General features: G+C 37.5%; 7 protein-coding genes across 10 annotated transcripts; 6 read left to right on the plus strand and 1 right to left on the minus strand.

Annotated features, from left to right (window-relative positions):
• The first annotated feature begins 16,174 nt into the window (after positions 1 to 16,174).
• Positions 16,175 to 60,756, plus strand: LOC117787062. Its single transcript, XM_034625509.1, has 13 exons — positions 16,175 to 16,331; positions 16,429 to 16,565; positions 20,444 to 20,569; positions 27,259 to 27,363; positions 28,292 to 28,383; positions 29,655 to 29,891; positions 30,907 to 31,065; positions 38,427 to 38,605; positions 50,163 to 50,350; positions 53,975 to 54,631; positions 55,802 to 56,733; positions 58,874 to 59,229; positions 60,176 to 60,756. Exons 1-13 carry the CDS (start codon positions 16,175 to 16,177, stop codon positions 60,475 to 60,477), a joined length of 3,627 nt encoding a protein of 1,208 aa, XP_034481400.1. The 3' UTR covers positions 60,478 to 60,756.
• A 6,097-nt stretch (positions 60,757 to 66,853) lies between these two features.
• Positions 66,854 to 105,090, plus strand: LOC117789117 (heparan sulfate 2-O-sulfotransferase pipe). 3 transcript variants are annotated; one of them, XM_034628163.1, is made up of 6 exons: positions 66,854 to 67,137; positions 87,097 to 87,263; positions 92,707 to 92,765; positions 103,709 to 104,268; positions 104,334 to 104,488; positions 104,640 to 105,090. In XM_034628163.1, the coding sequence occupies exons 1-6, from the start codon at positions 67,049 to 67,051 to the stop codon at positions 104,843 to 104,845; spliced, it is 1,236 nt and encodes a 411-aa protein (XP_034484054.1). In that variant the 5' UTR covers positions 66,854 to 67,048; the 3' UTR covers positions 104,846 to 105,090. The 3 variants fall into 3 exon arrangements, with proteins under 3 accessions (XP_034484054.1, XP_034484055.1, XP_034484056.1); XM_034628164.1 differs by lacking the exons at positions 103,709 to 104,268; positions 104,334 to 104,488; positions 104,640 to 105,090 and adding exons at positions 100,786 to 101,345; positions 101,668 to 101,822; positions 101,880 to 102,256; XM_034628165.1 differs by lacking the exons at positions 103,709 to 104,268; positions 104,334 to 104,488; positions 104,640 to 105,090 and adding exons at positions 93,736 to 94,301; positions 94,958 to 95,331.
• LOC117786615 (heparan sulfate 2-O-sulfotransferase pipe-like) lies at positions 95,473 to 96,832 on the plus strand. The gene is made up of 3 exons (XM_034624953.1): positions 95,473 to 96,269; positions 96,325 to 96,479; positions 96,540 to 96,832. Exons 1-3 carry the CDS (start codon positions 95,473 to 95,475, stop codon positions 96,770 to 96,772), a joined length of 1,185 nt encoding a protein of 394 aa, XP_034480844.1. The 3' UTR covers positions 96,773 to 96,832.
• On the plus strand, positions 96,838 to 98,047 carry LOC117786616 (heparan sulfate 2-O-sulfotransferase pipe-like). The gene is made up of 4 exons (XM_034624954.1): positions 96,838 to 96,853; positions 96,931 to 97,531; positions 97,588 to 97,742; positions 97,816 to 98,047. Exons 1-4 carry the CDS (start codon positions 96,838 to 96,840, stop codon positions 98,010 to 98,012), a joined length of 969 nt encoding a protein of 322 aa, XP_034480845.1. The 3' UTR covers positions 98,013 to 98,047.
• A 767-nt stretch (positions 105,091 to 105,857) lies between the features above and the next one.
• On the minus strand, positions 105,858 to 108,766 carry LOC117789119 (uncharacterized protein ZK177.8). The gene is made up of 5 exons (XM_034628166.1): positions 108,463 to 108,766; positions 107,173 to 107,339; positions 106,947 to 107,118; positions 106,187 to 106,887; positions 105,858 to 106,121 (listed from the first exon to the last, which is right to left on the minus strand). Exons 1-5 carry the CDS (start codon positions 108,595 to 108,597, stop codon positions 106,055 to 106,057), a joined length of 1,242 nt encoding a protein of 413 aa, XP_034484057.1. The 5' UTR covers positions 108,598 to 108,766; the 3' UTR covers positions 105,858 to 106,054.
• A 2,708-nt stretch (positions 108,767 to 111,474) lies between these two features.
• Positions 111,475 to 120,772, plus strand: LOC117789116 (glycogen-binding subunit 76A). 2 transcript variants are annotated; one of them, XM_034628161.1, is made up of 3 exons: positions 111,475 to 111,602; positions 117,266 to 117,517; positions 118,701 to 120,772. In XM_034628161.1, exons 2-3 carry the CDS (start codon positions 117,350 to 117,352, stop codon positions 120,393 to 120,395), a joined length of 1,863 nt encoding a protein of 620 aa, XP_034484052.1. In that variant the 5' UTR covers positions 111,475 to 111,602; positions 117,266 to 117,349; the 3' UTR covers positions 120,396 to 120,772. The 2 variants fall into 2 exon arrangements, with proteins under 2 accessions (XP_034484052.1, XP_034484053.1); XM_034628162.1 differs by lacking the exon at positions 111,475 to 111,602 and adding an exon at positions 114,138 to 114,512.
• On the plus strand, positions 117,702 to 118,623 carry LOC117789120 (peroxiredoxin 1-like). The gene has a single exon (XM_034628167.1). The coding sequence runs from the start codon at positions 117,800 to 117,802 to the stop codon at positions 118,385 to 118,387; it is 588 nt and encodes a 195-aa protein (XP_034484058.1). The 5' UTR covers positions 117,702 to 117,799; the 3' UTR covers positions 118,388 to 118,623.
• Positions 120,773 to 122,321: the final 1,549 nt, after the last annotated feature.

A 122,321-nucleotide genomic window follows, 5' to 3' on the forward strand; every position in this document is an offset into this window, starting at 1 on the left:
CTTTCAAATTATTTACGTAACCTTTCGAGTGCAGATGATATTTACAATGTTCAAAACTGATGATAAGGTCAAAGATAATCCGAATGGGATCGCTATACCTACTTATATACTATCTGGGTAAATAATATTAACTATATCTGGACAGTATCGTTTAATATCACCTTTTAGATTGCCTGGTTGCTTTTAAGATAATTGCATTTATCAATCATGGATATTTACTATTCTAAAACTGTTCAACTGTAAAACTGGTGTACTATGTTATTTACATGTTAGACAGTACTGTGTATAAATCTGTTTAATAGTTTATACAAATATAGCTGTAGTAAGAGCAGATAAGTAGTCATAGATTATTTTTGAACATAAATCTGAAAATTCAGAAACTAAATAAAATCTATTATTAACATATACACAAAATCTGGATTAATACCTGTGTTTATATGAAATAAATTGTGTGTTTGCCTTTTTTTTATATTTTATGTCACTTGATATACTTATATATTTATTCAAACACATGTACTCTTTTATACATACGTCCATATGCATATTTAAAGCTAATACCAAATGCACATTTCAATCTCACGACAAACTCACGTTGATTTATGCTATGTGCCAGTTCTGTTTCCCGTTCTCGTTTTGGTTTTCGTTTTCGCTTTGGTTTTTATTTTGATTTCTTTTGCAACGCTAACTAGTTTTTGAGAGTTGTGCAGCAGCATTTTACTCCAATTAAATTTTCATGCCATATGAGCATTTTATGCAGCAGCAACAGCAACAATAACGGCTACAACAAGCACTGTAAAAATGGAGAGTGCCACACGAACAACGTGGCGCTATTTTCAATTTCCGTTGCACAGAAAAAAAACTCGATAAGGAATGCGATTTTTAACACAATTTCACATGGCAACAGAGGACAGAGAACAGAGAAAAGGCAGGAAAACAAATAGCCAGACAGTCAGAACGACAGAAAGACAGTCGAAAGTGGGTCTAAGGTACATGGCACTTGGCATAGAGAATTGATGTCGACTATAAACAACAACCAAACAGATACAAAATGTGAGAGAACAACGACCCGGCAACCGACTCGACTAACTGTCTGACTAACTGGTTAAATGGCTGACTGACTGGCTGACTGACTGATTGTTGATTGACAGTTCAAGCCAAACGCCCTTTTATTGAGATTTAAGCATTTGGGTCATGTCCGAATTGTGTTTGTGTAACTGGTTCGGTTTAAATATTAAAAAACCTTGTACCTAAGCATTTGTCTAACAAACTAAAAAAAATCAATAAAAAGCCGAGCAATAGCCAGAGTTGAAGGCTAAATGAGTGTGGAGAGTAAAACAGCGACAACAATAAAAATAGGTAAAACAGTCAGTCAGGCTAAAAGCAGAAAACTCAAAAAGGGCAGTCAACCTCCTCTCCACGTCTCCTTCTCCCACATTTCCCTGTGCATACAAAATGAGCAAACAGCGGACAACTGTGTGCCTCTCTTCTATTGTTAATGTTTTTCTTCCTCTTTTCGGTTAATTTTTTATTTTAGAAAAACTCGTGTTTTTTATTGGCTTTTAGTTTTAGAAAATGTGTGCCCAACACAAATACACATTGTAATGGAAATTGTAGCACCAACACAGTGTTGCATTTATCATTTGAAATGTGTTCCGTTTCTAGGTCATTATGACAACAGAACAGAATTGAGTGCAATATACTTGTAGTTGGATTTGTTATACAATCTTGTTACTTGCACTTGTACTTATTACTTACAAAATAAATGCTTGTTTCAAATATTGCAAATGGGACTCTTTTATAGCGCTGATATGTGGCAGTGTCCTGGGTCCTTAATAAATATATGGCAACTATTTTCCGAGTTAAGCTCTCGACTTTATCCTTTTCTACTAGTTTTTAGGTAATTTTAGGCAGGATAACACTGCTCGTCCTTAGTTTTCTTTGCTAATATTGCTCTAGAACAAAATTGTTATTTATGATCTAGTTCGAAAACTTTAAACTGCCATAACTTTGTCAAATATGAGTCGATTTTCTTACGGAATGTAAATTTTATCATTATTCGACCTCTTTTTTGATTCTGCGTCAAAAATAAAAAATTCAATTTTTGTCCATCACTGTCCATTTTTTCATACTTTCTTTCCTCCTGACACTTAAAAATAAATTGACTTGGAAAAACTCGATTTTTGTACTATATGCCGATTCATTCTCCACTCGATTCTTTATATTTTATTTGTAACTTTCGAGATTAAACTCGATTTACAATTTGAATTTCCATCACTATTGTTAAGTTATATCAAAATGCGAAGAATAATTTTTTAAAATTTAAAATTGAAATTTTAAGATGCGTCTAAACTTTTATAGGGGGGTGTATTTTTGCCCCATTTTCTGTACTTCTCCAGAAGTTAATAGCTCAGGTATAAAAAGGCTCGCAGCATAAGAACCAACATTGTAGCGTATCATTTATCTGTATTTATTACCAACATGTTCTGGCCTTCAATTCGTAATACTTTCACTGAAGTCTCTCGCCCAAGTGCTCTGCTATCCTGCCGGCTATTCAGTTAAAGCCAACTTTTGTAGGCAATGTTTTATTGGCTTTCGTTTTTTAAATGGTTTTATTTGAATTGCTTTTTTGCGCTTTTTGGCTGCTCGTTTTTGCCGTTGCGTGTATAAGTTTAATATATTGTGGTCTGTATGATATATGCACATACATAAACATATACATGCTCGGGTAGTACGAGTATGTACTCTGCTTTTTGCCTTGCATGTTGAAAATTGTTTGACGGAGGGTTGGCGGTTATGCTCTGATGGTAAGGGGTTGGGGGCAGCAGAAACTGGGCTAAAAACAAATTACATACGAGCTCAAGGCCGCAGCGGCGGTCAGGCCAGGTCAGAGAGTTTTGTTGGCCGCTGCTCATTCGCAATTATATTGTAAAACATCGGGGCTTTTGGCTACTCGACAACGCCCGCACTAATGAAAAATGTGGCTCTCCTTTGCCATACTCCCCAGTTTCCCCACTCTTCCGGTTTGACATTCTGTGCCATTTGCCCATTGCATGTTTTCATAAATAATTAAAAAATTTTCTACTTCTGCGCTTCTGAGTGAAAAATGGCTCAGGGTCGCTCACTAATTAGGTGCATATTTCATTTGGACTTGGCACTCGAAAGTCTATCAAAATGTCGTCTTGTCGGAAACGGATGCATGCAATTTGCATGCACCCAAAATGTCAAATGTTGCCACCAAGTCGAAATAGCAGTCGTTTGCCGGATTCGTATTGTGATTTGGAGTTGTTTCCTGTCAATGGGAAAACTCATCAGACATTGGACATCTTAATGCAGCTGCTGTCACCAATTATACGCTGTCCCAGATGGTCAGACAGGGGGACAGACAGAAAATTGGCTTATTGGCCCACACACAATCACTTGTATATTGAAATATGTATGTCAATTGGTCGACGTTGTGTAATTTGTAACTGTTCCGTTACAGTTCTGGACAATGTACTAACCAAATTTGGGTTTTCCTGTCAACACGTTAGTTTTCATAGAAAAGAGTAAAACCAGAACATTAATCAATATTTAATTGAACTTGTTTAAGCGTTTATTAAGACGAAAAACTACGGCTAAAAGATAACATTTCTATTGTACCCAATACTCCACGAATTTAAAAAGCTCATTGAAAATCTAAAAAACTATTTTTAAATTTACTTTAAGTCCATGGTTGCATAGCTAACATTATTATTATGATTTTAAACTAAAAAATTGTTTAGTAAGAAACAAGTTTCTATATTACAGTTCTTCACAAAAATAATTTCGTTTGTTAGAAACTTTTAAAACAATATGTGAGATTTTGGATGGGGTATCGCATTGTCTGACCGCACGACCCACACACCAGCTCGACTTTCCTATCAATTTCTGGCTGTTACTTTTTCGGACCGAAATTGAACTGTGCCATGACAGGCCCACAGGAGTGCAATTGTTGTTATTGTTGTCATATAACAAAGTGGAGCAATTGTGGAAACCATCCATGTTACGTGTCCGTTGCGCTCTGCTTACGTGTCCTCGTCTCCGTTGCCTACAGCCCCCGGCAGCAGAGGCAGAGGCAGAGGCAAAGGCAGTTCGGTTCATGCAACACACAACTCCAATCCTCACACTGACTCACATGCGATTTCAATTTCGTTTTTGTGCAACTTTATAAGTAACGAGTAGATTCGTATATTCGTCGTCGAGATATTTGCCAAGTCTTTGGCTGCTGGCCCAAAAGCCAAGCATCAATTTGATCAACTTGGCGCCAGTCTTTAATATATTTTCGTTTCGTATAGTTTTGTTTCTTTTCTTCGATTTGGTTTTTCTTTCAGTTTTCTTGTTTTCTTGTATGCTTGTTACACGCCATTTAGTTTCACTTTGCATATTCATAGAATATTTGGCCAGAACTTCATAGAATATTATACATACATAGGTCTGGTCAACTGCACGTTGCGCTTATTCTTCCCATCGTATATTGAACAATTTTCTTTCATCTCGGGGAAAACTTGCAGCCAGAACAGAACTCAAATGATAAGTGAAGTTCTGTGGCCGAAGTTGAAATGTGGCTGCAATTTTTCGGTTATAGAAATTGCTTTTCATATGAATGCATGTGTGCGCTTGTGCTTGTTGTGTGTGTGTGTGTGTGTGTGTGTATGTTTGTTGATAAATGTGTGTACTTTTTGCTTTTGAATTGTTGTTTTTAGTTTGTAGCTAATTTGAAGTTTGTCGTTGCGAGTTGAAGAAATGAAAAATCAAAAGAAATTGCAACATGTTTTCAGGCGCTGCAGTCATATGAGAAATGTCTGGTTGATTGCCAACAACTTGAAAAATAATCTATTATGCAATAATTAAATATCAACTCTAGAAATGGAACGACAGATTCTAATCTGGCTTTAACAACAAATTGTCTCTCACTTTATTAAAATACATATAGGGCAATTTAAGTTTGAATCAGAAACATTGCGATGGCATCGGCGATTATTTCGTGATTCAGTTTGTTATATTCTGCAATTCATTTGCATCGTAATTTTTTCTTTGTGGCCTGTCAAAAAAATGCAATCAATTAATTAAAAAGCCTTTAACAAACTGCAGCCAGTCAGACGACACGCACTTATATCTAACAAATTTGTTTGCCAAACAGAATTTAAATTTGAAACGCTTAAAATCCTGATCCCAATCTGAATTTGGAAAATTCAACGCCAATAAAAATCGTTGCTTGTGTGTAATTTGATTTGCATAAAAACTAAATAAATTGCCTTGCTAGTTTTTTATTTACACTACAAACGTGCAGGCGAAAAAGAGATAAAAGTCAACCAACATATGACACATAAAATGCAAGAGGAACGCGTTTTATGAATAAACAAAATGCTAGCACATTGACAATGCGGCCATAGAGAGCACATGTCAAGCATGCCCAACTGACAGACAGACAGACAGACAGACAGTCAAACAGTAGAGAGTAGAAAGTAGTGAGAGGCAATGAGAAGTGTGGAGTTGTCAAGAGCCAATAAATATGAAAAGATGTACAAGTACTCGTACAATAAACACAAAACAGCAAGGGGCAACATTAAATGGACGTTGCGTTGCACAGAATGCCAATCTTCCAATAAAGTGAAATAAAATAGATGAAATGTTGATAACCTTGTGAAAGATTTCACAACTTTTACGAAGCAATTCATTATTGTCAATAAAAAATATTGTTTGTTATATTTTCCGAAATCCAAGTACTAAAAAGTGATATAAAATCAAAGTATTTTTGTTTTGAAAGCTAAAAGATGACTTAAATAAGTTCAAAACAAATAAAAGTTTAGCATCATAAAAGCATATATGTTATTTTCTCTTGTAATTTTGCTTAAGATTTTCTGTATTACAGATTTAAATTTTTTATTTTTATTCCTATAAATTCCTAGCGCTTACTTACTTAAGATTAAAGTAATTTAGTAAATCGTATGATGTGCATCTTAAAATCTTATACTTATTGATGTGATTCTTAACCACACAGTGCTTGAAGATCTCATTTCGCTTTTAGATTAAAATGCAGCTGCCAATTTTACAGCTTTTGATTGAACGCCGGAAAGTAGGACGCACAATGCCAAGAAATTGGAGCACTGCGTTGACCTTTGGCTGGGTCGAGCCTTCCTTCGAGTTGCATGCAATGTGGGGTAAATTGTTTGTTGGTTGTTTGTATATTGATTAAATTAAAGACAACGGCGCCCAAGCAACCGCACTATGTATGTTGATATTTGTATCGTATACGTAATATTACGTATACGCTGTGCACATTAAAATTCAATTTACGTTCGCTCTGACAGTTTGAACTTTAATTAAAGACTCGACAGGCGTCAAACGATGCTAGGGTGATAAGGGTCATTGATTAGGCAACATAGCAAGGCATTTGGCAGGCACGTGTGTCCGTGTCCTGCCTGGCCAAATAAGAAGAAGAAGAAGAAGCTCCTAGTGAAAAAGACACATAATAATCAGAAATCAACACACAAAAAGCTAATGTCTAACGTAATTTATGTGGCAGCACCACAAACAACGATCCGCATTCACCCGCAAAAAGCTAATATAGCATTAGTTTCTAGAGACCTCGAAATTACATTTTGACAGCTCCCAGGTAGCTCTTCTTCCCAGGCCTAGGCAGGCGCTTCGACATTGTTGAAATTTTTGACTAATTAAGTCATCGAAGGGAGGGAAATGCTTCCGGCAATGGCGGCGGCTGACTCCTAATGTGCAGGTGACACGCAAACACGTAGACAATTATCATCAGGCCAATGGCAAATGGCAGTGACAATTTTAGCATATTTGAAAGTTTTGGCGCCTGAAATTAATACTGTTATTTGTCAGCATTAGTTGGAAAAGGTAGACGGCGAAATTGAAAGTGTCGCATACCAAAACAAATTAACACCTTTTGTGCAATAAAATGTGAATGTTTTACTCTAACAATGAAATATTTTCTCATTATGAGTGTTTATACAAATGTTAAACTGTTAGTGAGAGTTAATTTAGTTGAAATAAGAATAAGTGCGAAAATCACTTAACTATTTATTTCAGAAGAAGGATAAGTTTTTTTCATAAGCAAGAAGTTTAATTTATGCTATTACTTGAATATCGCTTAGGAAATCAATTAAAATGCTTTGTATGTATTACATTTAATTTCAAATTAAGAAAAATTGGTAAAAAATAAATCGCAAATAAGAATAAATACTAAAAAATATAGATAGTTTTCTTTATACTATATTTTTGTTTATTGTATTTCAAAACCCTAAAATTAATGTAACAATGAGCTTTTAAAAAGTTTTATAGCATACAGCTTTACTTAGCTTAATCTGATAAAAATAGGAATTATGAATTCTATTCTCTACCTAATTTCTAAGGAAAGCTTATGTCTGCAACTAAGTTCGCAGCCCTGTATTGTTTTTTATATGTAGAAAACTTGGCCTTCTCTATTCATGATTCCCTTAATCCCGTGTTTATAGTATACCTGCCCACTTTATAGCACTCTTACCCCTTTGTAATCCCTAGACTTCACATTAAAACTTTTACATTCTGTTATTCCCCTAGTAAGCGTTCTTCCCCCTGCTCCCTAGACACAGCAACATCACACTTTTAATTAAAGCCACAACAAAAAATTTTAATGCTGCCCGTTTTATGCACACGTGCAGGGTGTGAAGAAGAGGGGGAGTGGAGAAAAAAGGGACAGCAGTATATATATGTACACGTTTTACTGCAACCAATTAAACTATAACGCATACATTATAATTTTATTTTTATTTTAATATTTATATGTTTTGCTATGCGTCCCATGTGACCATATCATACACACACACACACACACACACACACACGCATTCAGATGTCTCTGTTACAACATGTGCCATAAAAATGGCGCCCAATTACTTAAAACTAACGAAAAATTCCCCAAGCGTTTGCCGTACAATTTGCGTTCATAAATATAAATATCACACCTTTGCCTGGTTTTGTTAGCAATGTAGGCTTTGGGCCATGTGTGTGCCAGCCAGGCCAAGACAATGCTACAACTACAACTATGTTAGCTTGACGTTCTCCCTTCCTCATCTCTCTCTCTCTCTCTCTCTCAATTTTTCCTCACTCTCTCTCGCTCTCTGTCTGCATGTGGTGTATTCAAGTAATCAAAAATGCAAATCGAGCCCATGAATTTCGAATTAGTTTTTAGCTGCTCTCGAAACAGTAACAACAACAATGGGAGGCTTATAACCAACGCGGATTTTAGGCTAACGAACACACGTACACCGCCACACACTCACACACATACAGATACAGACAGCTATAGAGTTCTGTACGTGTAACAAATTTGTATCAGTTAGTTTGGTTCTCCCTCGCAGCGTTTACCTTGGCGAAAAAAGTGGCAGGGGAAAAGAGGAGCAAACGAAAATAGTGGAGATGCGCGTGCGACGCGTTGTGACAGGTGACTGCACTGAGAGAATTATAAGAGTAAGTTCACGCCTTAAAAAACTCGTTTGAGAACAAGCTTAATGGATTCCTTGTAGGTAAACGAAACACCAAGAGCATATAAAACTTTGCATATTTAAAACCAGTAAAAAATATCTCGGATATTCTAAATTCCCAATTGGTACATACATTTAAGACTGTTTAATTAGCTTTTATGCTTTTTACAGTTCGAGTCTCCAACTATTTATATACAATCATTTATTATATACAAGATTTTTACTGAATAAAATATGTAGCTATTCTCAGAAATCCATAAAAGAAGCTAACATTTTGTTCAGTGTAAAGCCCATTGGTTGGATTCTTCGGTAGCTCTTTATTTTTTGAGGATAAAGGGGAGTCGCGGCAGCGCTTCGTGGTCCATTTTGATTTGCGGCCTGTTGGTTTTGGAGTCTGTAGGGAGCTGTACGTGACGCGCATTTCCGCTGAATACCCATCAAATATAAAGTGCCTGCAATTTATACTTGAATTCCAACTGTAAAAGCAGCAGCATCAAATCAATGTAAATATTTTGGGAGCGCCTTTTAGCCAGCCTTAAAGCGGCTTCGCTTAGATGAAGTACTTGTACCTAGCTGCCATTGCATTTGTTGTTGTGCTCTCTCTTTCGAAATTGAGGAACTGCATTCGTATAGCTTTCTTTGGGGTTCGTTTTAGAGCTTGAGGTTTGGGGTTTTCTTCTCGCTTCTCGCTTTTCCCACCGGCATTTTCAATTTTACTTTATATGCAAATTTGGCATTTTGTAGCAGCGCCAAAGCTGCGGCAGCGGTTGCCATTGATAGGACTTTTGCCCTGACCCTTTAGCTTCCTCTTTCACAACTCCTTCCTTCAGCAGAAACCCAACTCATCTCACTCGTTATTCTGTGTGAATGCTTTAAGCCAGCTTTATGTGGAGCCTGTGCATTTCATTTGAATTTCTATAAATTTTACATTTTCCTATTTACGAGCAGTGGCAATGCCACAGTTAAAATAAAAGTCCAGCAAAATCTGAAAGCTCTTTATGAGTATTTTTTTTGTTTCAGAATTTTATATAAATAAATATGATTTATTTATTGACTAAATAGAACAATAAAACGAACTTGAATAGGTTTCCAATCCATCTCATAGAATATGTTCCTGATTGACAGCAAAATGGAATTTATTTTTTTAAATTTAAATTGTATTTATCTCTTTAACATGAGCACAACGATTGTGAGTTAATCTGTACTTTGAATTATAAACAAGATTTCGGTTTTGGAATCAGAGCCTAAAAATAAACGTAGCATATATCAAGGCGCACTCAGGCACGTAGACCACACGCAATGGCATCGTCATTGTCAACGGCAACGGCAACTGCCAACTGCCAAGTGATGATGCCGACTGCTATTAATCTAAAACAGGCGCTAAGCCAGCTACACGACACGTAGTTACTCCCTCTTGTCCCCTACTCTACTGTCTCCTGTCTATATTTAATGGCGACATTCGTAGGTCGCCTGCACGACTAAGTCAAAAGAAGAAAATCGGCCAAAAATGTATCCATTGTCGTTGCCGTCGGCAAAGTGTCAAAGTGCTAAAGTATGTTCAAACATTCATAAGATTTTCTCAATCTTTCTCTGTCTATCTTTCTTTCTCTCTCTCTCTCTATCTCCCTGTTTTTGTTTATCTATCTATTTGTCTGCTTCTCTGTTTCAGTTTTTGTGGTTTTTTGGTTAATATTGCCGATAAAAGGTACTGCCCCATTGACATCCATTTCGAGTCCAAATGAGAAGAGTTCCCTATCTGCATGTCAGTTGTACTCAAGTGTTTTTTTTTCTTTGAACATGGCATTGCTTTCAATGTCTGTAACTAGACACCAGTGCGTATGCGTAATGTGTGTGCTTGCAGCAAGTGAGAGACCAGCTCATTTTGCTTAGCTATGTTAAGCAGTACACGGAGAGAAAAAGCATAACAACTTCAACTTTATTTATTGCAATTATTTTGAATGTATGTGTGTATAATTAAATTATGTGCATGGTTATGCATTAAGTTAAAATTCATTTATAATGCGCAGTAAGTTTTCCAACTCAAAAAGGAAACCTACTTGTAATTCTCTTTTGTTCTCAACTTGTTATTTCTATTATTAATTTTATGATTTTGTTTTATTTATGATATATTTTATTTACAAGAAGTACAATGTGCATACTTAGATTTTCAGGTGCAGGTGCTTGTCGTGCTTCATGGCCCGAGGCGTTGAATGTCTGCAATCCTTGTAGTTAGCTGAAGATGCCAAGTAGCACCTGGGCAGGCTGCGTGTTTTCTTTTTCTATTAGCCACGAGTTCATTGCACTGCATTCACATAGCAATGCCATGTACTATTGTGAATCATTTTGCATTTCATTTTCTTGCTCTCTTCTTGGCCAGAAATTTCCATTTACACTCTGCTTCCTGCTATGCCAAACATGCCACACTGCCCGAAGCGCGGAAAAAAATGTAAATTGAAAATGCTCATATGCAATTTGTTTGGCTTGAAGCGCGCGGCTAAAATTGTTGAACAGTTTTGCGGAACAGTTTTCGAGCCGTGGCATCTACTTACACATATATATACATACTATACATACATTGTTGTCAGTTGCTTTTGGTTACAATCGTTTGCTTTACGAGCTCACAAAAGCATTTGGCATTTTATGCGAAATGTTTGCAGAGGCACTGTAAAAACGCCAGGCCAGTCCAGTCCTCTGGGAATGAGCATTCTAGTAGTTGCAACTCCCACACACACTCTCTTTCTCACACACACACTCACACACACACACACGCAGAGCAGTGCTTTAAAATTAAGCTTACATTTTTAATGTGCCAGCAGCTGGCATGAAGTCAGGCCCCACACAGAGCACAAACTCCTCAGCTTTATGATTGCTGCTTTAATGGTCATGACTTTGGCAGCTGGAAAGGAGCCTGTGTGGGGACCAGGCACTAGTTGAGTGTGCTCAGGATATACGTTGTTAAAGCCATTGCATGTAGAAATAAGTCCAATCATGTCGCAACATTTCAAACAAATGACAACAATAGAATGTCGAATAAGTCATCTTTTTGATGATCCCCCAACAAAAGATGTTCGAGACATTGAATTGCTGTGTTTATGGTTCATAAAGGAGCTATTGGGATTTAAAGTAAATATGTGATGGTATTCGAACTACTATAAGATGTTGTTGCTTTGCAGAAACTCAAAAGCATTAGCTGAAAAGATTATCTAGAAGAAAAGCTTTAAATTTAATTTTAATTCAAAAAATGAGAAAAATTTATGATTTGTGGAAATTGCCAGTTTTTTCATCTGTACATTAAAGAAAGATTCTTTGATTCTTTCGTGATTACTCCAGAACTGATTACTCTCACATGACAGCTTAACTAATTCATTAAACACACATTGCCCAGTGGATCGCATACAATTAAATATTACTCATACGCCACATGTGGCCAATCGCAATACATCACTGAGGCAATCCCAGTGGCAACCGCTGCTACAGTTACAGTTACAGTTACAGCTACAGTTACAGCTACTACAGCATCCTCTGACTGAACTGTAGATGGCTGCAAGCGTGATTGAGCTGCGGCATTCAGTGGCGCCAAATCACGTTGCAATTGCGACGAGACAAGGATGAGGATGAGGATGAGGATAGGGATAGGGATAGGGAGGAGAAGGACGACGACGACACTCATTAGACCAAAGCGTGATGCGTGACACCAAGTTTAAATTGTCGAAAGACACAAAAACCCCACCCACCCCTCCACTACCACATTCATTGCTCCTCATCTATCTCCTGCTGCCTGCACATTGCAGCGTAATCTTGGCCATTACTCAAAAAGTAGCTGGGCACGTAACGGGACACAGCTAAAAAAAAAATTGAGCAAAATTGAAGCAATGTAAACGAGCAATGTCTTCTATCTTTCTCCTCTCCCTATCCCTCTTTCTCCTCATTGCTGCTACTCTAGCTGGAAACTACCACATCACCCACGAATTAAACTGCTTTAACTGCTGCTGGTGACATTTGTAGTCTGTTTGTGTTTGTGTTAGTGTTAGTGTTTCTGCTGTTGCTGTTGCTCTGTTGTGTCCTTGCTCCACTGTCAGTGCCACAGCTTCTCGCGTACAACTACAGCTGCCACAGTCGCCATTGCCATTGCCGCTGTGTTGGCCTTTGAAATCACAAGCGTTTTTTGGTTATGCCGGTTTTGCTGGTGCCTAGCGCCTCCCTCTAATGGCTTTGTTATGCTAATTTCTTGACGCCTTCTGGCCATTGAAGTCGCCTTCGCTTACCCTGCCTCTTTTGCCTGTTATTATTGTTGTTGTTGCAGGCTTTGATGCTGTTTTTTACGTTGCCCTCAACGCTAATTTAATTATATTTCTTTTTTATACCCATTGCCAATTCGGAATAAGGTATGCAGGAAAAATTTATACAAAATTATACAAATTATAAGAAAATAATATATTTATGCATGTGTATAATTAATAAAAAAAATGACTTATAATACATTAACGTAAATTTCGAAAAATGTGTTTCAACAATGTTATCAATAATTTTGTTTAAAATAAAATTTAGTTACATACTTTAAATTTTCAGTTAAATAAAAACAATTATTTTCTTGTGTGTTATATTCTTAATTTCTTAAAGTTAATAAATAAATTATATCAAAATCAAAAAGTAAAAGTTCTACCTTTATAATATTATTTCGAATTTTTTGACATTGAATTAAATGACGCTGACATGGTATGACATTGTCGATCACTTAACTTGCTTTTCATGAAACAAAAAACAAGAAAAACTTGTTACATTTCCCATTTGGCCTGCGAATGTAAGTAGCAGAAAAGCCAAAGCCAAATATACGAAATACAAATGTTCACATTTGCAACATCATTTTCCAGCAATTTTGCCGCGAGCACTCGCGTTTTTCAGTTTTCATTTGCTTTCTTTTGCTTTTTTGCCGTGCCGTGGCATCTCCTTCCAACTTTATTTACTGTTGTCACTTTGGCTGTCCCAAAACAACGTCATCTCTTCTCTTCTTCGTCTTTGGCTGGAACAAAAAGTGAAATTCTTTTTCGTCTCGTGTCGCTTTCGAGTCGAGTCGACTCGCATGTCCTGTGTCCTGTGTCCTCTTTGCGTATGTGTGTGTGTGTCTGTGTGTCTGTGTCTGTGTGTCTGTGTCTGGGTGAGAGGACTTACCCTATAAGCCTTTTATAAGCATCGCATAAATTCTTTGTCAATTGTGGCAAATGTTGCCTGTCCTGGCTCTCTGACTGGCTGACTGACTGACTGACTGGCAGGCAGCCTGTTTGCCAGTTTGCTTTAGAGCTCGTCATTGTCATTGTCCTGGTTCTAGTTCTGGTCCTTGCTGCTCAATCCTCGCTATTCCTATTTGTGTGTGTCCGCATAGTTTCCTCCAGCTATTTTTTGCATCTATCTTTTGGTCCACATACGTGCTCTCTAATTGTGCCACGCGTATGGTCAAAAGACTTGAGTTGGTAACTAGAATTTGATTGTGTTGAGGCATGAGAGTGCATTGATTGGATTACCAACAGGCGCACTCATGATGGAGCCATATCCTCTTTTCCAGATTGGCCATTAATGTTATAGTAGTAAAGACTATGCGACATAAAGTAGAGCACTGAACCGAAACTCAACTAGCTTCAGCTTTCAGCTCGAAGATTTTAACGAAAGTAAAGGTTATTGTTTGCTGATATCAAAAGCTTACATTTTAATCGTCACTCTGTCCTTTCTGTCCATCAGCTGAACAGAATGTGAGGAATCTGTTTTGCATATCCTCAAAGTCACTCGATTTCTATTTGGCTGCAATTGAATATTGAATATGAACAGTAATAAGTTGAATAGTTTTTTATTTTTTATTTATTTAAGCTTCTATTCAGACTCAATTTATTTTCTTGAGTGCTTTACTTGCTCCCATGTCGCGAATTCTCACAGCTTTTGCTGCTCTTCATCAACTCTTGTTTAAATATTATATATATTTTTTCTTGTAAATTCTCTTGTGTCCCAACTAATCATCTCGGCCCCTTTTAACATTCCGCGTTGGCCACTTGCAAGTTCTTGTCAACGTCAAATCCCTGGCAAGATCGCATTCCCAGGGTGGCACTCTGAGCTTTGGCTAAGTAACTTAAAGTGCTTCCCAACGCAACTCCTCACATATACTTATGCAAAGCTTACTCCCAACACACACACACACACAGAGATAGACACAATTATAACATAACTCGAGCGAGAGAAGCATATTGACAGGCCAAGAGCGGAATCCACTTTAGGGCTGTAGACACAGGGACAATCCAAGCGTTATGAGTGCTTTCCCATTCGACACGCACCTTCCGTCCTACTCCCGGCTGAGCCCCCTTTCGGTTGTCTTGTGATTGTCATCACACATTATTATGCTTTATTTCCGAGCCTCCTTTTATTTTTATTAAAACTGTCGTCAAATTTACATACGAGTATACTCATAGCCGGAGTCGACAGTTTCCCGCCGGGCTGCTGTCTCGGCATGTTGTCCTCCTCGGTCAGTCGGGGAATAGCTGCTGCTGATGAAGCTATGAGTTAAGGTTTGGTTTATAAACAGGGGTTCAACTTCTTTCCTTGGTCGTCTGCAGAAGCGGTTGTTATTGTTTCCAGGCCCGAACTTCTTGGTTTTTTCCCTCGTTTTTTTTCTTTCTTTTTCTGAAGTGTTTACAACACTTCCGGCGCATAATGGAAAACAAAAGGCTTAAAAGGATACACAAAGGATTTGAGCAATCAAGTGCGCTTTAAGAACTTTTGCCCCATGCACGATAGCCGGCTACCGATAACAGATTTTGCACCTGCCATTTACCTGAACTTGCAACGCTTGTTGTTCTTTTTCTCTCTCCGTATTTTAGCCCCTCCGTTTTCAAGTCATAACAATGCTGAGTTTTCAATATGCCATGGCCCACGTATGCCCCATAAAATATCTGTGTATATGTGTCTGTGTGTTTGCCTGCAACTATGATGAAAAAAACGGTTGACGGCAACATAAAACTTGAAGCAGTTACGCTCAAATGTCTGCACGGCTTTAGCAGCCACAACAACATAAGTCGGAGCAGCTGAAAGCTTTGAAAAGCCTGAGATATTTGGAAGGTCCTGGCTGCGAGGAGGAAGGCGAAAGGAGGGACCCTTTATGTCGAAAGTTTTCACTTGCACGCTTTGCTTGGTGGGTGAGGAGGACATTAGATTCAATGGGAATTGTAATTATTCTGCAAGAAATTGTACAAAAGCATTTCAGAAATTTCAGAGTCCCAGTAAAAAGGCACAACATAGCATTCACATTCAAGCACTTCAGCTACACTTACACTTCAGAAAAATACTTTCGTCAAAGTATTTCAGAGACTCAAAATGTGTTTTAAATACTTTTTGCCAAATATAAAGACATGAAATGAAAATAATAATATAGATTTGAACAAATACAAGCGAATACTAGCACACAAATTGAGGAGAGTAATTTGTGAGACATTTATTATTATCTTTGGTTTTACTTAAATTAAAATTAATTCTGAGCAGATCTCACTCCAATGATTACTTTTTGATTGATATTAATTCTCTTCTTTCTGATAATTAATCCTGATTTAACCAACTGGCTTTATTCTTTGCAGATGCTCAGCCCACGCCATAAAGATAGACCAGGTCAACTCTGGCTGCTGTTATTGCTGTGCATGTTGGCCACATTAAGCTTGTGCCTCACCTGTCGCGTCTCGGAGTTCTCGTGCAAGGGGAGCGGGAGCATTGGAAGTATCTGCGTGCCACTTGACAAATACTGCGATGGACGCAGTGACTGTGCCGATGGCAGTGATGAGCCCAAACACTGTTCCGGTGAGTGTGTGTGTGTGTGTGTGCTGAATTTAACTGAAATGCATCTGTAACTGTGTCTCTTTGTTTGTATCTTTATCTTGGTGCAACACGCGAACAGTCTGCAATCGGACTTATTATGGTGATATCGGACGCACATATGCCATTAAGGTGCCAACGCCACAGTGGAATAAATTGCCGTTCCTCTGTCACTTGACATTCACCGCGTCCGGCCATGATCAAGGCGACATAGTTCAGGTGAGTCCCCGACAGGTGTGGGCCAGTGTATGGGGGTTCCCAGTGACTCTCTTTTGACTGCTCTTCTGTAGTGTTTGCCAGACTGCTGTCCGGCTGTTGCCGTGGTCGGCTTTAGCACGCCGTAGGCCAAAGATTAGCAGGCGCGTCGACGACATAAAGCTACACTGCACACAGACAGAGACAAAGCAAGTGAAAGAGAGAGAGAGAGAGAGATAGAGAGAGAGAGAGATAGAGAGAGAGGGAAAAAATGAGAGATACGGATTTGTATATGTGTACTCGAATATGCAAACACACACGAACGGAAACAGAGGCCAAGTGTGCAACTGTCGTTGTTTTCTCCCACAAAACGTCACGCACAAATGCAACGTGAAATATTTCGGCAAAATACAGATCCATGAACAGACACAAAAGTTGCAGAACACTTTGGACCAGATTTTAAATACTATACACTTACCAAAGAAATTACAATAAGTTAATAGCATTTGTAATAGTAGTTTAATGATATACAATTCATTTATTTATTTATTTCTAATAAAACAGCACTTCAAATGTAATAGATAAATTTAAAAAAAAAAAACCAAAATATTAAAAACAATTTATGTTTTTCTTGAATTGGAAGAAAAGAAAACTTAACAATTATATGCAAAAGTGATTTGATAAATTTTCATAGAAAAAAGACAGCTTTGGCTTCCCACACTTTTGCTTTTCTTCTTTAAATTTCATAGTGTATCTTAGGTTCTGTTATGTTACGAAGATTCGTCACTTTTTGTGTGTGTTTTTTTTTCGCTACTATTTCACGCTGATGGATGGATGAGTTGTTCGGAGCTCTGACTTTATGTGCGTGCTCAATTAGGGGTATGACTGAGCTATGACCCAAAGCTATCTGAACCGCAGGCAGGAGGAGGACACTCTTTAAGTGAAGACTTTAAAGTGCCTTTGGGGCACAGACGAAACGAAACGAAACGACGAGAGCCTTGACAATAAAATTAGACACGCTTCAAAACATTTTTGGCGAACTGTCAGAAAAACGTCAATTTCAATTTCCAAAATAATTGATTTCCATGCAATTTGCGTAACAGCGCAATGAGCAGTTAGCTGGGAAGTAAACGATGAGCAGCGCTCAACAAGGATACGATTTTGGAGTGGGTTATGTTGCCAGGGCTGTATGATGCCGCATCCCTTACTCTTGGGGAGATGAAGGCGTGTAGGCAAAGCTGTAAATAGGACAGAAAAACAGCAGTCAAAGAGAAGATGCTGACGACGAAGTGAGTCCTTTGCTGCTCCATTTCTCAATCATTTTCGTAATCCGGAACATTGGCATGGCTGTACGGGTATATATGATGATATATGCAAAGTTGCTGGCTGCCTCGGCAGCTTCGGCAGCTTTGGCAGCTTTGCACCTTGCACCAAATCTGTCATGCATAAGTTATAACTTTTATTTTGTGTTTCCGCATTTGTAGACCACGCTGATAAACGTGGCTGATTCTGCTCGCAACGCATATAAATCATGTGCTTGGCTTTCACTTTATCCATCTACATACATACCTCAGGCAGACTGCCTTTTCCATTTCCATTCCCTTCTTCATTCCCTTCCCCTTCCCATTATGTTTTACCCCTGCTGTGCGTCTACGTGGGAAATTGCTTGAAATAATAATGTTACGCGCCGGTTAAGGCGACAAACTCGTCCTTGGCTTCGCAATCGTCTGTCGACTTGTCTGTCAGCTTGTCCTGCCGTACATATTGATTGATGATTGTCGGTGTGTGTTTCCCACCGAGAGCAAAAGTTTAAATTACCCTAGGTCTTTCTCCAACCTCCTCAGAGTCCTGACCCCAGATCGCTATAGCTTAACCCGCGGCTAATTTTTAATGGAAATAACTTCGCCCCAAAACTCCCAGCATGATGCGTTTTTCATTTTTTTATGCTTTAATCAAATATCCTGAAGTTGCACTCTGTAATTTACGCCACAAGCTGAGCGCATTTTTCACGCCCCTAATGGGGGGAAGGTATCCGGACGTATCGGGTGACTTAAAAAGAGCGGTAAATGCTGCCAGTAAATTTCTCTTATTTCTCAAAATTTTTTTAGCATTCTGCAGCAATATTAAATTGTTGTAATAAAAGCCAGCGAATTTCACCAGCCACATAAATCAACAGATTTTTTCATATAAATTCACATAGCTGCATAATTTTTAGGTTTTTATATGGAGTTTTCATTTTATTATTATTATTTTTTTTTGTTTTGTTTGATAGTATTTCAAATGGGTTCTTTATATTTGTTTATGCATTGGAAACGAGATTTTTCTTGTCTCTTTTCTGCGCGATTTTCACATTTATAAATGCATTTTTTCTACGATGTTAATATTTGAGTATTTTTCTGGAATTTTAAAACATTGATTGTGCACACAATGAAATAATGAGAGACTATCTTTTTTTTTGTTTACTGTTAATATGTTACTTGTTTTATTTATTTAAGGTATAAACAAATTATTCTTAAATATGTAGATTGTTAATGATATATTTGTCTAAGTAAGTCTAGGTCAAGTCCTACTGCGTGTTCTTATATCTGTTCTAAAAATAATTATTTATTAATAAATAATGATAAAATTTATTCAATTTATAATAATTCACTCTTGATTATTCATGAGGAAAAATTGAATGAAATATAATGTGATATTTTAAGTAATTAATTCGCTCATTTAAAGATTTGATAAGATGAAGTAGTAAGCACTACAACAAACCATTTCTTACTGCAATCTACATGAAATTAAATACATGAAGTAATATAATATTAGCATTAATTTGCGAATACTAGATGAGCACCTCAATTACGCAGTCCAAGTTTTGCGTCTACTTGCAAATGCATTTTCAAGTTTTGTTAGCGTGTAGAGTACGAGTTGTAAAATGGACAGAAATAAAACCATTGCCCACTTGAAAGCGTTACATGTGGCAACAACTTTGGCGCAACTTTCATTTAACATGCAAAACTCCATAAAAAAAACGTATAAAAAAAGACATAAATTACTTACTCAGGAGAGTTTTGTGTGTCCAGCTGAACTGAGAAAGTTGGAATGCTGGAAAGTTTTGCACAAGAGTTTTCCTGCGAAGATCTTATGTGATGACCATCATTTTCATAGATATTCCGAGTTGGTTTAATATACGAAATTAAAATCGTGTTTCATTCTATTTGCTGCTTGCGACTGTGTTTACGAGTGAGGTGTTAAAAAATTTATAAAGCATCAGAAAGTTGAACCCTTTTCGGGGTAGTTTTGTTTGTAATTTGGCAATGCCAAGCCCACGCACAACTTTATTTGCATATTTTATTAAAATACATGAAGACACAGACACACACACGTACACACATACAGTCATACACACAAAAATATTGCAACAGACACTTGACTTTGACTTGAGCTCCATCTGGAGCTTGTAGATACTTTTCCCGTGCCGAGTCTGTCCTGACCTTGCTCTCTGACGCCTGCTGTGTGTTGTCTTTTTTATGGCCAATCTAATATGCAAACAGAGAGGGCAGTCAAATGTGCGGTGTGGGCGTGGCCAAAGGGTCTCCCTGCTTGCAATTGAATTTCATTTACATAACTTTAACGTGTGTGAAACTAAACGAACATAAAATATATATCTAATACCCTACATATTAATTCTTTTCGATAAAGGGTATTACACTCGATGCTGTTCTCCATGGACACTTTTTCTTTGACAATTTAAAAACTATGTAAATCAAACTATTCGATTAATGTCACATAATTTTCTAGACTACAGGGCATCTTTAGGTCGTGTTATTTGATCGCTGTACTTTAACCTGCCTCATGGTAAACTAATATTGATGTACATATATTTATGTATATGTTTCTCATTCATTTTTCAGATCATCTTTGATGGCTTTACGGTGGGCCGCTTCGATGAGGGCATGGTCGATACGGATGTGGATGGTTATGAAACGAATCTGAGTCCGACCGGTGAGCTGCCCGGCTGTCCCGAGGGTTTTATGCAGGTGAGTGCAAATTTAATTTATTAAAATTTGAATTGAATATTACGTAAGTTCGCCCCCGTCTCCGTCTCTGTCTACGTTTAAGCCTCCACTCCAATCCTCGTCTAGTGGACGTTGTAACTTGCACTCCATTTGCTGTTGCAGCTATTGAACTTACGTTCAACTTTAATTTTATTCCACACACACACAGCCAGACCCAAAGCAGAGCACAGTGTGTGTGTGTGTGTGTGTGTAAGGAGAGAGGAATGGGAGCAGTTCCATTACTGGGGTTGTGACTCGTTTCGTCTGGTTCACGCTCCGGGTTTGACCGTCGCTCCGTCCTGCGATTCAATCAATGTCCGAGTAATTCTGTAATTTTCTGTTGGTTCTGTTGACAAATGCCACATTAGCCCAGCAAATTGAATTGAATTGTGTGCGCCTGTCTCCCTCTTTCTCAGTGTTACTGTTGTTACTGTTGTTGTTGTTGTTGGGATAAATAAAGAAATGCAATGAAAACGAAAACGAAAGGAAGAGAACGCAGCAGAAGAGAAAACTATTTAACATACATATATTTTTATCACAATTTTTGCGGCTCCACGCTGTTGACATTGCTACTTTGCCGAGACATTTTGGTCTCTGCCACGCCCCTTTGCCATTTCGAACAGTTTTCGGTTCCGTTAAGCGGAGAAAGAGAGTGGAGGACGACAGTAAAACTAAAGCCCTGACCAAATAAAATGTTCCAAATCCCTGTAATTGACTTGTGCAATATGTTCAAATGTACATTTGTATATAAGTATAGTGTGTATCGACAGCATCCACATTCCCATTCAGTTCTATGTGTATCTTTGTATATGTATCTGTAACTGAATTGTAGCTGAATGTACTTTTATAATCTGATGCTGCTGCATTACATTAAATGTAGTTTTAGTACCATTAGCAAGGAATGAAGTTCCCTTCGATATATCGACTATGCACTTTGCATGTGCTTTTAGTTACCTAAAGCCATCTTACAGCTTTTGAATTAATTTCAAAGCTTAAGTTGTACGGACAACGGCCAGAGAAATCTACATTGAGGTGCGGTAAAGCGATTTCAAGGCAAGCAAAGTGTTGAATGGCAGAGCAAAGTGTTTTTCTCTTTGGAGGGAACGAGGGAATAGGTGTGATTATTTCACGCAAAACGTGCGCATTTAAGAATGCTTTAAAATGTAAATAGATAGATTGGGGAAAAACTTTACTTTAAAAAACCCTTACAAACTTTAAAATGTGAAACAATCTAAGGAATTTCAAATTCAAATACTTTTTGCATTCTTCCAAAGTGGAGTCATGTCAACCATATAACTTCAATATTACCTTTGTTTCGAATATTAATTCCAAATCTAGATTTTTTCACCGTCAAGAAAAAATTTAATTTAACAGCTTTTATTTAAAGTTAAAAAAAAATGCTACCGTTTTCTTGGGTTTCCCTCCTCGTACATGCGCTTTTATTCCTTTTGGTGCTTCTAGGTCAAAGTTGATTAGCATTTTTTTGAAGGGTTTCCTCTTGACTAAATGACATTATCTTTTATAGTTTCTTTTTGGAGCTTTTTCTATTCTTCTGTCCAAATATGTTCAGCGTGGGTTTCATTTCGTTGTCCAACTGAAAGTGAATCCCCTCCTTCGTGTCCTTATGTACCTCCCTCTGAGGGAACCCATAGTCCTATATTATTTTAGCGATGCCGAGTGATGCAGCAGTTTTTGTTTTAGCTTTTCCCTCTTGATTCTGCGTCCACGCCCCTCGTCTGCCTTTGTGACAATAAATTTTGAACAAGCGTGGGGCGTACGCTGACATTTTGTGGTCCTGTCCAGCCCTGCCGCTGTCCATCCGTCCATCCGTCTGTCCGTCTGTTCATCCGTCCATCTGTCTGTTGAGGTTTCATTTGGCACTTGACATGTGTACGGGAAACTGCACCCGGAGTCGATCTGGTGCGGGAAGCAGGACTCTGTTGGGGAGCTGAGAATGGTGGAGGACCGTTTGTTTTTGCATACAAGTTTGGGTTTTAAAATGCAGTTAAATATTTGCAATTTTTTCTCGCATATGGACGGGCCTTGTTGCAGTTTTATAAACTCGTAACTAACCGCAGGTTTGTGTTGTCATTCTCCGGGTTCGTTGGCGGGTTTTTATCGCAGTTGGTTCGCTCCGACGCCTGTTTTTATTTATTTAAGGCAAACATTTTTAACTGCTGACGCGGTTTCAGTTTTTATTTCCATTTTTTTTTTTGTGTTTTCTCAATTTAATTCGTTTTTTTTTTTTTGGCTTCGTTTTCGTTTGGTTTCCTTTATAAATTATTCGTGTCATGACCTGGACACATAAATTCTTGACCGTCTCTCATATTTATGCCAATCTATGGTAGAGTTTTGTAATACATATGAGTACGAGTTGCAAACTGGCCCGGAGTGCGTGTGAGTGGCTGCCAAGTAACAGTTTAATCAGTTATTCAATTTAGTTAGACAGTTTCAGTCTCATGCATATTGCACGAGGCAATGCCCTTAATACGACCTTTTCTCTGGATTATTTTGAATAATTTAGCAACACTTTTTGCTTTAAACTCGACCAACAGCTGACTGTGGGGGAAAAGTTGCTGTTGCTTTGTTTATTTGCTAATATTGTTAATCATAAATAACAAAGTTTATGCATAAACGTATTAACCTAAATCAACAGTAACAGCATCAACAACTACAACTTAAACAACAACAAGACGCTGCCTGCTATCCTGCTATCCAAGTTGTCCTTTGGCCTGGCCAGCTTGAGTAAATGACTCAATATTTGACAATCATAACATCCGCTTAGTCTCCACGCTTCATGTTCTCCGTTCTTCGTCCCCCGTCCCCTGTCTTCTGTCCTCTGTTGTAAGTCCTGTTTCCTTGTGCTGCTTCGTGGCTAAGACAACAGCTACAGCAACAATGCATTCCAGTTTGTCAATAGCAATTTAAGCTTGTCTATCTATAAACGTATTTGTTTATGTATGTGTGTGTGTGCCATAGACAAGCTCATAATTCAACTTGGCAAACTCCTTGGACATTCCTTTCGAGTACTCCTGCTCCTATTAGCTGCCCAGCGGCATTTGTTTCTGTCGTAAATTTAAGAGTCAAAACCGAAAAAATGCTACGAAAGGTTTGTGTTATACCCTGTGTCGTATACCCTTTATTTAGACCTGATCAAACTGGTTATACCAAAGTAATGAAATGTTCTGTTTTTGATGGTATTCAGCTTGAAATACAGCTGCATTTTTTATATGCATTAAAGTACTTCCAATTTTTTAACTGAACAACATACTTAGACTTTCTGTCTACAGAAAAAATGTAAAGTTATATAAATCATTTTATCACAAGCATAATTCTCAGTGATGACATAATACTTGACACAGGGTATCTTCGGGATAACCCCACTAATTTCCATTACTTGTAAGATATTTTTTCATATTATTTATTATACATGAACGCATTGAATTGCAAATTAAAAGCTTCGCTCGGCTCCATAATTTATATTTAATGATTTTTTAATAGCAATGACGTAAAAAACTGTGGCAAATGTTTTAAATTACAGTAAATCAAAGAGAAATGCAGACAGAGTTGGCACTTTCTCTTTTCCTATCTCTTCCTCACTGTGTGTGGGTTGAACGAATGTGGCATTATATGCTTAAATTGTTTCACAATACAAGTAAGCAGAGGACACGGAAAGAGAAGAGGGACAAACCGGATGCAGGAATTGAAGGTTTCACTGTTGCGAGGCTTTTGTTTATTGTCGGCAGATTATGAAGCGACGACGTCGACACCCAACAACAACTCTATAGATGATAAAAGTTTTATCGGCTATTGTTTAAATGACGCGGCTCTGTCGCTCTGCCTGATGATGAGCTCCTGAACAATGCCAGGTAAAATGTTGTGTCGACAGTCTGAATTGAGCCATGTTTAATCAGCCAAAGGTTGATTGTACACAACGCTCTGCAAACTAACAATAATTCCACGGTTGGAAAATTAAAAATGTTCAAATGGATTTTTATACTCAGTAAATGTTCAATTCTTTTGATAGGTTTACAGCAATACTACATGAAAATTACTTATTACATTTCATTGATACACAGGATTATATATGTATAGGAATAATTGTGCTTCACCTTAAGCGCAGTCATTGTATTGATGCCTCGCTGTATCTCCAATCGCATTAAATGCTGCAATTTATTAAGAATTATTCAACTAAAAGTTAATGTAATCACTCGAATTATTGTTTCATTAAAGAATTACATGTAGCATTCAAATTAAAGAAGTTTTTTTCATAAAAACTGTATTGAATTTGCTCAAAGTTGAAGCTATTATCTAGATTGTGCTTTTTTGGACAAATCTTTTTGTATGATAGTAACTCAATATCTTAAGGATGAGAAAGATAGATAGATAAACTCAGCAAATTAATTTATTTTTTAAAAGCTCGTTATGAGATTTGAAAAGCAGACATTTAAAATTCAATCAGTTTTCAGTTAATTTTATTAAAAAAATTTAAAATTTGTGAACCCTGAAAAAGTAACTACATCCTATTAACTTGAAATTAAGTTAAAGTAAAGCCGAGAAATTGTACGCAAAGTCAACAGCTCGTGTCCTTTTGGCTATTCAACATTTATGCCAGTGTCCCAACTGACCACAATAATAATTCAATCAATTTAAAACCAACACTTAATCAAACAAAAGACCACAAGACCAAAGAACTAAAATAAGAAAAGGAATGGAAGCAAGGGAAATGTTGAGCAAACCAAATCGAGGAGATAGAAGATGGGAGAGTGAATAAAACGAAATTCCAATAATTCGTTATGAAGTCGATGCTAATAACGCTCCACTGCACACAATGGACACAACGATGAAGATGATGATAATCAACATGAACATGATGATGACCTGAAGAACAGAGTCCAGCCTGTGCAGAGTGCAGAGAGTGCTTAGGGGCAAGAAACAAAAACAGACAGAGGAGGCAGCACAGTTTGCAATGAATTTACACAAAATCGAAATCGGAAAATTACCATTATGCCGGGCAGTCAGGCCTGCTGCTCAATGCCTTCTCCAGCTCCAGCTCCAGCTCCAACTCCAGTTTTAGCTACGGCCAGCTCTCTTTCACAGTGGAGAGCATTTCATATGACAGCAGTGAATTGCAACTCTAACCAGTTACAAATATTGGCAGATCTCTGGAATGAACGACATCGATGGCAACTTTGCAATTACAGCAAAAATTGTTGTTTGAGTTGAGCAATATCAGGAGGAGGAGCGGGAGATGAAAAAGAAATAGCAACCACAGGACATAGGCCAGTTGCAGGACTAAGCATCGACATGAACATGGACATCGAGCTGGATCTGGATGGCTGGACAATGTGCGGCGCAGTTCAAATAACCCATTAACTAAAAACTTAATCAATTGGAACCCCAACCTCATTCATAAGCAGTGCCAATAGAAAAGCTATGGGTACTGTGTAAATGAGCTGACGGCCTATCGATCCCTGCCAAACAGAAACTACAAAAAGGACACCCTACTTTCACCCTTCTATTGCTCCATTGGCGATGAGGTTAGCCATTCTTGGTCACCATTAGCGACATTACGAAAGCCTATGCTCAGCTATGTTCAATGAATGCTAATTGACAACCCTGGTGATTTTTCTATTGTGTTCGCTGCACTCACGACGAGCATGCAACAACTCCCAATGGGGCACGTGCAACGGCTAATGGCAATCGTGTATAATTTAATGGATTGCATTTACAGCGACTTCTAGGTAACACATATTTATGCTTGGTAATGACTAAGTAAATAGGTATTTTAAGTTGGCTCTATTAATCTGTATACAGAATAAATTGAGAACAGCTAGCCGCAACAAAAGATCATTTGTCTGTCTAATTACTTATGCAGAGTTCAAGACAATCAACTGTGCTGAAAATAGCATGTAATCGGTCCAAATACCTATTTTTTTTTATTTGATTGATTTGTGTACGTAAATATGTGTGTAAGTTGGAGAATAATGTGTGTGTGTGTGTAGCTGTATTTATTTGGTGTGCACTTTTAGGTGCCTGGCAATCGAATTGGTTGTTGTTTCAGTTGGCGCACCTTCGACAATTGCCAACAATTTTTTTTAGCATCAAGTTGAAATCGGCACTTGGCGCACAAATGTATGCAATACTTTTTTGCAGCATCAATACTTCTGGCTGCCAGCTGCAGTTGCCGCAGTCGCTGCCGCAGTCGCTGCTGCAGTCGACGGCGGCAGCGACGACGACGAAAGGAAAACAATCAAATATTGAGCACAGGAGGTGGCAAACGGCGCCAGCAAATAAAATTTATACAACAGTCATAATCCATTACCCATGCCAGATGCTTGGTCTGGGCAGGCTGCAGTTTTAAATTGAATGGGATTCGGATTGGGACTGCGAGATGCTTTGGGATTGTGCTGGCGATGCTGGTTGCAGTTTCCGCGCGTTTATTAATTTTTCACTGGCTCTGTAAATATTTTCATTTATTTTTCTCACTAAAATCGATGCAAACATGCGAAAAAATGGGAGTACAACTTAACCTACTTTCCAAAACGCGTGTTCTTTAAAATGTGTCAAATTAAATAGGAATAAAGACAGCTGGAAAATTGCTTTCACAGCATACTGTGTGAAGCAAACTTCATATTTAATTAATTAACTTTTATTTATTTACTTTGCAGCTCAGCGAACTGGGGCGACCATTCACAGGCGGCTCCTGGTGCGGCAAGGCCACAGGACCGCAATTATACTTCAGCGAAACATCCACGGTGACAGCATCAGTGAAGGTGAGTGAAGGACAACATATAGCATATATGCTAGTTGACCTTTGTCATTTGTAAAATTGATCAGATCAGTTATTAATCGGATTCTAAAATTATTAACCAGGTACTCTTAAAAGTTAATGCAAAATATAATTTAATGACTGATCGTCACTATTTCAAGTGTATTTAAAATTCGTTAGAGAAAGGACTCCCATTCTTGTTTTTAATTTAATATTGAACAACTTTTGCGGATACGTGGCGTATGCGTAATGTTTACTTGGGCAGCCATTCCCACTTTCTGATTAATATTTAAATAAACGCGCAGCCATAAAGGCAAATGGACAACAGCTCTCTGGACCAGGTTTCATTTTACAGTATTCGCCAGCGCATAAATTATGAAAATTAATAAAAATTCATACTCGATTCGAGCCCATTCTCAGTCGCCAACCTCTCACTAGATTGCTTCTGCTGCTGAGAGTGCAGCAAATTGCTTCAAGTGATGATGAGCTGACGTGGTTGGAGAAGGCGCAGATTGCAGATTGCATAATTAAAAGAAAATTGCGTGTGCAAATGACAATATTTCAGAGAAAGAGAGAACAAGTTTCCGTTTAACTCATTAAGAGCACGAACTGAAAGAGTTTCGCTCTTAACCGAAATGCATTTGTTCTTTTGTCTTGTCAGCTGTCGCTCACTTTTCGACAAATAAATACTTCAATGGGGGGCCTTTAGCACGACATAATGTGAATCAATGTCCTTTGTATTGGCCCACACACTATTTACAAGAAGACTCTTGACTGACGAGATATCATTTCCCCTTCAATTTGACATAGTTCCCCTATACGTCTGCATCTGTACTCGTACCTGCTTTTATTTCCACTTGCGCAGTTATTGCATTGCGATTATCTCTTTCTTTTGGGTTGTTTTTCACATTTTCTGCTTTGACATTTTTCAGGTATTTCATCCGCCACGCAATATTCGAGACGAGAAACCCTTCGAGTTCAGCATAAGATACAAATTTATTAGCCAGTCCGATGCAGTTGTAAGGTAAGTTCGTTGGAAAATGAAAAATTCAGCTAAATTGTGTCGGAGCTCAAGATTGACAAAAGACAAAAGAAGATACAGTATAAATGGTGAAAGGGTCGATCAAAAAGTAGATTATCTGAACTGCTAACTTACTAAGGGGATTTTATTTATTGACTATCTGAAAAAACTAAAGTAGCTACATTTCATAAAGTAAATATAGAATAGATAGATATTTTAATTAAACTTATTGATAGTGATGTATAAAAGTCATTGTTTACAATTTGCAATGGTTGCTATTTTATTTTTATTTATTTATTTTGTTCTATTTATTTTTTTTTAAATATTCTAGTTTGAAAAGTGCCATTAATGTCTTTGGGGAATACATTTTCCTAAGCTTAGTGCGACTATTAAGCAAGTCGCAACGCAATAATTTACCATTCAACCCTCGGGTTGAGATAAAAAAAAGGCTAGCTTAAAAAGTGTGGACAGCTCGGCAAGTTAATGACATCAAAGGAGTGTGTGTGTGTGTGTGTGGTGTCTGACAGTTTGTCCTTAGCTTTGGAGCACTCGTAGCTCTTTGGCAGCTGAGCCAAAGTTAGGTTGAGCTAAATCTTTCTACCTGTGGTGCAGCACAATGCCAGTTCCGTAGTTGGGAAGCTCTGCATAAAACATGAGCAGTAGAAGCTCCTTGTCTTGGTTAGGAGAGGAGAGGAGAGGAGACAAGAGGAGAAAGAGGGACACGTGGCATGCCATATACGATTCATTCTGCAATCCATTTGTGCCTAGACGTGTGTCAAATTTTGTCCCTCCTTCTCTCTGTCTGTGTGTTTGCGTCGCGCTCATTGTTTGTGCCAGTTGTGCGCCGGATATGGCAATAGAAATAGAAATTGAAATGTATTTTTACGCCTCAACAAATTTCACACAATTTACAATTTACACGGATATTTATATTTACGACTAGATGCAGCCAAAATGCATTGAGAGACAAGTTCAATGTGTATTTGTGTGTGAGTGGGTGTGTGAGTATGTGTCTGTCCGACATGCGAGCCATTAGCAAACCAAACAATGGCCAAATATTTGGCAGAGAAAGGAGCAAAGGGATTTTAACCCTAAAATGCCAGAGCGCATTTTATGCAAATTGCAGGCAGGAGGAAAGCCCTAAATACCAAACAAATATACTGCACAGTTGAGCCAAACTCAACTAAATTAAATGCTAAACTCACACACACACACAGCGACACCTGCACATACATATGTATATGTATACTAATATTGTGTTGGCCACGTTACAGGTATGGACTACCCGATAAGCCATTGGAATTGGGACGTGTCACACCCGGCACCTATTGTACAAGGCAATTCGATGAATGCTATCGTAACAAGTGTCGCCTGCAAAGTCCAAATTATCCTGGTATGTATCCAAGGAATGTTACCTGCTATTGGACCATACGCCAGAAAGAGGTTCCAACCAGCAAGCATGCCATGATTGCCGTTAGCCAGGAGAATCAGCACAAGGCCCTAGTCAAGCGGTAAGTAAAAGACTAAGAGACTGAATAGTGAATGGGAGCTATGGATCCATTGAAATGCCAAATTCTCTGTAACGTGGATGGAGCACATTAAATAAGCATTAGACTTTTGTGGCTCCAGTAAAGCGTGTCGCATTTGTATGACAAATTGCAATTTGCCAAATTGCAATTGTGACTTGTAGCTCTAGTTTCAGTTTCAGTTTCAATTTTATTTCCACTTGCATTTCACACTTTCAAAAACTCTGTAAAACACCAAATAAAAACTCCAGCTACTCAAAATATTGAAGTATTTTTTTTTGATTGTATTTGAATTTGTATTTTGTATATTCCAATTAAATGTTTGCATACAATGCCTGCATTTTAAATTAGATAGAAACTGACAGGAAGCTGCCCAAAAAGTCAAGCAAACTGAATGTCATTTCGTGTTTGCAGACTTTTATTAAAAGTCGCAATTGTTGATACACTTACCATAAGTAGTGTGTATAATTGTATATAAGTAAGAAAACTTGATCGAAATGCGAAATGATTTAACACAACTACTCTCATTTATATATTTAGATGTTTTATCTGGATTTAATAGAACTGTGTACTCAATTTAAAGAACTACATAATGCTATCAGATCATCTTTGCATACTACCTTGAACTTATATAAAGTGTTTTAGTTTTAAAGAGAGAAATTATATATCTCACATTCAATTCATTAGTGCAACAATCAGCTATTGATTTTTCGAAATCGTGGATTTTTTACAAAGAGTATAGAGTATTTATTCAGCGGCTTATCCCGGTCTACTCCAATGTATTCGTCTGCTGGTTATTAACTTTGACAAGTTCTCGAATTTTCAACACATTGACAAACAGCTCACAGTTGTTTTTCCGGCTTATCGAAATGAAAATGTTTGCATTGCATTTAGCACTGATTGCAATTTTATTTTAAATTCTTTTTTTTTTTTGGTTGTTTTTTGTTCAACCACAGGGAAAATTGTGTTTAATTCCATTTTGTATTTATAACATTTGCAGATCCATAGCCAGCTTTAATAAGACCTCACGCTCGATTCGGGCCTGGTCGGATTGTACGGGTGAGCGGGATCATTTGATATTCTATGATGGCAGCTCCACCAACGATCCCGTCTTGGCCAAATACTGTGGCGGTGACTGGTTGCCGCGAGTTGTGTCACGGTAAGTGCAATGAATGAAATGAAATAAGATACACTTTTGTTGTGATGTGTTGAATTGTTTATTGCAATGTGACTTGAAGCTCTTGTCAGGCATTTATTTAACGCCATTTCTCGCTTTTATGAAAAACTTAAATATGAGCATTGCACAACTCATAATACATGTACAAGCCGAGACAGGCAGACAGATAGACAGACGGACACATAGACTGACTGAGCGCCATTTTAATGAGCGTGAGTTATATGTGTGTGTGTGAGTGTGTGTGTGTGTGGGTCTGAGACCGCAGTCGTAGTGCACTGCACTGCAGTTGGCCTGGGGCGCATGTGTTCCAATTCAGTTACACATACATATAGATACTCACACACACACACACACTCATCTACTTACACACACAGAGAGAGAGAGAGTCGTAGTCACAGTTCATGATGCTTTGTGTGTGTCTTGCAATTGTGCGCAATGCTTAAGAAAAACCGGAAATTGGGTTGCTCGGCAGACAGACAAAGCGACCAAACAGACAGACTTAAATAGAGACCCACACACACACACTATCGTATATGCACACAACACATAAATAGATTTATGTACATATATGTATGGACCCCATTTGAAACTTTTTGCTTGGCTATACAAATGCCCGCCTATTGAAAACAACATTTTGATGCATGTGATTTATGCAATAGCAAAATCTCTGCTCATTAGTTGCCAAGTACTTTCGGGTGAAACTGCCACTATAAACTTTTAAAGAGTCATCCCAATAAGCACTGAGCACTCAAAGCACTTACATCACACCTTCAGAGGAGAAGTTTTCTATAAAAGCATCCCAATTTAAAGGAAAAATATTCTTATTTGTCAGATTGAACTTTATTTATTGGTCTACTTTTCAAATATATTTCCATACATAACAATTATTTAACTAATAATAGCAGTTATTTAAAATTGCCAAGTGCTAATTTTTGTTTATTTCATTTTATATATGAGTATTTTTGCTTCATTTATCATATTCAACAACAATTTAAACATACGATTAAATATTGTATTTAGTTTCTTGATACATTGAGCTTGCTAACTTGCTCAATTTTTGAAAACTTATCCATCCACACACTTTTTCCATGTTTTTACTCAAATACGAGTTTAAAATTAAATATGCGTTACCTTTCTCTTCAATGTGAAGGCATTTACCATCTCTTTGCACATACTCGACATGTTTGTAATTAACTGCATATTTTTAAGATAATTAGAAAATGGCTTATAACAACATGTACAATAGAGTTATGTAAATAATCTGAAATATGTTAAGTAGAAGGAGGCATACGCATGTACGTAATGTGAGTCAAAATTTTTTTGAATATATTTTATTCTAAAATCCTGGTATAATATTGTTTGATTTAAGTTTCTTTACAATGTTTTGATTGATTAAAACTATTACTTTTCTAACATCTATATATTATATTTATTATTTCTATTCTTACTAAAAAACTATAGTTTTAGTCAGATTTAAGGAAAGGATACGTGAATGTTTGGATGGTATTATATTGTCTCACTTTCGATTTTATGATATTTACGAGCACACAGCTTTGGAATTGATTTTCTTTAGCGTGAATATCTGTCACCTGAAACTGTTTGTTCAACTTAAAACACATTTTCATTTGTCTTCTTGTCTTAGAGATTTGCACTATAAATTTTTAAGGAAACGCCTCAGGTTAACCGCTCTTAGAATGGCACAAGTGCAAAACTGCGAGGCACGGACCACTCTGCCACATGGACATTCATGTGGGCGACGTCCGCTCCACTTTCAGGCATTTATCTGCCACTTCACGTTTTGTTTTTGTTATTGTTGTCGTTTGGCTGTTGGCTGGGCAAACTTTGCAGTTTACAGTTTACAGTTTACAGTTTGCAGCTTGCGCTTTTCGCTGACTCTTGAGACATGCACATCAACATTGATTGTTGCTGGAAAAATGTTCAGTTTGGTCAGCAAGCAACTGCAGAAATATTTAAAAGTTGAAGGCAGGCCACAAATTAAAAGTTGCTCAGGCATTTTGAGGATTTCGAATAACGACGATGGTGATGTTTCACCTTGTTGCTTAATCTCTTAATGAGTTGCACTCGGGCATTTATTAACATTTTGCCGAGAACGCTGAGAAAAGTACAAGAACTGAAATCTTATAAGCAAACATGCACAGGGAACGCATTAAGAATGCATGCACCGTAAAATGCACACAGAAGATGACGACGACGATGACGACGACGACGACGACGTGGCATTGCTGCTGATGGAAGAAGAGGGCGCTCATGCCATGCCCAACACTTGCTCCTCACCTCCTCTTCACCCTTCTTTCGCCGTGTGAAAAACGGCATTAAGTTCGCTTCAAAAGTTGTCCTCCAACAATGTTCTCCTTCGTCTCTCAACGTTCTCCAAGCCTTTCGCGTCTTGAGCAGACGAATTATAAATGCACACACACACACACACTCAGGGAGTCACACTCAAGGGTACATGTGTGCATCAGCTGCACATGTGTGAGTGTTGGCTTGCAGACACCTCAAACATGACAGTCATACAATTTGCCTGACACCTTACTTCACCGTCCGCTCGACTTTCAACGACGAGGGGCAGAGCAAAGTCGACAAGGTAGTAAGGGAGGAGGTGTTAGGAGAACCGTTGCCACATGAAAATTATTAATTTCCCTGTGCAACTTAAAATTGCAACGTCTCCTTGACGTGTCTGCGCATTTTATCGAACTCGTTTTTTCCTTGGCTTCTGTGTTTTCATCCTCTTATTATGATGGGGAATAACAGCTGTTGCCTTTCGTCAATGTGGGAATTTCGGGGGGGCAACTATAATCCATAGTATGTTAACTTTTTAAATGGCATATTAATTTTTAGTTAGCTATTACTTGAAAGTAGAAACTGAGTTCTGGTTGACGAAAGAAGTTTCCATACGTGCAAATATGTTAAGATAAGTCTCTTTTTAGCTCAGAAAGTGTGTATTAATTATTTGCATATGTTTACTTTTGAATAATGATGTAAAATCATGAAAAATCGACAACTTAACTCTAGTTTAATTTCGACAACTTTAAATTTTCATTACATTGTCAAATCTCAACCGTTTTCCCTGCGGAATGTCAATTTTATCATAATTTGGACTATATTTTGATTCTGCATCAAAATTGGAAAATTCAATTTCTTCGATTACTGTCCATTATTTTCCGTACTCTTCCCTTGACACATTTTCAAAAACTTCAAAATGTCATAACTTTGTCAAATTTTAGCCGATTTTCATCCGGATTGTCAATTTTATCATTATTTGGCCTGTATTTTCATTATGCATCAAAACTGGAAAATCTAATTTTTCTTCCTTTACTGTCCATTATTTTCCGTACTCTTCCCTTGACACATTTTCAAAAACTTCAAAATGTCATAACTTTGTCAAATTTTAGCCGATTTTCATCCGGATTGTCAATTTTATCATTATTTGGCCTGTATTTTCATTATGCATCAAAACTGGAAAATCTAATTTTCCTTCCTTTACTGTCCATTTTTTCCATACTCTTTCCCTTGACACATTTCCAAAAACTTCAAACTGTCATAACTTTGTCAAATTTTATCCGATTTTCTTCCGGATTGTCAATTTTATCATTATTTGGCCTGTATTTTCATTCTGCTTCAAAACTGGAAAACCTAATTTTTCTTCCTTTACTGTCCATTTTTTCCATACTCTTTCCCTTGACACATATTCAAAAACTTCAAACTGTCATAACTTTGTCAAATTTTATCCGATTTTCTTCCGGATTGTCAATTTTATCATTATTTGGCCTGTATTTTCATTATGCATCAAAACTGGAAAATCTAATTTTTCTTCCTTTACTGTCCATTTTTTCCATACTCTTTCCCTTGACACATTTCCAAAAACTTCAAACTGTCATAACTTTGTCAAATTTTATCCGATTTTCTTCCGGATTGTCAATTTAATCATTATTTGGCCTGTATTTTCATTCTGCTTCAAAACTGGAAAACCTAATTTTTCTTCCTTTACTGTCAATTTTTTCCATACTCTTTCCCTTGACACATTTCCAAAAACTTCAAACTGTCATAACTCTGTCAAATTTTAGCCGATTTTCTTCCGGATTGTCAATTTTATCATTATTTGGACTCTATTTTCATTCTGTATCAAAACTGGAAAACCTAATTTTTCTTCCTTTACTGTCCATTTTTTCCATACTCTTTCCTTGACACATTTCCAAAAACATCAAACTGTCATAACTTTGTCAAATTTTATCCGATTTTCTTCCGGATTGTCAATTTTATCATTTTTTGGCCTTTTTTTTCATTATGCATCAAAACTGGAAAATCTAATTTTTCTTCATTTACTGTCCATTTTTTCCATACTCTTTCCCTTGACACATTTCCAAAAACTTCAAACTGTCATAACTTTGTCAAATTTTATCCGATTTTCTTCCGGATTGTCAATTTTATCATTATTTGGCCTGTATTTTCATTCTGCATCAAAACTGGAAAATCTAATTTTTCTTCCTTTACTGTCCATTTTTTCCATACTCTTTCCCTTGACACATTTCCAAAAACTTCAAACTGTCATAAATTTGTCAAATTTTATCCGATTTTCTTCCGGATTGTCAATTTTATCATTATTTGGCCTGTATTTTCATTCTGCTTCAAAACTGGAAAACCTAATTTTTCTTCCTTTACTGTCCATTTTTTTCCGTACTCTTCCCTTGACACATTTCCAAAAACTTCAAAATGTCATAACTTTGTCAAATTTTATCCGATTTTCTTCCGGATGGTAAATTTTATCATTATTTGGCCTGTATTTTCATTCTGTATCAAAACTGGAAAACCTAATTTTTCTTCCATTACTGTCAATTTTTTCCATACTCTTCCCTTGACACATTTCCAAAAACTTCAAAATGTCATAACTTTGTCAAATCTTAGCCGATTTCCCTGCGGAATGTAAATTTTATCATAATTTGGGCTCTATTGATTCTGCATCAAAATTGGAAAACTTAATTTTTTTCGATCACTGATTTAAAAGATTTGATTCCACACTCGAATCAGTAGTTCGAATTAGTTAACTCGAATGAGCAGAGTCTTAAAGCCTACAATTAGCTGTGTTTGAAGCCAATCAGCTGACTGTTGAAGCTTGTCAATCATCGACATTGGAACTATGAGTAGTTCAATTAGAGGACTGCCGCCTTAGTTGTGTTTGCTTCTCAAAGCAAGCATCAAAATTGTTCGTAATTCTGTTAACCAACCTGCTCAGCACACACTCTGACCTCAATCTGCCGACCATGTGGCACTTTTGGGTCCGCCAATCTGTCGATATTTTCATGCCACAAACACCACAAGACGACGGCGCAGCACTTTGCGGTCGGACATTCGGTACCTTGTGCATGTGTAAATTCGTGGCCAGAACAGCACAGGGATGGGGAATCCGGAGAGGGAGGGGGATGGGGTTGATGGAGTACTTCAGTCCACGCATTGATAAGCAACAGCAAGAGGGACAACGTTGGGAGTTGTGTGTGTGTAAGGGAGTTTTGTGTTGATTTTACGACACCCGCAAGTGCCGCAGGCCATTAGGAGGTATCCAAGTGCGTCACAGGACTCGACGGATATTCCGTTGGGAGTGCATGAGAGCAGCCAACATTTGTGAGCTTTATTAAAAATTAATTTACTTTTCATTTGCAGTTTATTGCACTTGGCAGTGACAAAAACGTTGCAGCAGCTGTCACTTCTCCTTCCCATTTTGTTCCTCTCCCAACTCCGGACAAAGAATACACGAGCACGTGTGTGTCCTTTAAATGGGCTATGACATCGTGTGTGGTGTTTGAATAATAAGAGGACCCATCTTTTGGCTCTTGTCTTTTAGCCACACTTACACGTATTAAAAAGCCATTTGTGTTGGCCATGTTTGATGGCTTTTAACATCGACCGTGTTGTGCGTGAGAGCCGTGACAAGTGCCAGGTGTGGGCTAAAACCTCACCGACTGTGCCTGTCTTTTCAGTTTTATGTACTTTATATTACTCATACGCAGTGTAGGCTGCTGGCATAAAAATTCAATTTGAAATTTAAATTGAAAAGCTTTCGGATACTTTCAGAAATTAATAAAAATTAAGCGGCAGCTTCTGCAAATTTCAAATAGAGCTTCCAATTTATTATGTAATGCTTAAATTCTAAAGCCGAATGAATTGAATCTCCCTTGAACTGTAAAACAGTCAAGTTAAGCTTCGTACTGTATTGTTCTTGTTACAGCTCTCGTTTAAGTTTTTTAATGTTACTGAAGGGCCAGTGAGACAATAGCTTACTCAAGCAGTTAGCAAAAAATGGACAAGTTTTATGAGCACTCGATGTCATTGCCATCAGCAGGCGGAATTCTCCATTTTATGCCCGGTTACTGGCAACTGTCCTCTGCCTCCTGAGTGCGCTGGCGTCGCGTCGTCTACAACAAAAATGGTGCAACACCCACGGCTGTCATTTCATAATTTTTAGCCAAAAATCAAAAGACAAACTGCCCCGAAAATGTTGGCCCGGAGATTCAGAGATTCTCGACTTGCTACTTGCCTTGCGCCTCTCGATTGTTATGCCAAAAAATTTGCCTACAAGTTTGGCGCGACGGCAACAGACAATGGTGAAAAAAGTTAATTTGGCAGCAAAAATACAAACAAACAGACGACGACAAAACGTCCGACAGACACTTTAAATAGGCAGCCAGAAAAGCAGCGGGGCCCGGGACAAAATAGCTGGCAAACTGTGAACCAAAACAACACAATACACAACAAATTTCTGCGTCATACTTTTAGGCGCGGCCGCCTTTTCTGGCACGCTCAACGTCCGTTTGTTTGTCTGGTTATCACTACATATACACAGATATATTTATGTGCATGTGTGTGAGCGTGTGGGCAACAACTTTATGAGTTTGCTTGTTTGCCGAGTTGTGCAAATTAAATTTATGAGAAACTCGTTTCTTCACGCCTCTAATTGGAGTGCCCAGTGTTTGCCAGATGCCGGGCCAAGCAGACGTGGCGTATGCGCAATCTGTAGCAAAAATATCGTGTTGTTGACTAAAGATTGCGAATAGTTTTAAATGGGCATAATCAGAATTATTACTCAACGCTCAACAAACACGTAATAACATTTCAAAAGCAATGCTCTAAGCAGTTTCTAAAACATTTTAAAACAGTTTTAAAAACTTTTAAGCTTTCCTAGAAATTGTGTGTGTAATCTTTTAAATTAAACTAAACATAAATTCATTAATACTGAATGTGACGGGTGTTAAAACTCTCTGTTAATATTACCAATAATAATTCGCACAGATTATTAATATACATTTGTATTAAATATCTGTATCTTTCAGCGGACCGGAAATGCTCGTTGCATTTCATTCCAGTCCTTTCTCGGCCCCTCTCCAGCAGGGAATTCCCAATAGAGGCTTTGAACTGGATGTGGACATATTATTCACCGATTCAGATTCATATGACTTTGCACAGGGCACCAAAAATCTTTGTGAATTTCATATTAATGCATCGAATCCGGGTAAGTAAGGAATGGATAAAACATCCTTCAAAGGCCAGAACAATTGTCGAGCTCATCTGTAAAAAATGCGAATATTAATGAGTATGACACCCACTCATACATACAAAGAAATATTAAACTAGGTCAACAGTAGGAATAATGCGTTCTTGACTTCCCCTGTGCCACGTTTTCAACATTTCTTTTGACTTGTTTGTGCCCTTTCCTTTTGCTTGATTCTGCTGCTGCTGTTCATTAAATGCAGCACTGATTCTGCTGTATTGCTTAATTTATAAATTATTATTATTTATATTGCTTACTCATTAATGCTGCTTGAGTGAACGCGTGCAACAACTCCCCAAGCACTCAACTTGAATTTCTTCTCTCCCAGTCAGCGCAGTGGGCAGCTTATTAGCACACGGCGTCTTGCAACAATCAAAAGTTGCATCTACTTTCAAGTTTGTGCAACCTGAGTACCTCAATTGCAGCGCTAAAAAACAAATTGGATCTTGAGTGCTCCCTGTTGGTCGGCCGAGTAGGAAGATTGTATTACCCTTCATTAGCTTGAGGGCTTATTTAAGCGGACTTAATAGGATTTTAATTCAATTGGAGGCCAGACAAAATAAAATTGACGTGATCCAAAAGCGTAAGACAGATACTAAAATGCATGTTAAATATTTACTTGAATACAGTTGCGCTTCAAATTCACCATTTGTATGTCTATAAATTTTTTAAATATGTATAATAATTAACAAATCCAGACACTTATATTTACATTTAGTAAATATTTACTTACTTGTTCCATTCATTATTTTAAGGTGACTACATAATAAAATAAATGTTAAAAAAATGATTCGATTAATTACAAAAAATTAAACGAATTAATGTAGAAAATGAGTTGTAGACCTCATGCAATAGTTTGTGTGCAGTGTTGTTGACAGGCCCTTAATATATTCACTTAATTGCGGTAAGTTGTAAGCTCCTGCCCATTAGCTGTGTGCTTATTATACTCTTGCAAAGGGTTTTATAACTTTACCACATAATGTGCAACGCATTAAACGTATAATTTACTAATAATTGTTTAATTGTCTGTCTGACTGTCCGCCTGATTTTTTTTGCGAACTCTTTAGTGTTGAAGCCATCTTGATAAAATTTGGAATATTGTTTTAAGTATTAGTATGCAAATTTTAGTTGTTTCTTAAAATATATCAAACCAAAATACAGGTTGTGTATTTGTTTTTGTCTTAAAAAATCTATAAAAATTTGACATAATCGGACTATTACACATATATTATATTTCAGTGGCATATCGTGTTATAAATTGATACAAAGTTCTGCAAGCGTATCACACTTTCGGCGGTCCAAAGATAAAACTTCTTTCTTCTTTGCTTCTATTTTTTCTTTTTTGCTACTGGTCAACAGGCAGCTGCATTTAATTGAAAAATTATTAAATGAAATTTCGGCTTTCCAAGCAAAACAACAAGAAGAAAACTCTTTGAACCGCAGTCTGGCAGCAGTTTGTGTAGCCTGAAAGTAGGCAACGTTCCTCGAACACGTTGTATATGTGTGTGGTTGTTTGTATGTGTGCAGTGTGGCAGCCGCTAATGTTCATTAATTTGCACTTAATAACTTTTGAGTAGGTTTTATTTTTCTGGCCATTTTTTATGCTGCGCTTGAGTTTTGCTTTATTTGCAAATTTCTCTTCATTTGAAATTAGTTTTCGGTGTCGAGCAGGCAATTTTGGCAGCCCAGGGGAAGTTAAATGAAAATTCCCCAGCCTTGGCTCACTTTCTTTATCAGCTCTTCTATGCCTAGTGTTGTTGCCATGGTCATTAACTTGCCAGCTTAGTTGTTTGTTGTTTTTCTTGTTCTTACGCCTGCTTCTGTTGGGTTTGATATTTCTTCTTAATTTTTGACCGTTTAACTTTGTGAAATGCCTCAGCTTCGACTTGTTCTTCATCTTCGTTTTTAGCTTTAGCTTGCCCTGAGAAATTGCACAGATGTGTTCGTCGTTCCGGGGATAATCATTAGGCAGAGGCGTGAAACTGCCATATCTTTCATAGTTTTAATCTGTGTTCACAGCTATGGCAACATTGGGACGAGGAGCATTAGTATACGAAAATCTTAAAGAGCAGAAAATGAAACATTAATCATAGCAGATGCTTGTAGAGAAAATAACTTAACGATAGTAAAATATATATATCAATAAAACTGTTTGATAGCTGGCAAATAAATCCAGTCTTCCATTTACCTTTTTATCATCACTCCAAACTCTTGTAAGTATACCAGTATTGACAAAATTTGTTATCCTGCTAAAACTTTCGACTAAACAGTTTGATAATCAGCGAGCCAAAGTATTTCAAACTTATAAAAGCTTTCAAGATAATTACCAAAATAGTTTGAACTGTGAAATATAATCTGTTTTATTAGAAAAGTTAACTAATAAATCAACTAAACAAATCAAATAGAAAAATGTGGAAAAAGGCAACATTTTATTTTGGGCCGGCAAAACATAAATCATAAATACCAAGAAAAAATGCTTTAACTGAGAATGTTTAACTAGAAAATACTTTTTTCACAAACTTAACCAAGAAATACAATGTGAGGGTGGTTTGATAAGTCAGTAAATTTGGAATAAGAGTAATTTATTCTTGGCAATAAAGACCTTTATTTTTCAAAAATGTCTCCTTTTATCTCTATACATTTAGTCTAACGGTTTTCTAATTAATTTTGCTTATTATATGTGTAGGGAAAAATATGTGTAGGCTACCGAAAACTCGAAAATTGAACGGAAAGCAGGACAAATCTTTCTGCGCAAACAGCTGATCATTTAAAATATTCCCTGGCAATTCAATCAAATTAGGCGTACTTTAAACATGGCAGCCTGTAACGCAACACATGCATACAAAATTTAATTAAAAGCCATCGCAGCGTACGCACACACACACACACACACACACATATAAGTGTAGCGGACTTCAATTTTGCAGCTCCAGTGCGCTTAGTCTCGGTTCAGTGCGGCCATAGTTCCACATTTAATTAAACTTAATTGAAAAAGTTATGGCAAAATCAAACCAAATTAAATATGCAACAGATTTTGATACGCAATCAACGAAATCAAAACCAATGCATTCATGAACTAATACATTCAACGATGAATTGAAACTGCAGTTCTGTTAATCATACGCCGCGTTGTACAGAGTACGGACATATGCACATTAATACATATTTGGGGACTTATAACAAGAAATATTTTCAAATCTCACTCCTATTGTTATCATCATAATTATAACATTCAAATGACCTTTGCTGTTCATAATAAATTGTTTTGCTCCCTTTTCGCATTTTGCATATTTAAATGCAATGCATATTGAATTTTTTGGATGCTTAATGATCATGTTTGTTGTGTGTGTGCTTGTGTTTGTGTGGAGGGGAAAACGGGAAACGGGGAACTGAGAGGGCGTGTTGAACAAACAAAACCGCGTTGCGTACAATTGAAAACAAAATGAAACGATAAATATTTGGTTTTCGTTAAAACTTTAATTAAAATCATGTTGCAGCCCGCAATAATTTATTTGTAGCGCATACTTTTTGGCGTTTATGTTAGTACGTGTATGTGTGTATGTTTGTGTGTGTGTGTTTGTATCGATAACAAAACAATTATGGTGCTTTACTCTTTGCTCTTTCCCCGTCCCCCCTTTCTCCATTTGGGCCATTATAAATGTTTCATACGCAAGTGCCACGTTTTCCTAATTGAGCTCGTCGCGAGTTTTTAGCCAAACTGCTGCTTCAATCTTCTCCCTCTGCCTCCTCTTTTTATTTTGTTATTGCTCCCTAATTTTTATTTGCGTTGTAGCCCTGGCTTTTATTGTTCACCTGGCAAAAATATACACATTGTTGCCCCTGCCACCGCCGACGGAATGTGTTGCAGTCAAATATTAGGCCTGTGGCAGCCAAATTCATATAGCATTCAAATTGATTTGATTAGCTCATTAGCCATTTATGAAGTCATTGAAAATTACATTTGGCATTCGAAATCGACACTCAGACAAGGAGTGAATCAATGGTGGAATTACTGCTTAATCGGATGGTGAATAATTACAAATTAAATAATTTTGTAGTTAAGTGGAAAATACATGCAATTATATTTCAATCAAATAAATAATTATTTATGAACATTATAACAATTAAAAATTTTAAAAAATTTTCATCATGGAATAAATATAAAAGTAGTTATTAGAGAAAGTGACTTGCCTCTATAAATGGATATTCTCCCAACCAATTTACTTGTGACTACAAATGAGTTATTTTTCCATTTGCTGACAATTTCTGCTTGACACTTAAGCTGACAGGCAAAGCATCTCTACGCCCTCAATCAATATTCTTGGCAGTGCCCAAACCCGAAACATCGTTTTAATTACCCCCCAAAACTGAAACTGGCCCATCTAATTAACGTTAATCAACTTGCTGGCAATCAAACTGCTGTCCCGCCCACATTTCCCTCCCACAAATATAAGAGTCAAACACAGTATTTAAGCCGCGAAACCAAAAAGCTTCTCCGCCTCCTGAAATTCTTGGAATTATTTTATATGAGGCGACTGTAATAAATTATTATATGAAATCGCTGTTAGATTTGCTGCAAATTATTTATGCCACACACACACACACATGCAAAGAATGAAAGAGAGAAAAAGATACACAAAAGAGAGATCACACATGCTCTAAATTTATTGCACTACAATCTGAGGAACATTTCCGTTGAAGCCAGAAATCGTTTACCCAGTGATTTGTATGGCTGTTCGTTCTAGAACCCTAAAAATATGCTCAAATGTGAAGCAAATATACAACATTTTATTACAAATAAACTGGAGAAGGATGCGAGCACAGTCAGATGTGTACTTTAGTAGATGGTACACAGATGAAGGAAGGGGCAAATAGGGAGCTACAATAGATACATTTGCCGGAGGTTGCTTTGGCATTTTTATTGATTTACGGATTATTGTCGAAAATGTGCGTATGGACAGAGCTGAAGGGTACGCATGGCACAGAAAAATCTTACCAGACCTGCAAAATTCTCTAAAATTTTCTTTCATCCACACTCGCTCATTCGGTTCGGTGTGGTTCTATTCCATTCAGTTCAGTTCATTCTTCTTCTTCATCTGTTGTTACAGCCGCGCCAAAACTTTGAAGCCAAACTTTAAGTAAATCTTTCGATCTTTTTTCTGCTTTCATTCATAACTGGGTGAATACAAAGAGTGTTTGGAAACTTGTTGAAGTTTTTGCTTTTTAATTTCGAAAGCCAACAGGCCAAATTGAATGCAAAGCAAAGAGAACATCATAAATATCATAATGCAAATACAAAATATTAAATAGACTGAAAGAGAATTTGCCTTGTTTAATGTGTGTGTAAAAAGAATTTAAATATGTGTGTTTCCCAAAATCTTTTGAACTTTACTATGTCATGACATGATTAAACGCATAGTTAAAACAACGTGTGGATAATTTAAAATTTCTGTGTATTACTAATTTATATTCTCGTGACAGTATTTAAATTTATATTACGTAGCAATTTACGCAAACGTTTAAAAAAATATTAAAGTGTGAAAAAGGTGTGGTTATAAAGATGAAACTTTTAAATGACAAAAAGTGAGCTTTTAAATTTTAATATTATTATTAGATTCTGTCAAAGATAATTCTGTTAGATGATTACTAAGGTTGATCAATATATTAGTTATAATGTAAGAATACTTAGTGCAGATATGTTCCAAAACTAATAAATATAAAACTACTTTAGCAACAATGAACGCATAGCAAACACATTCCTATTTATTATCAGATATGCACACCCAATGGGTATTCGCCTTTAAATAAACGGAAACTCTATAAAATGTTGCAGAATTGTGGAGAAAATGAACACGGAAACGTCTTTTATTAGAATTTGGCCATAAAATCAAACCACAATAGAAGCGCATGCATTCAAATGAGGTCATTGCCTGGCTGATTTGGTAGACAATGGTGGGGTTTTATCGGGTGGTTGAGGTGGTTCTGTGGTGGGTGGGTGATTGAGCTGGGGGCGGAGCAGACACTGCATAGTCGTATTTGTTGTTTAGTTTGCTTATTGAGTTGCAATTTTGTTTGCAATCAGCGACAAAATTCATGACAGTGGATAATGCAGAAGAGGAGGGAAGAAGGTGGAAAAGGGGCATGTCAATGTGTGGGTTCGTGATGTGCAAACAACAAATTAGCATATTTGCACATAACAGCTACATTTTATTTACTTGTGTATGTGTGTGTGTTCGTGTGTGCATGTGGGTGTGTGCATTTATGTAATATAAATATTTAAACATGATTCTGTGAATAGGATGTGTATTTTGTCTCTGACGAAGCTAAAGTTTATTAACTTAATGCAATATTATTTGCTCTCTTTATTTTCTGTTGTTGGAGCTAAGTATTAAACATATTTGTCATACATATTTATGCATGTGTAGAACTTCTCGGACTTGTACATTGTTGACTTTGTCATCATCTTAAAGACAACAAGAGAAACTCGACCACGCCTGATTAAGCATCCAGCCAGGCGATTCAAATATTATCTTAGATACCATCGCAAGCAATCAAACCATCTCTACGGCTACAACTTTGACACTTCTTTTATATTTGTAATTGGGAGTTGCATGGGGAGAATTGGAAGAAAGGGGAAAGTGTAGCCAGGGGCAAATTTATTGCTGCGAAAACAAAACGTTTGCAATTAGCCAAAGCCAAAGCCAAAGCCAATGCTGGTGATGCTGCTGCATACAAGCCATGCTTATTTCTGGCCTAATTATTGGCCTAATCACAAATACATCAGCCAAATTGGTTACCGCCCCGAGGCGCATGCTGCAGCATATTAATTGAAATTTACTTGCCAACCCACTGGTTTTGTCGTTTTGTTGTTTTGCTATTATTGCCATAAACAATAATACACGTGTATGTACATACATATATGTGGAAATGTAGGCGATTGTATGGCAACATTTTGTAATTTTCTGTCGAAAAACATAATTGACTCGCCTTTGTGCGTTGACCCAAAAATTAATGTATTTGTTGGAGCTTATTTCTTATTTATAGCATTTTATTTATTTGTACAAGCAAATCATTTTCGATGGACTCCTTTTGTTCCTATTTAAATCAGAAGGAAATGTCTTAATCATATGTGAGATTATATATGAATCATTTTAAAGTGTTATTTTTCAACTTTAATCAGAAAAAAATGTAATTAATTAAATATAAAAATAACTTTAGTATAGTTAAAACTATATTACAATATATACCAAAGGCAAGAAACAATATATAATAAGTCTTTTAAGTCGATTAAAGTATACTGCAATTTAAAAATTTTTTCAAGGGCACAAACTAATAAGGATCTTACTAGAAACGATGCTATTCTATCAACATAAATACTAAGTAATGTTAAACCTAAGACATTTAAATTTACAATTCTTAAGAAATCGATTAACTTAATTATGTTGAATGATGATTTAGAAATACTTATGTAGGATATAGTATCTGCTAGTCAAGCACAATGGACCAGACTATTCATATTACTATTTTTCATTTTAAAAAAATTCGCAACAATGGCAAAAAGCCACAGCCAAGAGTATGAGAGGACACACAGTTAAATTGAATACCACATGAGAGTCGAGAGTCAAGAGTGAATGGAAAGTGATGTGATTTTAAAACAAATACTCCAATGCTCGAAACCCGACACTCGACACTCATGTGTGGCAATTCATACAGTGTTGCTTATATGGAATGTTATCATTGCCATTTTGTGCGCCATGTGAATTAGTTAACGTTATAGCACACATACAGTTAAAATTACATTCCAACACACTCACCCACCAAGACAGACATATCTGAATACAGCTATATATGCACACTGAGAGAAGCGAGGGGGAATCGCAGCAATGTTTCGATCTCAGCAGCGATGGCAGTAATAAATTTTGTGAGCATACAAAATGGCGGCGACGCCATTCGCCATTCGCCATTGCTGGCCAATACAGCACAATGGCGCACACGGAAATAATTCAAGGCCCGGCATTGGAATCGTTGTCGGCGTTGAAGTCGGAGTCGGTGTTGAGCTCGACGCTGGATTGGGAGCTGGAGGTGATGGACCTCTACCGTAATAGTAGCAATAATAATAATATGCTTATCAGCGTGCCATAAAGTGAGACTCGACTCGACGCGACGCGACTATCGAGCCACGCACTCAATAGTGTGGCAAGGGGCGGAAACGAGGCTGTGTGAAGGGGGGGTGGGGTACACTGAAAAAAAAGACCAACTTCTAAAATCAAGAACATTCATGTTAAATATTTTGTTCATAAAATAAGATTATTTTAAGAACAAATTACTAAAACTAAGATTATTAATCTAAAAAATCTTAAAATCTTAATATAAGAATAAAAATCTTAAATTGTTAGGAAAGTATAAATAGGTACTATTTCGTGTCAAACAAATGATGGCACCATGGCGCTCTGGTTAGAGAGGCCGCTTCAGTTGTGAAGCAGTAGGCGGCGGATCGAATCCCCCTCGTAACAAATTAAAATAACATTTATAAAATTACTAAAACAGAATAAAATATAAATAAATAAAAATTTAAAAATAAAAAAATATAAATATAAAAAATAATTTTCATTTATTTTATTTTTTAATTTTAATTTTAAGAACTTTTATTCTTATGTGTTCTCTTAATTCAAGAATTTGATGTTCTCGACGCATTTTTTAGACAAAAAATCTTAGTTCTGAGACCAAAATCTTGATTTTAGAACATTTTTTTTATCAGTGTAGTTGGTTAAGGTACCCGGTATATAACGGTACTTCGCTAGTTGGCAAACCACAAGCATGGCAATAAAATTGTTATTTTTGCGATTTATTATTAGAGTGCATTTGGGTTTTTGCGGCCTCGGCCACAAAATGTAGTCGTAATTGTGTGCGCAACGCATTTTGGCATTAAATTATAGGGTGTTAGTTTTATTGATTGTGCGGTCAAGAGAGTGGGACTCCCCCCCACCCCACCTCCCCCTCCCTCCTTCCACTTCTCCATTTGGTTTGGCTTGATTGAGTGGCGCTTCGTTTGGCTTTGTTGTTTGATTGCTTGTTAGGTTTTTGTTATTTTTCGATTTGCTTTTTCGCCTCTGTGCAAATTAAATACAATTGCCCCCAGTCAACAATTCAAACATAACAAATGAGACACTCACACTCACACTCACATATACTCATAACTACTCATGTATTTATGCAGATATGCATGTTCAATTTTTGTTTTTGTTTATGCTGCATTACATTTAATGCAGTCAAACAATTAGCCGACCGAATCGGAAGGATATCGACTGGATCCATGCTTCCATGGTTCCCTGACGATTTAAAATGCAATTCGGGCCTATCTCTTAATGGGCGTAACGCATATTTTATGTGCCAAATTGGCGTTGATATTTCCACTAAATTTCCATAAGCCTGCGTACTATTTCGACTATAAATATGCCTATCGCCTTATTAAAATAACATTCAACTTTATGCAAAAACTCATATTTATTACAGTATAATATAGCTCTGTTTGCAGGAGCATTTTTGCATACAAGTAGATGTCACAATCCGATTTAGTTAAACCTTTTTTTTTAAGTCCAAAAAAAAATTTGATATGTTAATTTTAGTTAGATATTGAATATAAAAATAAAATATATAGTCTGCTATTATTTACACCGATTGGCAACATTCTATGAAGATCGAAAACTTAAGACTGAAAAGAGAACTTTGAGTAAAGACTAGAAAAAGCTCACTTGGCATCATCTATCGACGTTGTGGAGGTATTTTTCTGTTGACCAAAGGATAGAGTCATCGAATACTTTAATTTTTAAGAAACATTAATTGTTTCATAAATTACCGTTTGCGAATTAGCTATGCGTATGATTTGAAAAGATGCTGATTAGCCTCTCTTAGCCCATTTACACATAATATCCTTTTGGAGCATATTTATGATAAAGTCTTAAGTTAATGCTGAAAATATGACAGAATTTCGGCTTTAAGTGCTTGAAACATTGCTTAAAGCAGTCTTAAGTGGCTCTCAGGCGTTTCACATTCGCTTTATAAGCAAGAAATGTGCGCAACCAGCGCAATGTGACAATAAAAAGCTCATAAAAATGTATTAGATGTGTGGCATGAGGCACAAGCTCACACACACACACACACACACACACATATATATATATGTGACAGAGTCATAGCTATAGCCCAACAGTCTCAAGTCTACGTAGAACCCAATTCTCCCATTTTTTCTGCTTCCCTACTCCGGCCAGCTGGTAACTTTTGCCCATGTGGCAGCTGCAACTTTGGTTGACTGTTGCTGTTGCTGCTGCCACTCGATGCGGCACATCAAAACTCTTTGGCGCTACATCAACTCGAAGTTGAAAAGCTGTCGTAGCAGTTAGAATGACGGTCTTGGCCCAGGTGTTATCATCGATACCGTTGACGTTTGCTGCCTTTATGGAGAGTACCACTCAACCACCCTCAACAACACATCGACGTCTCGCTCCCTCCCTTCCCCTCTCTCTCCCTTTCAGCCACTCTATCTGCCGCATTGCAACAAATCGTGCGACTTTTAGCAATTGAAGCGCGGCTTGCTTTCTGCCTTCGCTTTTTGGCTTGTTTCGATTTTCCCTCTTTGCCGTTTTTAATTTGTCACTTGAAGCAAAAGTTGCCAAAGTTGCTCCTCGACTGACGGCGCAACGCTCAACTGCTCCGGATGTTGTTTGGCTGCTTTTGTGGGTTTCATTCATTTTGTTGGTCTTGTTTGTTGCCTTTTGGACAACTTTAATTAAAGCCAAGTGTTGGAATTGCAGTTCTAAACACATGACAGCTTTAACATTCATCATGGCCCATAGGACCGAAATGCTGGAAATTTGCTTCATGTCAAGTCTGCAGTTAAAATTAAAATTAATTCATAAAGTATTATTAAGGTATTAGTCGTGACTCCTGATTACAATTGCGTTTTAAAATTTAAAAAAGTATAGTTTGTTTAAAAAAACTGGCTATAATTATTATTTGTTTCATCAAAATATTTCTCGCTCGTTTTCTGTCATTCCATTTCCGTACTTCATTTAACTTCTTTTAAAATCACAACTTTGCGCGTACCTCAAGAAAAAAAATAAACAATGATGAGAGTTGTAATCTTTAACTTTGTTGAAAATTTATTAGTTTCAAAAAAATTGCAAGTATCTTTCTTGCATATCATTTAGTACTTATTTATTTATTTTCATTGTGAAAGTGCTCTACACACAGATGTGAGGGAAATGTGAAAACTATGTGAGAGCAGAGTGTAAATTAACCTAAATCGCATGTAAGCCGCTTGTCGTACAACGTTCTTAGAGCATATTAAAAAACGGCGGGAATCGGCCGTGAGTTGACAGTACTGTATAGTAAATCTGCCAACATATACACACTCACAAGTATATACATATGTGTACATATATCTATAATCTATATTTATCTCGCTCACACTCAGTATGCTCTCGTATTCTGTCTCTCTCTCTCTCTCTCTCTCTTGCAGATGATGTGCTGTTCTCACGTCGCGGTCGTATGGGACGCATTGTGAGTCCGCGTCACACGCTTCCGCCGAACACAACATGCACGTACCACTTTCACGGATATCCTGGTGACCTGATTTGGTTATCGTTCACCAGCTACAATCTGCAGATACTGCAGCAGGCGATACACGACAACAATACGCTGGGACGGGTGAGTGAAAGCGTTTGAGGAGAGCTGCCTTCTGTACTGTTCTTTACTCTTCTCTCCTCTCTGCCACAATTGAAAGTGGGTTGAGGTTCTGGGCCTGTAACAGTTTGCATAAATGCATAAAATGTATCTTGCTTATGGAGTGGGAGTGGGAGTGGCAGTGGGAGGGGAAATAGGAGCGAGCTGCAAGTTGTGAAGTATCCGAGTTGTTTGCATTGTGTGCTTTAACGCGTCGCGTTCTATGCCAACGGTGGATTCACTTGTCTATTGTCTTGATTTCTATATCGTATACGAGTATTAGTGCCAGTCGAGCGACACTTTGTCTTCTCACCCAATTAAAATGATGTCGTTTGTGTGAGTGAAATGAAAACAAAAACAACAATAAAGACGAAAGCAAACAACTCACATACACAATTTATAATTAAGTGAAGACTTCAGAGCCAAGAAATGGAAAATAGTGGAATGTGAAATATGGCCAAAAAGAATTTCCACACTCATTTTAGCTCTGAAATCTGCCCTAGGGGCAATAGAAGCAACTGCGTCAAAATGCAACACTGGCAACAACAACAGTCTAAACACAAACAAGAAATGTGTTTAGTTGCAGTGCTTTGCACTCACAGTCACAGTCACAGTCACAACAACAAAGGCAACACCTCTCGTGACATGTGCATTTTTAATGTGCCTTGTTCGCTGTGTAACGGCCTGTAAATTGTGTCAAGGTGGATGTAACTGTAAGTGAAAACGATGCGTATACATAACGACTCAGGAGTCTACTGTAAGAAAAGGCGTACTGTGAGAAGAGAAGCAGGAGAAGTGCATGCATCATGGATCAGTAAATGATTATTTTATACAATTTAAAAATTAAATGTTCCTTAAAGTGAAACTAAATTTTGAACACATTACAGGCTGTTAATAACAGTACGTTATATTTAATTTTTAATATTTTGATATATTCTGTACATGGATTACTGATATTATTACATTTTATAATTATTACATTTTTCATTGTTTATTGATGTTTTAAAATTATAAATATTTTAAGAATCTCACTTATGACAATGACATTTTTATTGTTTCCCCCTTTCTAAAATTATGCTGAAATAAAATGAGTTTCTTTAAATTTTTTTAACAAAGGCTTATTTTAAAAGACTGTTAAAGAATCTGTCACAATTGCTTGAAATGTGAAACAATTCCTAAAGATAAACCTGCTGCTGCTTTAATAATCACCAGTTTTCCCACATTTTTATTTATCACATGTGATTTACATATTGAAGAGATAGATTTAAGTTATACACCTGGGAGCAACTTTTCAAGGTCTTTTTTCTGTCTAGACATCGAAAGAGGAGACATCTAATTTATTTTGGCAACAGACTTTCCAAACCTCGGGAAACTGTAAAGACATAAATACGAAAAAAGTGCCAATTAATTTTGAAAATCCCAATGAAGAGCAACCTGTAAGAGATGGAACGAAATGGAATGGAGTTCAAGAACTCGTCAGTTCACGTCCTCTTCAATTCTTAAACAATTGTGTGTGTGTCCTTCCTGCCCCCTGCTGAATGCAGTGTCCGTGTCAATTGCAGTTGCCTCACCTACACTTTAAATTGCAAAGTAAAAAGCGGGCAAAAATAAAAAGTGTCCAACAGCGAGTAGAAACAACAACGTTTACCTTGCAACACCAACTTCCCAACCCCCATCCCCCATCCCCCATCCCTATCTCCCCCCGCACCCTCCGCCCTGCACAGTGGCACAATAAAAAGTGACAGAACAAAAATATGTGCAAAATAAAACAGGGGCAGCAGCAAAAACAGTTCATGAATTTTGCAACAGCAACAAAAGCGACAAAACAAACAGCAGGTATAACAGCAGCAACAACAACGACAATCAACACTTGAAGTAACAGAGAACAAGGGGTGCGAGAGAGGGGACTAAAGAGAGAGACAGGGGGTGCAGTTGGTACGTGGGTGCTGGTATTTTGGGTAGAGCAAGAGAAATAAAATAAAATAAGTTGAAGGGAATTTGCACAAAACAAAAAGCGAGCAAACTTTTTAAATTAAGAAGCAAAGTTAAAATTCCAAATAAAAAACATTGAGAAACGAGAGGAAACGAGAGGAAAAAGGAGAGAGAGGGTACACCAAGAGGGGCACATCATTGAGAGATTGCCGAAGAATGTTAAAAAAAACCATTAGAAATAATGCCGCGACATTTATGAGAGCCACACACAAGTGGTGACATTTTTCTGAAGTCCCTCCCTGGAATCCCTGTTGAGGAACTACGTGGAAATTAGGGGGAAATCTACGTGTGCATGGGAAAACGACTCTAGGAATGTAAAGGAAGAACTTGACAAGACTTAGGCTTACTGCAAAACCAATTTGAAGTCACTTAGCAGCTTAACAAGTTCACCTTTGCACTTCGCGGAGAGAGAACCAAATTTTGCACTATCAGCTAAGAAAATTAATAGAATTTTGTAGAATTATATTACACCAAATGCTTAAAGCCAGTTTAAGAAAACTGACAACTGACTTACGAAATGTATAAGTCGAAGATAATGATAATAATTATTTAAAATACTATAGTGATAATTTCTGGTACAAGAATTTTCATTTATTGATTAAAGCAATACAGTAACAAAATATATGTATAAATAAAAACAATTGTTGATCAATTTATAACTATAATTTAATGATGGTAAAAATGTACAGTGAATTTAAAATTTTATTTTTGAATGCAGAAAAACAAAAAAAATTGTTTGAATTTTTCAAATCTTTTTGGACGGCATGGATATTAATTTATAAACGACAAAATTATAGTAAATAACTGACAACTAATTTCATATGGAGTGTTAGTTTATGGGCGTTTCTTCTGTCCACCCTCACGCTATCCCCGCAGCCTTCATTTGTGCCGCCTCACAGAAGCCACAGCTGTTTGTTACTGTCTTTTCATTATTAACACAGTCAACAGTAATCACTGCCTAGACACGAAAAGGAAAACATTGCAAACAGGCTTCTAGTAAAAATATTTAATGCCTGCAAACAGTATGCTGAAGATGTTGACGAGCAGAGAATACGAGAAGGCGGAGAAGGAGAAGAAGGCACAGAAACAACATGAAAACATGACAACAGCAGTGACAAAACGTGAAAAGACAAATAACTCACACTTGCAACTGACTCTCATTGCTGCTGTTTGAATATGTGACATATGACAAGCATGCAGAGTGAGAGAAAGAGAGAGAGAGAGAGGAAGGAGGTGGGAAGTGGAAATTACTAACACTAAGGGAATGCGAGCAAACAACAACAACCAGCAGAGAGAAAGCGGGAACGAAAGGGAGAGGAGAGTGTGTGTCAGAAACAACAACCAAAGCAAATCATGAAAAAATGCTTTAAAACAAAGCGAGAGAAAGAAAGAGAGAGAAAGACAGAGAGAGAGAGAGAGAGAGAGAGAGTGGGGTAGAAAGTTAGGGTTTGAGCTTTAGGCGTTAGAGATTATGGATAAAATGGCCTGGGGAAACATTTACACGTTTGTTGTTTTTGTTTATTCGCGCGAAACACAATAATAATGTCAACAAGAGAATTAAACAATAACATGCACACACTTTTACTTTATTTTCTGGTATCCATTCCCTTTTTCCAGAGCGATCTGCCGCCTTGGATAACACGGCTGCGCATGTGGGACAGCTATGGCACCTACATGCCCATCAAGTCGACGAGTGTGACAACGGGACAACCACCGCCTCCTCCGCCGGTTGCCTCATCGGCAGATGGTGGGAAACCCACACTGTTGAATCAGAGCAACTATGGCAGCTATTACTACAGTGCCAGCAATCCCAAATTGAATCGGAACCTGCGTGTCAACATTGACAATGCCTGGAATCCGGTGGACACCTACATCTATGGACCCACCCAGTCGAGTGTGTTCAACCAAGAGAACAAGTACAGTGGTTACCAGGGCGGTGGAGCCGGCGGAGGAGCTGGGTCCTCGGGCAAGCCGCTGGGCGGCATCAAAGATAGCCTTAACTATATCTCGGGTGGTAAGTCAGGACGGGATGGACAAGGCGCCTCGGCTGCAGCCGTAGTGAGTTCCGATAAGAACAGCCAGAGCGCCGTCTCTCTCATGAGCACCAAGGGCAAACGACGCCTCATGCTGGAGATCTACGACTACGAGACTCCCAAGCTGTGCGATCACACGGCCATCGGCAGCGGAGTCAGCGGTAGCAGCGCCCTCATGGGTGGCAACAAGCAGCGACCCTGCAGTCCACTGGAAAGCTATGTGAGCACAGGCAGAGATCTGGTAAGTAATAAGTAACTCAGTAAAATTTAGAATATTCTGATTCTTCACTCAAACTTCTATTTAGCTACACTTGACTCTTAAAAAGTGGTTAGGCAGCTCGCGTGCTCATTTGTTTTCGTTTATGCAATTTAAGACTTATCCCCGTTTCAAAACATTTAAAAATCTACAGTACGTTAAAAAAAAACTAGAAACAGCTTGATAAAAAGATTAAATTAATTTGGCAGCTAAAAGTATGCAGCATTTTTAATGAACATTGAAAAACGTTGAGTAAACTGTTGTCTACTTTTAGGAGGCAACATGAACATTTCATTGTTTATTTTGACAACACAAAAAGTACAATTTGTTGAATCTCTGAATTCTATTTTTTTATTTTTATAAGCATTCAACTGCACCTGCTCCTCGTGCCCAATTTGCATTCCCTCCTACTTCGGACCGAGCACACACAATTGCCTGGCAGGAACGCGAGCCAACAAATTTGGCACAGTGCAGATTTGTATTTGCTTTAAACTTGACAAAATTAATCAAATTAAACACTCGAGTGCATCGCCAGACGTGCACAAATAACGACAAGCGACAAACGACAAACGACAAACGAAGCCAACGAAGCTGCCGAGTTGCCCACGGTGACTTCTTTGCCTGTTGGCAAATTCAAATTCGCTAAAGCACACACACACACACACACACACACACACACCCATACACAAACACAGGGGCGGCAATGAGGGTTGAGGGTTGAGGATCTCTGTACTAACTGTGGGCCTAGCAAATAGAAGGGACCGCAATAAGCTTGCTTAGCCATTTTGAATGTTGCAAATATGAACTGCAAATATTTTCACGCCAAATTGATGCTACACTGTGAGGAAAAAGGGAGACTGTAAAAATATATACATAGATATCAAGACATATCTTAATAAAATTTGTTTATATTTGATAAAGACTTCAATATAATTTATTTGATCTAATGCTTATCTCAAACTTACATTGAATACAATTAAAAATCTTAACATATCTATCTATTCTAATAAAATTTCTTACAAGCTTAAAGAAGAAAATCTTTAGTTTTACTTAATATTTAGAAATTTAGCTTGTTGATTTAGAGGTCTCAGTTTCTTTTTTCTTAGTGTAGCTTTCTCACACTCATTTCACATTTTGTACTTTTGATATTTGCAGAAACTGGAATTCCACACGCACACAGGCACCGCCCTATTTCCAGCTCAATTTGCACTGAACTACGAGTTTGTGGACACCGAACAAGGAGGCGAAACGTGGCCGGGTAGGCGTGGCGAGGATCCAGTGCCGCCGCTCTGTTCGCGTGTTTTTCGCAAACGTAAGGGCAACATTCAGGTGCCGAGGAATGTATTCCTCTATGGCAGAGGCGGTGCCAAGAACATAACGTGCCTGTATCGCTTTGAGGCGGGCACTTCGGAGCGTGTTAAGCTCGTGCTGCACAATGTATCCTTTGGTGAAGGCACGGCATGCACAACGGACTCGGATCTACATACGGGCAGGCCACGTTGCAATCAACTGGATCCCGAGGGTCGCATCACCGAGCTGAGACTGTACGATGTGCCTTTTCGGGATGTCAAGATACAGCTGGGCTGCTTCTGTGATAATTCGAGCGCCTTGTACAGCAATGCGCCATTGACCTTTGTCTCGCATTCGCGTGTCATGGAGCTCACATTTACCGTGAGCAGACTCAACATTTCAGAGGACTTTGCCGACGTATTCTTCTCGGCCTCGTATGAGTTCAAACGCCAGCCGGACTGCCGCAAGCAGCTGAAACTGAAGGGTGCCGGTGGCGAGGATGAGCTGAAGTATCCGCTCAAAACACAAGATGCCAGCTGCGAAGGTCTCGCCTGGTTCATTGAGGCACAGTCCCCGGAACGTTCGCTCTTTGTGCAAACCTGGGGCTCCTATCTGCCCGTTGATCCCACCTCTGAGGATGCCATGCGCTGTCATACCAAGAATCGATTGATGGTCTACTCGGGCCGCCCACTGAAACCGATGCGTGTGGTTTGTCCAGCCCAGAGTGGTCCCAGGCCAACATCACTCCACATATTCTCCGAGGACTGGACCAATGGGCAGCCGTTGTTCATGAACAAGTAAGTGAATTGGGTTCGGCACGAATAACATCAGTTTCACTACAAAACTATTATTAAAAGGAAAAAAATAATTGAAAAAGAGCTTTCAACTCAAGTTCTCTTTTCAATTGCTTGCAATACTCAAACTTCCTTCAATTCAAGCAATTGAGCTTTAATGTACTTTTGAAGCTCAGTCTACTTGGAGCATTGAGTATTGAAGTATTCTCTTGCCACTTGCTCACGACATACAAATATTTGCTTTCAATTCAAGCAATTCAATTAAAAACGCTCTCAGCTGCAATAAGCTCTTAAAGCCCATAATTGGAGCTATAGTATGTATATTTTTCAAGCGCTTTCAGTTCAAATATTAATACCGTGTTTTTGTGTCATGTTCAGTGGGTATCATTGCAGCTTGAACTGAATGAGTTGAAAAGCGCTCGATTAATTATCTAAAAGTCTCGACACGCTCATTAGTTGGCACTGTCTGGCCAACTGACAGCCTGGACACTGTCAATTACCCTTTGGGGTGTCATAAAAATATGTTTTCACATGACCATGTAGGTTTTTTTGTTTATTTCGTTTGTTTTTTGTTTTTTTGTTTTGTTTTTGCGACAAATTGAGCTGCACTTGCACATAAAATTTAATGGCAACACGTTCCAAGCCGCAGAACAAAACTGACCGAAAACGAAGTTCATTTTCATGGCACGCACCTTGAACATAAATTGCCGGGACACACACAAGTCCTCACATGGAGGATTCTCTGTCTCCATTCCTCGTTCTCAGATGGACAATTTTGCATGCACTTCAACAAGGTCTTGTCTGTTGTATCTGTTCGTGTGTGTCTGTTTGACGGCCATGTTTGTTTGCCTCAATGTATGTATGTTTTTTTCTCTCTTCTTTGCGCTCAATTTCCTGTGTTTTGTTGCCGCTGTAGCCATTTCCTGTTATTGCATTTTTAAGCAGCCTGTTTTTTTATAGAGCTCATAAGAGCTTCCAAATAACTCGACTGGGAGAGTGCAGGGGGCTAAGCTCCTACACACTAAGAGTTGAAGCTGTTAAAAATGTTTGAAATGCGGGCAACTGTTAAATTGCAATTAGTTTGTGCAGGCAGATAAAAAGAAACTAACGTTCAGAAGCTTTTTGAGCCAAAGCTACTAAAATTCTACATTCTATACATATTATACATGAAATAGAAAAAATGAGAAAATCTTACCTGTGCGTATTATAAAACCCATGAACTTTAAATGTGCCAAGGAAAATTTATGAAAATAAGATGCTGAGTAGAAACGTCACTTATAAATATCTCAAATAATTTATTATTATTTATTACACTATTATAGTAATTCAGATTCAACGCATACTTTCGATTCAATTACAGAATGTCTGCAAAAAAGGTTCAGATTAAATCTGAATCTGAATTCTTTGTTGATAGCTCACAATTATTTTGATTTCTTATGATTTCTTTTACTGTTTCAAGGTATCAGATGCTTTTTAGCTTGGTCAGTGGTCTATTCAAGTGTTTCAATTTAGCTTTTTGATTTTGATTTCGTCTGTTTTAAGTGTTTGTTAAGCACACTTGAAGGAAAATAAAATTGAGAATATGAACAGGATAATATAAAAATTTACGAGGAGTGGTCTTTTGAATTTTTAGAGTATTCAATTCACAAACTATATCACTGTTGTCTGTCTTATAATTTAACGAGCTTTTATTGATGCACTTGAGGCTCAATTTATTTCCCACTTATTGTACTCGATCTTAATGCCATAAGCCTTCGCCTTATTTGCAGTTGAAAGCATTAAGACTACTTAAATACGATAATATTAATGGTAAAATCATCACAATGACTTCGTCTTGGTCCATTCTAAATGCAGTCGAAGTGAAGTGCATAATAAACGAGTATTTTGTCTATGGAATCTTGAAAGTTGCGCGTAATTAGTTGCAGTTGAGCAATTGGGCTGCCAAAGAGATACTCGGCTGGAGTATTCCTTACATTATCCCAAAACTTGACTCAAAGTTATGTGGAGCATGGCAGACAGCTGCATGACAGCCACAGGGCATGGACATGGACATGAACATGGCCAGAGATGGGGACAGGCCGAAAATGTTTACAACTTTACTTTCACACACCCTTCACCGTTTCCTCACTTCTCAATCTTGCAGACCCATGAGCTTGGTCCTGGAACCCATCCTCAAGGAGCCCGGCGACATTGCCTTCACATGGCTGGAGATTCATCGCACCAAGAATGCGCTGCTGCAGCAATTGGACCTGCATGTGAACGCAAGCGTAACCACGGGCATGGGCGCACCACCCAGCACTGGTAGTGGTGCTGCTGGTGCTGGAAGTGGTGGAGTTGTGGGCACTGGGAGCGCCGGAGTTGCTGGCGCCGGAGGCATTGCGCCGAGCTCGGCAGCCAATGAAACCCTGAACGAACTTGGTTTCTATCCCAAGGAGTCGGACTGCGAGTATAAATGTCCTGAAATTGATGCATGCATTGCGGCCAGTCTGTGGTGTGATGGTAAGTTCAGATACAAGATGCATGGGTTGACACACAACTGCAACGTAAGCAAAAATGCAAGAAGATCTGCAAGAAATTGTCGACAGACAAATACCTTTAAGCTTTTTTAAAGTTAGACACTTTCTGGTGAAAAAGAATCTTTAAATTCAACAAAACCTTTAAAATATTAAGAATTTTGTAGGGATTTTCCACTAGAACGATAAGTGCACTTGTGAATTATTGAATAGAATTGAAATACTTAAAATGCCATACTTTAAGAGTACACTCTACTGCCCAACTATTTAGCCTACCCTCGATAAGCTGCAAGTTTGCATTACTTGTACGTGATTTGGTGATGCTTGCTCCAGTTTCAGCTGCAGCTTCAGCTTCTGCTGCTGTGTCCTGCAACGCCTGTAAGTAGGCAACTGAAATTTCACTTGTGGTTGCTTCTCTGTTAATTTCATTGCAAGCTGCCGGCCACGTTTTTGTAATCAGGCAAAGTTTCCTGACAACTGCACAAAGTTGCGTCCCAAAAATACGAGTGTCTTCCACAAAAGTTAGTTCGTCTGTCCGTCTGTGCGTCTGTCCGTCTGTGCGTCCGAGCGACAGGCCGCAACAGCTGCCGCCAAGTGGATAGGTTGCACTTGAAGAGAAGGGACACTGGAATCGCCTTTTAGCTTCAATTATTTATGGGCAGCCAGGCGCGTCTGCAACTGAGCTGCTTAACCGCAAAGGCAGCGCATTAAACAAGCTAACCATCCAACCAACCAACCATCCAACCAACCAACCATTCAAACAACCAACTATCCAAGTATCCGACTATCCGACTAGGCAACCAACCAGGGAGCAGTCAAATGACACTGACTGGAGGCTCTTTCAATTTGGCAACTGTCGAGGCGAACCTGTGTAACCTGACCAGAGATTTCTTTTCAATCAATGCACCGCTTTCTGCATTCGCTCTTTGCAGGTCATCACAACTGTCCCAGCGGTTTCGATGAGTCCGAGGAGGAGTGCGGCACGGCACGAAAGCTGCTCGAGCTGCCCGGCGGCGTCTTTGCGGCATTGGGTTGCATTGCGGCGGCTCTGACCGCCTGCCTGATATTCTGCATGTTTGGGCTGATGCGCAAGCGAAAAAAGTCGGTGGTGCAGAAGAGCGGTGGATTTATGAACGGTGCCAATGGCAATGGCAACATGCCAGCTGCATGCAACATTGGCACACTGAAGAAGGACTTCAAGAAGGAGGCGCTCTACATCGATCCAGCGTCCTGACATCCACTCCAGCCGGTCGAGTACATACATGTGGATCGAGAGACTACCGTGTGATATGTTGCCGCCGGCTGTGGCTTGTACGAGCAAATGGAGCAGGGCCAGAACATTGCCTGACCAGAGGAGCAACTGGAACAGGAACAGGAACAGGAACAAGTGCAAATGGAGCAACTGGAGATTATTGTTGGTCCAGTTCAGGATCTGGCATGGAGGTTTTAAAACAGCTGTTGAGAGAATGTAAGAATGTGAATGCGAAAGGATTTCGAATGAGCCAAACAGGGAGAAAAATAGAGAACTATAGCTTAACTGTAAGTTCGTAACTTTTCTAAGCGCTTCAAGAATAAAAGTGTAAGCCGTAAGTCCGTGAATGTGTGTGTAGACTTAAGCAAAGACAGATACAGTTACAGATACGAGTAGTTATGATGTGTATAGAATTGGGTTTGTTTTTAACTAATTACAATGCAAACTTTTAATTCAGTTGTTCATCACTGCCCAGCAAGTCTTGTATATAACTATAAAGTATGTTTTAAGCAATTATCTAGGTATCTTCCTTGTTCCGGATATTAACTTTTCTATCAGCAAAAATACCTTAAGTTCCGGATAACTCTGACTTCAAAAGACAATATGTTACTAGACAAAAAACCTGAAATTCTATTTCTAAATTCATGTTCTGGACTTTAAAAACAAATACCTTCAAAGGATTGTCATGCATTTGCATAAATCTCACCTAAGTCTAGTATCATATCAGGTCTAAGAAATGTTCCCATCTTTAAATATTTTTACAATAATCCTACCAACATTTCTGATCTTTGAAAGTCTGATATAAGTATTTATTTATCTTGTTTCTTAACTTATATTTAACTTTCTTTAAGAGCTGATTTAGTTGTTCTTGGTTAGCCTAAAAGAGCAGAGCGAAAACTATTGTAAATTAGGTACCTTAAATATAATATGACAGTACTTAAAAAAGCCATTGGCATAATATTTAGTATAGCACACATAGCACACAGCAAATTAGTTACAATTAGCTACGAAATGCAGTCAAAATCATAAATTACAATTAAATTGTATAAACATTAAAGTGAAATTAAAATGAATTGTAGAAGTCTTGTGAATTCAAAGAGAAAACTCTCTGACATAATAGCTTAAGAACTTAGTCATAGTTATTACGATTATAAAACTGTTAGCAGCATTTCAATTGGGGCAAGTAAAAAATCTCGACAGTGTTGTGATCCAAAGGCATGCACATACAGAACTATGGTTAAATATAATAACTAAGCAACTAAGGCATTCAGTGAGTTAATCAACAACTAAGGCAGTTATCATACGATATTAACCAGTATATATAGGCATGGTATATAAACCGAAAACAGCACCGTGAGGTTTTAGATACATCACACACATACACACACAAGAAAAGATGAAAAGAAACATCACATAGTGGTTAAATTGTTATTAATTAAATTAATAATACTTAAGCAAACATTCAACCAATAAAATGATCACATTCATAGATTATCAAAGAAAACTGCCATAAAATGTCTTCAAATCAGAAATATTATAATATTTTAAAGAACTTATAAATATATTTTAATACATTTCCATATATATAATTTTCATCAACTCTTGAACTTGAAAGACTCAATACTTTTAAGAAGCCAATTGATTTCGTTATGCTTTACTCAGTTATTCATTTGTAGTTGCAAAAAAATTTGAAAAACAAATTCCTAATGATATTAATAAAGAATAGCATTTAAAATAAAAAAACAATTTGTAAAAACACATTATAGAGTAATTTATGCCAATTGTATGAGGTACTAGAACCTAAGACATGCGATAAACCCTAAAATTCGCATAAAAAAAATATGAAATACACATACATAAATACATTTAAACAATCAAATTTTTGAGAGACTTGGCAGTCAAAAGGCTACGAAATCCGTTTAAATGTATAAGACAAATCTACTTTATTTTAAATGCACTATAAATAACAAATTAAGTAAGTATAAATGGAATTCGACATTAAATAAATCGCAACTAGAATTTCCCATAGCAAAGAACCATATAAAAAACCATTAAACTATCAAAATGATTACAAGAACAAAAAGAAACAGCAATATTGTAAAAAAAAAAGGCAAGTAATGTAAAATTAAATATTTTTGTTTCATATTTGATAGTAATTAAACAATGAATGTATTTCAACTAAAATACGCACTTTGTACAATTTTATGAAGGAAATATTATTTCATCAAACATAAATATATGAATTAAAATCATAATATTTGCAATTACTACAAAAACTAATTGCAAATGTACTTTTTGTGCAAAAAGTAAAGAAAACACCAGAAAAACACCATAAACAGTAAAGAAAGCAACCAAAAATTACAGTTGTCTTCGGATATCCGAAGTTAAAATACCCTTGCAGACCGAATTAAACGACATAATTATGCGCTACATTGATAAACAGTCTTGAGATATCTGTAAAAGTATCTCAAGCATTTACAACAAGATTAAATCGATGGAAGCTGAGGGCGACATCCTCGCAGGCTGTAATGTTATATTATTGACATGACATTTTGTTAAGGAAACTTAACTCAATTTTCTTTCGATCGTCATTCGAAAGGCAAGTAATCGTCCTCTGCAAAGGTATGAAAATCAATCATTAAATCAATTAAACACAATTGGTGCATAGGCCAAATTTGAATCTTCATTAAGAGATGGGAAAACTAGCTCCAAAGACAGCTACTACGATTTTCTCACGGTCGGTTCATTCGGTTCAGTTCCTTCAAAAAAACACATACGACCAGAAACTTTTTGTGCCAACTCTGTTTAAACTTTAAAGTAGATTCCATAACAAAAAAGAAAAAACATGAACGAGAAATTAAATTATGTCAACGCATAAAACATTGTATGTAATTTATTTGTAGCCTCCGTACACTCGATAAAAAAGAAAAATATATACAAAAAAAAATGTGAAGAAAAAGAAGGGAATGTGCGGCAAGTGACGCTGATAAATAATAAATAAATACAGCAGCTGTGTAAATAGTCAAACTGCGTACCGTTAGCGCATATTAAAGAATGAACAACCCACAAAAAAAAAATATGTAAAAGACAACAAAAATAATGCTGTCAAATTTGAAATTGGTTTTCTCAGTTTTGGATTGCTCATAAATTGTGAATTAAGTTTTGTGTTTTATGGAATAAGTTTCACTTGTATGATAAACAAAAGAAAATATTTATTATATACATAAATATAATATAGAGTATTATATATGAAAAATTAAAATAATGACGCACTGAATCAAATAGATGAAACGAGTATTTAAAACAAGACAATTAAAAACAAAGAACAGAAAACATAAAACAGAACAAAAGAAACTTAAACAACAATTTTAAAAATAACAACAATTTGCATTCTTTTATTGAATTCTCGGGTAAAAGTCAATTTAACATTGCTGTTAGCGAAGAGGATTCAGGTGCTGATTGCCCCCATCCTGTCGGTACTGGGCCAATAGCCTCGCCGGTGTTAAAGTTAAGGCAACTGCCAAGCCTCGAGGCGTGGGTCAATTCGGTAACCATCTGTATTGGGACTTCTGGAAAACCCTGGCACTGACCAGCTTAACCCGCATAACACATAAACCACCAACAGCTATGTGTACTCCTGTTGTGGTTGTTGTTGTTCTTGTTGCTGATGTTGTGGTTGTCGTTGTCCTGGGCTGTGTGCTCGACTATGGTGCTGTTTATTGCCGCCAGCTGACTACACTTCGCTCGGCTGTGGGACTGCTGACCAGCTCTACCCCTTGCCAAATGGCGTTGATAAGCCTAACAGTGTGACCGGGTACAAGCACTGGCACGAGAGTTGCCACACCGCTTCACCTGTACAACTATTCAAGTCTACACACAGGAAACTCTTCACATTTTTGGAAAGAACTTAAGGATTTCTTTCCCAAATGTTCTCTTTCGAGTTCTATATTTATACACCCAGTTCCAAGCAAAGCTACTATTTTTAACAATTTCTTGAGTCATATCTGCATCGTTTAACAAAAAGTAATTGTAACTGTTTAGTTATATAACCTCATAGTATGGCTGAAACTTCATTATTTTTATTTTTTACGTGCAAAGTAAAGTTTTTCAGAGTAAGTACTAAATAATAAATATTTTATTGAACTAATAAACTTTTTTAACACACCTCGCAACTAGCGATTCGGCTGCTGTTGAACTCACAAACCTGCACAAATATACTGGTGTATTTGTATTTGCGCCTAGGGCCAATTGAAGTTATTTACAATTGAGTTGCCAGTTCAGCACAATTGCTATGCCAGAGAAACAACAACAGGGCCGACAAGAGAAACAACAACATACAACAGCATAAACAATAAAAACAACAACAAAAACTTATTGCAGCTGATAAAATGACAAACTGACAAAGTGACAGGCTGACGACAGTTTTGAACAACTGTTCACTTGAGCTGAGTTGAGTTGAGTTGAGTTGAATTGAGTTGCGTTCCGCTGGGCGAAAGGTGTGGTCCATCCAGGTGTACAAAGTGTCCAGAGATCTGCTTAAGAAACCGAAGCCATCATCATTATCATCTTCGTGATCATAATGATTGTGGTTTGTAGTCGGTTAAGTGGAAAATATGACAATTGAAATATTTTTACTCATATTTGAGCTGTGCAATCCGATGACAACTTTGCAGATTTTTTAACAATTTCATTATTGATTTATGATTGCATATCGGTTTCAATTGAGGCTGAAAGCTCTTTCCGACTTATGTAATGCATCCATCTCACTCTCTTTCAGTGCCATCTCCATCTCTATCTCTTACTAGGCTGTTAGTTATGACAGCTGCCAATAGTCATTATCACTGCATTCTGAACACAAATAAAGCAATCGCTTTTTTATAATAATTATATATTTTTTTTTCATGTTGTATTTAATATGTTTTGTTGATTGTGGCGATTTTAGATTTTTTATCGAGAAATTTACATGAATTTTCAGCTTGTTGCAAAAAAGTAAAACAATCCGTTTTTTGCTGTCCGACTATAAAATAACAAAAAAAATTACCGAAAATCGCCAGCACATGTACATGGAAATGTGTAAACGCATTACTTTTGACCAACAGCCGTCAGACGCCAGTCCAAGCCACAACTACACAGTGAGTTGAGAAAGTCTGTGTACTAAGTGAGTGGGAAGTGTTAAGTGAAAGTAATCATAGAATTACAAATGAAAATCTTTTGAAATTGGTGGGTAAGTTTAAAAAAAAAAAAGATCTCTAAATGAGGACAGCGGTTTGAATTCCTAGCTGAGTATTGTATGACGAGCTGTACAATAATAAACATGAATTGCAGTGTTTATTTACATTTTTTAAGTCGGAAAGTCCCGAATATATTTCAAATTAGTTTAGTATCAATTTTTATTTTATATATTTATCTATATTATATTTAATGTAAACTAAAAGCTCGCATATATTTGGAGCTCACTGTCGTGCAAGTAACTACAATCATTGTAGGGTCAATGAGCTTCATAGGCGGCAAGTGCGGGACAGAGAATGTAAATATACATAATTAATTTCTACCAAAAGTTTACTGTCTGGTTTATAGCAAATTTTGTGCAGATTAAATAAATTCATAAGATGTACATATATAAGAGAATAGAAAAGCCGGGTTTCTCAACAAGAAATGCTAATAGATAGTAATACAAAGGCGTAGAGGTCAAGTTTGCTTTTTGGAAGGTTCAAAGTTAAACCTGTTTTCTTGTAGTGCCACAAAATCGGTGGATAGAAATAGCTTGATCATTAATTCGAGTAATACGTCAATATTTTAACAATAAGTAAAAGAGTTAAGAGTTTAAAAATACGGCAACTGTTCAAACAATTCCAAAAGACACTTGTTGTTGGGAAGTATTTGGCCATTATTTGTGCAGTTGTGTGTTTTTGGACAGACTTGTGCTACGTTGACAATTTTGTTTAAATATTAGCGACCCAAATAAGACTAAAAGTGGATTTTGATGCCAACAGGCAGTAAAAACATAAGTGATAAAAAACTTCTGAGCGACAGACATCAAATGCCGCACAGTGGCGTCAAAAATATTGAGTATTACTCACTATGTGTGGCAAAAAGAAAGAGAACGCCCGGCCAAAGAGATGGCAAGTTGCCTCCAATCGAATGAGAGCGCTAAAGAAAAAGGTAAAAGCAGCTGCTGGAAAAACAACAACAAACGGTAAACGTAACTAGCGCTTGGCTTCAACGACTTCGACTTCGACGCCGACTCCGACTCCGACGACGTTGAAGCTTTGAGCGCCGAGCGTTGATCGTTGATCGTTGATCGTGGTTTGGACTTGGCCAAAAAGGCGGCCAAGCACTCACAGGAACATTCAGTTGTACCGCGAACGTTGTGCGCTTCACACGTGCTCCCTCTCTCTCACTCACTGCAGTGCCGGACTGTCAGTTACTGTAATTTGTGACAGTGCTGTAAAAAGAATTAGAAAAGCTGTCAAAGTTCATACATAAGATCTGTGTGATCTTTTTGTGGTTTTAGTGTTGCCTTCTGTGTGCGTGTGTGTGTTTTTTCTCATTCATGCCTATAGACGCGGATCGATCCTACAAAATGAAGCTGCGCGATGTGGAAAATGCCTTTAAGTACCGACGCATACCGTATCCTAAGCGGTAAGTCGAAATATAGTAGTTAGTTCAATTTTATGAACATTTGAGAAAATAAATGAATGTTTTGAGGAAAGAAATAAGTAAATAAAATTTAAATACTAACTATATGGTTGTCAAAAATTGGCTAATAATGAAAAAGATCAGTTAACTGACACTCTGCAAAAGTGATTTGCAATTAAATTTGACGATTAATCGAAAACCGGTCATAATTACCGATTGGAATCTGCGCGTTGCACTTTGTTGACTTGAAATCGAAGCGGATTCGAGTTGCAATTGGAATTGGCGAGCACTCAATTCTCGATTCTGCTTGGCAGTTGTTAACTTTCGGTTTTCTCGACTGCATCAGATGCCAACTTTGGCATCGAGCAAAAGTGAAACATTTTTTTCTCGTTCGAAGTGAGAAAAAAATAATAATATGAAAACGCATTTCATGGTCAGCTGCAGTTGCAGCTGGCGTCCAATCAGAGTTCTCTTAACGTGCTCCAGTTTAAAATAATTTAAAGCCAACTCGGATTTTTTTTCAATTGTTCTGCTCTGCAGTCATATTTCATTTCGTGCAGTAGACTGAAATTGCTGAGCAGCTTCGGGGCCAGTTTTCAAATATTTTTTTGTTGCTACCAAACTAAGTGCAGAGACAACAACAAAGCGTGCCAAAGCCAAAGCCAAAAGAAAAACCTCGAAGAGTCAAATTCAAACGCCACCTCAAGTATTTCAAGTAGCCCCCACTCCCACACTCCCGCAGTCAAGCTTCCAAACTTCTTTGTCTCGTTTTTTTTTTCTCTCTTTGGTTTTGTGTTAAGTTTTTGGTCGAGTTCTGGGCTGCCTTTTAAAGAGCTCAGAGCTCGCTGACTGCCCGCTCATTAGTCGCTGGGCGGACCATTGCGGCCGGGCCATTAGTTAAGGTGTTTAGGCCAGGCCCGTACCGGGGATCGTTCGCTGCGTCCGCTTATTGTGCAACTTGTGGCAGACCCAAAAGTGTTGCAATTGAGACCACATTAGATGTAAACTAATGATATACTGAACACACATCACACACTTACATGTCTACTTGTTATGGACTAATTGGTATTTTAAAAGGTGTTGATTGTTATTTTGGGGTGTGGGAATTTGTGGTTTTTGGTTGGGTTTCAACAGATTAACAAGATATAGGACTGTGGAAGTTGCAATAACAATTCAATTAGTACTTTATTCATAGCTCTTATTCATAAATTTTCATTATAAATATTATTTAATGTAATAGAAAAAATATATGTTTTAATTATTTGAAGATGTTTATAATCCCAATTATTATTGTTCACTACCACATATAATTGCTTAACAGACTTAAGTTTTTAATAAACTAAAACGTTGCAAGAAAATTTAAATAATTACATTTTTTATTGATACATTAATTGCATGCCTTTATTAACACTCGACATAATTTTGCATTCAATTTTAAACTCATTTACAAACACTTCACGCATCGTTTGCCTGTTATTCAAAGTTCTCATTTAGTTAGTCAGTCAGTCAGTCAATCAATCAATTGGTAAATTGCATTTATTTAATGTATTTACAAAAACAAATTTAATTGGCTACGCAGTTTGGCGAAAAAGACAAACTTTTGTTTGTACCATTAAATTAAATAAATATTTACAGGTTGGAAAGTGGAAAATGAAAAAAGAAATACATAATTAAAACAAAATCAGAATCAACAATATTGATTTATGCGTCGGCCATTGTACTCCACTTACTCAGCTCTTTTTTTATATATATAACATCTTCAAATTGATATTAATTAATATAATTAATTGTATCTGTGAGAAATCGTTTCACTGCATTTTTAACATGCACAGAGCCCGAAGCGCAACGACAGTTAACATGATACTGCAGTGTGTGTGAGTGTGCGATGATAGCTGCTTTAGTACTTATGCAAACAATTGCGCACAAAATTAACTAATTAATTAACTAGCAATTTCACATAGCACTGATATGTATACACACGTTTATGATATATTATACTACATGAACATACCCAACAAATTAATGACACGTACTTATGTTTACATTAAACATAAAAATGCACTGCATATGCACGTGAACCACTGTTAACTGGTTCTGTTAGTTCCCAGGATTTTTATAATTTTTGTTTTCTTCAATGTGAAGTTTTGTTCATCTAACGCAGCTAATTTCAGACAAAACTCACTCCAATATAATTTACAAATTTATTATGCCAACTTTCATGGCAATTAAAGGTGCTCGCTTTATTGCTATAAATCAAACAAAGCACAAAAACTTTAGCTCCACTCGACCCAAATAAATAATAAAATAAACACAAATTAAACATAACATTCAATACGTGCGACTATTAATAAAATATGCTTTTACTCGTATTTCGATTATCGAGTAACGACTTGACGTCACATATTACGAGCACTGTATAATTAATTAGAACTTCTTCACTTGCACTGCTCGACGTGTGAACCAAAAAGCACATGAGCAAAATCAAAAAGCAGCTTACACAACACTTCATTTTAACTCCGGTATTGGAACGCATTTGGCTCGTTCTCGTACTGACATATTTTCTGTGCTACAGCTCTGCGTTTTTAGCTAGTAGCTAGAAATCTAGCTTTTTTTTAACCTGATTCGAATTTCGAATCCTTTTTAAATGAAGAAAATTTAGAACATAAATTCTCTGTGGAAAATATTCTACGGGCAAACAAAAAGATTATAATTATGGTTTTTCCATTTTATAAATTTGAGTGCGGAATAAATTTAGAGGCCAATCCATGTTCAAAATACAATTTCGATTGAAAATCCAGTTGGGACAAAGTTATGATAGTTTGATACATTGTTTTATATCAAAGAAATATTATATTTGAGTGAGTAACCTAAAATTTAGATTTTCTTATCTTAGCAGAATTTATAATTTTTCTGCGTTTTCATTTTTTTGACAAAGTTGACTATTTAGGCCCTTCAAATTCCGGCAGCACTGCTTTGACACTGTGTCTGTTTCTGCATTTGATGGCTCTCATTGTTGTTGTTGTTGTTGTTTGTGGTTATTGTGCGTTCTGCTTTGATCGACGCCGACTGCTGCTGCTGCTCACGCTGCTTGATGACAATTATGTGATTTGTTTGGCACATTTTCAATGAAAATCATTTGCAGCAATTGCGGGGCGCATTGGAAAGCTAATAATTACAGTTTCTTTGTGATAGGTGCGTCTCTTGCCAAACATACAGAAATATCAGCATAAACAAAGATACATACATTTGTACATATGTACATATATGTATATGCAATTAGTTTACAGCAAACTGACGACAAAGTGAACTTTCTGTCTTTGCGTTTGTGCTTTTTATTTACTAGTAGAATGTGCAAGTTGCATGCGGGAGCGGAAGCTTTGACAGGTGGCATGCGAGAACAAAGCACACAAATGGGTGCAAAAAGCGTGGCTTTAATTTTTTCACACATTTACATTCTTCTAATGCTACTGCTCGCTTTAACAGAACTGAGAATAGCTTATGCTCTCCCTGTTATCCGCATGTTAACTTTGCTTGCTTGAAGATCTTTTCGCACGCAACTTTTCGCAAGTGAAAGCCAAAAAATTGTTTTTGCTGCGAACGTTTTGTACCAAACCATCATAACAATTTATGACCGCAGCTGTTTAGCGCCGTTTGGTCACACAGTTTTCTAAAGATGACATAAAGCCCGAGTGCAAAGACAGAGACGGGGCTAAACGCCCACAGCAGAGCTGCTTGACTATAACCATTATTATTTATAATGAAAACGTGAACATGAAACAGTAACTAATCAACTTTCGTTTAGTTTTAGTTATGCTCTGCAAGCTCTAAAAACCAACGCTCCCTCTCCATCCCTGTCAGCACCCCATATAAATATTATGTAAAGCGGTCAAAAGTCGCACTGCTAGCCAAATTCGCATTATTCCAATCTGTGGGTTGGGTTCAGTTGAGTTCGGAGTCTATGAAAATATAAGGTAAAAACTGATTAACACAATCATGTGAAAAATGTGCAGCACAACAGATTTGGCTAAAAATAACAAACAACTGCAAAAAGTGGAAATTAAGTGAATAGCTTTCACTTGATATACAAATACGGCCAAAGGAGGAGCACCTGTGAGTGGGCGTGGCTGGTAATGCGTAACAACCAGCCACATAGACTTAATAATGATGTACATTAGTTTTTTTTTCCTTTTCTTTTAATTCTTTGGTTTTTTTGTTTTTTTTTTTGTTTTTATGTTACTGTTTTGCCACACTTTTTTGGCACTCAACTTGACGACAATTAACCAGTCATTCGAAGCTTATAAACTAATTCCAAGCTAAGTTCAATGAGACTATTTCAAGTATGTTTTGCTAAAATTCAACACAATTAACCACTAATTAAATTAGCTGAAATCATTTTTGTTTCTTTTCTATTTTAATAATTTTTGTTCCTTGATTATCTTTATGTGAAAAATGAAACAATTAAGTTAAGTGAAATTTAATAATTTGAATACTAATTGATTAGTAGTAGAGCACTCTTTATTAAAGCATTCCATCTTTAAATGTTTGTGAATTTTCGATTAGTTGTCTACTTCATGCTGTACAATTTCCTCAAAAGTAAGTCAATCTCAGAGCCAGTGTTAAGTAGGTCAGTTGTCAAAGCGCTCCACTAACCCATTCATAGGCAATTTGCTGAATCGGTGACTCAGATGCAGCAGCCCTGAAAGAAAGCACGCTAAAAGCCCACTTAGCACCGCCAAAATGCTCGAGTGGCAAGCGAACCAAAAGGAACAACCGCATCTGTAGAGGAGTAGGAGGAAGTGCATCCAAAATATGCCAGGTGCTAATTGACGTTCAATTGAAGACACCACAAATGTTGTAGCGTCCAATGCTTTCACTTCACACCCAGCCAACCGTTAGTGACAAGTTCTGCGATGTTTCTCTAATGGGCGAACCACCCACGTCTCGAGTCTGCGATTCAGTTTTACCCACATATATATAGATGGTTTCTACGCGCTTTGGCAACCCGGGCATGTTTCAGTCTCTGGGGCCATAAAAAATTCTGTTCGCTAAGTAGCTGGCGCCCATAAATCTGCGCCGTGTGCTGTTGTTAAGGTGATTTACATACTTGGAAGAGTCTCGTCTCCGTCTCAGTCTCAGTCACAGTCTCAGTATCTGTTCCTGTCTCAGTCGCTATCTCTAGTTGTTGGTAGTAATTCACTTTCGCTGGCAAAGTTTACTCGTCTGCAAAGCAACAAAAAATTAAATGATAATTTGTTGCCTCTTTTGGCAAACTTAAAAAACATACAAACAATTTTTATAGCGTTTGCATGCATATTTGATCAAAAACAATCAGATTTTATACAGCGGCTACAGCAAAAGTACAAACAGCAGTAGACAAACTCAACAAAAATGTTTGAGGAAAATGAAAAAATATTTGAGGAGTGTAAGTGTATATGTTGCATAAAGGTTTGTTGGGTTTTATTTCAAATCTGCATTCGAAAACAGAGAGAGAAAGGTAAATTTGGGGGGGTGCAGTGAGTAATGATTACACAGAAAAGGTGTTAATCATTATAAATGTACATATATTCGTACGCATGCTGTTCCCTAGAAAATGAAGATTGATGGGACGGATTCAATAAGAGTACAAATTGATTATTATAAGCAGATCATTAAGCAAACGATAAAGACTAGTACTCTCTATCATCACTAAAACAAATTTTATTAATATAGTAAGAGCAATATCTAAACATAGGTATCCTAATGAGATGCTCCAAAGTGAGATAATCAAATGTAATGTTCAGAGATCAACCCATCTATATACACAGTATATGTAATAGTTGTAGCTCTTATGTATGTGAAAGGAGATTTAATAGCAAATGGCAAATCAAAAATTGATTTTAATGATGGCCCCCGCCCCAGGGCCATGGATATGCTGAACATTGAACAAACATGTTCGTAGATCATAAATCTTTTGAGCTTTTGCTATCGATTCGCCTTTTTGGTCAATATGTTGCCAGCCACGTGCTGAGCGGCCAAATATCTCATATTGCCAGACATATTAAGGGTATCACTTCAGTTTGAGCTCAAACTTAGTTTATGTACTTCACGATTGATTTTCGACTAAGCACAACGACTGTCAGCTGCTGCTGATGTTGGCCAACAGCTATTGGCCATAACCACCCGCTGCTCAGGAGCTGGAGCTGAAGTTGGAGATGTGGCAGTTGTGCACAGGTGCACAGGTGACCCCCATGAAACATGAAACAAATCGCAAACAGCGCACCTTTCACTAAATTATACAAAAATCAATAATTAAGATGTAGCAAATGCTTTGATTTAGCATTTTTACGGCCTTTTGATGGCTTGATGAGGAGAAGAGCTGGATTACAATTGAAATGGAGTCTGTATGTCATATTTGAGTCAACTTCCTGAACCGTTAAAAGAAACAAAAACTGGTCTTGTCTTTACAACTAATCTCTCAGCTAATCTACGATTGTCCTAAATAAAAAATTGTTAAATACACATGGATACAAAATTGAACAAATAATTACTTTTAATTATAGATTTCATACCTAAAGTCGGAGTTCAGCTTAGATAATTACACTGTACTGTTTTACTTTCTTATATTTGAAATATTATCAAACTGGTTTCTAAAATTTGAAGAAAATCTTCCATTTTGCTATAGCACTACTGTATAAGTTGGACTATTAAATTTCCAAGAAATTATAGGAAATAAATAAAATTAACATGGCTCATTTATTTTTATATTTCTAGTTAAAAATGTTTTTTTTATTTTTTTATGAACAAATTATGTTGGTTTCTTTTATTTAAAATATTATCAAACGGGTATATAAAATGTAATGGAAACCTTTCTTTTTGGCCATGGTTATTATATTTTTAATGGAATTTGGAGGGTGTTTAACCAACAGCGACTTATCGGAAGTAAATAAAAGAAACATGGTTCATTTAATTTTATTTTTTTATTTAAAAATATTTTTTAATTAGTTATGAACATATATTTACGATTTGCAGTATTTTAACTTGCAGCAAAAATTTGTTTATTTGCAACTTTGTTTGTTATTGTTTGTTAACGTGTCTTGCAAAGCTAAGACCAATCCTCAGTCCGCAAGCAATTAAAAACGCCGACAGACAAAAATGCAGCTTAAATTTTTAATTATAGTTAGCGTAAAAAGTCGCATCTGAACGTGTCTCAGGACCTGGCCTAGACGCAGCTACAGCTGTCTCCCCCAACCCGACCCGCTTGGGCAACTCCTCCTCCTTCTCCACTGTGGTTAGCCGCTGCCAAAAGCCAACAAACAACTGGCGGAGCACATGACTTCGACGTGGTCATTACGTCATGGACCAACTGCAAAAAGTTGTAACCATGCACAGAAACCGCATATTTGTCGTGAGCATTTTGTTACAATTTCAATTTGTTTCTCCAAGTCTTGTCGTGGACTTTTGTGTGGGGTCTTTCGGGGTCTCTCATAGAGCTGCTGCCGATGCTTAGGCGGTGTCTTTGCCGTTTGGTGTTGTCGGCATTGGTTTCGCTTGATTCAGAGGCAGCTACTTGGCTTTGTTTTGCTGTTTTGTTTTTTTTTTTTTTCGAAAGTGCATTTGGTTCGGTCTTGGCCAATATTTGCCAACAACAATATAATGGCCAAAACTTGAACTGGTTTATTGCAGTTTTTAGATTCTTTTTTAGAGCATGTTGGAAGCCGTATATGGTCTTTTCAACGACGATTTGAGTTCGCCTCAAGTGCAAGCGATATCAGTGGGGAGGAAGTTGTACAGAATTGGAATTGTTCAGAAATCAATGCATAAAACCAAAAATTATTTAACAGGCTCCGAGTTATGTTTTTTTTTTATCTCTTTATACCAAATAAATGGCAACTAAAATACCGATTTATAAAGTCTTTACAATGTATTCTATTTGATTCAATATTATTATTCTAAAGATATTTAAGGAAAGTTAAAACTGCGTGCAAAATGGGAAACGATCGAAAACTAAAACAATGTTTATTATTGACAGCTGCTTACAATCAACTTAATCTCTTGCATTTATCCGACTTTCTCATTTCATATAATTAGACTTTGAAGTCGACTAACGAAGTGCAATAGTTTTAGAACAGTTTTCTTGGAAACAACATCAACTTCTTATAATTTGAAGCACACGTTTTCCTTGCACATAACAAGTGCTTATTAGAGGTTTCTGAGTAAATGGATAATTCACTTGATTGCAACTAGGAAAATCACTTGCCACTTCCTGTGCTCCACAAAGTCCCCCGTTGTTGCAACACAATTAGAAATATTAGAGGCGAGGAGTCCGGCAACTTTTTACGGTGGCAACTCTTGTGCCGCGTCATTTTCATAATGCTCAAAGTATACGCTTTTGGATTTTACCTGATGGGGTCTCTCGTATTACGAGAGCGCCTTGACTTTCACATGACAGAAGGAACGGCGCTTATTTGTAGTTAAGTTTTAGCATAATAGTATAAAAAGCCTGAGATGCGAGCCAAACTGAAACTTGCCATTCAAATTGGTGTCAACCAGTCAACTGGACGCCAAAGAAAGTGGCGCCAGCATCCAAGCTAACGGCAGAAGCAACGGCAGCAACAACACCAGCGGCATCTGATGCAGCAACAACAGTTGCAGTTGCAGTTGCAGCAGACGACGACGACGCCCGTCCCAGGTTCAGGCTTTAAAGTAGGTCGTCGTCTGCAACGTTTGCAACTCGTCTTACCGGCAATTGCCGCACACACAAAAACAACTAAAAAACTTGCACATAAAAATATCAAACAGAAAGCATCCCGAGGGAGTTGCTCTTCCAGTTCCCCTTACTTCTCTACGCCCCTTTTCATGCAAAAAGTCAGCAACCCATCGAAGCTACATTAAAATTAAGTTTTATTTGCAGAGCTCCTAACTCGCATGCTTTCAATTTTACGCCAATAGCTTGGAAATTAATTAAGCAATTTCCCTCGCAAGTTTTTCCATTTCCATTTTTCTTTTTCATGTGTACAAATGCATTCATGCTAATTTCCAGGGGGACAAATTAGAGTAGTTATAAAGACGTGCAGGGGTAGAGTTTGGGTAACTTGATATGGCGAAAGTTTAACATCGCCTTTCGGCAAATCGAACAAAAGTCAGCGAATGTAGTGCATATGCATATTTCATTTTTGGGTATAATTGAAGTAAAAGCTAAAGAAATTACACCAGATATAAAAATAATGGGTAATGTATAACAGTTTATTTTCTTCAAAAATAATAAGTGAAAAAATTGCTGATACAATTCAATTTTTTTCTATCACTGTCCTGACGCTTTTTTGAAAACTTCAAACTGTCATAACTTTGCCATATCTTAACCGATTTTCTTGCGGAATGTCAATTTATTCATTATTTGGCTCCTAATTTAATTCTGCATCACAATTAGAAAATTTTAAATTTTTTCCATCACTGTCCATTTTTTGCCCTCTTTCCTTTTGCTACGTTTTCAAAATCTTCAATCTGTCATAACTTTGTTAATTCTTAATCAATTTCCTTGCGGAATGTAAATTTTATCATTATTTGACCTATATTTTGGTTCTGCATCAAAATTGAAAAATTGGTTTTATTGAGATCACGGTCCATTATTTCCATATTTTGCCCTTGTAACTTTTTAAATAACTTGAATATAACATAACTTTGTCAAATTGTAATCGATTGTGATTCCCTTCCTTAATTTTATACATATTTCTTTGCTTCTGCTTAACTCAAGTTCAAGTTAAGCTGCAAAGTCACACGAAAATGTTCAACCCGCACCTGAACTAAATTGATAACAACAACGATGCATACTCTTATCATGGCCACAGAAGCAGCTTAATCTGCAACCCCAATTCCGATCCCTGCAACCTTGCAACCTTGCAACCCCCTCCCCTAGCTCATCATTGGTGGGCGAGTCATGCAGGCGTTAAATGAGAAGCGTTTGACAATCTTCTTCTTGTTCCTGTTGTTCCTGTTGTTGTTGCTGCAGCAGAGATCAGAAATTAGTGTGCCAGGCTGCATGTCAGCACCCTTACCACCTGACACGCCTTCAACCCGACCGCCCACACACACACACACACACACACACACATACAGAGACAGCAAGCAAAAATTAATTGCAATGCCGCAAATGACAGCGTCAAGTAGTAAAAGTAAGCAGAAGGCGACTACGGATGGGCATGTGGAACGGGGAGAGAGGGGGGCGTGGCACGTACGCTAGTTGCAACAAGGATGAGCTCGTTAAAGGAAGCAACAGCAACAACAACAACAGCACCAACAACTACAACAAATAGCGTCTTGTTGCTGTCGAGTGCGTAAATTTTTCGCCACATTTGTTGTTGTCGTTGTCGTTGCTGTTGTTGTCACAAAATGTTATTAACATTCGCTGCAAGCAGCACGTGCGATGCCAAGTCAAAAAGTGGGCGTGCACCTGGCCCCCATACTATCCTAGGTAAACACGCACACAAACACACACATACAACCGCCTTTCTGTTTTCAACGTCTTCCTCCCTATCACCGTTCTCTTCTTGCAACATATTGTGGCAGGAAAACGCGTAAAACTTTTGAGCAAATTGTACTATGGGAAATGGCAAAGTCGTCGCCAGGCGACCACGCGACATATTCGCATCCGTATCCGCAATCCGCGTCCGCAATCCGCAATCCGCACTCCGAATATAGCTCAGGAGCAATTTCAAGCCAACTCGACTCAACTCGACTCAAGAGCTGGCAACTACAGCAACAGCCTACTTACGTAAATTTTGCTGCCCAGTGGGCGTGGCACAGAGCATTGTGCAACAACATTTTGTTGTTCTTTTTCAATGCTGTTGACAACTCAAAGTACAAACTGAACAAGGAAAGATTCCGAAATAGAAGAAGAGTTGGATTATCAATAGGAGCAGACTGAGATTAATTAGTGATAATATTTTGTTCGATACAAGCAATATAAAAAACCTTTTTATTCGAATTTACTTAAAATTTTTATTTAAATTGAAAAAGAAACATTTTAATTATTTTAAAATTTAAATCAAGTAAATGTTCTTTTACTTAAAATTTTTATTTAAATTGAAAAAGAAACATTTTAATTATGTTAAAATTTAGATCAAGTAAATGTTCTACAATTTTGGTTATTCCTAAGAAAGGCTTTCGACAAAAGAAATTAGGAAATCTTTATTTTCTTGTTAATAACAAGATGTTATATCTCCGATACCGATATACGTATACACGTAAGCTTTACCTTCTGAACTTTCTCAAGCCTTGCCGCTAAACGCTATTGACCTTCACATAAGAATGCTAGAATCGTCAGTTGTTAACAACATGGCAAATAGTTTAAATGCAATCCGTTGATTTATGACAATGTGATGAAAATTGTTAATTGCGATTATTAAGAGCAACGGTTTAAAGGCCGAATCAAGTTCTGTCCCACATAATTAACGCGAAAAGCCAAAAACAAATGACAATTAGAGTGTGTTAATCGCTGACAGCAGACAACATACACTGACAGACGAGGGGTGCTCGAAACGTTTGCACGCTACTTGCACAGCGACACCTACGAAAAAAAAAAAATCGACTATAAAAACAAGAGCAAGTTGAAGTTGGAGTAGGAGAAAAAACTAAAGCAGCGCTTAATGAATTTGCAGCTAAACATTTTGACACAAATTATCTTCTTCTTTTTGTTTTGTTGTTGGCCTATTGTGTACTTAGGACTTTATGGAGCATACTTGAAAAGCCCTCACGTACCTAACCACATAGATTTTACAACATAATTACTGGGCGCGTTAATCCCAGCCAAATGAACCAAATGAGCAAAATGAAGCTCGTCTCTTCACGTTTTAACGTGGCCATAAAGCAATGAAAATGGGTTAAGCTTAATTCAAATGATGCACTCAAACTTGCCACACATGCGTCAAGTCACGTCACATCACGTGGGTTGTGACAGGTATCAGATAACTGGTAACAAGTACCAGTTACTAAAGTAACGAGTAACAAGTTAGTTAAGGCCTGGCACTTACTGCAATATTATTACAGTTGAAATACATTATTTCTTTCGTTTATTTTTTATATTTATGATTTATGTTTAGTCTGATAACAAAATGACAATATACGATTGGTAAAGATTCTCTAAAAAGAATAAAATAAAAAATAAAAATACATATCCAGTCTATTTAATATAGAGTATAGAGAAATATATAATTGAAATCCATTGAGGGTTAAAGTTGCTAAAAACTACAGATTTTGTGTTAAAAATTAGCTGAAAAAAATTTTAAAAAAAATATATTGGTAAAGTAAACTAAAGAAATCTACTCTAGCAGAATTGCTTGTAGAACTGCTGATCAATCGAAGAAGTTGTTGTATGTTATATATCCATGGCATTCAAGTTATTTTGACATGAGTTGCTTTCATTCATTGCAGAAAGTCTAACAAACGAGCGAATTGTCTTTGACGGCTTTATTTGTTGGCAATGATAATGATAATGATGATGAAGTTGATTATGATGTTACTAGTGCCAAAGCTAATGATTGTGTTGCTCAGATTGACACTTTTATTCAATGACCATGACTGTGACTGTGACTTTGACTGTGAGTGTGAGTGTGGCTAGAAGTGTGATTGTGAGTGTGAATTTAGGAGATACAGCTGCAGGAAAAAACAATTTGTCGCTAATCTTGAAAGGGGGCTGTTGCAACGGACCGCTGCACATTGCAACGCATGTTGCACGTTCCTTCCGTCGGACTGCAAGGTCCAAGCCAATTTGCAATTGAAAGTTGTAGCATGAAAAACCACAGCTCTTGATCGATATTCGAATCGTAGACCCAAACATAGACGAAGACTTTCCCAAAGACTGCATGGAAAATCGGAAAAAGAGCATGCAGACAAGACATTACGGTAGACGGTCCAGTGCCGTTTTTATGAGATCACGTTCTATTCGATACGTGAAATATTTCAACGAGCATCAGATGGATATGCAACTGTCATGCCATGAACAAGACAAAAACGGGAGAGAGAGAAAAAGAGAGTGATAGGCAGGTGAATGCAGAGAGTGAAAGAGTGACAGAGTGAAAGAGAGAGAGAGAGAGAGAGAGGGGGAGAGAGTGGGACAACACGCTTGACTAACTAGCTGGCACGTTCAACTTGAACCAAGTGCGTGTTTAACGCTACTATGGTTAACAGCGCCAACTCCAGACCAGGCCAAGTCAGGCCAAAATCCATACTAACTGTTGTTGCTCTGCAGAGGCGTTAAGAGCTCTGGATGTGGATGTGGATGTGGATGTGGATGTGGTTACTGCAGATGCTATGACGAAGGCAGTGCCATGTCCAAAGATAGTAGCTTATAATAATAATGGCAAATCGCATTCAAGTAGTGATTACCCATTATGTTTTTGATTGTTTTTGGTTTGTTTTACGCTTCAACGCTAAAGTCATTAACTTTTCGGCTGATTATTGCTTTATACCATAGCAATAATGCTGACGCCGATGATTATTATTATGATTATTATTGTTGTCATTATTGCAGTCGAGCATGCTGCACACTAAACTATAATAATAATTTTTTGTAATTAATATGTAAAAGACCTGAACATGAAAAAGTATAACAAATGTTAAAACAAAGTTAAAATAAACTTTGCAGAAGTTGAACTTACTATCGTGGGAATTGAATTGAAGAAAGAGAATGATAGAAATGAAAAATAAATCAATAGCAGTTGAAAAGAAAACGACCATGAAGAAAAATAAGAGTATAATGTGCAGTTTCATCAAGAAATAAAAGATAATAAAGAAAAGAACGTAAAAAAGAAAAGTACATTTTTCTAATTATTAAATCAATATTTGATGCATTCAATTGTGATAATGAATTAACAGTTACTGTCAGCTTTCTAATAGTCATTATGTGACACTGAAATCTTAATTTGCAACAGATTTTGCAACTTAAATTATTGGACAAAGTAGATATTTTTGAACATCTATTTAAAATTCAGATAATAAAGAATATTAAATATATAAAAAGAGTATTACAATGGGATCATAATAATAGAGTTGTAAACCCTATAGCACTATTCCATAGTCAGCAAATGTGTCTATTTAGTTAAAGTAACTACCTCTTAAGTACTTGATGGGGAAGGGAAGGAGGAGCCAGAGACTTGGCGTTTGGCAAGCCTATAATCATGGCCAGGTTAGTTCATGGAACAATTCCCAAACGCGATTTGGACAAGTTTCTTCGCCACGACTTCCAATTAAACTATTAACTCGGATCTGATAGCATAGCAATGACGCAGCTTCGAGTACTCGTAGCACTCAAACTTAAGCTCAGACCTTCCAACGGGCAGTGGAAAAAATAAAATCTGAGTACAAAACTAGGCCAATTGTAATTAAAACGTTCTACGTGCCTCACTCGAATCATTTTTGTTTGTGTTTGTGGGTCGACTTAAAGTTGACCGAGTTGTTGGCCTGAAAGTGCGTAGGAAACCGGTAAAAGGCATTCAAAGATTTGTAGAAGTCTGAAGATTGATGCTATACGGCGAGTATATAGTAAAAACTAATATTGAATCAATTGAGTTATTGGTTTAAATTACCGAATCTTTCGAATCTGCGTGACGCCACGAAAAACGAATGAATCAAAGTAAAAAGAGAGTTATAATAATAATAATAAGGTAATACTTATTTTGATTAGAAAGTTGTATAATCTCTGAGAGCAACGATTCGAGGCATGTGAATTTTTTACGCAATTGTTTTGGTTTTAGTCTTTTTCGGCTTTTGTTTTTGTTTTTGTTATTGTTTATTTTGCGAGGCCGCCCGTTAGTTAGTTATTGTATAAGTAGCTGCACCGCCAACAACAATGACAACTACAACTACAATACAAGTGCAAGTACAACAATTTTATGCTACATGAAGACAGAGCGCTTGGCATATGATTTAATTGAAGTCTGCAACAAAAACAAAAGCAAAATTAAGAAAACAACAACGTCGGAGAGACCTGAGATTTGGTTGAGGGACTGTAAATTGAAACCAAAAAATTGACAAACTGAGAAACTGTGCAATTGTGTTTATTTTAATTTATCAAATGTTATGGCATATTTGAACTACATTTTCGCTGTTTATTTCAATAACAAAACGCTGACGACATTTAAAAACGCATCACAATACAATTTTTTTTGGGAAAGAAAGAAACTAGAAAAGCAACAAGTAAAATAAATATAATACAATTACCGCAACAAAGTAATTGTCATAAATATTCAGCATAAAAAAATAGCAGTAAAATCAACAAAAACTCAGGGAAAATTGCCAAAAATAGCACTTGTAATACATTGTTTTAAAGCTTCTCCTCTTCTCCCACTCTATTAATTTTACCTAAGTGAATAGTGTATTTTATGTAGATACAACTTCAGTGGCTGTGCTTTTGGCCATGCAATGGTAATTTAAGTGACCTTTGCCCAACGCCCTTCTCTTTAATTCTCATACTTTTTAGATGTTTACAATCGTAATTCATTTGATTTTTTTTTATTGTTAGGCATTTATTTGCAACTGCACCTTGGTGTACTTTCTATTAATTGCATATCTAAATAAAAGGGTCTGTTCACAATACTTAATTGATTCTCAAAAATGTGAAAAAAAATTTATAATATATTGGAAGTATAGATATTTTAAAGTATTAAGCTTAATTGACTTAATTTTTCTTGTTTCTCATCGAGTTTTTCTGTCGTTTTAAATTTTTACAACGTATATTTAGTAATTTTAGCTTTTGGTTTAATGATGTGTCTTATCCATATATATAACTAATACTTCACCGACAACGCCTTTCACATGCGTAGATCTCATTAAACTGTCCTCAGCTGACAATTCCAAAGTGTCATTGCCTAACAAAAAAGCCATAATTACATGAAGTCAAGCGAAAGGTTTTTAGACATAAGCCAGGCCAAAACAAAGTTTATTGAACTTTTTGCTGTTTAACAAATGAAAATTATAATATTTTGCGCATATCAAATAAGCCAAATCATCCTGACCTGGGGGCAAAACTAGTTCTGAAAAGCCAACGCAACCGCCATCGCCGACATCGCTGATTATGTCATGGCCAAAGCAGTTCTAGCCGCCTGGTTTTTTAGTGTTAATGACCAAAAAGATTCATTTGCCAAAGTCAGGGCCATGAAGATATGGAAAAACTGAATGTAGACACTCAATATTCATAATTCTTTGCTGTCTTTGCGAGTTCTTTCAACTTGTTGGTGAAGCCACTTGAGTGCTGCCCGTGGGCCAATCAATTTATCAGCTAGCTCTGTGAAGCCTAAGTCAGCCGGGTTCAAACACCTTTCGAAACTTGTCTAATGAGTTCGAGTATTTATTGATTGCTTCAGGCTAAAGCCAAAGCCGTAGCTTCAGCTGAATTGTTTCGCCACACGCTGCGTGCGGCATCTCCAAACGCGTCTGCAAAGATTGCGCAAATGCTCAGATACACGTACTGTCAGATACAAGATGGCATATATATTTATATAGTTGTATCTATTGCTCTCGAAGTCAACGAGTTGAATGTGCAACTGCAGCTCCAGCTTTGAATCCAAATGTATCAGTAAAGCATTTTTCGCAATATTCATTTCTAATGCTCAACGCGCGCCAATTTGTTTGCCATTTTGCCGTCTTTTATTATATTTTTACAGTTGGTAGTTGGTAGCTTGCAGTTGGCAGTTAGCTGTTTGATTAGTTGGAAAATTTACCATCATTTAATTAAATTACTTATGATGCAGTTGTGCTTACGTAGTATCAACGACAATGAACGGAAATGGCGACCAATTTGCATGCGGCAACTGTTGTTGTTGTTGTTGTTATTTTTCTATCTTCTTCTTGCTTGTTTTTCTTCATTTTCTTCATTATCTATTGCTAAGGCAACACTGGAAGTGAAAGGCGCGCACATTTCAATCTACAAAACGGTTGCAATCAGCAACGAAGTGGTATAGATACAAGTTCAGTATGCAACTAGCAAATCTACTCGACTCTTAGAGACTCGTGGTGATTCTAAATGTATCTGACAGTCGTCGGCTTCTATTCGTATTACAATGATTGAGTGCCACTCAATAGAACAATTACAGTTACAGTTATGACCATTTACCAAAGGTTTTTCTTTGCGATTTAAGCTTCCGCTGATTTAATGCAAATGAAATACCAAATGCTATACGGGGAATAATAAAAGAACGTGTTATTTATATAACTCTAAGAACGCAATAACAAAGCAAGAAAAATGCTCTTTATACCTAGCAAGCATTTCAGAATATTTCTTAATTTATTTATTTTAGTCGATTATTTGATTTCGATAATATTTTTTATATGTTTGCTTAAAAAACAATTGTCATCGAAATATGTAGAGTATTGTAGAATACATCTGATTATTGATTGCGGAGAGTTTGAAGTCTTCTTGACAGTGATCGTTCAAATCAGTTTGGATAAATGACTTGACCACATTTCAGCTTGAAATTCTTATTGAATTTATGGCAATCTATGACACTGTCCCAATTCAGCGCTTTTTAGTTTTGCTATCATCATGTGCTGCTCCCACGATCCCTAACGCACTCACACACACAACACACACACACCCAGGCACATGTGGATGGAAATGGAACTCTCTCGAACTCGTATCGCAGTGGCACACAAAAAACGCTAACGAACCAAGTGTAGGTCCCTAATGGCAGGCACATGTGCTACGTGGCAGCAAACGAACTGCAGTCGCCAGTTGGCAGTTGCCAGTTGCCAGTTGGTAGTTGGTAGTTGGCAGTTGGAATCCAAACAGAGGCTGATTCAGTGGGAGCTGGACGAGCACAATGTGTTGACTATTCTAACAAATGTCCGAAAAAGAAATCGACGCAGTCACGTAAAATTATTTTAATAATCACATAACTTTCGGCATTTACACGCCATGCCATCCAATGGGAGTAGCCCTGGAAGTATCTGGGGGGCAGTGACTGGACGAACAAACAAAATGTCAATAAATATATATATTTTTTTGTTGGGTACTGAGAACAGTACAAAACACAACACAAAGTTGAAGTAGAGCAAGTAAAAGTCGGGAATGAGGGAAGCAGCTCTTAAGTGGGATTTGCGGCGCACTTTAGTGTCAACTTTAACAATAAGTTGAAGCAGAAAGATGAGAAGTGAGAGTATGAGGGAGTGAGTGCTGTTTTGGTTGGGGAAACGTGGGGGGAAATACATAAGTAAAATGTTTTTTTGGTCCACAAACTTCTGGCATCAACTGTGGGCTCGGCTAATGAAATAAAAACCCACGGCCATTGGAGCTCAGAACTTGAGCTAAGTGCGCACAGCAGGTGGCCAAAAGTTAAAGCGCCTTATGGCCAAAGCGGTGACGGTGTATCCGTCAGATACATTTCATTTGCCTGCCTCTTGCCACTCCAAATGAAAGTCAGCCTTTCGCTTCTAAGTCTGTGATTTGGCACTCTGCATTCAACTACACTTACCAACTGTCCGTCTGCACTTTCAAACGCCTTGTGAAGGCGGTGCAGTCATTTGAAATAAATTACTTTGTGCACCTGATGAAAACTAAACCAACAACTGTCAGACAACAACAACAACAACAACATCAACTGCAACAACTACAACAACTACAACAACTAGTTGAGGAACTTTGTAAAACTCTGCCTAGCATTTTTTTTCCTGTAGCCACATTTATTGTCATTATTATTTTCATACTACATAGTTCCTTTTTATACACTTTTTTTTTAGATTTTCTGTATATTTCTTCTGTTGCTGCTATCTGCCGGCAGATTTATGCCAACAAAAGCAAACAGTAAAAAAAAAAACGCTGCTTTTAATTTGTTCGTCTTTTTTCCTTATTTTGCGATTCCTCGACAGCTGCATTAAAAAAGTTGCCCAAAAGAAAACAGTTTGCATTGCAATTTCGTCTTGGTTTATTTTTGTTGCTTTGTTAGCTTTGTTTTGTTATCAACCGAACAACGTTGGGAAATATAAAATAGAAACAAAATAAGCAGCGAAAAATGTTTCAAAAGTGACCAGACGAAAATGCGAAACGACAAAAGGTTGTGTCCGGTCGCCCGGGACTGGCTTAGCCCTTATGGGTGAGACCAACTTCCAACTACCAACTAGCAACTACCAACTTCTTTTTGCATAGACACAAGTGGGTCGTTGCTTTTGCAGGTCTTCGAGTGCTCAAGAAATAATACAAATATTTGCATAACTTTAATCTCTTTAATCACTTTAAATCACTTCTCAAATTGCCCATTTAATGTATTACAGAAAATTGTGTAAATATAGTTTAGAACAGAACTCAATCAGATTATCAGATTAGATTATAGTTTTTAAATTTATTTCAGAAATTATTAATTTTAATGATAAATTAATTACAAATAATTAATCAATTCTTCGTTTAGAAAAATGTCGTTAAGTAGCTTTACAAAAATTTCAAACTAGATCAATAATTTCGCCATTATTCAGTCTATCAGTTCCTTGATTCTCTTTATAGTTTTTTTTTTTAAATCTGTAGTCTTTAATCTCAACTGTAGGTAACTCAAGTGTGACCATGTCTGAGCAGATTTTCTACACCTTCCCTACCATATTGTTTGTTAATTTCTTGTATAATTTTTACAGTTTCTTGCTCTGCTGCATTTCATTTGCTGGCTGGTTCCCTTGGCCAGCTTGCTCTGCTGTTTTGTTTTGGCTTTCAGAACTTAATTAAATGTTGTCACAGCGTACACTTTGTAGTTTTCGCTGGGGCAGCCAAAGAGCAGCGGCTATACTATATATGGGGTATATCTGAGACTGAGACTGGGACTGGAACTGAGTCTGAGTAGGAGTGAGAGTCAGAGTCTGTGCTTGACAGCGATTCGAAGTGTAAATGAAATAATAGCTGCTAAAAACCAATTTGGCGTAAATTACAAAAGCTTAAGGGGTCTATAAATAGAGTTTATAAACTGACATGTTGCGACCTTTGACTAAAAGTTCTTTATTCTCTCTATTTTGTAGTTCCGTGGAGCTGATAGCACTGTTGGCCATATCTTGCACCTTTTTTCTGTTCATGCACACAAACAAACTGAACAGTCGCCTCAAGGAAATGGAGGTGAAGCTGCAGCCCTCGGAGTTCTCGGCCCTGGGTCTAACTGGCAATCACATAAGCGGACATGATGCGGGCAGTAAGTATAGTAACCAAGATAAAAATCTACACACTGTTATATTGTTGGGCCGAAACGCATTTTGCAGCTGTCTGAGACAAGGCCATCATTGGCCAGAACTGTGCCAAAGTTTTCGCTCGATTGCATTTGCTGATGCTGCATGCGTAGATACCACAGATACAAATGCATCTGTCAGATAAAACGTTTGTACTCGACAAGGAATAGGCACAACACAAACACTAACAAAAACGTCTGCGGCTATGCTCAATTGATTTTTAATGACCACACTGACCCAACCCATAAATAGTACTTTAAATGCTCTTTTGTTAACACTTTTTGCACAATATTTTTCCGGGCGAACCATAAATTGGTTGAATGTTTTAAGTTAAATTAGAGCGCAATGCTTTATGCATGCATAAATTATTGCATAGTTTATGGTGCCCTACACAGGCTCACACTGGACATTTAAACTCGCAGATACTATCGCCACTAATAAACTGGAAAATTAAAATCAACATAATATATGGAGATACGCTGTCCTAATAAATAAATGACCAAATATTCATTTTATATACATGAACTAACAATATGCGTATTCGTATCTATGCGAGTACCACATATGTAAATATATCTAAAAATATGCATATTTTTCATACTTTTAGTATATTAATAAATTATTTAGGCATGCCACCGAGCAGCTGCCCCAACGGGTCCACCTTTGGGCTGAACTAAAAGCATTTTAACCTTTTGACATGCGTTAAGCATCCTAAAAAGTTTATTATCTACTCGTCTTCATACTCCTATCAACAAATAAATAATGCACCACATTTAAATATAGATATATTTATTAATTCAATTAGTAAATATGCATAAGCCAACTAGACTGCATTTTTAAACAGCGGAAATTATGGATTATGATATTTTATAGAAATTATAAAAGCATCGAATCTGTTTAATTTTAGTTGAATGGATTTAATTAAATCACATTTTACGCATAATGACTTATTTACTAATAGTTTAACCTTACAGAGGATACAATTAAATTTCGAATTGTAAAAGCTATTTAAATAGACCTACATGACCCTATAGAGTAGATATCTTGGTACTTTTAATTATTAAACAGTAAACTGTAAATGGACTGTGACGGATTCAAATAACCAGCATATTATAAATTATCCATTTTCATTTGTAATTTGATCAGTAAGCATAGAAAAAAAGAATTCAAGTCCTACAATTTTACAAAAAGTCGATTTACTCGGCAATAGGAGATTTATCTATATTTGAAGCCAGAAAAAACAATCAATATGCATAAGCTGTAGAATCAAATGCAATACTTGCACTTAATTTAATTGTAAAAAAAATTATGTAGCATGGACACTTTAGACTCATTGACGTAGACGACATTTAATGAACGGCAACAAAAAAAATAGATCACATTTCACGTGTCAATCGAAACTTTAGAAAATCATTTTGTTGAGAGCCACTCGACACTTTGTATATTTACAAATTTATGCTGAAACTCAAGTGTACATATCAATGTACTCGAATACATTCTATGATTTGAATGTCTCACATTTTTGCCCCAAGCTGACCTTTTGCTGAGACAAGAGCTCTTGAGATTGCCACTTTAGAACGCCTGGCAAATGGGGACCTGAAACGAACCCATACTTAGGCGCAGCCAACTAACTAATAACTGTATCATTAGTAATACTGCAACTGTGAAACACAAACTGACTCGGTACTGTATCAAATCAGACTTTCCGCATGCAAAAACCTTAATTTCAATGCCGGAAGCTTTGGTTCGTCTAGGCCTGCAATCCACTTGCAAATTAGACGAAGTTGCTGCTTGCGGCAGTTGCTGCTGACGAAATACGAGTATGCCAAAACTTGGACCGTACTTAGATGCCAGCGGAGTGATATCGGTAAGGGGAATAGATCGCGACACGGCTGCTTCACGCCTAAGTGCGGTGATTGCCGGCAACAAAAGACAGCCGAATACTGCACAGTGCGCAGTGCACAGTGATTCTAAACTTAATGTTTAGTTAGTTTTTTAGAGATATTCGATTTTCTTGCAAAAAGAATAACTACAAGATATTTAAATTACGGTATGCATTTAAATATTCAGTTTTACGATGGGAGAATTAAATTTTCTATACATTTAAATGGAGATAAATTCAAATATTGCTTTGGGTTTTTTATTTTAAATAAATACAAGTATTACTATATTTTAGAAAATGTAGTAAATCTATGATAATCTTTGGCTTTACGATATACGATATTCAAACACAAAAAAATATTAAACAAGACAATAAACACTATCATTCTTTTTTATGCCAGATTAGTGTGATATTTTTATTGACAATTCATATATTTATTGATATTCAATCGTAGTCTTTTTATTGTTCACCCTTTACTGGCTTACGCTGCACCACTGTGCAGTGATCATATGAACATGATGATGATGATGATGACTCTAACTACAACTACAACTACTTTTACAACTACAAATTTAACTCCAACGTTGACGATGTCTGCAGATGCGCTCTAGTACGATAGTGAAGCATCGCCGCAGCTGTTGTTTGCTCTATTGTTGTTGTTGTTGTTGTTGCTGCTGATGCTGTTATTGTTGTTGGTGTAGTTTGACGCACGCGTCAATTGCACCGCCGCAACGCTGTAGTCGTGCATAGACACAGACGACAGATACAAATTGTCTGGTTAGGCCCAAAGCAAGGCAAAATGGCTAATGGCCAAAAATAAGAGAAAAACCTTGGTTTGTCGCTGATGAGATATTTCGTTGTCTGCCCAGAGAGCCAAAAAGAAAAGCCTTTTAGTTGTTGCTAACCATTCATTCATAAATATTTCATATAATTGACTTACACGACTTGACGACTTTGAAAACAAATACGGGTACTCAACGAACTCACGTAAGTCAAGCTGATGACACCTCAAGTTGCCAGTTTGGATTTCTAGTTGTTTTTTTTTACAATTTTTTTGTTCCAGCATTGAACTTGACTTGGGCTAATTAGCAATCAAGACGTAGATGTTGTGTAGTTTCATGTTTGGTGTGCGGTTTGTTTTTGCTCTACTGAACAAGTGAGAACATGCAGTTAGATTAAAATAATTAAATAAGCTTAAAGAATACCGAGAGTTTCGTGTAGTAATGATTAAGATTGCATTGAAAATACGTTCCAGACTGTATAAGGTGATTCCGTAGGCCGTTTTAAAAAACCAATTTAAATTAATTTTATATTTAATCTAGATATTACTGATCTGAACTTATAAACAAAATAAACATCAATGAACAAACATAACTAAAACAAAACAAAATTCAAATTATATCAATTGTGTATGCCTTTAAACCAGTTTTTTTATGGCTAGTACATGCTACACAAACTTCATTTTCATTTAAGCCGATTTATAGATACCTAGCCAGTTATTTAGCCTTTGGGCGGGGCAATGGTCTCGTTAAAATCCATTAAATTTTCATGTGAGCAACAGATCGATTAACAGGAAATCTTGTAAGTTTATCAAATATATCAAATTTTATTATTTCTATACAGATATAAGATAATGAGAGACGATAGAGCTAAAGAAATATCACTCTATGCAAATATAAGCAATTCAATCCCATCAATAGATTTATTTCCCATTTTGATGCGTTTATGTGAGTTTTTTGGCTCCCATCAGATATCACTCAGATACCCTTATTAGTGTACACACTGACAAAAGTCCTGTGCTATGGAAAAGTCTTGCTTAAATTGCCTGGAATTTTAAGGGTATAATGGAACTGCAGTTGACTTTGATTGCCCTGCACTTACATTGTTAGCTTCCATTAGTAAACTTCTGAGTCGTAGCTGGATGCAGCTCCGCCCCTGATTGAGTGTGTACATAAAGTCATTAATGAAGTTTTTGTTCTCTGTAGCTGACACTTGTAATGTGGTTCACCTTCAAAGCAGCTCAAATGGCCAACAATCGGGGCAAAACGTAGAGGCGATACCGAAGGCTGTCAATAACTTAAGAATCGCAAAAACTAGATTTACTTAGCATTTAGATGACTGAGGGGGTGTCAATGAAAGGAGATACTGCATATGAAACTTGCATGTAACCCAATTTCAAGACCACAAAAAAAGTGCCAAGAGAGAAGTTGAGATACAAAGGCTTCTCTGACTTGCTTGACTTAGCCAAACCACAAAATGTATTTCACTTTGGTTCAGTGACTTGAATTCGAATCCGATGTGCGATTTGCTCGATTTAAGCAAAAAAAATATAATAAAACCAGTTAGACTTGGCCACTTTCATTCAGATTTTTCAGTGAAACTGACCAATGACCAAAAGCAAACCATATACACAACAAATCTGGTTTACAGCCATTGGATTTGGATTCGAGTGCGGACTCAAACTCAGACCGACTTCCTTGTTCATCAGGCTCCAGCGGGCAAATTATGAAATGCTTAGCAGCCAGACGAAAGTGGCGCGAGCTACCCACACTCCACCACACTCCACCACACTCCACAACACTCCTCTTCACTCCACAAAAGCCACCACAATTCACAGCACTCCAATCAACTGCAGGCGACCAAAAATCAAGATGTTTTCCGCCTGTCCAAACGCTGAATTGCAGTCATTTAGTGTGCAATAGCGAGCTCTTGACTCGAAGCTCATATACATATAAATACTTGTACCTGATGCTACCTACGCCAAAGCAATCAAATTTTAATTGCCCTTACAATGTGACGAAAAAGCGTAACCAATTGTGGGGACACACTTTTGAGTGTTTTCCTTTCTTAGTAGGCCGAGTTTTGGCCAACTTTCCAAATTGTTGATAACGCAAAATAATGGCTACGGTTAGACGGGACTTGATCCACAGATAGGGAGATGATCATCCTGAAAGTGAAAGGAATCATCATGAGCTTGCATATTTATTGCACTCACATTTATTTACCATTTCTGCCGGCTTGTGAGCAGTACTTCGAAGTGGAGTTGACTTCCCAGTCATATACTCTTATTGCATAAACACTTTGTGAAAAGTAAAAGTATTGACAGAGTCCCGAGGGGAGGAGTTGGAACTGCCCTCAGTAAGTGTTAAGGTCGCCGACGAGGCATAAATTATCAAATAAAATCCAACAATCTATTATTCGTAAATTATGGTCGGCTCTTCGAAGTGCAGTCCTTGCTTATTAGAAAATAAATACATAAACATCTGTAAAATATATGTTTCTTAGGAAATTATTTGTTATTTTTATGTTCTCTTGAAACAAAAATAATACGTAGTTTTATAATAAAATATTAAAATCTTTATATATAGTCTGCATTTTCTTTTTTAGGCTTGCGTTATATTTTTTTATATTTTGTTAAGAGCTATATTCAAAAATATTTTTATTTAGAGTTATATTACCATATCTTTATAGCTGACAGTTCTTTTATCCTTTTATCTTGATAAAAACTTATTCAATTACCTTTTCAGAACATGATGACATTAATACGCTGCACGGCACCTATCAATATCTGAAAAGCACCGGCCAGGTGAGAGCCATTTAATATATATATTTTATGATCTGCATTTGCCATCCATATGTGTCATTGTCGTAAACATTATTGCATACATTCTGGCTGGCCATAAAATTCAATGAAAGCCATCAAAAAGCATGAAATTAAGCTACTCGTCGCCTTGGAAAGGAAGCTTCAGCTCCTTGGTGTTTGATATTTGCCTAAAGTGTGTCTTGCCTCTCTCCATCTCTCTCTCTCTCTCGCTCGCTCGCTCAATCGCTCTGTATCGCTCATTATGTTATTGGTAGTCGTATAAAAAGTATAAGCGCTCCCTCATATGGATCCTATTTGCTCATCGATCGTTATAGCACTGTCACACACATACACATACAACACAAAATCAATACACTATCACATATAGAACTCTCTCTCTCCCTCTATGGTTTTATCTCCCCTCTCTTTCTCTGTCTGTCTATCTTTCTATCGTTTACGCTCTAGCTAAGTGTGACTCTTTTTAGTCTACCCAAGCAACGCCTCTCTTTACACTAACACAAAACTACACTTCGACTCAGTCTTGGAATTTTGTCAGCATAGATACAATATATTTTTTTTTAATTAAAAAAAGTAGTTGAGTTAGTTAGTTGTTAGATGCGCCAGTTGCGACACAGAAGCGATAGGAATTCGATTTATAATGATTACAATTTTTAAAAATGAAACGCGTAAAAGGTAAGTCCGTTGGGAGGATTATAATTTAGCTAAATGTCAGTTGTGAAATTCGCGATGAGGTTGTAGAAAAATGACTCTGGCCTGTGGCCGGGTCTGATGATGCCAGTTACCTGTTGCCCCACAGTCAATTTATGCCTGTTGCTTCAGCTAAAATCCGCTTATAGCTCGTAGTCTGCCCACTCCTGTCTATGTGTACTTGCTCTCTCGCATGCTGTGCGTGTGTGCGTGTATGTGTGCTGTGATTGTTGCAACAACTGCATCCACTTTTGCAATCCGGCAGCTACAACACCTGACCAGTGCACAGCTAAACAACACGCCGCGGGCTCAGCTGGATACACTGTTCTTCAATCGGGTGCCCAAGGCGGGCAGCGAGAAGCTAATGGAGCTGCTCAAATTGTTGGCCAAACGCAACAATTTCAAGGCGCGTCGCGATCCCGAACAACTTATTGAAACCATACTCATGGATACAGGTTATGCACGCAATTTACTCAAGACCGAGATACTTAATTGCACCACAGCCAATTCGTATACCAAACATGTTGCCTTTCTGAACTTTGCTGCCTTCAAGAAACCCTGGCCCATCTATATAAATATGGTGAGAGATCCTATCGAACGATTGGTTAGCTGGTTCTATTATGTACGCGCTCCTTGGTATTTGGCGGATCGTGTCAACTCCTTTGGAAAGGCCTACAAAGTGCCATCAAGGAAATGGCTACAAAAGGATTTCAATCGTTGTGTTTTGGAACACGATCCGGAGTGTGTCTATGAGCCAATGGAAATGGACAATCTGGGTGATCATAGAAGACAAACCCTTTTCTTTTGCGGCCAACATTCCAAGCTCTGCATGTGAGTAGGAGACAGCCGCTACACGAGGGGTGCTCGAGTAGTTGTCTTAGAAGAAAATATTGATGATAAACGCTAAAATGTGGCGCTTTCAATTTATGCATAATCCAAAAAGTTGTATACAAAATCAAATTATTTGTTTGACATTAGTTGATTACTTAAATAACTTCATAACTTAAAACGTTTTAATAAGAAACTGAAAAAAGAGTTTTATAGTTATTTTATAAATTAATTTCTTGAGATACTTTCAAAGCTTAAAGAAGTTTTTAATGAAAATTTCAATTTTAAATTTAATATGTATAAATCAGGGGTGCCACAGAAAGCGAAACCAACCGAAAATCTCCCAAATCTCCATACATTTTTGAGAGATTTTCGGTTAATTTTAATTTCTGTGTCAGCCCTGAATACTTTCATAATTTAAATGTTAAATATTTGATTCCATTTCATTAAGTTAAGATATTTTTTTTGTAAACTCTTAAGAAGAAAAAAAAAGAAACATTAATGTTCCCAAAAAAGAGATTTTTGTAACTTAATAAGTTTATAGCTTTGTAAGCAATATTTGTGCTGACAACTCATTGAGCACACCCCGTGAAATGCACTTTGCTGAATCGCCTTCGAATCCAACATTACCCTCCTACATCCTCCTCCCACCTTCACAGGCCCTTTAACTCCCTTGAGGCCATGCAACGTGCCAAACGGAATGTGGAAAAGCGTTACGCAGTGGTAGGCACTTGGGAGGATACCAACACCACGTTGAGCGTGCTGGAGACATATATACCTCGATTTTTTGCGGGCGCCCGGGAGGAGTATTATGCGATGCAAGGGCATATGGAGAATGTGAATCGGAATGCATTGAGGCCGACAATCAGCGAGATGGCGAGATTGGCGCTCAGTAGGAATCTGACGCATGAGATTGAATTCTATCAGTTTGCGAGGCAGCGTCTGAATAAACAGTTTATAGCACAACAATTGGAATGAGATCGATCAGTTAGAGGATAATATTTCAAGAATAAAATAACTACGCTTATCTTTCGCACCGCTTCTTGATCTTTTCAATCTCCTGAAACTCTTCTAACAGCGTAGTTAGTATCCTAATGCTGGTACTTGGGACTGGGACTGGAACTGAGCATGACTTGACCCCATCGTGTTAGTCCTCTAATAAAAAGCCTTCTCTATGCAGCTGCGAGGTCACAATGCGCATGCGCCCAAAAACGAAGAAGAACTGTTGCAGCATAGAGCAAAGGATGAACATTATCAAAGAGCCTCTTATCAGTCTCATAATCACTTGCATAAGGCATCACATGATCATCAGCTGGCGATGCCAAAGAACAAACATATTGAAGATTATGATCTTGACTATGACATCGATGATGATAATGATGATGATGATGAGGATAAAAATGGTTATAATTTAGCAGCAGATCTGCTAAACAATACGAAAAATGCTGAAGTTGACTTTGTCTTCTTCAATCGTGTACCCAAAGTGGGCAGTCAGTCTTTAATGGAGTTGATGGTTCGATTGGGCAAAATAAATGGATTTATTCATGGCCGCAATCCGGGCGGTGCTAAAGAGACTGTCATGATGCCAAGGGATGGCCAAAAGGATCTCATGGGGGACCTGCTGACACGCCCCAAGCCGCACATCTACAGTCAACACATCGCCTACATGAACTTTACGCGATTCCATCTACCTCGTCCCATCTATATTAACCTGGTCCGCGATCCCATCGAGCGTATCATCAGCTGGCATTATTATATTCGTGCAAGATGGTATTATAACGATATGAAGGCCAAGTTTGGGGAGAAGTCCATAGAAATGCCATCGGATGAGTTTCTAAATCTCGATTTGGATACTTGTGTGCGAAATCACGATCCTCATTGCACCTTTGAGCAAATGCAGATCAAGAATCCTGTGGGTGATCATCGCAGGCAAACCTTGTTCTTCTGTGGCATGAATAAGAAGCTGTGCATGTAAGTAGGATTATGTTTTGGAGCAGTAGTTACTGAACCAACCTCCTTAAATTAGGCCCTTCAACTCGGAGGTGGCCATGCAGAAGGCCAAGCGAACTGTCGAGTCAGAATACGCCGTAGTGGGCACCTGGGAGGATACGAATATCACATTGACCGTACTCGAGCACTATATACCGCGGTATTTCCGTAACGCCAAGGTGGCATACTATCGTAAGCATTAACTGAAGACACCAACAGACTACATCTGTTAATTCTCTAACGACTTTGCAGTGGGCCAGGAAAGACTCTCTCGAGTAAATCGCAATAATGTCACTCGCATCGTTAGCGACGAGACACGTCAGATACTTCGCAAGAATCTTACGAATGAGATTGAGTTCTACGAGTTCTGTAAACAGCGTTTGTATCTCCAATATGCTGCTCTCAACCTTGGCAAACGATTTGGCGAGGATGACTACCTTTTAGTGCCGGAACAACATGGAAAGTCCGACGATTACGAGTATTAAACTAATGTCTGACTAAGTTAAGCTGTACGAATTACTTATCAAATAAACTTCTTAGAAATTTTTAAATGAAACAGTCAGAAAGTTCCGGACTAACTTGAAGGTCTGCTTTCAATTTATCTTCCACTAACTCGCTTCGCCTTGATTCGCACTTGCCTCAGGTTCTCTTGATTGTGACTCGACATTCCTTTGTCTTTTATTTAAGCTGGCTGGTCTCACAGCAGCCCAATTGAATAATACCCCGAAAGCTGAGCGGGATTATATACTGTTTAATCGAATTGAGAAGGTTGGCAGTCAGTCGATGACAAAGCTTTTGGGGCAACTGGGTGATTTGCATGGATATACCACATATCGCAATCAGATCGTTCCCTTAAAAAACGCATTAAAGAACTTCGAGGAGGAGGCGATATTCGCAGAGGAGCTAATGGAACTGGAAGAGCCTGGTGCATATGTGGAGCACACAAATTGGATCAACTTCACAGCACATGATTTACCGAAGCCGATTTACATAAATCTCGTACGACATCCCATACAGAAGGTGATGAGTGCGTATTACTATCAACGGCATCCCGTGATCTATGGAAATAGTCTGCTCCGTAATCCGAAAAAAACGACTCAGGATAAGCAATACTTCGATAGGAGTTTCAATGACTGCGTTAGACAACGAATAGCTCCCGATTGTGTCTTTGATCCACATTCTCTGTTCAATCAGGACTGGAGGCGATTTGCTTTACGTTTGTGTGGCAATCAGGAAGTTTGTTTGTAGGTAATGCTCCGCCATCTGAACAATCGATGCTATAACTGCTGTTTTCTTACAGTAATATGAATTCTGAGATAGCCTCACAGATTGCCAAATCGCATGTTGAAAAGGAATATGCCGTTGTCGGCAGCTGGGAGGATACAAATATAACTCTGGCGGTACTAGAAGCATACATCCCACTATTTTTTGCTGATGCCACAAAAGTGTACTATTGTAGGTGTTATCAATACCCCAATATCCGATCCTCTTTAACCTCTATATAATTGTGTTTATTGTGGGTGCTCAGCGAATCTGGAGAAGTTTACGATAAATGCGACGCCGCATGACAAACACCTGGATGAGGATGTGGAATCGTATCTGAAGCAACAATTGGCCTATGAGATTGAATTGTATAACTTTTGCAAGCAGCGTCTCTATAAGCAGTATATAGCCATCAAGAAGACTGAATTAATGCAAGTGTTTGTAGATAATGCTCAATCCTAAAGCAAATACAGGGATCTATATTTTATTCAAAACTATTGCAATCGAGTCTTTTCTTTTCGCTACTAATCCCAAGTCGGTTCATGGTCAGCTTGCATTCCTATAGATCGTATAGCTATCGATCATTCGCAGATCCTTCAACTGAATCCCAATGAACTGAACAATACAAAGAAAGCCGAAATCGATGTGCTATTTTATAATCGAGTACCCAAAACGGGAAGCATACAATTAATCGAGCTGATGCGACAACTGGGTAAAGTGCACGACTATGATGTGGAAAAGGATCCACAGAATGGAGGCATACTGCCCATTCTGGAGCCCGCCGATGAGAGTGACTGGATCGATAATATAGCTAATTTCGAGGATGGTACCGTCTTTGCCAGTCATGTGAACTATCTGAACTTTAGTAAATACGAACAGCCGCGACCCATTTACATAAATATGGTGCGAGATCCCGTGGAGCGAGTGATCAGTTGGTATTACTATATACGTGCTCCATGGGTATTTGTGCCAGGACGTCGTCGTACCAATCGTCAAATGCCCAATCCACAATGGGTCAATACTGAATTCGATCAGTGTGTCCTAAATGGTGAAAAGGTCTGCACCTACATTGAGGGATCCCTACTCGAAAAAGTGGGCGATCATCGTAGGCAGACTCTCTTCTTCTGTGGTCACAATGAGTTCAAATGCACGTGAGTTCGATTTGAGAATATGGGAAGAGCTTTACAAACACCCTTAACTATATCCCAACACACCCAACAGACCCTTCAACTCCCGCCTGGCCCTGCAGTTGGCCAAAGAGAATGTGGAACGGGAATACGCGGTCGTCGGCACTTGGGAGCATACAAATGAAACCCTTGCTGTCTTGGAGGCTTATATACCGCGTTACTTTGCGGATGCCTCGAAAATGTACTACTGTAAGTACTGTGAGAAGAACTCTGAGTGTCTCCTAACTGATTCGCACCTATGTTTTCAGCGGGTCTTCATTCGGGAAAATCGAATGATAATCCAATGAAACCTCACATTAGACAGGAGATTGTTGATATGGTGCGTCGCAATTTCACTCGGGAAATCGAATTCTATCAATTCTGTCGCCAGCGTCTACATAAACAATATCTGGCTCTTAAGCTAAACGATCTAATGCGTCTGGACAGTAGCTTAATTAACATAAAAGCGGCCAATGAACTGGCCATAAGAGATTAGTTAGTCAAGTGTGTGAATATATCAACTAATAAATTAAAAATTCAAATAATTTAATGGTAAAAATTGAGTGTATTTAGTTTATTAGGAAGAACATTAAGAAATTCCTAGTGTCTTGACTTCTTCTTATATTTTATTGATCTGGGGTTGAGAATTTCTAAGCTTGATCTAACTGCATCGGATGAAACTCTTACTGCCACTACCGTCTATCATACTTACGAGATCTCTGCCTACTAACTTGGCCTCTATCTCGAACTAACACAGAACAGAAGGAGCTATAATTGTAACTCCAACTCCATTTTTATTATCAATCGTGCCTCAAATGCAGCTGCAACGCTTGAGCTCGGAGCGTCTGAACAATACTCGTAATGCTGATATAGATGTACTCTTCTTCAATCGGGCTGCCAAAGTGGGCAGTGAGGCGTTGCTAGAGCTGTTCAATGCCCTAGAGGTGTACAATGATGATTTGATTTTGGAACGCAGCGGATTGCATGAATCTACACAGAGGCAAATGACCAAGCCGGAGCGCAGAGAAGCTGCTGAGCTTGTGGCTGGACTAGACGAAGGCAGCGTCTATATACGGCACATCAATTGGCTGGACTTTGATGAATTCGATCTGCCCAAGCCCATCTATATAAATATGGTTAGGGATCCCGTGGAACGTGTCATCAGCTGGTTTTACTATGCACGCAGCTCCTACAAGAATGCCATCGAGTATCGCAAGTCACCCAACAAGAAGATCAAACCAGAGTCCTGGTACAAGAAGAACTTCAATGATTGTGTGCGAAGTGGAGATCCGGAGTGTCAGTATGTGCCACATACTGTGAAGGATGCGGTTCCGAATTTTAAAAGGCAGTCCCTCTTTTATTGCGGCCATCATGACGATTGTATGTAAGTAAAGGGCCAGGGGAATCTGGGTCAAATTGGAATGTGCCTAACGACTGACAAACTTGCAGTCCCTTCAACTCACCAGCTGCCATACAAATGGCCAAGGAGCATGTGGAACGGGATTATGCGGTGGTTGGAAGCTGGGAGGATACAAACATAACCCTGACCGTCTTCGAGAGTTATATACCACGATTCTTTCGCGGCGCCAAGCTGATGTATGAGAGTAGGTTGATCAGTTCTCTGTTGTCATTGAGTTTAATGAGTCCTAATGACCAACTTTCAATTATTATTTAGTGCATAACAACAAGATCACGAATCGGAATAAGAACAAACGCAAGCCTTACATTGAGCCAGAGGTCAAGGAAATGATTAGAAGTAATTTCACTCATGAATATGAGTTTTATCATTTCTGCAAGCAGCGTCTCTATAAACAGTATTTGGCACTCAATTTGCATGAGCTGGAGAAGCACGGATTGCTAAATTAGAATAGCTCTAGAGCCCTACAACTATCCTAAGTAGTTGGTGATAAATACTCGAATGCATTAAATAAATACTTAATTAGTAGAAATATTAAACAATACTCGCCCAACATATAATTGTGTGTTCATTTTGTGTCTAATCCTTTGTGTGCCACCTACACGCAAATTCTCCTAACCCCACGCCTCCCAATCCCCTCTCACTTAACCAGTTGCATAATCTGACGCCGCAGCAGTTAAATAACACTCGCAAAGCCGAAATGGATCGTTTATTCTTCACTCGTTGCGCCAAAGTTGGCAGCGAATCGTTGGTGGAGTTCATGGAGTATCTACAGGATATCAATGACTTTGAGGTCGATCGTTCGGGCCTCAGGAAGCCATCAAGACGACAACTCTTACCCAAAAGTCAGGCCGAGACGGCCACATATATCTTTAACCAACAGCCGGGCATGACTTACATTGAGCACACCTCATGGATCGACTTTAATGCTTACAATTTGCCCAAACCCATCTTTATCAACCTTGTCCGCGATCCCGTCGAGCGTATGATCAGCTGGTATTACTATGTTCGCAACTCGTATCGCAATGCCATTTACTACCGCAAAAATCCTGACGCTCCCATTAAACCCACCGCTTGGTTCAAGAAGAGCTTCAACGATTGCGTCCGCAGTGCCGACCCGGAGTGTCAATATATCCCTCTATCGGTTAAAGATACTGTGGGTAACTATAAGCGACAGTCGCTCTTCTTTTGTGGTCACCATGAAGATTGCCTGTGAGTACTTAAGCTTCGCTGAACCCATTAACGTTCGACACCCAAACAAGTCACACCTGTTTTAAGAAAATACCTCGTAACCTGTCCATACTATGAATGCATTTATTATCCGATCGTTCATAAACTATCAGGATATACACAGAACCATTTATGTATATCTAAAAAAAATGCACCAAAGCCCAAGACCTTTAAAGTTGATCTATTTATTAGTTTGATAAATATAAAATAAGCGATAAATCTCTTAAAATATTTGTTAAGTGAGCGTTAATGGGTTAAAATTGATTTAAGACACAATTTCTAAAACTGTGCAAATGCTTTGCAGACCCTTCGACTCCCCCTTGGCAGTACAAATGGCCAAACGTAGAGTTGAAGAGGAGTATGCAGTGGTAGGCACCTGGGAGGAAACCAATATTACCTTAGCCGTACTGGAGCATTATATACCACGTTATTTTGCACGTGCAACGACGATTTACCCAAGTAAGACACTGTACCATTGTACTGGAAATATCCAAGCTAAACTTAATACTCTTACAGTGTTTGAAGAGAGACTTAAGAACCGCAATCGGAACAATCGCAAACCCAAAGTTGATGCAGAAGTTAGAGCTATAGTCAGAAGTAACTTTACCCATGAATATGAGTTCTATCACTTCTGCAAACAGCGTCTATATAAGCAATATATTGCTCTTAAGCGTACGGAAACTCTGAACTTTTCATAATATCTATACTTTATCCTAGAGTAAAGACTCTATTGATACTATTAGATTGCCATCGCAACTTAACCAAAGCTAATTAGAGAATATAAAGTTAAATACATTATACAAATCGAACTATTTTATGTCAATAATAAACTGATCATAAATACATATGTACTAGATTATCCAAAAATATATTAATATTTATTATTCGCTGAAGATCGATAGTTTTTCGTTTAGAAAATCATTAAGAGTGTTCGTTTCGTGCATAATTTGTGTCTCACCTTCGCATAATCACGATGCTATGTGTGTTATCTATACCTAACTTAGCTACAACATGCCAAAAAAAAAACCCCCGTTCTTAGCTACATCATATTAGACCTATCTATCTGAACAATACACGTCTTGCCCGTCTGCCTGTGGTCTTTTTCAATCGCCCAACCCGCGTGGGAACTGAGAACTTGATTCCGCTCTTTCGACTCCTTTCTGCTCATAATGATATGAATGTAGTACTCAATGGACCTGTGCAAAGTGTGAGTAGGACGAGAACGATAAAGGAGCAAAAGACAGAGGTCCACTGGGTGAGTAAGCTGCAGAAGGACACCCTGTATATAGCACATGGCAATTGGATAAACTTCACGGAATATAAAAGACACAAGCCCATTTATATATCACTGGTGAGGGATCCAGTGGAAAGAATGATCCATAACTACTACAAACAACGGACTTTAACGAAGCTGGCCCTAAGTCGTAGCATCTATGCTGGACATACACAGCAGAGCAATTCCTGGTTTAAACAGACCTTCAATGAGTGTGTTCGCAAAGGGAGTCCAGAGTGCCAATACATCCAATATTCAGTGGTAGACGCAGTCGAGGATTTTAAGAGACAATCCCTTTTCTTTTGTGGAAATCACGAGGATTGTCTGTGAGTAACACTTGTGATTTCCTGATTTCGCTGAACTACAAGTCCCGAGATCCCTTCCATCTGTAGACCCTTCAATACTCCTTACGCTGTGCAAATGGCCAAGCGCCATGTTGAGAAGGAATACTCCGTTGTCGCTGTCTGGGAACATCCAAACATAACCCTTACAGTATTGGAAAAGTACGTGCCCCGATATTTCAATCATGCTCGTCAACTGTTTAATAGTAGGTTCCTTAAACATATTACATTATCCCAACCTCCAATCTCTGGTTTCTCTTTCAGTACACAAACAAAGTAACTCCGTTCTAAGCCCACGATATTCCGTGGATCCCGACGTTAGGGCCATGTTAAGGCGTAACTTTACCCACGAATACGACTTTTATAACTTTTGCAAGCAGCGTCTATTTAAGCAATATTTGGCACTCAAACTGGAGGATAATCTTCATTAACATTTAACGTCCAATTATAAAACACAGTTGGTTCCTCTTTATACCAAAAATACATTGAATAAAATGACTTTAACCTTATTAAGCATCGACTACTCTTTTTGACCTTTGTATTTGTTGCTAGATTAATCTAAGTAAATCTATTTAAAAGAGGAGTTTGATTTATTATTACAAAAGAGCACAAAGTAAATATCAAACACCAAGGAGTGTGAGGTAAATATGTAGTAAGCTTATTAGAAATGGCATAAATTAATGTCTTCAGTATTGATTTTCCATATTAATATATATTTTGTATTTTCTCAGATGTCCTCGCTTAATGTGCGTGATTTGAACAATACGCGTAAGGCTCAAATGGAGCTGGTCTTCTTCAACCGTGTTCCCAAAGTGGGCAGTCAAACATTTATGGAACTACTGCGTCGCCTCTCAGAACGCAACAACTTTCAGTTTCATCGTGATGCAGTCCAAAAGGTGGAGACCATACGTCTGGCCGAGGATCAGCAACAGGAGATGGCCGAGGTCATCAGTGAGCTGCCTGAGCCCTCAGTTTTCATCAAGCACGTGTGCTTCACTAATTTCACCAAGTTCAATTTACCAACACCCATTTATCTGAATGTGGTGCGCGATCCCGTGGAGCGCGTGATCAGTTGGTTCTATTATGTACGTGCTCCTTGGTATTTTGTGGAACGCAAGGCCGCTTTTCCCGATCTTCCACTACCCCATCCAGCGTGGCTCAAAAAGGACTTTGAGACGTGCGTCCTCAGCGGTGACCAGGAGTGCACCTACACACAGGGTGTCACAGTTGAAGGCATTGGCGATCATCGTCGACAGAGCTTATTCTTCTGCGGTCATGATTACGAGTGCACGTAAGATTCTCCACAGCTTAACTAATACCACCCTCCGATGAACTGATTTGATTTCTTGAATACAGTCCTTTCAACACTGTGGGTGCTTTGGAGCGTGCCAAGTTTGCCGTGGAGCAACAGTATGCTGTGGTTGGAGTTTTAGAAGACTTCAACACTACGCTCTCTGTGTTGGAGAAATATGTGCCACGCTTTTTTGAAGGTGTGCGGGATATCTATGCAAGTAAGTGCGATTTTTATCAGAGAATTGTTATTTAAATACACTCAGTATAAATATTTTTGATATATTTTAAAATCAAATATACATTTTAATTAAATCCAATATAAGAAGATGTTTAACTGAATGTTTTTCTCTGTCATTTGATCACACACAGATAGCGCCGAGTATCTGACCAAGATCAACAAAAACAACTTCAAGCCACCCGTCAGCGAGCATGTTAAGGATATAGTGCGTCGCAATTTTACAAATGAGATTGAATTTTATCAGTTCTGCCGCCAGCGATTGCATAAACAATATCTGGCTGCCCACTTGCCTCAAAAGATTATAACAGCACTTCCAGCAGCCTTGGGAGGTAATTAGCAGTCGATTCTCACATTTTGTTGTAAAAAAGATATACTCGATCCTTTAGTCAATTAAGTAATATGCGCTACCCTCCATTCAACCCACATATCGTAGATAATAATTGTTTTCATTGTGTATATTTCAAATTGTTTATAAAATATTATTCATATTCTTATCAAATATATAATTACGTATATTTATATTGTTTAGTTAGTTTCTATGAAAAAATACATTCCAATTGTGATGTCTTCAAGTGAACTGTTGAAATTGTTTGTTTTTAATACTTATGTTTAATTAGAATTAAGACTTGTAAGCTCACAAACTGTAAAAATAATAAATAATATTCTAAGATATAAATGTGTGTTTTTACAATCAAAAGCTTACCATTTCAGAGATAATCATTAAAGGACGTGAGTATTTTCGAATTTCAAAGAACATTAGGTTTGTTGCCGAAATTATAAAATTGTACTTGATTTTCTCATTTTATAATGAAATTTAGGCCTATTTCTCTTTTGTTTGGACACTTAATGAAAATCTTTTAAATATTTTAAATTGGTACGGAAATAGTCTCTGATTAATGCTTCGTTCAGTATCATGTGTATATGTCATAATATGAGGTAGTTAAAGTTACACTCGTGAAGAGTAATCATATTATTAAATACTAATTAATCATAAGAACACTGGTATGTTAAATCTCTGCATACATCAGCTTGTGAGTTGAACAATTATTTCAATCCATTTTTTTTTATGGATTCTGAGTGTTGCAGTTTTTGTTCGGCATTTAATTTTTTGTATGAATTGACTGTCAAATGCCTTTGTACTTTTATTCATATTATATTTTCAAAACGGAAACTTTCTGACGTATGCATCAAATTGAGAATATCAACAGATCAACCACGTGATAATAATTTTTAACTAACAATTAAGTACTTGAGATAATAAAAAATGAAGTATTTATTTCAGTTAACAATCTTAATAAACATATAAAATATGAAACATATAAACATAAAAATATTAACTTGATTCATATATTTACTGAAAAATATTGTAAGTAACAGATATTAAAAAAAGATTTAAATAATTTTGTATGGATTTAAGCATTTAGCTTCGCTGCTGGCTTTTTAAATTGAACACAAATAACACATATTAAAAAGAAAACTATAAAAAAAAGTTTTTTCATTCAGTGATTTTAGCATTTGTAATTTTAATGCTTTGCAGAACTTTTACCTACTGCAATTTGAAGCAAGCGTTTATGGATGTCGGCGTCATTAGTCGAGTAATGTTGCGTTTCTTGCTACAATAAATTTAACGTGAATTAAATTATATAAAAATTGATCTTTTAATGTTAAGTTAACTCACCTTTTATCGCCGTACAATGCATAAAACTCATCGGGCTTCATGTCTTCGCCGGGTCCTAGTTTCTTGCCTTTGACGCATATATAATTAGCATTGTGATCCTCACAGGATGTCGTCTCAATCCAGCGTTCTGGGGCACTGAGATAAATTGCTTGAGGATCGCTGGCTATCATTTCCATGAGACTATCATCGGTAAAATCAACCCAGCCACTACTGTCACCCCTCAAGTCGAACAGATTAGTCTGACATCGACGAAGAATCTTTGTCAAGAGGCTATCAAATGCCAGGTTCTTGGGCAACTGATAGGCGCCAATATGCAGAGACCAGCGCGCCACAAACAGTTTATATATAAGATGATAGTCATCATAGCGATATTCAATGCGTTGACCATCCGGTGAAATTCTAGCCTTCAGGAAGACATCGTCGAACTGCAATTGTTCCTCGCTAAGAATATGGAGCCGTTTATTGTCACGCCGTATATAATCCCACTTGTCTACGTCTAGACCACAGCGACTGTTGTGCACAATATCAAAAATGTAGCCATATCCCATCATTGGAAAAGTGAGCATCTCACTTTCGCCTCTTATCAAGGCCTTAATCAGCTGCACACCTCGTCCATTGCAGTCATCGCGAAATGAAAGCAGCTCCTGGCTCTTCACATCCGCAAAAATTTGATCCACACAGATCAGTCCGTTAAGCTCGTGCTAAATACAGAGTTGTGTTCATTACTACACATTCAAATAATTCAATTGCAGTTACTTACATCAAATTTGGATCCGCAAGCTTCTTCCCAGTTATGCGAAAATGGACCATGACCAACATCATGCAGCAGCGCCGCAATTTCAACCGAATATCGGCACCATTCTGGTAAATCCGGCTTATAGTTAGAATTGCGTATAACGGCATTCAGATGGTCCTGAGCGCTTTTGAAAGTTCTGCAATGAAATCCTCTGGATTAATTCGTTTATATATATTAGAAAAAAACTTACCCAATACAATGATCATAGCGGGTATGATCACCATCCGGTTTTTCGGACAACCTGAGCAACCCCAATTGCTTTACTTTCTTCAGGCGTTGGAACTGAGGGTGATTTATTATCTCCTCAATGTAACTGGGAATCTCAATGACTCCATGGACTTCATCCTCAATAAGCATCTAAATAAGTAGATAACTTTTTGATAACAAAACAACTGTGCTTTTTGGCAACCTTTTAATTTTTTTCAATTAAAAATTATTCTATGGAAAATTGAAGAGATTATTTTTTTTTTTTCTTTTTATATCTAATTACAACTTTAAAAACTCTTATTAAAAAAAATACACATGCACCGATATTTATATTTGAAAGAATTAGTAACCAAATATATAACTCGAATAATTTGTGATTTTCTATTTTTCTTTACTGATTGATTGTTGGATATTTTTGAGTGTCTCAGACGACAGACCAATCCAAACTGAAAAATGAAGCTAGCGTCAAAAAAGTCGAAACTCTACACGACAAATCTCAATTGTTCTCAAACAAAATACGATTACATTGTGATATGTGCATACAATGTATACTTTTGGAATGTAATATTCCTGCTTGGGATGGCTGCTAACATTACTTAAACTGAATTCTTCAATTGTATATAATAGAATAGAAGGTCGTTTAAACAAAGTAATTGACTGATACTTTTGCGCAACGGATATTGAAAAATTATTCTGTGTTTAAATGAGATGTACATAGACAGACGTACAGGCATATCTACATACATTTGGTTACATATCGTGACTACTGCCATAAATTATAAAGTTTTATGCTACCAGATTAAATTCAAAGAAGATTCTACTGAGTGGCCACAATTCGTTTATCTAAAGATATTATTTTATAATGCTGAAATAAAAAACCTTATTGCGAATGTTAAATTAACAGGTTAGAGGCATTCCTGGGAAATTTGTAAATTTCTTTACATTTTCCATGAACATAATATATATTAGCTAACTTTATAATTTATCACTCATAAATAAGAATAGTAAATTAAAATTTGTTTATAATGAACATGTTTCCTTTTTCTTTTGGTATTTGTATATTTAGTTTCAAGTTAATTTGGATTTGTGTTACATACACTATGATAATTTGAATATACCTCTCATGCACTACATGCATATGCAGGGAATAAACAGCTGTTCTCACTGTTGACAGAAAAGCGCCGTTACAATTTCTGCTGCCATGGCAACCAGGGCTTGACACCGATTTCTAGTTGAATTGTCAGTGTTTACGCCAAATGGAAATCTTACTTACATTTGGAACGACTGCCACATCGCTGAGTTGTTGTTGCTGTCGCAGTTGAAGCTGCTGCTGCTGAATTGTGAGTGCAGACAATTCAGAACCTTGTTGCGTCTGAGAATATCTAGCACAAATCAAACTGGTCGACATATTGGTGAACTTTTGCCTTTGCTCCTGTTCTCGCCGTTTTTGACGAAACCAACGGGACAAAAGAGAGCGACGACAATAACGAATCCAGGAAAACGTTGTGAATTATTGTTTGCTTTCCATTAATTTATAATTTACATCTGCAAAGACATTTCCGTTGTCGTACGAAATAATGAAACTGCCAAACAGCTGATTGCCAGGCAGCCTGCTCAGGGTTGTCATGCGGCGCAATTACTTGATACCAGGGCTGGAGAAAATCGAAGCGCCAAATAAACGCAGTACTTATACTTTAAATCTTAAAGTAATTTTCTCTATAAAAGTGCACGAAACAATAGAAAGTTTATTGAGTTGCTTTTTTAAATGCTTGAAAATAAACGTATTTAGTTTTGTGCAATAAAATTAAAACAATTCAGCCCAAAAGTATGCCATGGTATGTATCGAAAAAAGTAGGCATCTCTGGAACAAAATACTAAAAGTAACGGCTAATTTACGTGCAAATTTTTTCAGTTTTTAAACATAAAGAAAAATATTCATTTTTAGTATTTATGTTTTCAACTGTTATGTACTTAAAATTTATAATATCGAAAATAATTTAAATAATATTACATTAGAACAAATTTAAAGACGAAATAAAAAATATAACAACTTTTAATTAAGTAAAGATACCTGTCAAATATGCTTATAATAATTATAACCAATTCATTTCAAACGCTAATCAGAACCGGTATAAAGACATTTCAATTCAATTCAATTGAGCGACCGGAAAGCAGCTTAAGAAGAAGAACAGAGTTTATAAAATGCATTTTATCTAGGTATGTATTTATGAATAAGAGCGCCGTCGCACTGAAAAGAAAGCGAAAGTAGCTTTTGACCCAAAAATGAAAGTGGAACAGAAGAGTAAATTATTTAAAGAGCATGATAACAACCTAGAGAGAGAGAGACATAGTTTAAAGAGAGCAATTGAACAGCATGGCGGTCCAGTTCATGCAATTGCAAGCTGCATATGAACGCAATGCTTATTAGCGAACACACACACACCTATAAACATGTTGACAGCAATTTATGTTTGTATTTACAGCTGGCAGTAATTGCAATTTAATTTTTTCAAGGAGGCCGAATGCGGTCAACGCACTTTAAAGACAACAGAGATTTGCAAACAGTAACTAATGTATACAAATGTATTCGCATATAAATGGTTCTTTATTATATAATATACATATATGTATATGTACTACATATGCAAATATAATTATACTACAAAATCCCAATATCAGCCAGATAAAAACAATAAATACTTTGAAAGTTAAAAACAAATGGAACATTTTACAAAAACAACAAATAAATAAAGCAAACATTAATCAAAACAAAAACCATAAAAAAAACGCCGGCTTCACACTAGACTGAGTGGAGCGAGTATGTACAAGAGAGAGTCCGAGAGAGACCGAGAGAATGAACGAGATAAATACGCCTTCTAACAGTGGTACAAGATAAACAACACATACAGGCATGCCACGAAAATCCAAACAATTATAAGTTTAAAACTATACAAAATATTTTATTTTTTCAGATGTATGTTAAAATACTTATTAATATTATTCAAATGTTAAGCTTTTCTAATATTTATCAAGTTTCAAAGGTTTTAACGTCATTGACACCACTGTTCTTTGGTTTTGCATCTTTTGTTCTCTCTTACTTTTTCTCGCTCATTTAACTGAGGCAAAATACTCGCACACAACACCACCCAAACCCGCCCACTCAGTCGGTGGAGAGCAGCTAAACGACAGAGAAAAGTGAGAGTTTCGGGCATGCCACAGAGCTTGCAACAGACTGAAGGCGCTCGTCAGTTGCCACACGACAGGACAGCCGTACGGACAGGCAGGTGTAGACTTCGTCGTGCTAAAGTTACAAAATATTGTAATGGAATTTGTGAGATAACGCAGTGAAGTTTTTGTAAGATACACTTGTGCCAGCTCAGTAGCAGATGTAGATGTCTAATTAATACTAATTAAAGCGCAGTGTGCGATCTACTGAGCAACTGCTCTCCATCACTCACTCTCTCTCTCTCTCACTCTGTCTCTGTATAGCTCTCACTCTCTCCGGGTATATTGTTTCTCTTTGCGAAAAAGTGCTCGTATCTTTGTATCTGTATCTGAACAAGGCCCATGCCGTGCGTACTCTCAGCAGCGTACCCGCCAGTGGGCGAAAGACGCAACTGCCGACTGTCGACTGCTGTGAGCTGCTACGACCTTGCAATGCCCTTGAATGACACTCTTATTGCGACCAAGTCGCCGTCGTTGCCACTACAACTGGCGGTGCTGCCACGGCTGCCACGACGAGCGCTGGCAAAATAAAGAAATGAAATTAAATTGAAATTGAATTTTTTTATATCGTATTATCGTTAATCGTTGTGTCTCGCGTATGCTTTTTGCACCATCTCAAATAAATCCGACGGTCAAGCTCCTTTTTCAAGTCTCGAGCTGTCGCGTGTGACAAAAAATAACTTAAGACTTAACGAAAAACAAAAGCCAATTAAAATCAGTTAAATATGAAATATGTATATATCGTCCAAAAAATTGCACACAATTTCATTAAATAGTGTTATCTAAGCAACTAGCGCCATCTGTGGGCCAGAACCGAGTTGTACAAGTGTGTGTGCGTGTGTGTGCTTAAAAAGTGAAAGTTCAGGCCAAGCATATCCTTTGCTAGCCCCATTTGTTTGGACACTTCCTTGGCACAATTTTAAGGCGGAGGCGGCTACATATATAACGATACCGAAACACGCAATACATAGTCTTATATACAAAACATACATAACGACGACTTCCACATAGCATATATATGCTTATTAACATATATTTGTGGGTGTATATAATCCATATTAGCTATATGCTTGCGATATTTATGCGACAACTTTGACAACTCATATTTTTTATTACTACGTGAACGGGCAGGCCAAGAACTTGGGCATAAAAAAGGAAACCCCTTGGAATTAAACCAATTATAGGCAGGTGAGCTGAATTATTAATAATAATTATAAGAAATGTTTTACATATATAAATGATTATTTATAGAATAGTACGCATAGAATAGGCTAATTATAATTGTTAAATTTTTTATGATGATGCAAATAATTGTAGTACAATGCTGTATTAATATAAACATGTATCTGTCAGATACTTTGACATTGAAATGATTGATGGGGTGGAGTCCAAAGTGCTACAGCATGAATTTTCGTAGTGACTGAACAAATATGAACAATATTTAATTTTAATTAAAGTAAACATAAAAAAAATAAATATTATTTAATTTGGATATATTTATATAATTAGGAATGCTTTATAATCCAATCCAAACTGTTATTTTTGCATTTACTTTTACGTAATTAATTCAGCTTTTTCAAAAAGGCTCACAGTCCATTTATTTTATCCTAATGCCTAAATGCTTTTGCAAATATCCCTTAAACCTCAATTACAATCAAAATAAAGCTTTCGGCCTCCTATCACATTCCATTGCATTCCGCACCAGGCTTCAATTGTCACTCATAAAATTCAAGCCACGAGCTGTGACTAGAGTCAACGGAAAGCGAAAGCATGTGAAAATCGAAAGTATCTGTATCTGTAGATGTGCGTCTGTCTGCTCCAATCCAAATTGGCGCAAGCGTTTTTCACATTATAGTTGTAGTTGTTGTTATGATTATTGTGGCGGTGCTTGGCTTTGTTTGCTTGTGACATTTCGCTGGGTAGCAATGTCATACAAATATAAATAAAATACACGCGCTGTCAAACCAAACCAAACGAGCCACCCACACCAAACACGCACTGACCACGACACACACAGAGCAAAGTGCGAGAGTATCTGCTAGATAAACGGCTTCTTAGGGCGCCTATACATGTGCCGAACTTGACAAGCTATTGATTGTTCTTCCTTACCTAAATCGATTGTCCCCACTCCCTCCTCCCGTCGGACGGCGCAAAAATCCTAAAAAGAAAAACGGAAAAACACCGCCGCGTGCTACGTGCTGCTGTCAATTTGGCTAATTCGCCATATAAAAATACAAATTAATATATATTCTGGTTTATTTATAAATAACGAAAATCATTCAGCATCAACACAGTCAGCTGTTGCGATTCGTAGAATTTTCCTTAAACATTTGAACCCACCCCCACTTAAGTAAAAAATAAGTTTTAGTTAATAAGAATATTAATAAATATTTTCACTTAATTTTTGCTGTCAAGAAATATCTAACAAATAAGAAAGTTTAGGTAGAGAATCTTTGGTGGTATTTTGATTAATAATCCAAGCTGTTTAAGAATGTGGTCATATGACTTTTCTCTGCTTCATTAAATTCAATAAAACTCAATTTATTTAATGATCATATAATTGCTAAACGAACTTATTATCCCACATCGGCAAACTTTGCCAAATCTTATGTTTATAAAATATATATATCTTTTAAGTAAGATATCTAAAATTTATTCATTCAATATTTACTGTTTAAATTTTAGCTGTGGTCTTCTCTACATCCCACCTTTCCAAATATTCCATATTCTAAAAGTGTATAGTAGATTTTAAAACGGTTCTTTATTCCATAATTGTAGCTGCTTAGTTTGAAAACTTATCTCTTTATCATTTTTAAGCCAAAGTCAATTTCCTCGTTTTGCTAAATCCGAACAGACCATAATCCGATCACTGATAACAACATATTCGTCAAACTGTTACACATCCACACTACCATAACTAATTACCTAAACCCAAAAACAATACATAATCACAATCACAGCGGGCTGCTGATAAACCAGACCCTTATCATAAATAATTACAATGGGTAACACGGAGAATATCTGCAAATATCTACTATAAATATTGAACTTATATTGCCAATTGTTGTATACATACATATGTAGGCAGAAGAGTCGACAATGAAATACCCTGGCAGTTATGTTTCTGAATTTTATATAGCCTTTAGTAGTTATGAAATCCAATAAAAAAAAAGAAGAAAGTATAAATTTCTATTAAGCATGTCTATATTATTTTGAAACATTTTCTGAAGTAGAGAAATAAGTTCATAGGATAATTTTGAAATGAAAGTATGTATTTTTTGTTGATATTTTTTCTCTGAAAGTGTTGTAATCTTCTTCTTGGCTGGAAAACTTGTTATTAAACAGGATTCAAGTTTCTCTAGATGTCTGATAAATACGACATTTGTCTGGTATGGACAATGCATCTGGTCTTACCGGCTGTTGGATTTGCTAATAGTCTCGAAGTGTTGCAGGGTTAGTCAACTTACCATTATGCCCTTTCCCTCTCTTAGGGTAGCAGACATCGGCAGAGACAGCGACGCCGCGGCGCTGATCACGAGCATTTCTCTATGCAAGCGGCTGTCTGGCAATGGACGATGGTGATAGGCGGGAAGAGGGTCGCGGCTGCAGTTGTGTTACCTTTGGGATGCAGTGATTACGATTACACACACACACAGATACATTCACACTTAGCAGATACATATAATGTGTGTAGAGATTTTTCATACAGAGCACAGACACATCACACTTGATCAGTGACATGACATACGCTGGCGGAGCACTTTGCTGCGATTCGATTTCGATTTTGTTGCCTTATCAATCAGCGCAAATTCGTTAAATGCCAAAAAAAAATCAACGTACTCAGTGCATGTTCGCCTCAGTGTCGCTGCAGACGTGGTGCAGTTCGTTTCCGACGCAGTGCCGCCAAAACTGTCCGTTCTTGAATCTAAACCTACTAACTAAAGTGCAAGTACTTTGATTATATCAAAGAGAGTCACAAATCGCAAGCCGGCAGCCGGGAACGGTAAAGGTAACGGGAACGGGAACGAGAACGGAAACGAGATCGGTAACGGTAACGGGTTACCAAGCGATCGATCAGGCAACAGCGAGTGCAAGTGTGTAAGTGAGAATCATTCGGTTCAGTTCGATACGATTCGACTCGGTTCAGTTCAAATCGGGTCATAATCTGCTCTCAGTTTGTTTAACTGACGGCTAAAAATAAATGCAAGTTGTTATCAAAGCTCGTAATCGAAACGCCGGCGCGGCATGATTGACTGCACCCCCGCACCCTCGAAGTCATGTCACAGCCAGGTGAACTCTGTCCACACCCGATGCTAAAAGTATCTGTGTCGATCGCATTGTACGCAATTACCACACTCACTAGTTTCCCGCCCTTTGATTACAAATTGAAAAGCAACTGCTTAAGCTATATTTAATTGTCAAAACGTATTTAGCTTAAATACTATATTTAATTGCTAAGAAGTGTTTAGCTGAGGTACTGATCGTACTTATATTAACTTATATGTATGTGTTGATTGAGTAGCTTCTTGTTAAGATGTCAGCATGTCCATTTATCGTATTTGACCCAATGTCATATATCAATATATCTTTTAAAAGGTCTCACCTCAACAGTGCCATGACTCTGTTATTTGCATATTCGATGCTCCTTTTTCTTTATGAAAACCAAATAAAGTTAACTAATGACACTTTATGCAAAGTTATATTTGATTGTGTCGTTAGAGTGCCACTTTATGTACCTCAATTGACAAACACGACGGGCCAAACACATTTGGCCCAATTTAATTCAATTAAGCTACTTATGGGTGACAAGCTGACTTGAGATACAATTCAACGCATTTCTGCGCAGATATACGCACTTGAAAGAAAGTGAAAATGTTATAGATACACTGTCAAAACAAAACATAAATTCAGTCGGAAAAACATTAAATGTACATTTTTCCATTCGTGAATGAAAAAAGTAAAAATATCAAAACGGAAATGTTCTTTTTGAAAAACAACACATATGCATTGCTAAAGTTTTATTTATAGCAAATTTTTAGCAAATCCTATATGTTACTTTTTTTAATCGCTTTGCATTTATTTTATTAATAAATCGCTCGCCTGATATATTCTATCAGCTTTAATACAACACTTTTATCAATTTTTACTGTGTAAGGTATTTTAATGCAATAGGAACCAAATTTATGTATTTTTAGCATATGATGCGAACATTCTTTCGATTATCTCTATATTTTAAAAGATTTTAAAGTTTTGATATCAGAACATTGAACTTGGCATCTGTGGATAAAAAGTATGAATAGGTATTATTATGCTTGAATAAAAATAATGAATGGATCATTAAAGGATTTTAAACCAAATACTTGGTAAAACTATTCCAATTTCCTTTAAATGTGTTAGACCGAATTTAAATATTTTGTTTTATAAATTAAATATTTTTAAAAATTATTATTTTTTTCTTTTCTTAGTTAAAAAATAATTAAGTAATTTTCTTAATCTTAGATCACTTAAAAGTGCACTTTTGCTAAATTAATTCACTATTTTGCAATTTTTCTCTCTCTTATTTTCTCTCCATGTCTTTCTCTCTCTCTCTACCTTTAATTTTTCTCATTCTCTCTCTCTCTCTCGATGCTTCTATCCAAATCTTCCCGTCTGGGAATCTTCATTTATTTGCTCTCGCACGTCATCTGCCCAAAACGCATTTAGGCACTTGGCCCTGGTCCAAAAGCAATTTTATTTTGGCCATGTGAAAAGGGACTTGAATAAAGTGAATGCGACACGAATGCTCGAGTAATTGTTGCAACATTTTTCGAACACCCAAATTTAATGTCGAAGACAGACAATGAATCACAAATATGCCAAAATGCCATAACTTACATTACTCTTAAATTGAGATGTGCAGTGCATTAAGTGAAAAATATTTGATACAGGTCACTTTTGACCTCCCTAATCGATCGATTTTCTTTATTTTCCACTTTATTCGATGCCTTTGGCAAATTTCAATTCAGTTTTCATTATTTACTGCTTAATTAAGTTTTCTATGCAGTCTGCCAACGAAAACAACAACAAGAAATAAAAATAAGAAAATAAATCATATAAAAGAAAAAGGAAAGTTCAAGGCTAATCGAGATCACAGCGATTGGCGCATTTAAAAATTACCATTTTTCCCACTCCTCCTATAGATAGATCAATCTTCGTTAATTGGTTAAAGATTTGTGGGCGTGACTTGGCACACCTGAGGCACGTGCAACACTGAGAAACACTTGATCTTAAAAAACTAAAACAAATCATGAAAAGTTTAATTGAAATTCATTTCATTTGGCACATGTAAAAATTATCGCACAACTTTCATGTGATCGGAAAAATGTCACGCGTTCATTAAATGATATAATATTATTTTTTTTGTTTATTTTGTTGTCTCTTTTTGTTCTTAATACACTTTTAATGTGATGACAGATGGTCAAGTATTTAAATTTAAAAGAAGAGTCTTATATAGTCATATAGTCTTATAGACTAGCTAATGCCCTGTACAAAGAACTGATGCTGTTTTCTTCTCACACATTTATACATTTTCGGAAAAAACAATGTTTTTTTTTTTTTGAAAAAGTAACCAAGTTGTTAAGAAAAAGTTAGTTTTTTAAGAATCAAACTTAAGACTTTGATGCTTCAAATAATAATAAAAGCAGGAGATTTGAAAGGTAAATGCAAATTAAAAAAAATTGCCAGCTGCTTTCGCATAAATATTAAGTTAATTTATTTGTTTACTTGAGAATGAAAAACTTTACTGTTTTCCCAGCACGAGTCAATAAACGAAAATAATAATATGAACCACGTCATCTGTGTATATTCCGCAGAATCGTTGCAGTTGCCGCAGTCGTTGACACCCACCGCCCACCTCCACCGTCCTCGACATCAACAACCACATTGACGTGACGTAAATGAACGAACCCGGCGACATACCATTGACACACACAGGCACACCGGACAGCAGGCCTCCCTGCAGCATTATCTCAATCATACCAAACATAGGGATGTCATCATGCCGTGGACGTGCCGAGGCATTTGCGCGAAGTTTGTCCTCCAAGCTGCGCACCCTGGGAACCCAGGTGAGTTGGTCAATGAGACGGAGGCTAATGAGCATCCCTACAGGATTCCTTTTGTATAAGAAAAATATATAGAAAACAGTTCTTTTTTTTTAAATATTAGAGTTTTACATCATTTTTAAGAAGTAGTTTTTATATTTCAAAAATTATAAATTCTTCAAGTTTTCCCAACTCAGTTGAAGTTAATGTCATTAGAGCTAAACTTTCAGTAGCTGAAATAAACTTTAGCCAACACACAATATAAACAAGTTTAGACATTTTTCATCTAGAAATTTAAGAGAAAACATGTTTTTACTACGGAAACCAGCACCAGAATTTAGTTCCGTTGCGGTGACATCCGTCAATGGATTCAGGACGATGACACTACACGAGTATCGCGGCAGATATGTGATTTTGCTCTTTTATCCGGCGGACTTCTCATTTGTCTGTCCAACGGAACTGCAAGCGTTCAGCGATCGCGCCCAGGAGTTTCGCAATGTGGGCTGTGAGATTATTGCCTGTTCGACGGACAGTCATTTTGCTCACTGCGTCTGGATCATGCAGCCCCGCAAGCAGGGCGGACTCGGTGACATGGATATACCCCTATTAGCGGATAAGTCCATGAAGATTGCTCGGGACTACAACATGCTAGACGAGACCACAGGCCTCGCCCACCGTGGCATGTATATTATCGACCGTGTTGGTATTGTACGGCATATATCCGTTAACGACCTGGGCGTGGGACGCAGTGTGGAAGAGGCTCTGCGTCTGGTGCAGGCCTTTCAATTTACCGACGAGTTCGGTGAGGTCTGTCCGGTTAATTGGCGGCCAGGTGCAAAGACCATGAAACCGGACAATGCTGGCAAAGCCGAATACTTTAAGTTTGCCAGTTAAATTATACATATAGATGCAAACAAACATAAAGGAGTGCAAGTATAAAACACATAATACCCCAGATTAATAAACTATAAGAAAATAAATTGTCGATATTTGATTGAAAAATGGTTTCCAACGAACAGTACAGACGAAGCAAAGATTTTAGTGAGATCTGAAGAAACACATTCTATATCTTAAAAAAAATTTAATTTGTATGAAAAAAAAAATAAAGTGATCAACTTTTGTATTGTAAATATTAACTATAGGGATTAAGAATATATTAACGTGAAAATAATATATAATTAAAACATATTTTTTATTCTCAAAATAGGCCAACGAGGAGGGCGCCAATGCAGAGGATGAGCCGATTATAAACGGCACAAATACCAACACTTGGGTGAATGCACACGAGTCCGAACAGACTGTCACAGATTTGCAACCGCTACGCCATGAGTCGGACTCATTTTTCGACTTTGACTGCGAGCTGGAATCACCGGGCAGTCCGGCGGAGGAGTGCGAGTACCTGCGTCTCATAGAAACCGCCTCGAATACACCACACAACTCCACGGCCGAGTCGGGCTATGCCTGCGCCTCGGCGGCGAGCAGTCACAGCAGCACCGACGGTCCCTACTTTGATGCCGCCGCCGGGAGCAGCAGCAGCACCAGCAACGTTCCAGATGAGATTCTGGTCACCGCACAGCCGCAGACGCATCGTGGCAAGTTGTCGCCAGTGGAACTGAAGGCGTCTTCGAATGTGTTGCAATTGAATGGAAATCACGAGTTCCTCACGAACGGTGAGCAGGTGCAAAAGGAACAGGAGCAGGAACAGGTGCAGGTGCAGCAGGAGTTTGAAGTTAAGCAAAAGGAAAAGGACTGCGAGAATGAGACGCTTCTGCAGGAGCAAATACTCAGCGAGCTGCAACAGCACAGCGACAGCTTGAAGAGCACAGGTGAGGAGCAGATGGAGCAGCTGCCAGCTGAGGAGCCAGCCATGGTTAATGGACACATGGATCAAGCGGAAGAGCAGCTGCTACAGCTTGAGGATGACGCAATAGAGATTGCATCTAAGCTAGCACAGGAAAAGGAGGAAAAGAAGGAGGAACAGGAGGAACAGCAACCACAAGAGAACGGAACAGATGAGGTGGACAAATGCACTGAGAGCCATCTAATGGTAAATGTAAATGTAGCACAACAGGAGCAGGCCAAACAGGATGTTGCGGAGGCGGTGAGCAGCCAGGAGAAAACCAGTCACAGTCATGGCATGGACACAACTGACGACGAGGACGACTGTCGACCACAGCGTGTGCGACGCTGTTCCTCACTGAAAACGGGCAAAACTCCACCTGGCACGCCAGGAAGAAAGAAGATTGTGCGATTTGCCGATGTGCTGGGATTGGATTTGGCCGATATAAAGACCTTTCTGGATGAGATACCAACCATACCGAAGTCAGCGTTCGAGGATCTTGAAATACTCGAGTCCGAGCCACCGATGCTGCTTGGCCCGAAGTCAGACAAGCTGTTGATGCCGCTGTTCCAACAGCCGGGCGGACTGGCCACATTCCTCGATGCGGTGCGCGAGAAGCAGGTATCGCTGGAGAATGCCGCTGTCACCGATAGCATCAATCAGACCATTTCCGGTTCGGTGCGAGTGCGTAATCTGGACTTTCATAAATCGGTGCATGTGCGCTACTCGCTGGACGGTTGGCGCAGCTATGCGGATCTGCAGGCCAACTATGTGGAGAACTCCTGCGATGGCTTCTCCGATAAGTTCACATTTGTACTATTCGGCAACTCGCTGCATGTGGGTCAACGTCTGGAGTTTGCCGTACGCTTTCAATGCAAGGGTCAACAATTTTGGGATAACAATTATGGCGCCAACTACTGCTTCCAATGCTTGCCCACCTCGAATCACACGGCATCGCCGGCGTCTGTGGTGACTGGCGCCGTGCCGGCTCACCATGCCAGCAGCTTGGTCGGCCTGCTAAGCCCCACAGCGGGCGATGCCTGGTGCAGTTCGTTCTACTAATCCCAATCCAATTAGTAGCTATTCATGTGGCGGTTGGCACTCCGAGGAGACAGTAGACGGCGCGGACGCGGGACGTTGGGTCGTTGGTTGCCACACACAATATGCCGTCAATGCTATGGACCTGGTATCATCAGCTTTGACGGTGTGTGCTGTGGCATCTGCCATAACCAGAGTACAGTGATCACAAAGATCAGGGATCACAGATCGGTGAAGTGCACCCCATAATCCTTGTATGTACGAGTATGTAAGGCATAATGTTTATATTTTTATAGAGCAAAATAAAGTGAAACTGGAAGGGTAGCAGGTGTAGCAGGAACAAAGCAACCAGGCAAATCAAATTACATTAGTAAAATACATGAGTTTAAACATAAATTGTTCAATGAAAAGAGCCAGCAAAGTGCGAAAGAATCCCAAAGATAGTTGTTAGTCTTACGTTATAAGAAGAGCAAGTGATAACAAATGATGATACAATGATAAGGATGATGATGTTAATGATCATGAATATCAATATGAATATGAATATACTGAACAGTCTTTAAATGTCTTCAACTATCTTCATTTCTATAGTTTTCATTTTGTTTTTGGTTTGTTCAGGCATGTGAGGGGCTTACATTGCGTATACTTAACAATACAGTTCCTCGAATCAAATCCAACTTCAATTTCTAGTCAGTTCAAGTTTGTTCACAAGAATCTCTTGCCAATCCTCATTGCAAATCCATCGACTCCATAGCAACAATAACACTTTGAGTCTGAAGTAATTTATTCTATTTAAAATTCAAATATATATATTTATCCTAGCCCTGCCCATGCTGAACAATCTGATCTTTAATATGCCAAAAAAAAAAAGTAATTTTCTATATTATTCTAATGAAATGTTGACATTTTTCCTTTTATTGTTTAATTTAATTTTTGCTTAGCTATTATTTAAAACGATTTATTTTACGATTTCGGTGTTTTTATGCATAATCTATATACGATATACAATACAATATATTAAATATACAAAATAAAAATATCTTTAATTTTAGTTAATTTTTATTCGTACACTTTTCGTTGGTTTTCCTTTTCAACTATTATGTTAAGAATGAGGATCTGTCATCAAGTAATCGGTATAATGATTGGCGTTGTCATAATATACTCGTAATATAAATTTTATCTCAAAATACTACAACTGGCCAACACATTTGATCCACTCTAACGACATGCACACATATATATACACCTATATATGTTCCATAAGTATATCAGGGATAACCAAGAACCTAACAATAACAATTAATTGTTTTAAAATTGACGAAAGCAAAACGCAGCTACCTCAATGTTTTCAATGCGAAAACCTAGTAAAAGTTAAACAACAGAATATATATATAATAAAATATAAATTATGTTATATATGTTTATTGCATAGCAAACATGTAAAGTTACCAACCTAATAAAAAATACTAACTTTAAAAGTTACAAACTAATTATACAAAACTATGAGAGAATATTTCAAAACGCCTCACAGCCCCATAAACTGTTAGACTGAAGCGTGAGTATAAAAACAGCTTTTGAATACTATAAACGGTATGAGATATCCCTTGAAAGTAAAATAAGCCGTAAATCGTTGGTACAGATTGTTAAAGTTCTTCTTGTGCTGTGGGGCAACTGGATTATTGTTGTGCAAAAAATACTTTTTAGATTTACATGTTAAACGTCGAAGCTAAGAATATAATAAATAAAATACCTTTCCCAGAAAATAATAGTCTTATTCATTTTATGTTGAACAAAAACATTAAAGCAGCAAAAGTTTTTAAAAACACCACCTGTAAGTACCGGCCTTGCCACCTAGTCGAACATGCGCATAGTTTGCGCGGGAGCAGCTGTTGCGTCAGCTCTAAAAAGCTGAATGATATAGCTAGGATTTGAATGAAGTCTTGTACATAT

The sequence above is a fragment of the Drosophila innubila genome (assembly GCF_004354385.1).
Source record: "Drosophila innubila isolate TH190305 chromosome 3L unlocalized genomic scaffold, UK_Dinn_1.0 0_D_3L, whole genome shotgun sequence".
NCBI lineage: Eukaryota > Metazoa > Arthropoda > Insecta > Diptera > Drosophilidae > Drosophila > Drosophila innubila.

Excerpts from the sequence above, each read along its gene's own strand:
- LOC117787062 (XM_034625509.1), top strand. The coding sequence starts at position 16,175 with ATGTTGGCCACATTAAGCTTGTGCCTCACCTGTCGCGTCTCGGAGTTC. Across the intron at positions 28,384-29,654 it reads CAGTCCGATGCAGTTGTAAG|GTATGGACTACCCGATAAGC; the intron begins GTAAGTTCGTTG and ends GCCACGTTACAG. Across the intron at positions 56,734-58,873 it reads CAGCCGTTGTTCATGAACAA|ACCCATGAGCTTGGTCCTGG; the intron begins GTAAGTGAATTG and ends TCAATCTTGCAG.
- LOC117789117 (XM_034628163.1), top strand. The coding sequence starts at position 67,049 with ATGCCTATAGACGCGGATCGATCCTACAAAATGAAGCTGCGCGATGTG. Across the intron at positions 92,766-103,708 it reads ATCTGAAAAGCACCGGCCAG|ATGTCCTCGCTTAATGTGCG; the intron begins GTGAGAGCCATT and ends GTATTTTCTCAG. Across the intron at positions 104,489-104,639 it reads TGTGCGGGATATCTATGCAA|ATAGCGCCGAGTATCTGACC; the intron begins GTAAGTGCGATT and ends GATCACACACAG.
- LOC117786615 (XM_034624953.1), top strand. The coding sequence starts at position 95,473 with ATGCAGCTGCGAGGTCACAATGCGCATGCGCCCAAAAACGAAGAAGAA. Across the intron at positions 96,270-96,324 it reads ATGAATAAGAAGCTGTGCAT|GCCCTTCAACTCGGAGGTGG; the intron begins GTAAGTAGGATT and ends TCCTTAAATTAG. Across the intron at positions 96,480-96,539 it reads CGCCAAGGTGGCATACTATC|TGGGCCAGGAAAGACTCTCT; the intron begins GTAAGCATTAAC and ends ACGACTTTGCAG.
- LOC117786616 (XM_034624954.1), top strand. Across the intron at positions 97,532-97,587 it reads GGCAATCAGGAAGTTTGTTT|TAATATGAATTCTGAGATAG; the intron begins GTAGGTAATGCT and ends GTTTTCTTACAG. Across the intron at positions 97,743-97,815 it reads TGCCACAAAAGTGTACTATT|CGAATCTGGAGAAGTTTACG; the intron begins GTAGGTGTTATC and ends GTGGGTGCTCAG.
- LOC117789119 (XM_034628166.1), bottom strand. The coding sequence starts at position 108,597 with ATGTCGACCAGTTTGATTTGTGCTAGATATTCTCAGACGCAACAAGGT. Across the intron at positions 106,888-106,946 it reads CTTGCGGATCCAAATTTGAT|CACGAGCTTAACGGACTGAT; the intron begins GTAAGTAACTGC and ends CTCTGTATTTAG. Across the intron at positions 106,122-106,186 it reads GCATTGTACGGCGATAAAAG|CAAGAAACGCAACATTACTC; the intron begins GTGAGTTAACTT and ends AATTTATTGTAG.
- LOC117789116 (XM_034628161.1), top strand. The coding sequence starts at position 117,350 with ATGAACGAACCCGGCGACATACCATTGACACACACAGGCACACCGGAC. Across the intron at positions 117,518-118,700 it reads TGCGCACCCTGGGAACCCAG|GCCAACGAGGAGGGCGCCAA; the intron begins GTGAGTTGGTCA and ends TTCTCAAAATAG.
- LOC117789120 (XM_034628167.1), top strand. The coding sequence starts at position 117,800 with ATGTTTTTACTACGGAAACCAGCACCAGAATTTAGTTCCGTTGCGGTG.